This window comes from Centruroides sculpturatus, unplaced genomic scaffold, assembly GCF_000671375.1.
Source record: "Centruroides sculpturatus isolate CEXI.00-Female unplaced genomic scaffold, Cexi_2.0 scaffold441, whole genome shotgun sequence".
NCBI lineage: Eukaryota > Metazoa > Arthropoda > Arachnida > Scorpiones > Buthidae > Centruroides > Centruroides sculpturatus.
Genome location: NW_019384822.1, coordinates 413,090 through 530,460, shown reverse-complemented (window position 1 = coordinate 530,460; position 117,371 = coordinate 413,090). Strand labels below are relative to the sequence as shown.

Sequence of the window (117,371 nt, the reverse complement as noted above, 5' to 3'; positions counted from 1 at the left end):
CTATAAGATATAGATACGTTCCAATTTATTAGGAATCCGATTTCTTACAAGTCGTTCCAATCACAGCCCGACACGTGTCAAGTTTACGGACTACGGCTGATTGAAAGGTTTTCTTCCATAAAATTAATCGATTCTACACTAATCCGACTCAACATTTCCAAAATACGTATATTTTTTCGTAGTTTTATAGGAATCGTAATTATAGGGACCGTAATTATAGGGGGGTCGACTGTATTTGCACGTGAAGGCAGCTGAGCTCAAACATACTTGTGCTTTGATTAATAATGGGTTTTAGAGTTGTTTTTGCCAATAAAAAAAAACTTTCATGAAGTAATTTTGCATGAGTATAAAATATGTAGTTCCTCACATTGAATGGAATGGGGAAGAGATGAGTAAACAGTTTATATACACTTCTATTATACTTAACTATAGCTAGATATATGTATATAACAAAAATTCTATTACAAATATACAAACATATGACCTTGTGTGCACACCACACTGGGACAAACTCCACCGAAAAGAAAAAGATTTATCTCCTCATGTCCTTTTTTTGTTCCCCAGAAACATCACCCAACCAATCCGGACCTTGCCCCCTTGCTATGCCATTGTTATATTGACCAAACACATATCCAGGGTACACTGACTGGTGATATGGAAAAGGAGAAATGTAAAAGACAAACTAGGGAATAAACAAAAGAGAAAAACAAAACAAATATATACATATATGTACACAGGAAGGGTAGATATACAAACACGATGTAGTAACACCACAAATATAAAGCAAATAATAACTATCAAACCCTCTACTGGTCAAAATCATTGTTTCTTAAATTTTAAGTAATTATATATTGGGTTTGGAAAGTATTTGGTTTTTTCTGCAGAAAAAACACAATATTTTTATAATTAACAAATATTTTATTGAATTATATAATTGACCATTTTGGTCAAATACCTGTTGTCATCGTTTCTGGTAGTAGTATGATTTCACATTTATAAAAGTTTTGATTGTTGCTTACAAGAAACTAATCCATGTGATTTTTGACATTGTCATTTCAAATAAATGTCTTAGTTAAAAAAAAATTACTACTTGTTCCGGTCTATACAAATCTGAGTGTGCTCAATCTGCCGAATATGGTCGATGTGATAGCACATCCCATCTAAATTATAAGTTTCTGACGAGTTACCAAACTAGTGTGAATTTTACATAATCATGGTAAAACATTACACCTGTTTTGTTGATCAATTCTGGCCACCTTTTCTGTTTGATGATATTACTCAATTTGTTTACTCAATGGCAGTACACTTTCAAATCAATTGTTAAATTGTCTGGTAAAAGATCCAAAAAAAAAAATTTCCTTAAAATCCCACCAGAGAGATGATCTCTTTAAGAACATGTGGAACCCATATATCAAGCTTTGAAGCGAAACCAATTTGTTTCAAGTAATCATAAACAGTTCAATTTTACAAATTAGTGATTTCACGTGTTGTTATTCGGCAGTTTGCTTCAATCAGTACCTTTTTATTTTGTTTTCATTGGCGTCAACTGGACATCCAGAACGTGGTGCATCTTCGATATTGAAATTGCCAGAATGAAATTTTGTAAACCAGTTTTGGCACTGTCGTTCTGTCAATACATCATCTCCATACACGTAACACAATTTTTTTCTCGTTTGAACAGCATTCTTACCTTTTCGGTAATAATAGAGCAAAATATGCCAAAAATGCTGCTTTCGATCTTCCATATTTGATGGGACACAAAAAAATAAACAATTGCACAGAATCAAACAAAATTTTTTACAAATAAGCCTTAAAATGCTAGCTGTCAAAATATATAATGATAATACGGTTTAGAATGAAAATGGCAGGAAAAATACGACTAATCCGTCTAGTGGTAAAAAAAACTAAATTACTTTCCGAACAACCCAATATATCAAAGTGAGAGATTATTTTTTATAATTTTACCGACAAAGTATGAAATTCAGATGTTGTATAGAATGACTAGATATATTAGACCAAGGGTGGGCAACCTTTTTTATAACATGGGCCAGAATAAATTTTACGTTTTTTCCGCGGGCCATAGTAGTTAATTGACACCTTGTGACTTGTAAATTTTTAGTCTGCAAATATGAAATAAATAAATAAATAAAAATAAATTAATTACTACAGTCGACCCCCCTATAACACTGTTGATTATTCCGTTTTATATGAATTCCATGTTGTATGAGTCACTTAGATTTTACAAATGCGTGTGCCGGGCTGTGAACGGCTCACCTATTTGTAACATCTAAGTGACTTTAAACACAATAAAAACAGCACTATGTAGTTGGATACGACAGACATTACATTTTCTAATTGCATAGCTTTTGCACATAGATTTTCTTGATGGATGATGCGATGAGATATAAATAATTTAGAAAAATTCTGTTCTCCCATTTTTTGTTTGAATAAGGAAATGACTCCCTTATTTTTTCCTGTCATTGCTGCCACAACACTTCAGAAAATAATATTCAATTTAAACTAGACGAATTACATCGAAAAATATTTATTTATAATTTCTTCTAAACATCTCGCGGGCCGGATAGAAACTTTTCACGGGCCGTAGCTGGCCCGCGGGCCGGGGGTTGCCCACCGTTGTATTAGACAATCTATAAAATCTACAAAATAATTCTGATTTTTGAGATAAAGTATATAGAAGATATTATTATTAGTGTATACTAATGTTTTATTTTTGATGATATTATTATCTGTAAAAGCAAGCACGAACTAATGCTAATTGTACTGCTAATTTTGATCATTGTTCCATCTAGTTTATCACAGAATGTAGCACTATAACGAATTACAATCTTAGAGTATAACTGTTTCAAGAGAGCTTGTTTTGTTTCCAGTTGATAAGATCCATCGAACATTAGTCACATACGTTACAATAGCCAAGATGATGCAAGTTTCTCCTGTATCCTAATCTACTTCTGTGACTGGAACACAACTAACGTTGTTCGGCAGGTTGGAACTTGTGTTAAGAGTCTCTTCATGTTTCTTTGTCTGAAATTCTAGATTTTAATTTTGTGAACTAAGATTTTTTTATTTTTGAAACAAAGAGGACAAGTAAGGAGGTACAGTTGATTTTAGAAACAGTTGCAACCAGGGCTGTGGAGTCACGTAAAAATCTACCGACTCCGACCAGGGGTGGACTTGTTACCAAAAGAGACCTGGAAATTCTGATGTCATCACGTAACCTCAGAATAAAAGATTTCAATAAATAGAGTTCTAATAAAGATAGAGCGTAGAAACTTTTTATTCCAAAGCTAAAAGACTCCTCTAAGTAATGACACAGTCAATATATAAATATGTATTTGATAATTTTTACTTTTCTGGCTGTTATATTTAACAGAGGAAAAGTGTAGCTCTGGGTCAAAAAATGACCCCTCCCAAATTTTTACATTTTTGGATTCAGGACACCTTGAAATTTAGAGATATATGCAAAAGATTCAAGGTTTTTTTCTATATGTGTGGATATTAGACTGTGGGGGGGGCATGATTTTGTTCACCCTTTTGAAGTCTAATAATTTCTATGGTAAGAGTGGACAGAATCGGAGTCGGATGGTTTAACACAGGAGTTAGTTATTAAGCGTCAAAGTGGTTGAACTAAATCATGTCCCCATATACATTCTAACATCTTAGGCGAGAACATCTTAATGGGTTTTACTGTACTATTATAAAATGGCAAAAAAAGCTTACTTTGAGGGTAGAGACGAGTTTTATTTTACTTTTTTAAATTTCGAATGCTAATAATGAGCGAAATATGCATTAAGAGATATGACACTTTTATGTCTTCACCCTGTCAACCTTTAATTAAGAACCAAACTTTATTAGTATTAATGCCCCTTTATACGCAAGCTACAGTGCCACATTTCGTTTCTTAAACTTTACCCATTTTGAGATATGGTTTAATATCTCAGAACTGAAAATAAAGAAATTAAATGCCAACATGCACGCGCAAATTTTTTCCCTTTATTGACTTTTTTCAGGGGTTCAGGAGGTCTCCAAACATGTAGATTTGCAAAAAAAAAAAAAAACTTGGAGGATCAAATTTGACATGATTTCAATACTTTTCCATTTTATATACATAACAAGTTGGTAAGTAAAAAGGAGTCGGAGTCTGCAGATTTTTTGATGACTCCGGCTAAAACACCAAAACTCCACAGCCCTGGTTGCAACAAATAGTCTTGAACTTCAAATTCTTGGATCAAAATAGAAACTTTTTAAGGATTGTGCCTTCAAGCTACTGCATTTTCAACTGCGTATTCATGTGCAGCTGTGAATTCACTCTCTCTTTATACTCATTGTTCTTTTCAGCATCAATAGAAATCTAAAATGCCTTTCAGTTCTTGTTTTGTAATGTTCAACACTTGTTTTGGCAAATATGAAGTGTTCAAATCAACTTTTATTTTGCAACCAAACAATGTCTCTTATAGAGATGTTTTAATACCTGAATTATAGTCTCTATTCTTGATTCACTGGATGAAAAATATATGTTCACTCCAACGAAAGATTATCTTTATCCTGCATCCATGTTTTGATTGTTTTTTTATATCTTGTTTTACTTATTTTATGCTTCCTTGTTGGGTTTTCTATGCACAGTTTTCAGTTGAGATCAGTAATTCTTCAAAATACAGATTTTGTTTGCCAAGTCTTCTGTTATCTGAAGTATTAATGGAGCACCAAGAAGAGTAAAAGTATCAAGCAAATGATGCGTCTTCCTCAGCTTCTTGGATTTAAAGCTCTTAATGCCACAAACCTTTGTGAGAAGTTAAGATTCTTTGTCCATGACCTGTACAAACTATTAATATATCCTCACAAACTTCTTGTATTTTGTTTATTAAAGACAATAAACACATGTAAAGAAAAAACCTCTACTAGACTCGGATTATTGGCCAGTAGGGATGTCAATCAAACGATAATATGCCCCAACAATTTATTACAAAAATCAACCAGTATCGGGAGATGGCAATGTGAACAATACCATTAGAGCAGTCCTGGATGATTAGAGATAGAAAAATGTATTAAAAATCAAAAAGTATAATTGCAAAAAAAAGGCATTTCAATATAGAATACCATGCAGTAAGGTAACATCTACTGGTATGATTTCAACTATCTAGTCTTCGAAGACAAAGCATGGTCTTCGTCCTCCATGTTGGTTCGACTCAAAGACCGCGACACCACGTGCTTTCCTTTGATGACCTCCTTTGTTGATCCACAGAATTCTTCTCTTACAAAAAGAGGGAACTCCCGTCTGACCTGGCTTTTCTCTCAGCCAAAATTAGTCTCTCTTCCTTCATCCAGAAGTTTAACTCTCCTTGCTTCACTTCAGTTTCCAAGAACAACTATCAAAACTCGCCCGACCAGTTCTTCACAATCAGACAGGAAGAATGAGGGAAACCCTAGATGTGAAGTCACACAAACAGGTATGGACAAGCTTCCAAGACTGGAAATAAAGGGATAGACAAAAGAGTTTACCAAAAAAAAAAAAAAAACAACAAAATATAAGGTTAACACCACACTTCATTAGATTGTCTTGCTAATCAAAGATATACTTAAATTCACCATAAGGATGAGTTGGACCTATGATTTCAACTTGATATTGGTTGAACAAGGCAATGCAATACTTGGGCAATCTACTAAATAGGTAGTAGACACATGAAGAGAACTTTGCCAACAGTCTGGTTGCTTGAAGTTTACAAAGTGAGAATATAACTAGTTACCAATGTTCGGTAGTTTTATCTACTCACTCGACAGCAAGAATTAAATTCTTATAAAATCAAAAGGTTTCACTACAATACCTTTCTTGCAACCTTTGTTTCTGTTGACAGGGTTCACCAGAGCTGTAAAGAAAAAATGCTCTATATGAAGCTAAATATTCTTACTACACTCAGTTGATAGGCCAAGTATGGTGTATTATATTGTCATAATTTTGGCAATAGAAGCAAGAGTCATAGCGAGTTATTCAATATACTTTATGTGAAATGTAGAATTTGACTGCACTGTTTTTTCTTCTATTGGCTTAGTTTTTCCTGCACCCTCAATGTGCTGTACTTACATTAGGAATCTTGTCGTCACTGGTTATTTTTTTCCCCATAGTTTTTGTATTATTCACTTCTCTTACTAGTTTTAACTCCCATTTAGTAGATTATGAAATTAGACATATCTGCCGTTCTTTGCAGATACGTCTACTTTTAACTCCTTGTAAAACATTTGCTTCGTAATGTTTTTGCGAGTATTTCACACAGTATCCATCTAAAACACCAACCCCCTTCTTGTAGCCTCCTTGTAAATTTGTGAGAGTTACTGTTATTTCAACAATGACATTTTAATGCATTAATTTCAGTCAATGACTAGGTATTTATGAATTGGTTAAAAAGATGGAAGAATAAAATGAATAGTCATCTCGTACTCATACTTTTACAGCAGTGTGTCTGGCCATTCTATAAAATGCCTAGTAAAGTATATACAGTAATTGTATTTATTTAAATATTTTGCTAACTGACTTTAGAAGTTCTGTAGATCACCCAGACAATTCTCTACAATGTCCGAATTTCATATTTTGCCGGCAACATATTTTATAGCAAAATTAATTTAGTCTTACATAAAATAGCTTTCTGTAGTAAGAACTTAGATGCATTATAATTTAAAAATGTATGTATTTTGTGTTTTTGTGGCAATGGAAGAAAAAGAATTATTTAATTTTCAAAACAGTTTGGTTCTTTTTTGTAATTTTAGCAACAGTATTTGCCAAAGAACAAAAGAATAAATAAAGTAAAAATTAATAAAAATTTGTAAGCAAATTATAATAAAATCTTGTAAATAAAATCTTTTTGTAATTTGGTTTTTGGTTAATCAGAATTTGATGGACGCAAAAAACAGGGTTACAACAACCAACAAGTTATTTTTTATTTTTTTGTAAAAGTGAGAAGTTCTATTGTCGTAATTCATTTTACAGTCGGGGACCGGTCTGCTTACTATGTCAATATTACAGGTTATTAGAATGGTAAAATGAATACCTGTAGAGAAGGCAAGCGAAATTTCACAAGTAGATTATGCCAGTTAACAGAGAGATGTCTGAATTCCATACTTTCGAAGTATGTTTGCTCTCTCACATATGCTGGAACAGTCCGCTTGTAATGTTTCACTTGCTTTCTCTGTTTAAATACTAATATAGACAATTTGTTGATTGTATCAATAAATTGTCTATATTAGAGGCTAAAAAAATGTTATAAAATGAGAAATTTTGTAAATATTAATGCTAAAATGGCAAATTTCAAATGAAAAAAACATTGTGCTTAGTATTGAATAAAACCTTTGGATTGTGGAACAATTAGAAAAACGAGTAAAAGCAAAACAAATGTGTGTACAGTACAGAATAGGGACAGTTTTTGTTCTGAAAAGCAGCAGTAGTAAAAAGAAAAAAATCGATTCAAAGTGCAAATGGCATGAAATATAGGTAAACAATGAAAAAAATGTACATATGAAGAACAGGATAAAACAATACTACTTTTGCTTAACAAATAAAAAAGGAAGGAAATGCCAGCCTCTATAATAAAGTGACCAGCCATCCTTGTTAAGATGGACAGACTTGTTTCTTAGTATGCTGTCCCAATTTTTTTTTTTTTTTTAGAATGGTTGAAAAAAGTACTGCTTTTGGATTGTTGTTCACAATAATTTTCAAAAAGTATCTAATAATCATTGCATGAACTGCATACAAGTTAGTGTAAAAATTTTAATATTCAATTTATAGAAACAGCAACCCAATTGTCGATTTAAAAAATTCTTTATTAAAATGTCTTTGAACGTTTGAAACTTTGAATTATGTAATTTGAAACCCAAAGCAGTTTGTGGATCAAACGTTTTCGGCAGGGCTGTGGAGTCACGTAAAAATCTACCGACTTCGACTTTTCCTTATCATCCAGCTCCGGCTAAAATACCAAAACTCCACGACTCCGACTCAACAGCCCTGCCAGGGCTGTGGAAGTCGCATAAAAATCTACCAACTCCGACTTTTCCTTACCATCCGACTCCGATTAAAACATCAAAACTCCACGACTCCAACTCCACAGCCCTGGTTTTCAGTTTATTTTATAAACTCCACTTGCTGAAAAATTGTGTGGGGTGTTCATTTTATTGCATGTTATCTAGTACCAATTTTAATTTTCCGACTTATATGCTTAATGATGTTTATTGTAGAAAATGAAGATGACCTTAAAAATATTTTCTGGTGCCAACTAAGAGTTGCTTTCATTTATGAAAATTGGTGCCATTTATATAAACTAATGCAATCACAAATTACTTTTGATAGGATTAATTATCCATTTCTAGTGTGTAAAGTCTATAATGAGTGAAATTAGTTACGCCATCAAAAAGAATTCTGTGAAGATTAGATGCACTAAGTCATCAACTGGATATTAAGAAAACTATTAACCTGACCAATTACAAACTTGCCACATAACTGTAAAATCCTGTAAAGATTGTCACGAGTACAGTAAATTATTCTAACTGTCCAAAGGGAAAAATAATCCCTAATCTACTTTTTTCTGAGAAAAATTTCCTTCTATTTCACAAATTTAACTTATGTTGAATGGAACAGTTAACTTTTGTTTAATAAGCTTGATTTAAAGTGTTTTCACGCAAAATGGTTCCCAATCTATCAAAACTAAGAAAACTATATTATATTGCTACGAGAGTTGTGGCACTAGACATCATAATTAGGCATTAAATACTGGAATTTAGTCCCAAAGGGGGGATAGTTATGCTGTTAATAATAACTGCCAAATAGAATGGAAATCTTATACATTAAAAAAAAAGTTAGTGTATTGCCCCTGTACATAATAATTTTCCTGTTAGCAACAGTCATATCATCGTCTATAACTCATTACTGGGGAAAGTTTTTGAATTGAACTAATGTGACTTTGGATTTGCATCAAAAGTTCATATACGAGTTAATCGGGGGCCTCCTGCCACTAAGTTTTACACATCTGGTCTCTGATTTTGTCTATCTAACTGCATTCTTGAGATTAAGGAAACACAGACGGATAATGGTGGAGATTTATAAGTCTATAATTTTTTTAAAATTGCAGCCCTTCAAAAAAGATTTGAGAATAAGAACATCTTGTTACATAAAACAAAACCAAACCAGTCAACTAACTGGAAAAATAAAGTAATAAAGTAATAGTCAACTAAATAACTTTATTTAGGCAAAGCATGTTTGTTTAACCCGACTATACTAGGAGTAGAATCTTTATCAATTTCCAAATTATCAGATATTAAACACTTGCTCCCAGTAAAAGAAAAAAATATATTCTAAATTGCACTTCCAGTTTTGAGAAAAAAAACATATTCAGATTCAAAAAAAGGGGAATAATCAACTGTTCTCTTGGAAGAGAATCAACAAAATTACATGGTGCGATGAACGAAAGACTTCTTTATGAACTAAATATTAAATCATCTCTTAGAGTAAAACCATGTCGAGTCAAAGTTTAATTAAAAAGGCCAAAAAAGTCCCGAGTTAACAAGTTCAATACTTTAAAATTTTCCTGTGGATGTATATTTCCAATTATTAAGTTTTTCTCATGAATTTATTCTTAGAATAATTACAAAATTCTACACAAAAGAACACTTTAATGGGTTTTCGAGGCACCCCCTTGAGTCCCAATCAGAATTTCATTGATGTACAGTGTCAGTAAAAGGATGTCAATGCAAGGTTGTAATGGCAGAGCCTTAGTGTTTATCTTAAAATGTCCCTATTCAGACAAGATGAGAAAATAAAGATCAACGACCCATCAAAGGATGGAGAGTACATGGGAAAATAAGTTAAGGTTAGCAGTATTGACTTAGAGATCTATTAAAAGGAAAATGCTATATACTGTACTGTGCCAGGGACCTGTAGACAGATTTATTTAACAGTTTTGATTAGCAAGATTTTACTGTATCTACAGCTTTGATTCATTAGTATAAATTAGCTTGACTTACATTGTGAGTTTAGAAAAACTTTTAAGTTTAACTTGAGATACATAAATGGAAGATAATAATATATAATTGTTTTTCTTAATCCAAAATTAGCTCTTAAAGCCCAAGATTTATATCATAGAAACTTGCAAGAATTAAAAACATTTTCTGGCAATCCTTGTACTAGAGTTTTTAAAGAAAAAAGTACTACTAAAACTAATTACTTGCCAGTTCAGACTTTGATAATTACTGCTATACAAAATTCAATAATTAAAATAGAATACAAAAATGATTAAGGGTTTTTTCCCTTCTCCCAAAATTAAGAATTTAAAAACTCACAATACAAAGCTCCAAGCTCATATTCTCTGCCGATCAGCTGAGCTAAATGATGCTACTGTTAGCTTTAAAAGCATTTATACCAGGGCTGTGGAGTCACGTAAAAATCTACCGACTCCGACTCCGGCTAAAACACCAAAACTCCACGACTCCGACTCCACAGCCCTGCCAGGGCTGTAGAGTCGCATAAAAATCTACCGACTCCGACTCCGGCTAAAACACCAAAACTCCACGACTCCGACTCCACAGCCCTGATTTATATACTTTAATGACATTGTACTAATTTACATAGTCTTACGACATTGTAAAAATCTCATCAACTTGTATTTACAGATAAATAATTTATTTATTAATTAAAATAATGCTCATCAAAAATTAAAAATACTTTCATGAAGTGAAGTTCCAAAATTATATTAACACAATTATGCAAATGAGCTAATAAACTGGGAAGTGTTGAGATTTAACGGAATAACCCCAAACTTAATGTAACAGAAATAAAAAGGAAAATAATGCAATCAAATATAACTATAAATAAATAAAGTTCTTATGCTACTTCTGAAATCCTTTGCAGATTGGTCAATTAAAACACCATTTACACTTAAAACATCATTTGCACATACAAATTACTTATACGTGTACAAGTAGAGCATTCGTATACAAGTTACTTGCGAGTGTAAACCCACTTGAGATCTTGCTTTGAACGTACTTGCTTTGTTCCTAGTGCGATCGCGACCTTCTCTAAAGGTCTTCCACTTATACTTTTTAACACAGAATTGGATAAATGAGTTTTGTGTATTTAACTGTTTAAGTTTTTGATATATATTGATTTCCCATAACCCGACATATTGATACTAAGCTGAACGATCGCTGTAATTAATCGGGCTATTAATATGCCATAATTCATAATTAGAAACTAAGTAATTGGCATAGAGATTGACATTAGGTATCATGTCTTATCTAAATTAATAATGTAAGTAACCATGAATGATTATATCTAAATTTAAATACATCTGTAATTGAAGATTTGGTCAGGGTCTAATTGCATAACTGGTAAGCAGAGGTTGCAGACTGCCGGTTCGAGTCCTGCTCAGGACTAGTTCTTTTCTTTCAGAATGTTCAAAATTAATTATATAAATTCATAAATATAATAATTTGTTAAATGATGACACCTAATGTCGAACTCTAATGCCAAATTATTTAGTTTTTAATTATTAATTATGGCATATTAATAGCCTGATTAATTACGGCGATCGTTCCGCTTGAGTTTTTGATTTCTAAAACAGTATTATTAGTTTTATTTTCTTCCAACTTCGTTAACGTCAAGTCAAAATCTCGTACAGGGCACAAGAGAACTTATATAACTTCGTCTATCTTTATGCATATATAAAATGACTAATTAATTATGGAGGTCATTCTATTTAAATGTGTTAAGTGGTTTTTCGGCTTAATAAGGCTCATGATCAGATAGATACTTAAAAATTCAATGGAACATTAGAACATTTTTGAATGTTTTTCAAATTTCCAGTAAAAATGTTCTAACGTTCTATTGATATTTTAAGTATGTATTTGAAAATAAGCTGAATTAAGCTCAAAAAACATTTAATACATTTAAGTAAATAGACTTCTAATGAATTAGCAATTTCATATATGAGAGAAGCTAGTCAGTCGATGGACCGAATACATAAAAAGTTCCCAGACTTGAGTACACTTGTGCATGCAGCAAGCTTCAATACAGACGGAGGTAGATGCATTCGTACGGCACTGAATAATGCTACAGAAACTAATGAAATTGACCAAAAATTTCCGTCTAGACATATTTGATTGTTTACGGTGGTAGGACAGCTACTTGATTAGAAAAATAGAATTAAATTATGTACTAAACTATTCGACTAAATTTTGCATTTTTCCCACTGTACATTCTAAATTACTTTCCACTCGAGTAAATTACCGAATGTATCTGAACGAGCCTTTGGATTGCATTTTTCGTGCGGATTTTTAAAATTGAAATATTAAATAAACTGATTTTTCATAACTTGCAGAAAGTTTGATTTTCATTATATTTAATAGATAGAACTATATTTACAAATAGGTAGTTCATATTACTTTTTTAATGTATTGTAAAAGAGAAGTAAACTGTTTAAACTAAAGATTAAACTGTTCTTTTAGGTTCAAGAATCTTATCTACCCTTAAGTGCGTGGTGCTCATTTTCAAGAGCATCACTTACTTTCGTAGACAGCTTTTACAATATAAAAGCGCATATTCGAGTGCTTTCAATCGGTGCTCGAGTGCATTGCTCAAAAGCACTTACTCGAATGACAGTAAACTCAAAAAAGCAGTTTTATCCTTACAAATTTACATATATAAGAAGTAACTATTTTTAATATTTTATACATCAAATTACATGGTAAACTAAGTTTGAAATCCCGCAGGATTTGTCAGGTTGTAACTCGCTAATTAAATATATAGGTATAAAATAGTTCGAATTAAAGGTAGGCTGTCACCTACCTTCAGTCCAAACTACTTTATATTTACATATAGAATTAGCCTAGTTATGGACCAGTTAATCCGACAGTATCATTACATTGAATTAGTGGATGAATTGGAATCTTAATATTTTTTAAAATGAGAATACGTTGAGATAATTTACAGATTATCGGGTTTTTTTTTACACATTTAATACAGGATTCGATGATAAAATGACAGTTAATAGAGGCTTTTTTATTCAACTCATTAGGATCATCAGTTATTGATAAATTTCTTCAATGATATACAGTTCAGTTCAGTTAATATAAAGTTTAAGAACCAAAAACTTGTTCACTGGCTGTACAGTTAAGAACTTGCTCTTCAATTGTACATGCTTCAATCTTTATATATAAACTTTTATGAATATATTCATTGTAAATTTAATTACTGTGGATTGAAAGATGAAAAGGTCATTTAAAATGCACTGTCGTTAATAACGTATGATGTTGATTATGCAATATCTACAGAAATATTGGCTGTGGATGTAATGGTGGAACAATTATTGTTGCATCCTATTTACTATAATATTTTGCATCCTGCTTATAAATACCCCTGAATTACGAAAGATATAATACAACAAAATGTGTTATGATAATGAAAGATAGGACACATCAAAATGTTTTATGTTGATGAAACATTTTGTATGTCTTGTCTTTCAATTTTCTGCTCTACAGCACATTTAGATGTCGTAGAGCCGATCACCGAGGAGGAGAATGTCTAAAATCTTATACCGAGGAGGAGAATGTCTAAAATCTTATAAATAGTACTTTGATCTATACAATAAACCTCATATTTTTATAATACAAGCTTTGCATTTGTGTGTTTGAGAATATATAATTATAAGTTTTCCAATTGTCTACTAATTTGTTGCCGTTCTGTCTGTATTATATATTAAGATTTAATTAATGTAGTGATTATCAATTTTTATTAAATAATAGATGCTAAATTTTCACGAATTGTTTCGAAGAAAAAAAATTTATTACTATGTATAACTAATCATAAAAAATTATATTTTGAATTGTTTAGCATCAATTATGCAGCCTTCCAATGGTACTCAGCCTCCTGTCAATCTGATCAAGATGGAGTCACCCCCTTACTATTGTAATAATTATTCATCTCCGCCAGATCACAGGGTGCTGAGTTCGGCACAAGGAGGGTCCATAACTTCGGTGCCCACTCACAGCACGCATCCTTCGCAGCACTGTTCCGCCAGTTCTTCTCCCGAACCACGCAATAAAAGGTTACGTCGAATATCGTCGCCTGAAGATGATGTTGATAAGTCGGCTGGTGACGTCAGTGGATATTATGGACACAGTCCGGCTAGTTTACATAGTCAAGCTTCTTGGGGCAGCGATATTGAACATGGTACTTTCTTTTTGATATAATTGACATTTGGTATGAATTTTAAAAAACGTTATATAGCTTATGTGCTGATAAAGAATGCTGTGGTTACTCTCATCGGATTCCTCTTGAAAGTTTTAGTAGAATAATACAGGGTGTCTGAAAAGTTATTATGCAGTTTAAAAATTTGTAACAGCACATTTGTTACATTCGAGACCCATAAGTTGTACGTCTCGCATTTCCATTTCGCAATACGTGATGTATTGCAATACGATGTATGTGATGCAATACGCAATACGGGATGTACGTGAGCAAGCATTACTGCTTGCTCACGTACATCCCAGTTTTTGAACTAGAGTTTTTAGAAGACTTCTTTGTCAATTGTATAATTTTCCACAGAATCTGGCCCTCCCACTCTTGAATTCTGAGGTTTCCAAGGACATTTTTGGTCATTTGCTTTACTTTACTTAAACCTCTTCCACTGCACAGTAACTTTTTGTACACCCCGTATTATTAACGAATGATGTAAGTCTTCATCTTCACTACTTTTGCCAGACATTTATAGCAACGTGACCTTCAATAATTGTTAATGTTTAGTGTATTCTAAAATTGTACTTTATTATAACCATTAACCATGTATCAAAAAAATGTTTGAACTTTATTAATTTAATTTTAAAGTAATTATATTTCCTTTGATGTAACTAACATTTCTTTTACGTAACATTATTTTTATGGAAGGCGTACAACTAAATTTAAGGTTATTGTTTTCAAATGATAATGATAATACTTAATTCTCTTCATACAAGTGAAAGAACCAAATATAGAATTTTATTATTAACTGTTCTATATCTATCACACGTTATATTGAGACAGTTACATTAAAATTTTCTTGTGAATCGTGACTTCAAAGATTACTAATTCCAGAAATTACAAAGTTTTTACACAATAATGATTGCCAGTGATCTATAGGCCCACTATTGAGCTAGTATCATGTTTTGTTTATTACAATACAAGTAGAAAACAATGATTAATGAATCACAGGTTTCTAATGCATCAGGTGTTTCACTGTGTGTACACCTAGTGAAGCATTCGACATATTAGAATGGTTAACCAATGCAACATGAAACAGATATTTTTAATTTTCTTGATAATCGAGTGAGCCAGGGATTTCGTTCTTTTTCATCTTTATATTTGTACCGTACTCCATTTAATATTAATTTTACTATTATATATTTTTTACTTTGCATTCAAAATGTCATCAGAATGTTGTTGATTGCAACGAAAGACTAGGATACAAATGCAGTTCCGAATGAAGCAGTTGGGACCTTACCAGAGCCACAGACCGTACCTACGGGCTGAAAAGGTGAAAGGAATTGACGTGACTCTTTGCGAGATGTAGCCCTGAAATTAGCCAAAATTTTGCTATACAAGTTTCCCTTGAGGGATTTCATCTCCACATACAGAGAAAGATTTAAGATCTTAAAGGGTTAAAGAAGCATATATTCTAAAAAATTCATTAAAAGGATGTGAAAATTTTAATAAATAGTCAAATCTCGATGCGCCGTCTTTGTAAAGCACCAATGAATATTTGCAAACAGATCTTTACCGTAATATTAAATAAAGAACTCTCCGGCATTAAATTACAATTATGCATTACAAAAGGCATTATTACCATGTCATGTAACATTCAAACTTGCATGTAGACCTCATTGCTACATGTAATTCCTATTGTTTGAGGTATTTCGGTTTAACACCGCGTTCTATTTAGTGCCAGTCTCGGAGGCAAATAAAAGTTAATGCTAAATCGAGGTTTGATCGGATGCCATTTTACGATCCTTTACTACACTAGAAAAATTAAAAACACATGCGCTCTAGAAAATTTGTTTTTATATTTAAGCAAATATTAAAGTAATTTTATTTTTCAATTTCAGGTAGTGGAAATCCATGTCCAATCCACTCGCCGCACATTTCGCAGCAGACAAAAGTAAAGTCGGAAGCGCCGAGTAGTTTCATTCCCGTGAGCGGAGGTCATTTAGGTCCGCACTCTCCCAAAGACGTCGGTATGATCGCTTCTCCCGACACTGCTCACACCCCGAAAACAATTATGGGGTCAAGAGATAGTGAGTGTTAGTTTGCTTTTTCTGATACTCTTCTTTGTGTTTTTCGAAAATGTAAGAATGTAAGTTTGTTTATTTATTTTTAAATGTTGGCGAGTTGTAAAAATAAAAATATATTTAATTTAAAAAAAAAAATAAAAAACATTTTTAACATTTTATATTGTAGCATGATCTTGCATGTTTGTTGAGAATATATTACAATGGCTAAAATTATTAAACACTTATTATTTGCCATAAGACCTAATTCAATGTCTAATTTGTCAAAATTTTACCGTAGTTTATTATCAAATGGAAATTTTTAATTAAATTAGTGGATAATGTGTGAACAAATATATGGGAATATCTATATAAAAATTAACTTGGTTTATGTACATTTTCATACAGAATAAGTTTGATTAGACCCTGTTGTGGAGGCCCAAGAAAGGCAAAAGGTCTGTCATTACAACAAACGACCTTATTTTTATTTTCCAGCAAAAATTCAGTACACTGATAAACATTTTAAGTCTACTTTATAGGGCCAGCATTTGAGTCTAAACAAAAATAACATAAGGCATTTACAGATATTAAAATTAACAAACCAAACATCATATTAATTCTTCTGAAAAGTAATATTACATTGGTATCCGGCCACCGTGTTTATGCATCAACCGATAGTTATCGTAAAACGATCGCCATGCTGCCGATAACATTTCGCACGCCATGAAATTGAGGAAGTGCCCCTTTTTTGTCTCTTTGAATATCTTCAGTTTCTAAGGATAAGACATGTTCTTGTCGAAGTTATGACAAATTAATTCCGACTCTTCGAGATTTGCTTTTATTCCCAGTTCTGTGGAAAATGCAGCTAAGATGGTGATGAGTTTTTGTTAATGTTATATCTAGTGATGAGATGATGCCAAAATTTTTCTTGATTCCAATTCTTTTTGATACTTTCTAAAGTTTATTTTAGTTTAGAAAAAGTTAATGATTTACATTAAGAGCTCGGTACATTCATTAATTGATAAATATTGAGCATATGAATGGAAAATGATTGGGAAATCCAGAATCGATCTTTTGAAAGAAATGTGAAAGTTCTCCATTTATATGTGGATACGCATGCTTTTGTTGAATACTACAAAATAAATTTGTATTCTTATTTCAGATAAAGCTAATATTGCAACACTACCCCAAAAGAAATTAAAGTTAATTCCCTTTTACTCTACAAACTATTTCATTGTGTCGTGCAGAGTTGCCATCTCTGGAAATTGCTTTGTTGGCCGATGCAATGCACTTTTTCGTGCTTCTCACAATGGGCACATCTTGTAAATGATTTAACTCCATTGTATTTAATACGAAATTAGGTTTGGCAAATGATGAAATAAGCAAAATAAATATCATTGTCATGAGTTAAATGTTTTTGAATTCATTCATTATTAACCATAATTAGTACCTACTGATCTCTCATTGCTCTGACTATACAAAAGAAAAGTCCATCACAACGGGCATCACTTCATGTTGGGACATTGCATACTCTCTGCTTTGTTGACACGAAAGTTTCCAATAAACTAATATTTAATTCTCAATTAAATATTAGTTTATTGGAAACTTTCATGTCAACAAAGCTATCCGACGCGCCGGCGATCGTACTAATTAGGGCTCTGAACAGCCCTAACAACTATGACTGCTAGCGTGTCGGATAGCAGTTAACGTGTTAATATCATAACTGAAAAAATTTTTAATCTTTGACTGAAACAAATAATTCATTTTCTTATAAAATGCGGAAGAATCATTTTTAAGAATCGGAAATTGCGATGAGATATTTCGATTCCGATCAATCATCTCATCGCTATCAATAATTTTCTAAACTATTTGCTAGTGACCTATTAGTGAAACAAATGTATACTAGACCAGTATACTAAATCCCTGTATACTTTGTATATATTGTATCCCTGTCACAGATGAGAGGTCTCTCTCACATGTGATAAGGCCAGTATATACAGTATATGCCTGGTGCTTTCAATATATCTATATCATCTTTCTCATTATGTAATAATTTATATGCAATGGGGTTGTGGCAATAGCTGATAGTTGTTTCTTGTGATTTTTGGAACTCTGAAGACCTCAAACTGAGAAATGCAAAAAGAAAATTGGGAATTTTTTTCCTATATGTATGGATGTTCTTGTTTGTTTCTTTGTGTAGGTGAGGCACAATTTTGTTTGCCCAGTTTGAAACTTAATAACTCCCACGCCTTTTGTCGAAAATTTGTGAAATTTTGCACAGAAGTTTGTGCATTAGGGGATCGATGCCATTAAATTTCAGCGGTTTAAGGCCGAGGGAAAGGGGAGATAGAAGGGGATCGTGTGTTGTATCTCGAGCGAGGACATACTTAATGAAGATTCTACTCGTTATTAGCATTTACGATTTTATTATAAAACTCGTCTCTAATGTTACGATATTTTATTTTCTAAAATGGGAAAAAGCTTAACGGATGGTGCCATATGTAATTTAAATTATTTTGCCAGGAAATTTACACGGCTCGTCGGATTTTTTTCAAAGTACCGGGGCCTCAAAAACGTAAATGGTCCAGACATCTCTCCATCTCTTGCTGGCCCTAGTTCTGAAAAATATAATTACGACACTTGAAAATGATATTTCAATATTATAAATATAACACTATATTAACTATATTTTCTTAAACTACTACACTGTAGTACATTTAATACTTCTGTTTATCAGTTTGTACTCTGCACATTACTTATTTTGGTTTTTTCTCGGTCTCAAACAAGAAACAGTGCAGTACACACATCAGAAGAAAGTACAGAAAAATATTTCAGATGCTTTATTGACTATTTTTATGTCGCTACTAAAACAGGTTACATTATCAGATTTTTTAATGATTAAAAAACTGCCCTGCTGCTTTAACGAAGGAAAATTATAAAAAGTTAGAAATAATGTGTTTGAGTGCTTTTGCATTATTGTGAACATCCTTTGTGAGCTGACAAGAGTGAATTAATGTCGCTGTTAACTTCCTATTAAATTTTGAGAATGTTATAGACCTATTGCACGTAGTGAAATTCTGTTCTACATTTATTATTCCAATAATGATTATTTTGTATCATTGAAAGTACTTGAGTTTTAAAAAAATGTTTTCATCAGTCCAACAGTATGTACATCTAGTATTATAAGCAATTTGACATGGACTTTGAAATACTATTTGTCTGATATTAACTTCTTACATTTAATTATTAAAGCGTAAAAATATAAATAAAAGATACATTCAAGTGATATTTAAGAATTGACAACATGTCTATCGATGCAATTTGATTTGGGAAATGAAAAGACGAAGAGAGTTTCTTTAGGTAAAAGCAATTGTCGCACGTTTGTTAAAATATTACATCAACATATGAGTACCGACACAGGACCATTATCATTATAGGCACGAAAAGGGGTTGTTGAAAGATTTAAAGATAAATAAATAAAATCAAATTAGATATAAAGTTACAATTAGAATAACAAAGTCTTAACATTTACAAATCTGTATTTTACTACCTACAAAACGGCAAAGCATTTAAACTCTTATCCAATTTGTAGTATTATTTTGATATGGTTCTTCTTAAACATTTGGCGTATTTTTTACTCGTATATCTTGTTAGACGATAGAGAGAATGAGCTAAAGAGACTCGCCAGAATTGTGCTAGACCTTTAAAGAAATTGTTTCGGGCATAAACAAAAAACAAAAATGCAGGTTTAAGTTGAAACAGTTACCTTATGTAACATCAATCCTTTGAATGAATGTTACATTGTAACGAGTAGAAGTTCTGCTTCTATTTTGAAACTGCTTATTAAAGATAGAGATTCGGCTGGCAGAGGAGAGTTTCCTGTATCATTTGTGTGTGCTGCTTTGTTCTATTGGTCTTACTCACCTTGTTGTTTTTTACTCATTGTTTTTTTTTTTTAATCCAATGATATTTATCACATTCCCTTTTTGGAAGTTTCTATTTTTCTTTAGAAAGTTCAGCCTAAAATTATTTAACGTGAATTCACAGAATGGACCTAACAGTTAGTGTCTCAAATTTCTGTTCCCTTCATCATTATCGAAGCATTAATTTCACAAAATACAACAATAGTATTTCCACCAATCTTCAATCGGTTCGGAATCGACTTAATTCCCAGTTTGAAGAAATCGAGTTCGTCGTCTTTCAGCACTTTGTTGTGAAAGTGTCTCGGTCATACATTTTAACCGAATTGCATATATTTACTCTTTTGTAGATTGAGTCATTTATCTTAACTCAGTATTACCTAAAAATAAGTGCTGATTAGTAGTATCATCTCTCACCTGATTCATCCCTCCCCTTAGAAAGAGTAATTTGTTGTAATATCAGAAATAGAATCAGTAGAAATGTATTACAGTAATTGCATGACTGATATAATGGATAAAAATAAGTAAGAATTACCTGCATCTTAACTTGAGATAGCTCTAATATATAAATAAATAATTGCTTATTTCAGAGAATATTAAAATACTAGCAGACCCCGCCACGCCTTGTTGTGGCTCAAAATGTATCTATTATAAATGTATAACACTTCCCCAGTGGGGAAAAATTTTTCTAAAAATTTTTTCTTAGTGTACATTCTGTTGACGTACCCTATTAAAACGCAATCAAAAATGCAAAAATCCGCATCTAAAATAGTATAATAGAAGCCAAGTTTTTCAGAGTAAGCCTTAATCCTGTCTCTCTCCCCCGCGGGGAGAATATCAAAAAATCCCTTCTTAGTGTACATTCTGTTGACGTATCCTATTAAAATGCAATCAAAAACGCAAAAACCCGCATCTAAAATATTATAATAGAAACCAAGTTTTTCAGAGTAAGCCTTAATCCTGTCTCTCTCCCCCACGGGGGAATATCAAAAAATCCCTTCTTAGTGTACATTCTGTTGACGTANGAGGGACAAAAACAAATATATTAAAATCATAAATACAATTTTAATATATTTGTATGTATATATGGCATTCTTTATTTAAACTGTCTAACCTGAATTTAAAATAAAAATAATATCCATCAGGATCTTTATATACAGATAAAAATTTTGTTTCATTTTGTTTTGAAATTTTCAGGGATCTTATCATAACCATATCTTACGTGCAGAGCATGTAAGATGTGGTTATGATCTACAAGGTGATCATAATTAAAATACCCCTCCAGAGACGTACGTAGCAGTCCAAATTCAATCAAATTTTGTATGTTGATGTTTCTGGATATGCAAAAAAAATTTAGTTTCAAAGCTAAATTGGGATAGTTCCAAAACACCACTATGAGATGTTTGGCATTGCAAGTGGCAAAAAACTTTGGCACAATTTCTTAAAGTATTGTAACTCTCAAAGTGCACTTACAATATTGGCATTGTTTTCATTAAACAATTTTGTGAAAGGTGCATTGAGGCACAGTTATAAGCATCCCTGCTGGCCTGCAGTAACCATGAATTGTATTTCACATGCATTAGACAGTTTTATACACAAAAACTGAGCATAGCATGTGTGCATTATGTATATATGTATATATACATACATACATATTTGGTCACAATGCCACAAGTCCCATGGTGGTGAGTTTGAAAACAATTTTTTTCTCTGCAGAAATCTTTTCTGCAGAGAAAAAATTCAGCAGAGCAACTCAGTATACAAACATTTGTTAAATTTGGATTGCTACTTATCCTTCCATATAGAATTAAATAGAGGTACTTTAAGTATAATCACCCAGTATTTTATATACTATAGTTTAATCCCAAAAATTTTCCACAACTTTAATTTTACAATTCAATTGCCAATTGGCTATTTGAATTGTAAAATATAAGTTATTATTTACAAAAGACTAAACGATTTTAAAAAATATAATAGCAAAACTAAAACATTTTACTTTTTCCAGACAAGAGTCTGTGTCATTGTATGGAGAACCTATCAAATTTGGAGATAAAGTTCTTTCCATCCACCGTGACATCAAAAACAACATGAAATTTGTAGCCAGTGGATCAAAGTGTCACTCACACATTCAAGATCTATTATTATAAGAAACTAATGTGTTCTATGGTTGGGAAATTGGACAAAAACCACACAACTCTACAAACTAGTTAATAACAAAATTCAATTAAACTTCCAAATACTTTCAAATGCAAAACTGCAACCATTGCTTCCACTAGTTTTAGCAAATTGGTTAATACCATCAATGTTGCTAATCCCCTAAACCAGATTAGGAGTGCACAGAATAAAGTGAAACCTGAAAGTGCTTTGCAAAGTTCATAGTTCATAAAGCACTTTTTGTCACTGGACACTATGTATGGCAATTGCATGATGAATATAGAGAGAATGGCAGATTCCATTGCTATTCTCAATGAACTCAATGAGGCTGCCACAGTAAATGTTGACATGAATAAAATTAGTGCATCAACTAGAATGACAATTGGAATGATATAAACATTGATATTAGCATGACTGAAAACGACACCAAAACTGATGATCATTATCAGGTAACTAAAACATTGCTTCTTAAAACATTTTAAGAAGCAATGTTTCTTAAAATGTTTTAAGAAACATTGCTTCTTAAAATGTTTTAAGAATGTTTTAACAATGCTTTTGAGCTACGAGTTCTTTTAGAATGCTCCTATGAGTTAACAATGCTTTTGAGCTCAAAAGCATTGTTAACTCATAGGAGGCATTCTAAAAGAAACCATTGCCTATATGTTTGAATTAACTCTTAGTTGGCAGTCAGTCAATGTGTTAATAGAAGAAAATTACTCCTGAACATCTGTTTTCAGAAAGTAGTTAATATAGATACTTTTATCAAAATAACTAATTTTGATAAATTTAATTCATAAATATAACTAAATACCTTCCATTTTGCTTCTAAAACATCTAAACGTGATAATTTTCTGGTTTGGGCTGCTTGTTCTTCCTTTTCTTCATTATACTGAAATTTAAAATGTTTTAAGAAGCAAATTTATAATTTTAAATTGCTATGAATGAAAAATGATTAATTATAAATTAATATACAATAAATCCTCATTATTTCGATATCAGATAATTCAAAGCATCACATAATTTGAAGTCTAGTCTAGTCTCTGGCAAAGAGAATAGAATTTTGCATATATTTTAGTTCAGATAATTCAAAATATGCATACAATGAAATTCAAAGTCATTATCTAGTCCTGTGACCTGCAAAAATATCATTTAATTCATAATCTTCCATCATATTATGTGTTTATAAGAAAGTTTCCACACCCAAGTGACAGTTTTGGTTTTGCCAATTATACATTGTTGATTTACTGGATATCCATTAAAGGTCATTCAGACATTGTACATGTTGCCAATGAAAAAAAAATTTTATTTTTTATTTTTATGGAAGAAATCTGTTTAGCATTTAATTATTTTTGACATTTTTCACAAAAATCTATTGTTTCAATAATTCTAAAGACCATTAAATACACATGTGTATTCACAATAGAATGTGTACTTATAGCTTTAGCCATTAATAGAGCTTGTTTTCATCAGATCACACAATGTAATCTCAAACTCAAGGTGGTTCAAATCCAGATTTAAAGTAATTGTTTTGGTCCTTTGAGTTTCAAAATAACAAGGTTTCACTGTATTCTATTCTCTGAAGTTAACATGTTATATTATAAGCACTATAATATCAAATTCAATATGCAATAAAATTTTCAAGTTAGCTATACAATATTTATTCTTAAAATTTAGTATTAAATATGTCTGTAAACCATTGAAAAATTGTAATAAAGATAAGTAAATCCTTTAGATAATAATATTTTTTAACATAGTATTTACACTATTACTATTTATAATATAGCATAATTAAGCTCAAAGGCTTCAGAGCTTAGTTATTTTAGTAGAAAAAGAAAAACATTATGTCTATTTTTATATTATCATAATTTTTTCTTTATTAATTAACACTTACTTCATTATTTGATACTTTACCAGCTACCAGATAAAGACCTTCAATGTTTATTACCCAAGGTTCACTTCTCAATCTGTAGATTGGAATATGAAGACGAATTTTTCCTATAAATCCTATTTAAATTAAAAATATACATATGTATTTTAATATTATCTATTAAATATTTCTTGTAAAATATTAACTTTAAATTTTTTCAATTTTTACTCCCAATTTTTTTTATATGTTTCAAAATAATCACAGTTTTCAGTTTCAACTCTATAGGATATTATGAATCAATTCAAATGAGTTCAAACTTACATCATACTAACTGGATTAGAAAATTGTATTATTTTTGTAACTGAAAATTGTTTTTGGATGTCACTGATGTTTTTAATGATGGAACATGAAGACAATTTTGTAGCTTTGATAAATTTTATATATATATATTTTAATGTAAATACCATCGGCCAAGATTTAATTTTAATGAACTTCATTGTATTATTATTTGCTATCTGGTAAATATTTTAAAAAATTTTATCCTTTTTCATTTTTGATGAAAATTAAATTTAGACATCATCACAATTAAGATATTTTGTCTCCACTCTTAGAGAGGGACAAAAACAAATATATTAAAATCATAAATACAATTTTAATATATTTGTATGTATATATGGCATTCTTTATTTAAACTGTCTAACCTGAATTTAAAATAAAAATAATATCCATCAGGATCTTTATATACAGATAAAAATTTTGTTTCATTTTGTTTTGAAATTTTCAGGGATCTTATCATAACCATATCTTACGTGCAGAGCATGTAAGATGTGGTTATGATCTACAAGGTGATCATAATTAAAATACCCCTCCAGAGACGTACGTAGCAGTCCAAATTCAATCAAATTTTGTATGTTGATGTTTCTGGATATGCAAAAAAAATTTAGTTTCAAAGCTAAATTGGGATAGTTCCAAAACACCACTATGAGATGTTTGGCATTGCAAGTGGCAAAAAACTTTGGCACAATTTCTTAAAGTATTGTAACTCTCAAAGTGCACTTACAATATTGGCATTGTTTTCATTAAACAATTTTGTGAAAGGTGCATTGAGGCACAGTTATAAGCATCCCTGCTGGCCTGCAGTAACCATGAATTGTATTTCACATGCATTAGACAGTTTTATACACAAAAACTGAGCATAGCATGTGTGCATTATATATATATGTATATATACATACATACACTTATATATATACATATATATAATAATATGAGCCAAATAATAAATGAATTTTCCTTTGGATAGGAAAATATTCTAGGATTGTACAGTCATTTTTCTTCATGCTGTGATTTTTCCCAGGCCTAGCCTTATTAAAAAAAAAAAACAAACTTTTCACTAGTCCAATTTCAGCTTTTTAGAACTTCTTAAGGAAAAACAAACCCCGGTATATATAAATAATATATATATATACACACATATATATATATATATTAATTAGATTTTTATGCATAACGGGGGGGAATTTTACACGCTCTCTCTTTTTCTCTCTCTATCTCTATCTCTATCTCTATCTATCTATAACTCTTTTTCCCTCTAATTCTTAGCTACGGCATTAAGAATTCCCAAATGTTTCTGCGTGTTTTTTAATCCTCCATTGAGAAAAAAGTAAAAACGACGACACGTTAATCGTAGAAGTAGCCTTTTCGTGTCGAGAACCTCGCGTCGTGCCCTTCCCGACGTTAATGGGCGGGCACGCGCGGAACCCACCAGGTGCGTTTTTATTCAATTTCTAAGAAAAACAAAAACCGAAAAAAAAATAAAAAAAAAAAAAGGAAAATTTAATTTGAGTAGTAGCGTAACACACAAACACACACGAAAACACCACGACAATTTTTGTATTCGGATATTTTTTAATCGACGAGTCCTCTCTCGGCGTCTCGTCACGCAGGCGCCGCACGTGATCTCTCTCTTCTGCAGGCAAGACATCTCCGGACGGACGGACGGGACGCACCCGCGGAGGGCCGGCGGGGACGGGCGCACTTCGCCGCGCGCCCATCCGTCTGCTGGCTCGCGAGATGACACACACAAAACACTCATACACACATACATACACGTACACAATACTTAATTTCGGTCACCTGATTTTAGCCCGTTCTTTTGGTCAGTGCCGTAAAGACGTCGACGCTCTTTATTTTCTGTAATGGAATGTTTGTGTATTTATGGAAAAAATTATTATATGATAAAAGAAATTTTTATATAAGAAATATATAGCGGGCGGCGACACACACACACACACGTACCGCCCGCATTATATAGATTTAATAGATTTTTCTCTCTCCTGCCTTTATAAACACAGTTAGGACTGTTTATTTTGTGAAGAAAAAAAAAAAATACTAATATTGTGTATAAATTTTTGGAATATCTGATAGAATGATTGTGGGATTATATTAGTACAGGTATAAAAAAAAACAAAATTTTTGTATACGTGTTAAGTTTTTCCTACTATATTCACAGACAGATATGGGAATGCACAACAATAAAAAAAAGTTGAAGCATCTTATTATATTGGCCAATGGTGTGACTGTTGAAATTATGCAGAAGTACAATTGGGAAAATAAAAAAAAAAAAAAGAATAATAATAAATAAATTTGTTGTATTCTGAGTAGAGAATTATTTTAAAAAGAAAAAGTTTGTTTGTACAGAACTATGTTTTTATTGGTTTGGGAATGAAAAAAAAATACTCTCAAACAAAACTGTAGTGGATTCCCTGTAATATGAAATAAAAATTCTTACCTAGCGAGGCTTATTTTCTGTGTGACGTCACCGTTTGCGAGAGTTGGCAACATCGACCGATTAGAAATGGCGTCGTTCTTACGTCACTTACCGACGTTCGCAAATTTATCGCGCAAATATCCGTTAAAATGACGACGACGATAATAATAATTGCCACGCGCTAAAATTAGAAACGCGGACGGAAACTTCCGTCAACAGCGCCATCTGTAAAAATAAAGGGGGTCGCGACTCGTCCATATTTAGAAGATTGACGTCGTCGCGTAATCCGTAAATCTCGATTCGAAAAGGAAGGGGAAAAAACAAATAAAAAAGCGGGTCGATACTCAAAAGTGGAGTAAGCTCGAGGCGGTGTCGGTTTACTCCACCGGCCACCCACACGCCCGCGACGTCACGTTCCGTATTTAGAACGTGCCATTCCACATCTTTCCTCCCACGTGACTTGACCTAATCTCGAAAACTCGTTTTACTTTCTACAGCAGACGGCTTCGATTTCGTCACGAGAAATTCGTGGGTTAACGTATCCTTGCTTTTAAATACCTTGACCCGACCGTGTTTGGACGTCAACGTGGGTTTTTATAAGGATGTGGGTTCGACCTTGCCCGTTTGTGTGGGTCGACACGTGACTGACCTTTCGTCCCCCCGCTGGTGTACTCTGTACCGACGATTTAAAGGTACTCCAGAGAAAAACTGGGGTGTTCTATATTTAACTGTAGTATTTTAACAGATTTGGCAATGTTGGAGACGTGTTAAAACTACACACACACACACAAAGGTTTAAAAAAACTTCACCCTCGTTTATTTACACGAATTTATATACAGTTTGAGCCAAGCTATTAGTAAAGTTCGCGAGTGCCTCTTGCACGGTCCCGGCCGGACGGGTCCTCGCCGCCTGCTTTGGGTCCGCAAACCCCCGCCGGCCGATCTATCCGTAGATACTACTGACGACAATAAGTTAAGCGTGGTCTGGTCTCTCATGGAAGACAGTCCGAAAGTATCTGTTTAGTGGGTTCGTTCAGGTAGTCTGGGAACTTGATGTCGAAGGCCACTATGAGGTCCCCTCGCTTGCTTATGTCCTTGGGGTACGGCAGTCCCTGTCCCGCCACTCTCTTCACTGTGTTCGGTTTCACTATGTCGGTCAGGCGGAGGCTTATCCTTTCTCCCGTCAACGTGGGGATGTCCACTTTGGTTCCGCAGAGAGCCTGCAAGTAATGAGAAACTTTTAGAATTTGTATGAAAGAGAATGTGCCCGAAATGTACGTTTGAGATCCGAAACTTACCTCTCTGAGCGTTAATTTAACTACGTATCTAATGTCACTGCCCTCTCGTTTAAAGGTGGGATGGGGTTTGTCCCTGACGACGAACACGATGTCCGCCGGAATGGCATTCGGACTCTGGTCGCCTTCCTTCTGAAAGGTGATTTTGGTTCCCGCCTTCCAACCCGGCTTGATGTTGATGGTTAATACTTTCTCTTCCCTGCGGGTGGTCCTTCCGTCTGGATTGAGAACCTTACGATTGATTTTCATTTTTTTAGTGCATCCTTTAAATATGTCTTCTAGAGAAACGTAAAGATCGTGTTCCACGGGTGGGTCCTGTTTCTGCGGTTTGGATCGCGTCATGTGCGGACTGCCAGCCGTAAAACTCTGAGACCTGAACGGATTGGCCCTGGTGCCGAAATGAGAGGCAAAAGGATCTGTGTCGACTTCCATGTCGTCGTCCATAAAGAAAATGTTGCCTCCTTGACCGTGTCCTCCTATCCCTCCCATGAAGAAAGACTCGAAGGGATTGTCCGTGCCAAAGAACTGTGCGAACGTCGCTCTCGGATCACCGTGGAAAGTGTAAGTGAATCCGTGTCCTCCACCCATTCCTCCTCCGCCAGGAGTACCGCCTTTCAAACCTTCTTCACCGAACTGATCGTAAACATCCCTCTTCTTTTTGTCGCTAAGAACCTCGTACGCTTCTGCAATCTCCTTGAACTTCTCCTCCGCTTCCGGAGACTTATTCTTGTCGGGATGATACTTCAGTGCCAGCTTCTTATAGGCCTTCTTTATGTCTTCCTCACTGGCATTTTTACTCAAGCCAAGAATCTTATAATAATCTTTCCCCATTCTGCAATATCACCAGTTGCTAAACAAAAAAAAAAAAACTTAGTATTAACAATTGTAATAATTGAAAGAACAAAAATCAACTCCACACCACTTTTTGTAAACAAGTCACAAATATCATTAACCTTGAAACTATCTATCTGTCCTTGAATCTAAATGTAAACCACTCCGACATCAAGCTTAAATTTAAAAAAAGTATTTATGATAAGACAATAGTCAACCAAATGACCTTTAACCTTTATTATTTTGAAGTTCATGACTAAAGCAATGATATCGTTTCCTTTGGAACTTCCAAGAAATTCCTAAGAAATGAATTAGAAGTGTGTTGCAGCAAGTTTTGTTAAGTTATCTTATTAAAGTTCTAAAAATAGGCTTTCGAATCCAAATTTGAGGAAGAAAAATGACAACTCCCTTTAAAAATAGTCAAAAAAGTTTAACTTGTTAATTACAATTAGAAGAGATGATAAATCTCTAATTTACTAAAATTATTCTGAACAGCAAAATTAGTGCTTTGCTTTGGGAATTAAAATATCATTTGCCTTAAACGGCAATCCGCAAAGCGGTAACATACAAAGAGAAACACCGATTCGTAGAATAAACCGACTTCCATATGACTACTTAACATAAACAATACCAAGAATTTTTTTAAAAATATCACCCTCCAACAGCACCTGTATTATTTAGGAACAAATGCAGTCGGTGTGTGTACTGTTACTCCAAGCAAGAAATATCTGCTTGGGAAGGTACTATGAGCTAGGAATAAAATTAAGAGGATTAGCGTGCAGGTAGACTACGTAATGTCACGGCCGAGCACACATTTCCATTTGTTCGTAGTAAATACCTTCCGCCGCTAACTTTTTTCACTTGGTCTATGTCCAGGAAACCTAATAATATCGAAACCGCGAAAACTAACTCGCCCCCACCTTAACATAACTCGGGGTATCCAAACGATCGGTCGCACATGGCATAGATCCCAATTTATCACCAGGTGAGAGAACCTAGATCCAGATCTTTACCTACAAACATTCTATTTTAAGCGGCGATATTTATTTATCGATTGTCAAACGCCGCACGACTTTAAACTAAGTAATTGTCGATCGGGTTGCCTTTAAGGTGAATGTACAGATCTTTAGTTAATCCATTGCCAATTCTCTTTGTTAAAAGCAATTGACGGCACCAATCGGTCGACTTCTCGATTTGACACCCCAAATCACAAATACAGCAATTTTAATGCTAAAGTAAGCCTTAAAAAAAATTATAGCAAAATTAACTACTGAAAGTTGGCTTTACGATGCTGGATCAAAAAGAAAAAAGATGGCCTTTTTGAATCTGGATCTGTGAAAGTTGGCTTTATGAAGCAGGAGGGTGAAGCTAGACCTAAGGAAACTGAAGAGTGAAGCTGGATCTGTGGAAAGTGAAGGATAAAGATGGATCGATGGAAACTGAGGGGTAAAGATGGATGTATGGAAAATGAGGAGTAAAGATGGATGCATGGAAACTGAGGGGTAAAGATGGATGTATGGAAAAGAGGGTAAAGATGGATGTATGAAAATTGAAGGGCAAAGCTGGATGTAAAGAAAATGATGAGAAGCTGTTTCTATGGAAGGAAGGGTGAAGACAGATCCAGATTCAAAGTTCAAAGTTCAATTTCCATAGATGCGTGAAAACTGAAGGGTGAAGCTGGATCTATGGAAATTGAAGGATGAAAGCTTTCTTTGTGAAACTGAAGGGTGACCATAAAACACTTGTACGCTCACCCTTCAGCTTCACAATCTGCAAAGGCCAAGGTAGTAAGTTTTAAACACAATCAAGCTGCTGGATTAAGAATTTAATCACGAATCGGTGGAGTCTACGCTAAATAACTCGAGAGGGTGTCGTATTGAAGAAATGCCATTTTAAACAAAATTCGGAGGAATTTCATCGAGTATTTAAGGAAACCGACGGAAAATATGTTAAGTAACAGCGAGAAACGAAGACCGAAACGGTAAGTGTTACGCCGTTTTTAAAAAAGCGGTATTTAGTTCATTCGAACGTCGTCGTTTTCCTTATAAGTATGGCCACTAAATAAACAGCAAATGCCATCCAAAAACAACAAATATATGGAATAATTAGAGGAGGAAGACACTTACCGTTGTCTTCTTTGCTTAATTAATTCGATTTCGACTATTAAATGTACGTCCTTTCCTCTTAAAATTCGTAATATAAACTCGGGCGGAACCGCTCGCAATCAAATATATAACATCGCCATCGAATGTTCCAGAAATGACGAGACAACATTGACGTCATCGCAAACCGTAACGGGTGGCGCTATCTCTTGATAACGGATATAATTATATATTTTCGGATCGGCTTACCATCGCTAAGTTTATTTTGTATCTTTTATCGCGGAAATCACGACACCATTTAAATAATCGCTGAATAAATAGTAAATGGTTTCTAATGAATAAGTGTTATAATTTTATCGGCGCGTAAATGTCGAGTTCGACGCGTCGCCATCTGTCGCGTAATTTTATAAGCTTCGAGTTGAAATCTTTATAAATGTTTAATTTTTAACCTGTAAATTTAATTTCTTATAACGTTATTATTAAATAAAGTGTTTCGAACTATTCGTTTAAATTAAAAAACTTTTAAAATATTTTTTATCAGTTATTTTAAGATTTATCGTAGTGCCATCTGCTAGCCAATCTAAAAAATAAAATGATTTTTTTTTGTAACTTAATTTGTCTGAAGTTATTATTTNTGTCCATCTCCCATGTTTAACGGAATAATATATAGCCTATGTCCACCCTGAAGTTCCATTCTAAATATTGGTGAAAGAATTTTTGAAATCGGATGAGTAGTTTCGGAGATTACCTGCTGCATACAAACTAACATACATACATACATAAAAACATTACCTCTTTATAATATTAGTATAGATTTAATAATGAAGCTGTACTTTCTGGTGATTCACTTTCATCTCTACATTTATAATTTTTAATCTTTTTTGAGTTTAAAATCATTCAGATATCATTAATTATCTATAGTCAAATAGTCATAATCACAAAAATTACTGAGGCCCAACCCGAATTTAATTGATAGAATAAGACAATGCAACACATGAGCAATCTGCCAAGGAATAGATTCCTCCTGGGAGGACTTTCTTTCAGAAACTGGCAGCTATTTAAGTGTTAGACATCAAAGAAAATCTGGAAAACTTAACACAACCAGCCTGTTGGTTGGACACAAACTATCCGACTACCAACATTCGGTGTTTTATCCACTCGGTCATTGGCGGACAAGCTGAATTTGAACCATAGTTCATCAAATAGCAGGTGATACTGCTCTGTGGACTCAAGTTTGATGCAATTGATAATTAATATATACTGTACTTGCCTAATACTTGTAACTGTAATAATATACTGTAATTGCCGAAATAATTTCTTAATATACTGTATATAAAACTAACCATAAACTGCTATATGTCTACGTAGACGAGTGCATAAACTAGATGCTGTGAAGATCTTATAATTTTTATCAAGAATATAAACGCGGTATGTACCAAGGCTGGTCAAATCTTGTCATGACAGGTGCCACGTATCACCTATCGGAAATATGAGAACCTCACTCTCTATTGAAACTGTATTTTATACAAGTTATATAATTTGTATGGGAACTATAGTAAAGGTCTAGAAGAACCACCATAAGACCCGCAAACCACAGTTTGGCCACCATACATGCAAACCACTTGTACAATTTTACATTCCCGGCTCTGTTATATATAACAGAGAAAGTATGGCAATCGGTCAAAAAGTGGAACACCAAAAATTTTTACAATTTTGGGCTCTTGGCACCTTGAAATGTCAAAATATTAAAAAATTCGGGGAGTTTTTTCCATATATATTATATGGATGTCAGTGTGTGGAGGGAACATGCTTTTGTTCACTCTCTTTGAAGAACTCCTGTGCTTTTTGCCCAAAATTTCTGAAATTTTGCAGGGAGGTATGTCTGTTAAGGTTTCGATGCTATTAAATTTTTGCAGTTAAAGGTCAAGGGCATAGGGAGACAAGGGGTGTTGTGTGTCATATCATGAGTAGGGTCGGACTTAATGACAATTTTTCTGGTTATTAGCACTTACAATTTTTTATAAAACCTATTTCTACCTTCATTTTTTATGGTACTCCAATATTAATCTAACTGTATAAACAATTTTTTGTGTATTTCTTTCAATATTCCAGTGACAATTATTAAACATTTTCAGACTATCTGAATTTCTAAAGGAACTTCATAGGCAGAATACAAAACTAGATTATCAGAAATAGAGATTGACCTTGACATAGTCTGAGAAACTGAAACACGTTTAAAATTAATGAGAGCTCGAGTAGTCAATCTACAGTACCTGTCGGAAAATGTGTCGGCAGGAACTGAGATTGTTTACATAAGGAAGGAATCTTTATAATATAGTTGTCCTATATAATATTTATCTCATTTTTTATAGAATAATGCAAATTACATTATTCTTTTTACAAAACAATGCGTAGAATCAATCGGTAAACAGCTCGAAGATGTAACTAAATATTTTTGGAACGGTTACTTTGTTTTTGTTCCGTTACTTTGTTTTATTTTTAGTGAAACAAATTGCACTGTACTCCATTGTTTTATGTTTATTAACTGTACTCTTCCACAGTTTGCCTTGTTTAACCAAGATTTTATATTATTCGAGTCTTTGTTAATCAAGATTCTACCATATTAAGAAAATATATAAAACTTATTTTAAGATATTCATTTAATGAGGCATTTTTTTATATTTAAAATTCTTGCGTGTACACATGTAAATGTTAACCACATTCTACAGGTTTACCACAGCACGGGCCTATAACTATAACATCGACTTCTAATCTTGCCAGTCAGATATCTTCTTCCAGCCCGTACTACATCTCGCCTGGAAAATATCAAGAAAATGGAGACACTTTGTCTGATTTTGTCAATTTAGTCTGTCAGGAAGCTCAAAATTCAGGGACGAATTCACAGGTATTGTCGACATTTTGTGTTTTTGTAGCTAAGGAGGGTCTTTTTGGATGCTCACGTTTTGTCGTTACGTTTTCAGTCGAGCTCGGAGTCCGGAGTACGCAGTCCGACGAAATTGCCTCACTTTTATACGAGCTCCATGCTTCCGCCTCCGCCTCCCGCTCCGATGGCTCGTCCCGTTGCCATAATTAGGTCGACAGGTAGGAAACAATCTCCATGCGAGTTCTCCTAACTGTTAATAATTTAATGTAAGAGTTATTTTCTGTTTTTTTTTTTTTTTTTTTTTAATCAGATCTTAGTTCTTCCACTCCTAGTCCTCCTACCGGTACAACAACACCCACCGGAAGTAGTGGTACTCCTGGTCCAGACACATCTGTACCTAGTACAATAGGCCAGGATGTCAGAGATCAAGTTCCATCTCCACCTGTAGTAGTGACAGGTCAGTATGGAGTTGGGAAAATAATTTTTTGGATCAGAATAATTGGAAAAGTAAGACAGTTTAACCTTAGAATTCAGTTTATTTCTACTTAAATAACACAGAAAAAATTAATATTCTAAAGTATATATTCCTTTCTAAGGTTTTAACTGATATTTTATTTATACTTTGTAATAAATCTGGCAATTTTATTGATATTTCAGTTGGTTCAAATGTCAGCAGTGCAGCAGAATCTTCACCTGTGAATAGATCGGTCATGAGTAGCCCCTTCACGACATTATCACGACCTGAACACACATTTGCCCATATTCATCCTCAAGCTCCACAGGTAAATTTTAAAGTTATTTGTTTCTTTTGCATTAATTTTGGATAATTTTTTTTTTTATATTCAAAATAAAATTCAAGGACGTTAACCCAGAACTGCCTCGTTTTAATCCAACAATCAGTTGTTTTCGTTTCAGCTGTTCTCTTACCCCAACATTAGTCCAGTGAGTGCCATGAGCGGAGTCATCAGCCCCACCAACCTCAGCATGTTCACGTCGCCGGTGACGACACCCCGTTCCACTCCCCGAACGACACCAATTCCGCGGTGGAGCGGTCCTTTCATGACCCTGGACGAGAACATAAATATAGATTACAACATGATGGCTGGCCTTATACCCGGTACCAATCCAGATTCTGATCCTCCTCACATCATCGGTGCCGATGGTAAGAAATCTTTAAGAATTTCATTTGGTCTTTCCCATTCATCCGCTTCACTCCATTTTTCATTCCGCAGAACGATTCTTCTCGGTCGTTCACACCAGCGAAGCAATAGACGCCAGCAGCCAAACCGGAAGTGCACCCTCTACACCAAATAAATCTCCGCCTTCTTAGGTGGGAAGGAAACTCTGCTTTGTCCATTTGCTCAAGACATGCCAACTACTAGAGATGGTGTAATATAAAAATTACTGCTGTCCTATGAGCAATATACAAGTGCTTTCTCATTAAGTCATATTGACAGTTTACAGTTCATAGTTTGCTTTCGATCGTCGACCACGTCGGGGTATTGAGAACGTCGAAGGACCGACGGAGAGTGCAATGGGAAGAAGCGTGGCAGCGATGACAAGAATCGATCGGCTGCTCGGGATAAAAGATAGGATTTAAAAAAAAAAAAAAGAAAAACGAAACAACGTATTTTGTTTTATTCGATCATCATTTCACTTAATTCATTGCAATGTAAATTAATTCATGTTATTGTTATGAGCATGTTGTTCTCCTAATTGAAAATATTCTCTGGTCAGAGCATAGGGTTACTAAGTTAGAGTATACCTAATATGAAATTTTAGGTAAACTATTAATTCTCAGGAATAATTTTATTTCTATGTTAAGAGAGAAAAAAATTATATATAGAAATCATGTTATTAATGTAATTTTATTGCAGATTTTGATTTTCCGGTTTATATTATAATTATTATTATTTTTTTTTTTGTTCCTCGTAGATTTATTATTATTATTTTATTCTTATTGCTATGTTATCAGACGGATGTTAAATTTGAATATAATCTATTTACTGTTCTTTAGTAAGCGATAGTTCCTGTTAATACCTCAGTTTGTTCCTCCTAAGTCTCGAGTGTTAGCGCAGGTGGATAGCTCGTCATTATTACAAAAGCAATAATCGATATATATTGTAACATAATTGTTATATTCATTGCAATTGGTAGGAAAAGAAACGAGGAAAGAGAGGAGAGATTTTTAATAATTCTGTGATGCAAGAAAATTTTTAAAAATATTTATTAGAACGATTTCTCTTCTCCTTTTTTTCTCACAGCGCGCGAGACGGGGTCTCTCTCTCTCTCTCTCCGACGGCAATGCGGATCGAACCTCCGGAGGGCGTCCCCTCCCTCTTTCTCTCTCTTGCTTCCGGTCCTCGTTTCCGTCGGACCCCGTCTCGGAGCGACCGCAGCCAAAAGGAAACAAACGGGCGAAATAAAAGCGGAACGACTCGTGAAGGCAAAAAGAGCGAAATCTTCCGATTGTGTTCAGCATGTATCCTCATAAGATTAGATTTAAAAAAAAAAAAAGGAAAAAACATAGAGAACTTAGATAGTTAAAACATTTTTGCATAGTAAGAATTAACTTTTATAGCTCAAAATACAAAATATTTGCCAACACTGCATCTAGATAAATTCTCTTCATGTAGCTGAAAACTTAGATTCATAATAAGCTATGCAAGGCCATTTTACTAAACCTCCATACCATACCTACATATATACACACACATATATATATTTATATATATATATATATATNAAAAAAGAATAATAATAAATAAATTTGTTGTATTCTGAGTAGAGAATTATTTTAAAAAGAAAAAGTTTGTTTGTACAGAACTATGTTTTTATTGGTTTGGGAATGAAAAAAAAATACTCTCAAACAAAACTGTAGTGGATTCCCTGTAATATGAAATAAAAATTCTTACCTAGCGAGGCTTATTTTCTGTGTGACGTCACCGTTTGCGAGAGTTGGCAACATCGACCGATTAGAAATGGCGTCGTTCTTACGTCACTTACGGACGTTCGCAAATTTATCGCGCAAATATCCGTTAAAATGACGACGACGATAATAATAATTGCCACGCGCTAAAATTAGAAACGCGGACGGAAACTTCCGTCAACAGCGCCATCTGTAAAAATAAAGGGGGTCGCGACTCGTCCATATTTAGAAGATTGACGTCGTCGCGTAATCCGTAAATCTCGATTCGAAAAGGAAGGGGAAAAAACAAATAAAAAAGCGGGTCGATACTCAAAAGTGGAGTAAGCTCGAGGCGGTGTCGGTTTACTCCACCGGCCACCCACACGCCCGCGACGTCACGTTCCGTATTTAGAACGTGCCATTCCACATCTTTCCCATCGCCAATAATTTAATTGGTTTTTTTTTTTTAAATTAGTTTAGACGTAGCATAGTCTCTTGAATCTGCCACATTCTTAAGATTTTATTATTATTATTATTATCATCATTGTCATCATCTATTTATATATATATAAAACGTGGCATTTAAGAGATGAAGCGGAAGAGCATGTGGTTCAAGTTTGTTATTACAATTTTGTTTTTTTTTTTAAATATGTGTATATGTATGTATATATATGTATATCTTTTTCCTCCCCAATTATAGTCACGTAGATTTGAGGCAAACGTTCGTCACCCTCCGGGGAAATGGCCTTACCCGTTGGAACAACGAAGCCGAGTTTACAAATGCCGGAAGATAATCCTTTTTCCCTTCAATACTCAGGATTATATATATATAATATATATATAACGAGCATGCATTCTTATAGAAGTAGGTGAAAATCATTTTTCAAATCTCTTTTGTAGGATATAGCTTGGAAGCACAACATATTTGGATACATACATAATAAAAAACAATATAAATACATATATATATATATATGTATATATACATACATACACTTATATATATACATATATATAATAATATGAGCCAAATAATAAATGAATTTTCCTTTGGATAGGAAAATATTCTAGGATTGTACAGTCATTTTTCTTCATGCTGTGATTTTTCCCAGGCCTAGCCTTATTAAAAAAAAAAAACAAACTTTTCACTAGTCCAATTTCAGCTTTTTAGAACTTCTTAAGGAAAAACAAACCCCGGTATATATAAATAATATATATATATACACACATATATATATATATATTAATTAGATTTTTATGCATAACGGGGGGGAATTTTACACGCTCTCTCTTTTTCTCTCTCTATCTCTATCTCTATCTCTATCTATCTATAACTCTTTTTCCCTCTAATTCTTAGCTACGGCATTAAGAATTCCCAAATGTTTCTGCGTGTTTTTTAATCCTCCATTGAGAAAAAAGTAAAAACGACGACACGTTAATCGTAGAAGTAGCCTTTTCGTGTCGAGAACCTCGCGTCGTGCCCTTCCCGACGTTAATGGGCGGGCACGCGCGGAACCCACCAGGTGCGTTTTTATTCAATTTCTAAGAAAAACAAAAACCGAAAAAAAAATAAAAAAAAAAAAAAGGAAAATTTAATTTGAGTAGTAGCGTAACACACAAACACACACGAAAACACCACGACAATTTTTGTATTCGGATATTTTTTAATCGACGAGTCCTCTCTCGGCGTCTCGTCACGCAGGCGCCGCACGTGATCTCTCTCTTCTGCAGGCAAGACATCTCCGGACGGACGGACGGGACGCACCCGCGGAGGGCCGGCGGGGACGGGCGCACTTCGCCGCGCGCCCATCCGTCTGCTGGCTCGCGAGATGACACACACAAAACACTCATACACACATACATACACGTACACAATACTTAATTTCGGTCACCTGATTTTAGCCCGTTCTTTTGGTCAGTGCCGTAAAGACGTCGACGCTCTTTATTTTCTGTAATGGAATGTTTGTGTATTTATGGAAAAAATTATTATATGATAAAATAAATTTTTATATAAGAAATATATAGCGGGCGGCGACACACACACACACACGTACCGCCCGCATTATATAGATTTAATAGATTTTTCTCTCTCCTGCCTTTATAAACACAGTTAGGACTGTTTATTTTGTGAAGAAAAAAAAAAATACTAATATTGTGTATAAATTTTTGGAATATCTGATAGAATGATTGTGGGATTATATTAGTACAGGTATAAAAAAAAAAACAAAATTTTTGTATACGTGTTAAGTTTTTCCTACTATATTCACAGACAGATATGGGAATGCACAACAATAAAAAAAAGTTGAAGCATCTTATTATATTGGCCAATGGTGTGACTGTTGAAATTATGCAGAAGTACAATTGGGAAAATAAAAAAAAAAAAAATAATAATAATAAATAAATTTGTTGTATTCTGAGTAGAGAATTATTTTAAAAAGAAAAAGTTTGTTTGTACAGAACTATGTTTTTATTGGTTTGGGAATGAAAAAAAAATACTCTCAAACAAAACTGTAGTGGATTCCCTGTAATATGAAATAAAAATTCTTACCTAGCGAGGCTTATTTTCTGTGTGACGTCACCGTTTGCGAGAGTTGGCAACATCGACCGATTAGAAATGGCGTCGTTCTTACGTCACTTACCGACGTTCGCAAATTTATCGCGCAAATATCCGTTAAAATGACGACGACGATAATAATAATTGCCACGCGCTAAAATTAGAAACGCGGACGGAAACTTCCGTCAACAGCGCCATCTGTAAAAATAAAGGGGGTCGCGACTCGTCCATATTTAGAAGATTGACGTCGTCGCGTAATCCGTAAATCTCGATTCGAAAAGGAAGGGGAAAAAACAAATAAAAAAGCGGGTCGATACTCAAAAGTGGAGTAAGCTCGAGGCGGTGTCGTTTTACTCCACCGGCCACCCACACGCCCGCGACGTCACGTTCCGTATTTAGAACGTGCCATTCCACATCTTTCCTCCCACGTGACTTGACCTAATCTCGAAAACTCGTTTTACTTTCTACAGCAGACGGCTTCGATTTCGTCACGAGAAATTCGTGGGTTAACGTATCCTTGCTTTTAAATACCTTGACCCGACCGTGTTTGGACGTCAACGTGGGTTTTTATAAGGATGTGGGTTCGACCTTGCCCGTTTGTGTGGGTCGACACGTGACTGACCTTTCGTCCCCCCGCTGGTGTACTCTGTACCGACGATTTAAAGGTACTCCAGAGAAAAACTGGGGTGTTCTATATTTAACTGTAGTATTTTAACAGATTTGGCAATGTTGGAGACGTGTTAAAACTACACACACACACACAAAGGTTTAAAAAAACTTCACCCTCGTTTATTTACACGAATTTATATACAGTTTGAGCCAAGCTATTAGTAAAGTTCGCGAGTGCCTCTTGCACGGTCCCGGCCGGACAGGTCCTCGCCGCCTGCTTTGGGTCCGCAAACCCCCGCCGGCCGATCTATCCGTAGATACTACTGACGACAATAAGTTAAGCGTGGTCTGGTCTCTCATGGAAGACAGTCCGAAAGTATCTGTTTAGTGGGTTCGTTCAGGTAGTCTGGGAACTTGATGTCGAAGGCCACTATGAGGTCCCCTCGCTTGCTTATGTCCTTGGGGTACGGCAGTCCCTGTCCCGCCACTCTCTTCACTGTGTTCGGTTTAACTATGTCAGTCAGGCGGAGGCTTATCCTTTCTCCCGTCAACGTGGGGATGTCCACTTTGGTTCCGCAGAGAGCCTGCAAGTAATGAGAAACTTTTAGAATTTGTATGAAAGAGAATGTGCCCGAAATGTACGTTTGAGATCCGAAACTTACCTCTCTGAGCGTTAATTTAACTACGTATCTAATGTCACTGCCCTCTCGTTTAAAGGTGGGATGGGGTTTGTCCCTGACGACGAACACGATGTCCGCCGGAATGGCATTCGGACTCTGGTCGCCTTCCTTCTGAAAGGTGATTTTGGTTCCCGCCTTCCAACCCGGCTTGATGTTGATGGTTAATACTTTCTCTTCCCTGCGGGTGGTCCTTCCGTCTGGATTGAGAACCTTACGATTGATTTTCATTTTTTTAGTGCATCCTTTAAATATGTCTTCTAGAGAAACGTAAAGATCGTGTTCCACGGGTGGGTCCTGTTTCTGCGGTTTGGATCGCGTCATGTGCGGACTGCCGGCCGTAAAACTCTGAGACCTGAACGGATTGGCCCTGGTGCCGAAATGAGAGGCAAAAGGATCCGTGTCGACTTCCATGTCGTCGTCCATAAAGAAAATGTTGCCTCCTTGACCGTGTCCTCCTATCCCTCCCATGAAGAAAGACTCGAAGGGATTGTCCGTGCCAAAGAACTGTGCGAACGTCGCTCTCGGATCACCGTGGAAAGTGTAAGTGAATCCGTGTCCTCCACCCATTCCTCCTCCGCCAGGAGTACCGCCTTTCAAACCTTCTTCACCGAACTGATCGTAAACATCCCTCTTCTTTTTGTCGCTAAGAACCTCGTACGCTTCTGCAATCTCCTTGAACTTCTCCTCCGCTTCCGGAGACTTATTCTTGTCGGGATGATACTTCAGTGCCAGCTTCTTATAGGCCTTCTTTATGTCTTCCTCACTGGCATTTTTACTCAAGCCAAGAATCTTATAATAATCTTTCCCCATTCTGCAATATCACCAGTTGCTAAACAAAAAAAAAAAAACTTAGTATTAACAATTGTAATAATTGAAAGAACAAAAATCAACTCCACACCACTTTTTGTAAACAAGTCACAAATATCATTAACCTTGAAACTATCTATCTGTCCTTGAATCTAAATGTAAACCACTCCGACATCAAGCTTAAATTTAAAAAAAGTATTTATGATAAGACAATAGTCAACCAAATGACCTTTAACCTTTATTATTTTGAAGTTCATGACTAAAGCAATGATATCGTTTCCTTTGGAACTTCCAAGAAATTCCTAAGAAATGAATTAGAAGTGTGTTGCAGCAAGTTTTGTTAAGTTATCTTATTAAAGTTCTAAAAATAGGCTTTCGAATCCAAATTTGAGGAAGAAAAATGACAACTCCCTTTAAAAATAGTCAAAAAAGTTTAACTTGTTAATTACAATTAGAAGAGATGATAAATCTCTAATTTACTAAAATTATTCTGAACAGCAAAATTAGTGCTTTGCTTTGGGAATTAAAATATCATTTGCCTTAAACGGCAATCCGCAAAGCGGTAACATACAAAGAGAAACACCGATTCGTAGAATAAACCGACTTCCATATGACTACTTAACATAAACAATACCAAGAATTTTTTTAAAAATATCACCCTCCAACAGCACCTGTATTATTTAGGAACAAATGCAGTCGGTGTGTGTACTGTTACTCCAAGCAAGAAATATCTGCTTGGGAAGGTACTATGAGCTAGGAATAAAATTAAGAGGATTAGCGTGCAGGTAGACTACGTAATGTCACGGCCGAGCACACATTTCCATTTGTTCGTAGTAAATACCTTCCGCCGCTAACTTTTTTCACTTGGTCTATGTCCAGGAAACCTAATAATATCGAAACCGCGAAAACTAACTCGCCCCCACCTTAACATAACTCGGGGTATCCAAACGATCGGTCGCACATGGCATAGATCCCAATTTATCACCAGGTGAGAGAACCTAGATCCAGATCTTTACCTACAAACATTCTATTTTAAGCGGCGATATTTATTTATCGATTGTCAAACGCCGCACGACTTTAAACTAAGTAATTGTCGATCGGGTTGCCTTTAAGGTGAATGTACAGATCTTTAGTTAATCCATTGCCAATTCTCTTTGTTAAAAGCAATTGACGGCACCAATCGGTCGACTTCTCGATTTGACACCCCAAATCACAAATACAGCAATTTTAATGCTAAAGTAAGCCTTAAAAAAAATTATAGCAAAATTAACTACTGAAAGTTGGCTTTACGATGCTGGATCAAAAAGAAAAAAGATGGCCTTTTTGAATCTGGATCTGTGAAAGTTGGCTTTATGAAGCAGGAGGGTGAAGCTAGACCTAAGGAAACTGAAGAGTGAAGCTGGATCTGTGGAAAGTGAAGGATAAAGATGGATCGATGGAAACTGAGGGGTAAAGATGGATGTATGGAAAATGAGGAGTAAAGATGGATGCATGGAAACTGAGGGGTAAAGATGGATGTATGGAAAAGAGGGTAAAGATGGATGTATGAAAATTGAAGGGCAAAGCTGGATGTAAAGAAAATGATGAGAAGCTGTTTCTATGGAAGGAAGGGTGAAGACAGATCCAGATTCAAAGTTCAAAGTTCAATTTCCATAGATGCGTGAAAACTGAAGGGTGAAGCTGGATCTATGGAAATTGAAGGATGAAAGCTTTCTTTGTGAAACTGAAGGGTGACCATAAAACACTTGTACGCTCACCCTTCAGCTTCACAATCTGCAAAGGCCAAGGTAGTAAGTTTTAAACACAATCAAGCTGCTGGATTAAGAATTTAATCACGAATCGGTGGAGTCTACGCTAAATAACTCGAGAGGGTGTCGTATTGAAGAAATGCCATTTTAAACAAAATTCGGAGGAATTTCATCGAGTATTTAAGGAAACCGACGGAAAATATGTTAAGTAACAGCGAGAAACGAAGACCGAAACGGTAAGTGTTACGCCGTTTTTAAAAAAGCGGTATTTAGTTCATTCGAACGTCGTCGTTTTCCTTATAAGTATGGCCACTAAATAAACAGCAAATGCCATCCAAAAACAACAAATATATGGAATAATTAGAGGAGGAAGACACTTACCGTTGTCTTCTTTGCTTAATTAATTCGATTTCGACTATTAAATGTACGTCCTTTCCTCTTAAAATTCGTAATATAAACTCGGGCGGAACCGCTCGCAATCAAATATATAACATCGCCATCGAATGTTCCAGAAATGACGAGACAACATTGACGTCATCGCAAACCGTAACGGGTGGCGCTATCTCTTGATAACGGATATAATTATATATTTTCGGATCGGCTTACCATCGCTAAGTTTATTTTGTATCTTTTATCGCGGAAATCACGACACCATTTAAATAATCGCTGAATAAATAGTAAATGGTTTCTAATGAATAAGTGTTATAATTTTATCGGCGCGTAAATGTCGAGTTCGACGCGTCGCCATCTGTCGCGTAATTTTATAAGCTTCGAGTTGAAATCTTTATAAATGTTTAATTTTTAACCTGTAAATTTAATTTCTTATAACGTTATTATTAAATAAAGTGTTTCGAACTATTCGTTTAAATTAAAAAACTTTTAAAATATTTTTTATCAGTTATTTTAAGATTTATCGTAGTGCCATCTGCTAGCCAATCTAAAAAATAAAATGATTTTTTTTTGTAACTTAATTTGTCTGAAGTTATTATTTGTTTTAAAAGTTAGTTTATATTTAAACGTAATTAAAGATTATAATATTTATTTTTATATTTACTCTTCCTGTACTATTATATATAATTATTTTAAATTATAAAATAAAATTTTACCTGTGCTTCCATCTATTGTCACAGTTTAGAATTAATAATTATTTAATTACACCGTTAAATGGCAACCAGAAATTATTTTAAATTGCTATTAATCTCAAAATTTGTTATTAAATTAATTATTTTATTAATTAAAATAAGGAACTACGTCAGAAAACTAAGAATTTCTATCAGTTTTGNTTTGGATATTTTTTTTTTTTATATTCAAAATAAAATTCAAGGACGTTAACCCAGAACTGCCTCGTTTTAATCCAACAATCAGTTGTTTTCGTTTCAGCTGTTCTCTTACCCCAACATTAGTCCAGTGAGTGCCATGAGCGGAGTCATCAGCCCCACCAACCTCAGCATGTTCACGTCGCCGGTGACGACACCCCGTTCCACTCCCCGAACGACACCAATTCCGCGGTGGAGCGGTCCTTTCATGACCCTGGACGAGAACATAAATATAGATTACAACATGATGGCTGGCCTTATACCCGGTACCAATCCAGATTCTGATCCTCCTCACATCATCGGTGCCGATGGTAAGAAATCTTTAAGAATTTCATTTGGTCTTTCCCATTCATCCGCTTCACTCCATTTTTCATTCCGCAGAACGATTCTTCTCGGTCGTTCACACCAGCGAAGCAATAGACGCCAGCAGCCAAACCGGAAGTGCACCCTCTACACCAAATAAATCTCCGCCTTCTTAGGTGGGAAGGAAACTCTGCTTTGTCCATTTGCTCAAGACATGCCAACTACTAGAGATGGTGTAATATAAAAATTACTGCTGTCCTATGAGCAATATACAAGTGCTTTCTCATTAAGTCATATTGACAGTTTACAGTTCATAGTTTGCTTTCGATCGTCGACCACGTCGGGGTATTGAGAACGTCGAAGGACCGACGGAGAGTGCAATGGGAAGAAGCGTGGCAGCGATGACAAGAATCGATCGGCTGCTCGGGATAAAAGATAGGATTTAAAAAAAAAAAAAAGAAAAACGAAACAACGTATTTTGTTTTATTCGATCATCATTTCACTTAATTCATTGCAATGTAAATTAATTCATGTTATTGTTATGAGCATGTTGTTCTCCTAATTGAAAATATTCTCTGGTCAGAGCATAGGGTTACTAAGTTAGAGTATACCTAATATGAAATTTTAGGTAAACTATTAATTCTCAGGAATAATTTTATTTCTATGTTAAGAGAGAAAAAAATTATATATAGAAATCATGTTATTAATGTAATTTTATTGCAGATTTTGATTTTCCGGTTTATATTATAATTATTATTATTTTTTTTTTTTGTTCCTCGTAGATTTATTATTATTATTTTATTCTTATTGCTATGTTATCAGACGGATGTTAAATTTGAATATAATCTATTTACTGTTCTTTAGTAAGCGATAGTTCCTGTTAATACCTCAGTTTGTTCCTCCTAAGTCTCGAGTGTTAGCGCAGGTGGATAGCTCGTCATTATTACAAAAGCAATAATCGATATATATTGTAACATAATTGTTATATTCATTGCAATTGGTAGGAAAAGAAACGAGGAAAGAGAGGAGAGATTTTTAATAATTCTGTGATGCAAGAAAATTTTTAAAAATATTTATTTCACATAAAATTTAATTTTTTGTACAAATAAAATTAATTGAGTTAAGAAATCTATTTATTTTGATTAAAAACTTACTAAAATTCCTGTTTCTGGGTTATTTCCTCCAAGGTTTTGCATTTTTATTGTAAAAGGTCTCCATATAGGATTCAAATTATTTTTTATAACCTATTAAAATTATTTATATTAATGATGTCTCCGAAGTTCAAGGAACTATTAGCAGAAAAATAAGTTATTAAATATAAGAACACAAAAATAAACTTTGGTTATCGGTAATTCACTCCCGAAATGGTAAATGTGCGTGAAATTTGTACAAAATGTACGATTATTTCAATAAATTATAAGAATTTTACAAACTTTATATTGAAAAATTATAAAGTATAAACTTCTCCAACGAAATGTTTAGAAAAGATTAATTTTTTAGCGTAGTTATTTAAATATTGCGATTTTTTAACATCATAGCGTAAATTGTCATTTAAGGCTATAAACAATCGAAATTAATTCTAAAATATTATTCTAATTTTTATATGTATGATTTGAAGTCGATTTCATAAGTTATAAGCAAAATAATACGTTATTTTGCTAATCATGGTAATAAATATGACGAATTTGCAAATTTAAACGAAAATATTTGGCGAAAAAAACTGTTAATTTGTAATTATTTTTAACTTCTTAAGCAGAATTATTTCTTTATGTAAATAAATCTATAATTTACGATCATAATAAAACGCATTTTTATATATTCTCCCCATATCGTTCTCTAATTAAAATAATCGGGATTATTCCCTACGGTATAACTTTTTTTTTCTGTTAAAATCCCTGCATTAGGGAATACGGGCTATTGTTTTGATCCGCGTCATTTCTCTTCCATGAAATGGACTTTGCAGATATTCATATACCCATGCATAGTGTGACAGCGTTTTAAAACTTTAGATGCTCTTAACTTACGATAATTGCAATTTTCGGAAAAAGTTTTTCATGTACTAGCTATCGTTAATTAATATGCAATAAAAAATGGTGGTTCCATTTAAGAATCTGATGTTCCAACGAGCTAGAATACAATACATAGAGTGGCTGTAGCAACGCCATGTTTTAAAAAAATTGAATAAACGTCAGCCATTTTCTTTTTAGTCAAGGGGACGTGCCATTTGAGTTGTGTAAAGGCAACGAGCTAGCTGCTAGAATATTCTAGCTCGTTGTGTAAAAGTGTGTGAAGGAAAGGAAGAGTTTAACAGAGACCAATATTAAAAGAATTCACTTTATTTCGCCTATTTAACACTGTTTTTCAGATTGGTAATTTTTTAATCGCTTTTAATATAATCTTAATATAGGCATGTCTTAATATAGTGCAGTTTCTACATATCAGTCTTACTTACTGACATGTTTTATTTGTCTATTTTTGATGGGAAAATGCAATACTTCTTCCATTTCCCACAATTGTTAGCTCCTTATTACCTCTTAGAAGGATTTTAAATTAAAAAATGTGATTCACATAATATGACAAAGTTCAAAATGTAGTTTTTCATTGTAAATATTTTCACAAGTTGAAACCAAAATTTACAAACTATAAATATTGTAAAAACACAAAAACACAATTTATATTTTGCAAAAGAAAAAACACTGCCCGAAAAAAAATTAACAACGTACCAAGTACGGTACGGATCACACTGATCGGAGTACACTATAAATAAACAATGATATGGCTGACAGTAAAGCTCTTCAAGACGTGGCTCGTATTTAGATTATAAAAACATTGTTATATTAAGGGTTAAGTACTACATTTGTTATTTTAATGAAACCCTGATCTTACCTTCTTTACAATAATAAAATATAATGTAGAAAACAGCTAAATTCGAGATGAAACAATCTAGATTTATATCATTTGCCTAAATCTGAAATCTAGGGGCAAACAAAACAAACTAGATTTAAACGAGGAAAATAGATTCTAAAGTAACAATCCTGACCAACACACGGTATAGACTTCGATGTTTTAACCTAAAATAAAATGGCGGTCGATAGTAATCATCGTTGCCATCAAGAGCGCTGTATGTAAAGTCACAGCCACTCTATGTAGTATATTCTACTTCGTTCAAGCACAGCCCACAATAAAACAGACTTATCATACAAGAGAAATCCCATAGATATATGCTGAGTCAACATTAATCTTGCACAGACGAAATACCACAGCTGACTGGCGACTAAAAGATGGTAGAGAAAATTCAATTTGGTTTTCTAGTTGTGACAAAAATATAAATTCTGGCTATGGATATAAGTCCCCCACCATCATTTAAATTTATTAGATTCATAGAAGAAACTAGAGTCTTGTCTTCACTGATTCAGTCATATCCAAACAGCCAGAACAATCAATATGCTCTTCTGTAACTCTGAGTACCACCAATGTAGGCCATTGTTACAGAACAAATATTGTTCTGCATAATGTTATAAGGTCTGGTTGCAAGCAGTTTCATTTATGATTCAATTGCCTTCAGTACCTCTTTGATACCTCTAATTTCATCAGTTGACACCAATATTCTAGCTCGTTGATTGGCATATTTTTCATGTATTCGAGGTACAAAATGGCGCAGAAAAATGCGAAAAATTAGTAATTTTCACTCGTATGACAGCAGACAATAGACAGTACAGCAGCGCCGCTCTGTGAGAAAAATCTACAAATTGCCGCCAGGCCCAACAAACCAGATAAAAGGGAATTGCTAAGCTGTTTTATTACGTGAACTGTGCTTAATTAAACATTGTTATACTTTGTTGACGTCAATACTAAAATAATGTTTTCATTTGCACAAATCACAGCAATTCGGTGATAGAATTACAGAAGTACTATTAATATTATTTAATAAATAATTTTTCGGAATGTAATAAATGCAGTCGAATGGAGGAAATTATTAATATACAGTCGACCCCCCTATAATTACGGTCCCTATAATTACGATTCCTATAAAACTACGAAAAAATTGCTACCGGTATCCGTAAAAAATAGTAAAAGTTCCCTATAAACACCTCAAACGTCATCGGGCAGCCGAACTACTTTCCCGCCGTCCGTAGCGCCACGCTACGGAGAGATTTCTATCGTCTTTGAGCAATGGCGATGTCGGATGGTGACACTCGGTAAGTAATCCTACAATTTTTTATTTATAGCGTAGTTTATACGGATTATTTCCAAAAAATATATACGTGTTTTGGAAATGTTGAGTCGGATTAGTCTAGAATCGATTAATTTTATGGAAGAAAATCTTTCAATCAGCCGTAGTCCGTAAACTTCACACGTGTCGGGTTGTGATTGGAAGGATTAGTGAGAAATCGGATTCCTAAAGAATGGAACGTATCTCTATCTTATAGGGGGGTCGACTGTAATAACTTTGCTTTTCCTTATTACGGGATAATTAATGGCAATTTCTTTTTCGTAAGTTGGTAGCACTCGTTCTGTTATTACATTTGGGTGTAAGTTAATATCAATAGTAATTAAAACTATATAAAATAACACAGCGACAAAATTAGAATGTTGCATAATTATGGCGGATGGCTTTGAAGCGTGTTACTCTATCATCTAGGAACCACATTACATAACGGAAAGAGCGATCTTTGGAAGCCATATTTATTCCTTTTTAGTATTGTTAACGTTTACAGTTTTGATCATATTGTTTTATTTGTGGTTTTATGTATAACAATGCCGCAATATGACTGTTTAATTAACATTAATTAAGTATCACAACGCGTACTGTTTTCTGAATACAGTATCAACAACTGGACTAAATATGGCGAACACGCGGCTTAAAAGAATGCGTTACTATAAGGATTCGGCATTAAATTCTTAAAATAAATCGAATAATAAAATATTTATTTACTTATAAAATTATTACATGAAAGTTATATTTCTTTAAAAACAAGTTTTCTTCCTCTACGTTTACGCCATTTTTTAATATATAATATTTATACGAAGCGGTTTTCACGTTTAAGTGTATTAATTTCAGATGCTTAAAAACGCCGTGGCTTATTATTTTGTATCATAAAATGCAATGTACTGTACTTCAAATTTAGCTTTAAATCGAATATTTTGGTTAAGAAATTAAAAATAAATTATAGTATTTTTTACAGTAGAAATATACCGGTAATTCACTACTATATATATCAATATGTTTTTTTTTTTTTAAAGTTACGAAATTCTCCATAAATATTTCCTGAAAGCCAAACGTATAAAATCTCCAGAACCTGTTTTCTGAATTATAATGAGAGAAGAGAAACGATTAATCATTTAATTCTAAAAATTTTCTTTCATTTATGTTTTGTGAAGGTACACGGCTTTCATAGACATTGATTTTCTATTAAAACTCCTTCCTCCCTGAGGGCCTGTTTTTGGCAAGCCCATTATATCTTCGGCCCCACATATTTGTACGGATCACCCCCGAAAAATTCCCTGCTATTTTTCGACTCGTCCGGAATCTATTCCGGTTCCTCCCCCTCCGCTCTTCCATCGACATCGATGTTTATAAAAAATTGTTTACAAATGTATTTATAAGTTAATTTTAAAACTTACAACATAAAAATTATTATGCGTTAATTAACTTTTAAAATTTTTAAATATTAAAAAAAATTATTTTTGAATTAAGATCGATGACGTAAAATGAGGCGTTCCGAGATTTAGTCTATCGAAGCGAACATTTTTCCCGTTTTCAACGAGAGTTAGAGTTCAAGGCCACGTCATACGTCACACGCGAATTGATTATTTTTGAGAATTTAAATTTTTGAAATCGATCAAAGAAAAGGAGCCATTTTTAATTCAGAAAATTCGTTTATAAAATAAATAATATTAACCTTAAATTTGTAAGCTAATTATTTTATGTTTTGAATAAATAAATATAATAAATTTTCCCAGTTATTGTTGAAATTAATTAATTTTTTTGTTTTGTGTAGTGTTTCCTAATAACACGTGATCAGTTTACTGCACAACACTTTCCTCACCACAGTAATAAACTAGTTTCCATCGCAGTAACACATTACACCTCGCTTTCCCTTCCAATTTACTCAACAAATGAAGGTAAGTACCTATTTTTATTAATTTAAAACCATAATAAACACTTATAAAACCCAATTAAGCATGATTTAAATGTATAAACTCAATTAACAGTCTTTAAAATACATTATTAAACATTTAAACATGCAAAAGACATCAAATTAGGTGAACTACTTTAGTGTAGAGCAGTGTTTTTTCATAATGTTCTAGATAATTTTATGTATCCTAATGTTAATTTATTATTTCCAGGTCCAAATATTGAGCGGAGCGAGCAAGAAGGTGCTGGCGGTCCTCAACGTAAGCAAATTTCGGACGTTCCGGTGACGGAGTGTCGCAATTTATTAACCTTCCGAAGCTAAAACTATTGCAGAATTTAGGAAAAGGAAAGAGGGAAATACACATACTCTGACCGAAGGAGGAAAAGCCAAACAAAAATAGCTTCTGTTCGACAAAAAAAAAGAAATAAGTCATATACACTATTCTGTAAATTGAGTCAAAGGAATTTAATTAATATAGAAAATCATTGGTGTGTAAAATCTTCAGGAAAACATGTTATATATTTTCATCCCGACCATTTTTTGTATAGATTTATCTACATTTTGCCCTTTCATACCAGGAAAATTATAAAATAGATTTGCTAAACATGTTTCTTGTGGTCAGATATGTATATTTTGTGGGTTTTTCTTTTGTTTTTTCGGTTGTAACGCAAACCGGAATGCTCTAGTTTATAAATAAAATACACATTACGGCAATTATATTGTATGTCGTAATGCATTAAAGAGTTCGAGGATAATTTTTGTAACGCGAATTATTTTCGTAAATTAATTGGTAAATTATGTTTATTTTGAATAGGCCGAACCGACCTCGACAATAGAAGAACTCAAAAAGCTGATTGCTAAAGAAAGTAAGAATATATTTTTTTATGTGTGTTCGGTATATTGTTAAGTAATTTGGTCTTAAAATACTTAATATAAACGGAGGCGTCTTAAATTTTTTATTATGGTCTTGCTTTTAATTTATTCGGTTATTTCTAAGTAAAAATATAAAGAACTGAAAATGTATTGAAGAAATACCGAGAAAACATAACGAGATATAACAAATAAGAATGCAATGTGTATAATTTATACAAGGGACCATTTGAGTAATTACCTAAGCAGTTTGTGGAGGAGGTTGAGTCACTTTTATCCGACGATTGAGGGTGACGCGACGGTGTCTTTGATGATGTAAGATGATTGCACTCGTTTATTTTTCTCCCCAGTCGTCACAAACCTTTCAGAAAATAATTTCTCTGTATTAAATAGCATATATAGTCATATAATTTATCAAATGGTAGCTAATGATTGGCTTTGTAGGTTATCCAAGGCTTCCCACCGGGATTTAGACAAGTTAGGTCCATGTTTCTTAACCTTTTCTGTGTTTAAATATGTTTTAGATACATAAATAGTTATATTACAGTTGTGTTATGTATCGTATATATGAGTAGTAGACTATACTAGTACTTCCCAATTGCCGGTCTGGAAAAAATATTTGAATGTATTGACACTGGTGCAGTTGATCACGGGTGACATTTAAACTAATCTGTGCATAACAAAGTACATACAGTTACTCTAGTCATTCTAGGTTAAGCACAAGCAAGCTTAATAAATAAGCGTAATTCATAGTTACATATAATTACTGATTTGTGAGAGTAAAATATAAAATGAATTGTGTTTTGATGCATTGTAAGCATATATTTAAGGATATAAATGCAGAATAAAAACAAATATGAAAAAATAATAGTCTTATAAAATACACAAATGTATTTTCACGATGCGTCAAAGTTCTTGGTACATCAGTATATGGTGTTACACATTATCATAATACAAATATAAAGCCTCTAATATGACAGTATTTATTTATTTAATTTGCATGCGCACTTTTTAGCTAATGTACAGACTAAAAGAAATGAAATCTCCCTATTAACCAGAGTACTTTCAGGTTTATCAGTCCATCCTTGGGGTTATAAAAACCTGATGGATGCATAACAAATTCTAATAGATAATAATGGACCAAGAGGCCCAAAAGTTCTTGGAATGAGACAGTGAGTAAGTTTGTTTTTGAGCTCCAAGAAATTAAAGAAGTGTATGCTATGTGTTAAGATCATTGGAGAGAAACTACTATTAATTTGTTTTAAAAGTACAGCTAGATGGTGAGGAATGGAGCCCAACATTTCTGGACATATCATCACCAAAAAATTCCCAGGATTTATGACCCACTTGGTGTTTGAAATCGCAGCATAACGAACCTTTGATAACGTCAAAAGTAGTTAAGACTTGAGCCCCAGGCTCTCCAAAGTTACAACTAATGCCTTAACCTCAGTCATTCAGCCAGTGAATGGAACCAAACTGATTATTTTAGTTATTGTTTTCATTTCTTGCATTCTAATTTGGGTCTGAGCAATAATAGAGTAGAATGAAGGCAATGCTTAAATCACAGTAGTATAGTTTTCTCTTCATAGAGAAATTTCTATTATAGTCTAACAACAAAAACTCCATCCAAAAGCATACTCATGCTCTTGGAAACTAGAAACAATATACCTAACTTTACCACCAGATTGTTATCATTTGGGTTTTCCAAGAAGGAGCAAATCTGCTTTGAATGATACCTGCAGCAAGACAAAAAATGAAAGCCTATTGTGAAAGCTGCCATTTATATTACTGTATTTATATGTGGGGGCTCTAAATTACACTTGTATTTTATAATATCCAATCTAAACTATACATTCGTATCCCGAAACAATTTTTTATAAATTTGATTGTAGTTTAATTAATTGTTTTATTTAAACAGAACCTCATCTATACGTTGAACGCCAGTCTCTACGATTAGAACCGAGTGAGTATTAGTCGTGAATTTATTTATTAAATAGTTTAATTTCCAAGTTTTAATCTCTAAATGTTATTTCAGAGGGAAAGTCACTCGGAGATAGCATCTCACTCCAGGTGTTGGATCTAAAGAGTGATTGCGAGCTTTACTTCAAAGACCTCGGTCCTCAGATAGGATGGACTACCGTAAGTAGATTCATTAAATTATTAAACTAACCAGAATCTTCAATACGCTTTTATGTGCTGAATTTTTTGACGTGTTGTTTAAGGTGTTCTTTTGGGAATATTTTGGACCCCTTCTAATGTATCTTCTCTGTTTCTTCCGACCTCGACTTCTATACGGAGAGGATGCCTCCAGGAAAATGGAAACTGTTGTGAAGTAAGATTTTTTTGTCTTAATTGGCATTTACAGAATTTGTGATCTGTTATAACATAACACGGTGGCCAAACTGCGGCTCATGAGCTGCATATGGCTCTTCTAGAGCCTTGGTGCAGCTTCCATAATGCATATAAGAATACAATATACAATATAATATACATGTAAGTAGCAAATCTCAAGTTATAAAAAGAAATTGTACAGCTTTATGGGAGCCAATAAGAATCTGGAAGAGCCGCACGAGGCTCGCAAGCCACATTTTGTCTGCTGTGGTATTATAACAACAAAGAAATGTGCAGAAAGATAGACTGATAGATTAGTTTAACTGAGGTTGGTAGACAGTTTCATGATAAGATGCAACTTACCATTGTGGGAATCTTACTATGAATTGGAGAAAGACATAATAATTTATCGTGGGTAATACTCCACATATGCTGCTTATGATCCTTGCGGTAACTGGGTTAATTGCACCAGCCACATGACCTTAAAGTTCTAATGTCTTGCATTAACCAATCAATCAAGAATTTCTGAACTTTCATAATTTATGTCATCCGTTTGTCTGTCCTTCCTTAATCTTGAGAAGTGTTAGACAGATGAAAGTTGATACCAGATATTGAAAGCTTAGGGGCAGGAGGCCCCCAATTAACTATACATGAATTTCTGGTTTGCACTGGAAGTCATATTATTTCAATTCAAACATTTTCTCCCAAAAGGAATTAGCAATAGAGTCATGCTGATTGTCTATCCTAACAAGAATAGTATGATGTACAGTACAGGGGCAAGACACTAATCACAGATAGAGATCATACATTTTAAAATAAATTAAGAATACGATTAAAACTTGCATCCCGGCATTGTGACGACGTCACAGTAAATAATTGCTTGTTTTCATAAGTTTTTACGATAACAGATCACACGCTTCAATAAAATATTTGTTATTTATTCGGCAAAGTTAACCAAAGTCTTTCTTTTTAGAATAGCCGCCGTGTGTTGGACGGTTCATTACGTCAAAAGAATTCTGGAGACTTTCTTCGTACATCGATTTTCTCACGGTACCATGCCCATCCGTAACTTATTCAGGGTGAGAATTAATCGAAACTATTTTTTAGATTTAAAAATTTCTAGAATAAGAATACAAAAACTTCTCGGATAGAATGTATAGTTCATTTTCAAACTTCGAAAATGATTGATGTTCTAGTTAAGTATTGCTATTAAAGTTCCTGTATGTTGGAAGTGTGGCGATGATAGTTTGCATTAAGAAAAGCATTTATTCAAATTTTAATGCTTTTTTTTTTTATACAATTAATATCGTCAAGAGTTGTCAAAGAATAGTTTTTCCAGAACAAATACAATTATGTTAACTATTTTAATTTTAAAAGTATGAATATTTCGTAAAGAAGATAATGCCAACTATAAATTCTTAAAAGGATAGCAAGTTTTCTACACGTGGCTGTCCTGTTCACCGATTCACAACGTAATGGCCACGGATTGAAGTCTGTTATAAATATCAAGGATGATGGTAGCTTTTAATAAAGCTATGTATGATCTTGAGGTTAACGATTCTAACGTCATTAATCAAATCAGGATCTTCCCCGGTCTTACTTCAATCCAGATCTAATTCAATTTAAATTTTGACTTTTACAAATCAGTAAGCTCTCCTAAGATTTTAGGAGAGTTCACTGTAATCTTGAGAGACCGGTTCAAATTCAGTTCGGATTCCATGATTTGTGAAATGTAACATGGGTCGGAGCATCGTTCTGCGTCTCTCGTCGATGCCGGCTCATCCCCATTGTAGGTCTTACCCGCCTTTTGAAGCTATGGTTGTAGTTATTGTAGCATTACTGTGCCATGCATTAAGTAATCAATTAATCTTATCTGCTTTCAGAACTGCAGCTATTATTGGATGTTTGCATTTTTTATTGGCTACTATATTAATCATCCTTTGTACACTCCACCATGTGAGTATTGTTATTAATTTTTCTACTAGTGTAGTCAAGTAGTAGTGAAAAACGCATCTGCCTATTTTATCACAATACTTTATGGTTTGACAGCGACAATACTTGGTTCTCGTTCCCAATGATGTCGGATTATTTTTAAAGTGGATGTTGTAAGTCAGATTGTCTAAGGCAGGGGTCGGCAGTTTGTCAAGTGAGAAGAGCCAAATTGTCATAAAAACAGGATAACAAAATTACCAGAGAGCTGCATATTAATTAATTTAAATGTGCGAAATACGACACACAACAGGGGCGCCTGTAGTGGCCGTTTTTGGCATAATGTTGCACGGATGGACGGACACGCATTCAATGTGTTATATATATAGATATGCTTCAAATGCTACCACTCTTATGCGACTCATATTGATCAACGCGAGTGTGGTTGTGTGTGGACAGCGAACAAGTCAAAGTTTGTTCAGCAGCTCTATCTCATAAACTCATAAGTTATAAGGATGCGGTGAAATTAGAGTTTATGTCCGAAGAGCCGCAAACGTCTATGCAAAGAGCCGCTAATTCCGACCCCTGGTCTAAGGGATAAGATCATGGACAAGAAAGGGGATCACATCCCAGTACTTAATCAATGTGCCCTTCATCTCCCTTGTCCAAGTTATAATGTTGGGAGTATTTTTTAGAAATCGCAAACCAGATATAAATTAGTTTAAACAAAATTGAACAGATTGTCAAATTGGGCAGATGTGTTTTTAATACACACGACATTTTATCTATTTAATTTTAAAATTTGCTTTCTTTCCCAGCATTAGGAAAATTTCAAGTATACTTTGGTTTAATTGGATTTGTTGTAAGTACCATTTTTTCCTTTGTTATTTGATATTAGATTTCTTAAATTAATGTTTATACTTGTGAAATAACTGTATTATTAAATCAGAAATTAGTATTGGGACATAAATTTTGATATTAATAATCTTCTTTGTAATGCAGCTCAGTGAAATTGGAAATTTCAGCATTCACATTGCTTTGAGAAACTTGCGTCCGCCTGGTAAGTATAAAGGTTTCTGTACATTATCCTGCTTATTTCTGTATCAAATTATTTAAAACTTTAAAAATTTTAGGCTCTAGAGAAAGAAAAATACCCAGACCTACTTCGAATCCGTTTACGCTCGCCTTTGATTATGTCTCGTGCCCAAATTATTTTTATGAAGTCTCCGCATGGATTTTCTTTTCTATAATGACACAGTGCCTCGTCGGTAAGTGGCGTTGATCGAATAATAATTGCCGCACGTAAATGTAGCAAACGAACTAAACCTTAACGTTTTCTTCCGCAGCATTTCTATTTGCCCTCGCCGGTTTCTACCAGATGGCCGTGTGGGCCCTGCAGAAACACCGAAATTACCGAAAAGATTTCCCCGATTATCCCAAGCAGAGAAAGGCAATTGTTCCATTCCTTCTGTAAACATTCCAAGAAATTGATGAGAGGATTTAAATTCTCAGTAAAAGAGAGCATTTAATTTTGAAAATTTATTATTTTGAAGCTGTAATGAATTTCCTATTAAATTTTTTACTTACTTTTGTAACAAAATTCATTATATTTTTCAACAAAAATGTCCAAGTTTCATATGATATTGAAGTAGAATGATTGGACTTTTTTCATGATGCATCGACACGAGTTCGGACTTTGCTCATACAGGGTGGTGGACTTGTAAGAGTCGGCCAGCAGGTCATGGGGATTACACTGTACTTCCCCTGTCTTGCCTGATTCCAAGTACAGCCTATAACGGCAAACCAAATCCTGTTAAATAGCTCAATACGTGTAATTTCCCTCTTGTACGCTGGGATCCATCTCCAATTGTTGAAACTCAAAAATTTGCAGGATTCCAAATCTCTAAATGGTAAATATCTATCTAACTGCACCTTTTAAGTAAGAAAAATGAGAAAAAAAAATAACCAACAGTTACTTATCCAATAACTTTAATGATTATTAACTCTGTCAGTAACGTCATTACATTGTTATACCTCTGTACAAATGTATTATTGATATATTTCAAAAAGAATCACAACTTTATTATCAGAAAGTTACATTAAATACTATTTACAGTTTGATACACTAAATTGCTTTGTCTTCTTCAAAATGCTATCGAATGTCCTCTTTGTTCGGTTCGTTTCTACAGACGATGGATATCCGGCGACCTCTGGGAACGGGCAAACCTTTAAATATCGAGTTTTCTTCACTTAGCACTTCGTGGGTATATTTGTATCTGGCCATGCCACTGAAAATACAATTTACATTATTATTATTAACTAAAAATGTATTATAATGCTACGAAGATGCTTTCAAAATGATTTGGGTTACAAAACAACATCTGTTGCTTTCTGGGAAAGATGTCTGTGCAACAGAAAATCCAGGTTTAAATGTCTTCCTTGGGTAGTTTTACCTAGATACATTGGATCGCATCATCGCATAAGGGCTACTTCGCATTAACTACATATATTAATACTGACCAACCATAGAAAGAATTGAAAAGGGAACCACTGAGCTATATTTGATGTCCTAAAATATTATAAAAGAGTTCAAAGCACGTAGGCTCTTTATTAATAAATTGTAGGTTTTAGTTTTTGCCGAAATACGTGTGATCTTTGGGATGAAGAGCTGATTGGGTAATTCACAAGTTACATTTCTACTTGAAAATTTTATAGTTATATCACAATTTATGGTGGCACAACTGAAATTTTGTAATCATTAACCTCATTAAATTGGCAATTTCATTAATACTTCAAATGATTGGCATTTATCTTCGGTCTGCAATTAACGTTAAGAATATAGGCCCTATAGTGTGTTTAGTTGAAAGTTCAGGTTAACGAAGCATTTTCATCCTCTCGGATGAACAGTTTTCATTAATTTCTATGTAGTAAAATGGAAAACTTACTCACGTCATTACATACAACGATCGTCTCTTCAAGAGAGCATCGAGCCGAGAAGTGGGATTGTCTTCGTGCACCAGTCTCATGACGCAGTCCGAAAGAAGGCTGAGACCGGCAATGGTGTTACCGCAGAATCTGACGCTATCGATGTGAGGTTTTATGTAACCAGTCTTCTCCAAGTCCAAAATGTGTACTTGGTTTATGTGATTGGTGTTTGGACAAAAGGCTAATTCTCTCACCCTCTGCAAAATTATTTTATTCTTCTCTTTCCAATGCTTCTGTTCTGTTTCTCTGTAACCATGTATGGCCTAAAATATGAAGTAATTCAATTAATTTCAAAGTTCTTTACAAATGATTATAAATAATTAAAATTTAGGATATTTTAGATGAAAAGAATAGCCCACAATAGGACTTGAACTCACAACTTCTGCTTATCGTGCAGATGTATTGCCAGTTATGCTACCTGGATCTTATGATTAAATTTAAGACACCCTAAACCACTTATCTCCTGCCAAATTACTTAGTAATTATTTTAACCTCAAGAGCCCAATAAACTTTTGAGAACACACCAGCTAACTCTTATGGTAAACTTTTGTACTTCCATTCTTTCCTCTAAGTGCTGCTGCTCTTACAATTCTGTTGCCCTTCCTTCAATTCTTTATGCTTTCTCCAGGTAAAGTTATTTCTTTCTTTTCACCAACAACTTGTATTATGAAGTGCATAATAAAGTACAAATTTTAAAACAAAATATGTAGTCTTGGAGAAGCAAATGTTTTTAGTAGTAAATACTGACTGACTGACTGATGGAATAAGATTACGACTAACTTAAGAAAGGTGATTCCCCGCACTGACGAATTGGTCGTAAGTCCGAACAGTTGTTATGTGAGGAGGGGCCGTACACACATCACGCTGGGGTATAACGTAAGCTGATTGAAAATCATGGAGGGATACGAGTACTAAGTTGCTCCCATGACCAATAAGATTATATCAAGAGTAATGCCAGATGATGATAAGTATACCACAGATGTGTATGGTTGTTATTTTATCATCCAACACTGCAAGCAATCTTTGTGCCCACCAGTAGACAAATGGATAACACCTCTGAACACTAATAGTTGGTTGTGAATTGCCAAAGGCTGGTTGGTTTGCACCTTGCCAAAAGGCTGGTCATGTGGAGTTTTCTGGGTTTTCTTTATGTTCAAAACATTTAAATAGCGGTCAATTTCCCATAGAAAATCCTCTTGGGAGGCATCATCTCAGCAGATTGTCCATGTATTACATTGCTTTATACAAGCAAACTACACATCCTTGGCTTTGTATCTTATCACAATTATAGTAACAAATTTCTGTTTACAAAGTTATTTGAATTTTCAGCTTTGAAGATCTTATTTTCCTGCTTGCAGACACTGAGAGAGATTTTTATATGAATAAAAGGCTCAGCTCAAACATATTTACACCAGCCTATTTATGAAAATTTCTGAGGATCCAACCTGACATGAACCCAGTTTCCTCGGTAATAGAAGGTTAATCATCAACCAACCAACCAACAGCTGAAATAATCAGGCAGAAATTATCCTACAAACATCCATCCGTGTTTGGAGGATAATTTCTGCCAGATTATTTCGGCTGTTGGTTGGTTGATTATTAATACGTCGGGTTATTGGGATGTTAATATAACAGGTTGCATACCTTAGTTGCTTTGGCCAGGATTATCGAGAGTACAGTAGGCTCCTTTTGAGTGTTACCCATATCATTTTTGAACATATGAAATACATAGAATATTAATAAAAAAAAAAAAAAACAGTCTTAATGAAATAAAGATTTTATTTGCTGCTAGTAAAAGTAACATTAATTTTATAGGGAGTAAGAACACCTATGTACCTTTAAGATTTCTCTGGACTCAGAAACTCATAACTCCCTTATTTGGCAATCCTAGCTTTGGCCATCTCATTAGAGTTAATACTCTATTAATAAACCATACAAAATGAAAAAGTCAATTTTTTTTTGCGTTTGATGAATTAATCAATGCAATCTTAACCTGAAGACAGCCCGTTAACAGGGTTGAAAACACTACTGTTCTTTAAACTTCACCACTGTTAAAAGAGAATTGATTAATTCAGCTGAATAACCACAGCGTCAGTTCATCTTTATTTAGGTTTTGATTTTCTTTAAAGTTTATGTTACAGAATACAAACCTTGTATATTTATATATAAAAAGTGATAAAATGAAAGAGGGCTTGGTGATGCTATGAGTACAGCTGAACAAAAGTTTGACTTATTGGTATAATCAAAACTCCTTACACTATACATATATATCAACTCGAAAACTTGATTTATAGTTAAAGCCAAATTAACTGCTGAATTTCGGGCTATAATATGGCTATGTAATTAATTACTAAATACCAAATAATTTGTCTTCCTGTAAGCAGCCTACCTCTACAACAAATTACTTAGTATTAATTGCATAGCCATATTATAGCCTGATAATTTGGCAATTCATTTGGCTCTTACACCGCTTACAACTTCTCATTTCATTTGCTTACTCTGTATATATGTAGAGTAAAAACCATTTTTCTAAATGCAATAATGTAAATGACTTTAATGTGGTCATGTTGAGACTAGTGTGAGTATGGAGTGTTGTATGCCACAATATTCATCAATGCTTGCGTTCAGTGTTGTTGTGTGTTTGAATATAGTGTCGTATACACAGCAGGTCTTCACACATCACTGCTGTAAGAGTTGCATATGGAATGTTGTGAAGAAAGGTACCAATTATGTCCTTCAACTCATTGAAGGAGGTGGACTATGTCACTGAAGTTAATGTAATGTCTGACTGCAGTTTTAAGGGAAAATAATCTATATTTTCCGACTCTTATGTTCTTATCTCGTGCAAATAAAGAGTAATAATAACTCAAAATGTTATTACTCTTCTTATAATTAACGACTGAACAATGTTTTAAGTGACTACCATCATTTCGGCGCCATGTTGGAATAGGAAGCGCACCAGTATCTGCCAACATTTCAGCTTATATGTTTTAATTTAAATATATATTATGTACAAGACAGCCGTTTAAAATCGTAGCAATAAACATAATTGACAAAGCAAAATCAATTATGTAATCATACATGCAGATATCGGCTCTAACGCTTTAAGTAAGTAGGCGAGCTTCCCATTTCAAACATGGCGTCGAAATGACGGTAGCGTATGTTTGAAGCACATTGCGCCATCTCTAGTTATAAAACAATAATAGCTATTCAAAACTTCTTTAATCGCACGTGACGAACACGTGTAATTTTAGTATATTTATCGAACTAGAAAATACAGATTATAGATAAACTCACGTCATCCCAATGATCATATTGATAACGCAGTCTCTTTAAATGCTTCTCAGCTTCTTCTACCAGCGATTTCTCCTCTTCTTCACTTAAGAATTCATTATAAATTTTAAAATCATCTTGGATTAACTTTAAAGTGCCTTCATCACTACAGTCTAAGCAAGATGTAGTAGTTGAGAGCTTTTCCGGAGCAATGCAACATAATTTCATACAATTCTGAGTTTTATCATTTATTAAATATTTACCTAATATCCTAGAATTGCACGATAAAAGTTTCGAAAACGTAAAAAGCATCTTTGAAGTAACCAAATACGAAGCACAACATTAACACGTGGTTTGGAAACCGAAGCGACACCTTTCGGGCTCAAATCATTCGCAGTTACTATGGTAACATAAACAAACAATGGAGGTGAGTGATTTTTCTTTTTAGTAAAACTAAAATAAATACTGTCAAAGGACTTTGTATAAGAATGCTTAATTTAGAGTTTTTCTACTGTTTCGTGTAATTAACGAATGACGTGTAAATTATTCTTGCAGATGACACTCGTTTGATATCCAAATAATTTTTCGTCCGTGTCGACAAGAATTTTTCACAAAACAAGATTTTCTTATAAAATGTTAACCATTTTGTTTTTTAAATAGTGATTATTAATATTTAACGAATAAAAGGTGAAATAATAAATTATTTACTGAAAATTAATAATGCACGAATGTCTTTCCGCCACACAAGATGGCGTGCTATGATTTTTTTTTCCTTCAAAATTTGCACGTGATAATGATATTCTGTGTGACTTATTGATCTTAAAAATGCAAAGTAAACGAAATTCTTACTTCGTGCTATTTATATATAAAAACAATAAATTATTATAAATATAAACTGCAAATATTTTAATTGTGTTGCCATTTCGTAAAATTGTCGTTGAAATTGTCAATTGATATCGACAAAATACGTCACCTATTACAGCCAATAAGATTGCGTGCTTATAAGTGACAAGTAATTTAATAAGCAAACCGTTTCCGTTTTATATGAAACGGTCCATTCTATTGGTTTGTTTACTTTGCTGCTTGCTACATAGAAGCGCGCAAAGATTGATACGAAATAAAATAACAGTGCTAAAAATTTAAACTTTTTTCCATTAAAAAAGTTAAGTAAGACAAATTTATATAAAATAATTTGATACATTAGTTAAAAAGTATATTTTTTATCATAATTTGAATTTGTTATTTCGCATGCAATTTTTTATGTTTAATATCTTTCAATTTTGCTATAAAATTTTTATTTAAAAGCATAAATTAATAAAATCACAATGAATTATATTCTTCCATTTTTTATGAATTAATATTTATATGATTTCCATCGCCAGAGGGAACGATTTTAACAAGCCCTCTGGCGACACAAGTTGGAAAAAAGTTTAATTTATTTTTTTTAGTGAAATATTTCAAAATTTAATTTTAAATTTATTAAAATTAAAATTTATAAGAACATATAAATTTAATTATATTTTAAAATTAATAATTAAATTAATAAATATTATCAGTTCTCATGGTATGGCTGTTTAGTAACTTGTCTGCTTATATTAAGAGGAACCGACTTTCGATCTTCAATGGGGACGAACCCCGACTTATTTGTGTTATTTTCAGATTATGAAGAGTTCGTTCTGCAATATTTTATAATTAAAATCGCACCGAAACCCGAAAAGATCTAACAGATGCGGTTTTTAAGCCACGCAAACTTTAAAATTACACGATTTTTAAACCTTAACACAAAGCCGGCTTCTCCCGCCATTGTTAAATGGCCCGTCGTTCGACATTTATCATAATTTAGTGGAATAATACTTTTTAAAACTTTCAATACATTTAATTGGTTGGGGGAAAACGAAAACAGGATTCAATATTTCCTGTTTATTAGAATATTTGGTCACGAAGAGAAACTATAAATAAACGCTCAATAATTTTGTTCTAATGAATTTTCGATCGTTTGTTCACAATAAACTTTATTAACATTCAGAGGGTGACTCGACTCTTTTATTTATCGTTACTCATTAAAGATAAACCTTCAATCATATATTATAGAAGGTTAGAAAAATGATACGATTACGTGTTATAATAGAATCATGGTCCATAGAACTCTATGAGTAGAGTTGCTAACTTTATTCTACGAAAAAAAAGGGGCAAACATTGCACAGATATTACATCATAGAGGATATTTATAACAAAGTACTTTGTTATAAAAATTTATTGGCTAAATGTAAATTATAAAACATTAAATATCAAACGAACAGCTATCGGGGTATTAAGGCTGAATAATTACTAAGCTATTTGGATGGAGGTAAGACGTTGCTAGATTTTTTCCCTATCCATCGTGAGTTCGGCCAGGCCCACAATGGAGACAGGTGGGTGATGAAGAACGGGGCCCGATATATTCAGGAGCGCCCGTGGGTTTTTCGATCGCTCAAATTCGATTCCGGATCTCCCTGAACAATTGGTTGACGCCTTAACTGCCTCGACCGTCCGCCCTCAAATATATTAAGAGGAAACGCCCATAGCCAAATGCTATTACGGTGGCTACATTTACTTCTCTTCCTAATTGTTCACGCATTTTTCATTAAATACAATTACTACTGATTAATACTAGTCATGGCATTATCGTAAAGTGGCCAAGTATCTCCAGAATTAATGTAACCTGTTTACGAGATAAACAGGTTGCATGTCCTAACCAAGTTACACTTCATCACGATTATAATAGTTCATGATTTATCATAATTATAGGATATCAACGTATCCTTGACATTGACGCTCTATTATTTTATCCGTTGCGTAAGTATATTGAATTCAACACGTGTATGAAATCTGGCGATTATTCCTACGATCTTTAGCACGTTTGAGGTCAAAGGACTTTGTATAAGAATGCTTAATTTAGAGTTTTTCTACTGTTTCGTGTAATTAACGAATGACGTGTAAATTATTCTTGCAGATGACACTCCCAAAATTGCACTCTATTATTGGATTTCGTTGTGATATAGAAAATGCGATACATTTCTTATCCGAGGATACTTTGCTGTATCCTGCAGGGAATGTCTATGTTCTTCACAATATTCAAAATAACACCCAAAAATTCCTGAAGGACAACAAACTAAACAAAGCTTTTTACGCGGCTCTCGATTCGGAATCCAAGCTATTAGCCTTGCTCATTCCAGGCAAGAGGAGAGCCTTTGTGGCCATGTTCAACCTCTCGACACTGGAGAGAGTTGCTAGCCTTAGTTACGACCAGATGACTTCCAAAACCATGGTTTGCTTTTGTTTCTCTCCCGATGGAAGGCACGTGCTGGCACAAACTGGGCCTCCTGACTGGCAAATGATTCTTTGGGATTGGAATAAAAATGACATTATTTGCGCCTACGAGCCTTTAAATTTAAAAAAGGATTGCGAAATTTTCCAGGTGAGAAAAAAAGCCTTACTATTAGTGAAGGTAACGGGTGGTGTATTTCATGTGTTGTTTTATTCTAGGTAACATTCCATCCAAAGGACTTCAGTCAAGTGTGTTCAGTAGGGAAGAAGACCCTCAGAACTTATCGTATAAGTGGAGGTAACTTCAAGCAGTTTATTTTCCAACGTTACGAGGAAGAAGAAGTGAATTATTTATGCCACGTTTGGTTTTCTAAATCCAAAATCGCCATTGGAAGTAACGATGGAAGAATTCTAGTAATAGAAAACAATGAAGAAGTCGATGAGATCCTTGTAACTGACGAGTACTGTCAGGATCCTAACAAGTAAGTCTACAATTAGACAAAGAAAATTTCTTAAAAGTGTACTGTAATCCTAATTAGGAATGTTGTTTAGAGGTGGTTTAGCAAGGCGCCAGTTGTTAGAACGGGTTCTTAATGATGTAAATCCAATTAATCGTCTTGCTGCCACAGATAAGAGAATCTTAGCTCTTTGCGGGCATCGGATAGTCGCGGTTTACGAAATTGAAAAAGCGACTGTCAAACATATTCCTCTTGGCGTTATCGAGGTGAGTAATATGCAAATTTAGCAGAACATTACACAGTTTAAGGTACAATTTTGTATAATAGTTGCCATCGAACGAAATGGAAGAGGAGGAGGATGAGAAAATCACGAACCTGATCGTTAATCCTAAGGGAAAGTTAGTAGTAATTAACACTAATCAAGGGCGCTTGTGCAGCTTTTCATTCGAAACAGAAGAGTGGGAAAAGGTAAGGACAGAGGTTTTATACAATATAAATTCTTGAATAGAAATTCAATCTTTACTTTCTAGTGTTTTCGTGAAAAATTTTCAAACTTTCTACAACCGAATCTGGTCGGTGGCATCCGAGATTTGGATGTGTGCATACAGAAGCAGTTAGTAGCCTTCTGCACCCCGAATTTCTTTCATTTTTGGGATTATAAAAAGCAGTAAGTATGAAATAAACAGTATTGAACGCAATCGTAGTTTCTGTTTATTTTGAGATCAATTTTTCGTGCTTAACAAAATTAAATCTTACTTCCAAGCTCTACCTTATGGCATTTTACATTCTGTTAACTGATTATTCTACCGAATACCGATGTTCTTTTGTATTTCAGAAGGTTAGAATTAAGACAATTTATTCATCAAGAGTTATTCAGCATGTCCGTTCATCCTTCAGGCAATTATGTTGTTGCAGGATGTGGTGACAAACTACGTTTCTTTGCAGTGTTTCTGAGTGAACTCAGAACGTTGAAAGAATATCCTATCAGAGAATCAGATCAGGTATAACATAATAAACTCTCTTTAATTAGAAAAAAATACCTGTGAATATTAACTTAAAACCATTTTCAGTGTTCATTCAGCGAGGGTGGACATCTATTCGCTTGCACTTCCGGTTACGTGATCTGCATCTATTCAACCATCACTCTAGATATAATTGCTAAGCTTAAAGGACATTTCGGAGCGGTAATTATGCAAATTAACGATGATACAGCAAGAGTAACTTAATTTCCGTGACACTATTATAGTACAATATATCATCCTTCGTGAGGGTTTCGTTCAAAGTTCAGAAATTTTAATCTAAATTATGAAGGTAAAAAATATTTTATGCATAAAATAAAGTACTTATAATATAATATTATATAGGTGAAATCCATTTTGTGGATAGAAGCGGATACTAGTATATTATCCTGTGCAGAAGACGGGGCATTCTACAAATGGAACGTACAAAGCGGTACAAGAGTTCAGGATATCGTGGAAAGGAGTTGCAACTATTACGCCATGTTCGTTGCCGAAAATGAAAACGTATATATCACTAGTTCGGATAAAACCATTAAAGAAATGAAAAATTTTAAGGTAAGAACCCTTAAAATGGCCACGTCTAAATCTAGGAGTGGGTAAATTTGATATTGGATCTTTGCAGAATTCGAAGTCGATCAAGTGCAATACGTTAGTGACCAGTTGTATTGCGAGTTTGTGCAATAAAAAGATATATTTAGGTACGAGCGAAGGTAACTTAAGAATGGAAGCTCAACCTCTTCAGGAGATTTTAGAGGGTGAGGAGCATATGGCACATTTGGGAGAAGTAACAAAGGTGAGTTTCTCGATATGTAATAGGAAATTATAAAAGGAACGGCACAAGAAGAATAATAAAGAAAATAAAAATTGTTGGGTATGGCTCACAACGGGGTCAAGTAACATAGATGAGTGATGAGGAAGGACATCTCTATCTAGATCTACTCTTGATTAATCTAGATTGATACGAGATTCGAATACAGATAGGCAAAATTCATCAATATAATGGGATTGGCCCGCGGTGGAGCAAATATAGATTGATGAGGGATGAAGAAAGATGAAGATACTCAACTGAATAAAATGGCAATGACGATAAATTAAGATGCTTGCGATAATTTTCAGATGAAGCTATCATACGATGGTACTTTACTTGTCACATCAGGAGCCGACGGAACTCTTTGCTTCTGGCAGGTAGAACACGAAGCTCAACGAGAAACAGTTCTTTTCACTGCTACCTTCACTACAAAAGAAGAGGTACAGGAACAGGTAATTTAAAATTTTTTACTGTTTATAAAAGTTTAGAACGCTAAAAATGTGTCCATTTAAGGATTCGAAATGACCATACTTGAATGGGTATTCAAATTTAATGAAAATTTTTGAATTCTTAAACGAGAAATGAAGATTTTTAGGTTCTAGGGTGTGTGAGATGCAAATTAGATGGCCTTAAACTCTTTTACTAGCCTCATATTTACCGAAAAAAAACGCGCCCCAAAAAACTAGTTACATCGTTCCATTCAGAGCGGAGACGTTCTTAGAATTAAAATTTAAAAAAAAAGTCAATAAGTTTTATAATTAGATTGCAAAAAATCCATTTAATCTGCCTTTTCATATCAGAATTTATTATTATTACTCTTTGTTTTTTTTTAAGTTGAAGAAATTGGGTCATATTGATACGTCAATTAATTTTCTAGTTACTGATGAGCGTAGGCGATAAAAATAAATTCTCAAACATCTAATCTTACAGGAACGTGTACAGGATTAATAATTGACTCCTGGAAAGTATCCTTCGTCTTAAAAAATGATATTTTTTTGGATGTTATTGTCCTGTACCTTCACCGTTTATTGATTTTTTAAGTGTTCTTTCAGGCGGGTGCCACGGATCAATAATTACATGTAGAGACATTTTCGTAATTTCTAGACGTCGTCGTATAAGATTATGGGATTTGTAAAGCATTTTAGTGGGCCTCACGTTAGAACTGTCCCTATACAGATAATCCCATAAATGTGGAATCGTATTTAGGCTGATGGAATAAGGCAATGCAACACACGGGCGATCTGCCAAGGGATGGGATGATTTTTATGAAAAACTAGTCCCTATTTAGGTATCAGACACGTGAAGAAAAACTCCTAGAAAAATCACGTAGCCGGGTCATTGGTCAGGCGCAAACCCACGACCGATACTTTTTCCATTCGGCCATTTGTAGGCCTAGAACTATAGGATTTATGATTGACCTTTGTGTATTTTTTAATAGGTAAACGAGGAGGGACGAATACAAGTTATCCTAAAATTAGGGACCCGCAGTCAGCGTTTTAAATTGCTGAAGAGTTTAACAGGTTGTATCTAGAATGCCTTTTGTAATTGGCGAGAAGTGTTGGTACCTTTAAAATAACTTGAATTTGTCCCTTCTTACCTGGCGCAATGCCTTACCTTTAAGAATAAAGAAATAACTTTGGAGGTAATTACGTAATTATTGATATGAAAGATTCATAATTAGGCCTAAATTCTCCTAATTTCCCTTTAAGATTATTTGATTACTATCTGAACTGGAGCTAGTAGAAGCTGTGCCATCTGCTAAGTCCATAGTAGAAGATTCAGAAGGCCTTCTGAAGCTTCTGGGGCCTTCTGGATTTAGAGTTTAGAGTGCCTTCTGGAGAATTTATGTGGAAAATTAGTAAATTAAAGTCATTCCGATGCCTGAAATAGCTACCAAGAACACGTTTCATTAATCCTGATGACCAAGGATGTCTATTTCTGTGCGATATTTAGATAGAAAAGATTGATCAACTTCAGAATTATATAGAGGAGCTCAGGATCGATAGAGCTTACCAATTGAGGAAAAAATCCGAACAAAATGATAAATATATCGAGAACTTGTCCAAGAAATTTACTAAAGATATAGACAATCTGAAGAAAGAAATTGAGGTAAATCTTTAAGTCTATTAATTTCAAAAATCTTACAATTTATGCTAATGATTTATTTAAATCTTCAGAGGCTAAATGAAGGAATCGGTGAGATAAAGAAGAAACACGAATTAGAAATCGTAGATTTGGAGGAGGAACACAGAAAAGATTTAGAAAAACAAGGTGAGTCCGTGGCATTTTAAATTAGACGGGGAGAATTCGAAGCTCAAATCATTTAATGTTTCGATCAGAGGAGGAACATTGTGACAAATTGATAGTTCAGTATGAAAGAATAGAAAAGATCCAAAATCAATCCCAATACGAGCTGCAAGACGTGAAAGAAAGATCTGAAGAAACAATAAAAGATCTGCAAGAAGTTTCAAGAAGAAAGTGTGAAGATTACGAAAAGAAACTGAAAAAATACGAAGAAGAATTGAAAAAGGTGAGTTGTAGATTAATTTTTGGATCCGTAGCTCGGTGGCTCGCAATTTGTTCTGCTTTAGATCAAGGAGATTCGACAAGAAGAAGAGCGAACGTGGCAACTATATATTGACGAGAAGGAACAGGAGTTGAACGAGGAAATCATCAAAATGAAGGCCGATTATGACAAACAATTGAAAACACGCAAAGACAGTTTACTTCTTTATAGAACTGAACTTAGTATTATGAAAAGCAGGGTAAGTTTGGCCCTTAGGGCAATGGCTCTATTCGGGTCTTTTACGAAATTTGCAGCTTTCTTGGTCTTAATCTGTGACATTCTTCTTATCGTTTTGGTTAGATTGCATCACTCAAGAGCGAAATTGAACATAATCGGATCCATAACGAAAAACAGGAACAGGAAATAGGATCTTTAAAAGACGTCATTCAAGATCTGAATAAGAAGGAAGATGTGTATAGGAACGAAATCGATTATAGAAACAAGAGTATCTTGTTACGAGTAATTTAATATAGATATTGTTTATTGATAAACACTAACGAAGCCACATTTAATTCTTCACAGAAGCTACGAAAATTGCCTGATTTTTCTTTGCAGAAACTGTGGATTGATAAGATATTCTATGGATTGGGTGGATTAATAGAATAAGGCAACGCAACAAGTGAGCGATTTGCCAAGAAGGTGACTCCAGTAAGGATTTTCTATGGGGGACTTGTCCTTATTCGGGTGTCAGACACGTGAAGAAAACCTTAACAAACGACCAGTGTTTAGTGGCTTTATCCACTCAGCCACTGGTGGACTTGCCTTTAGAACGAACACCCATAAACTATAAAATATTGCATGCTATTTATTATATATATATGAAGACCAATATGGCTTCCCTGAAAGTCATCGTTGAATGTGGCTTCTATGAAAGAGTTTTTCAATTTAATTTAATTAACCATTTAATTTTATAGGAAGAAAAGCTGTTGAAATTACAGAAAACAATAGAAAAATTAGAAAAACGAAATTATATTCTTGAGGAGTGTTTGAATGAAGAAAGAAAATGTCAGGAACCTTTGAAAGAAGAGAAGATTCAGCTGGAAGAAAGAGTCAAAGAGGTTAATTAAAAAAAAACTGTAACAATTGTAAGCTGTAAATATGTTTTATATGTTATAATACTTATTTCAGTTAGAATATAAACTTTCGATGGCTGTCGTCAATGAGAAACAAGCCGAAGAACACGTGGTAACGAGTGAAGATACAAAGGTAAAAGAGAAGAATAAGTTTTTCAACTTTAGGGCCACTTTTATAAAAAACATTTCGAGTAAAATAATACAAATAACTAGCAATGCTTGTAATATTTTAAATCGATTTTCCTGTAAATTATTCAATAATTTAATATTAAAAACAATAATTTTAGTCAGACAGTAAAGATATAAACGCTCATCAAAGAGACGAAGAAGAGAGTTTATTTACCAATGAAGATAACGAAGAAGTAATGCTTATTTTGAGATAAAATTTGTGTTAAAATTAGAATAAAATTAAAATCTTAATTAATTTCCCTTAGATTAAATGTGAAAAAACGAATCAAAATCGAAAAAATCTGAAGAGGATCAATTCCAAGAAGGAACGGGTACATAAATTCATTGAGAATATTAAAAAATTAATTAATTTTTTCATTTTTAATTAGATTAAATTTTAAAGGATATCACCTTAAAGGAAAAGAGATTAGAAAACATCATCCAAACTCTAAATAGGCAATTAGAAAGGCAGAGCAAACAGTATAAGAGAGAATGTTCTCGTTTAAGAAAGGTAATTAAAATGATGTAATTTTATAAATTAATTAGAATTTATCTTAAAAAAATAATAATAATAAAATAATTATTTCAGGAGAATATATCTCTGATGGAAGAAGTAAGCAGACTCACAGATAAGAATAAAAAATAAACTTGATTCACTTTCACTCGATAGAACTGTTTATTCACCTAACTATTGTTGAAAATTACGTTTAAAATGTATTATTCCTCGAAATGGGATCAGATAAATCCATTAATCTAAAGAGATCATCGCGAATCCCCCTTTAACCTAATTAAAACGTCCATTTATTTGTTGTGTCACCCCCCCTAAAAACGCGTAAAGTACAGCTGGAAACGTATTAAAAACACATCTTAGTAATAAAAAAAAACAGGGGTGGAAGAGCGTCATGTGACCTAATCCATCCCTCTCCCGCCCCACCAATCAATGAGCGCCTGGTAGTTACGCTTAGCAGTCGAACGTAAGCTGCTGTCAAAGTTACACGCTGTACACACACGCGGAGGGAGTTAAAAGGTCAGTGATCTCGTTCTACCCGGTATGAAAGTTAGTTTAGTCGATGCACCTGTCGATCGTGCAACCACCTGCCTCGGGTAAAAATCCCGAGACGGGTATAGTGGCCTTTAACGAGCCCATGAATAACTTTTTGGAAGGCCGTACAACGGCTCAATTCTCCCTCTTCGAAGCGATCAAGTACAGGAGATACCGCCAAGCGAAACTTTTGGTAGAGGCCGGTGTCAACGTCGATAGCAGAAACGAAAAGGGTGAAACACCCCTCATATGCACTTCTCTACAACTGGAGGATGCCAAAATTAGGATTAAATTCGCCAGGTTGTTCGTGGATGCCGGAGCCAATCCTAATTTGCAGGATAATCGAGGATTAACTGCTCTGATGTATGCTGCTATACAGGATCAACCAGACTTAGTTTTGATACTATTAGAGTGCGTAAGTAGTGTTTAAAGACTTTTTAACTGTTTAAACGTTTTGCTGCTCATTAAATATTCCATTTTTATTTTTCTATGTAAGGCTTGTTGATGCTCTTGAAGAGCTTTATTGCTTCTTGCCTTTACTTCTATAAATCTTTTAATTTAGCAAATATTTGAATCTTCTTCTTTCTAAAACACTTAAAACATGATTGAGCTTGAAGATTTTAAATTGCTCAATAATTTGCTAATTGTTTAATAGCTTTGATACCGCCATGCTCTTAAAATGCTTCGGGATTTCTCGTAAATGTCACGAATTAATTAATTTAATGAAGATCTACAACCTCCAAACTCTTCAGATATTTAGAGACAGACATTTTCATTAAGTTTACTTAAAAAGAACATTTTTAAAACAGCCCGAAATATTTTAAGACAATATTTTTAATCGTAAAATTCGCAGCTACTTCTCGTTAAACAATAAACGACTGAAACATTGTATACCTCATAATAAATAAATACAATGCCTTTACAATGTTTAATACACTTAAAAGTAAGGAAAATAAGGATAGGATTGCTTTTTTGCTGAAGATTCTTCAAGTTGTTCGTTTGGTTTTCTATTTTTAATCAAACAATTGCACAATTTTCTACGTAGGCTATCATTTAACAAAGCTTACAACAGACGAAATCCTAAAAGTAGGGCATAGAAACTATTACATTGATAGCCATTATCTATTTTTACAGCAGAAACGTGATGACAGCCATTGTCTAATTCGAAAGAGGAGGAACCTTCAATTGTTAACCAGAACTTCGGAAGGAGGAAAAAAAAAGAACAGTAAAAATACAGTACCTATATTATTTTAATTACTTCCCAATCCGCCCGGCATTAATTAAAAATGAAGAAATGTTAAAAATAACCAAGATGGCGGACATATGAAAACGAAATGGACATTCGATCCCATAGGAAGAAAAAAAGTTTCTTGTCCGCATTGACGGACGATGTTTCACTTTCGTTTTGACGTCAACAAACATCGATCGGTGTTTGTCGTGACATTTTCTATACAATTATTCTTTTAACAGCCCTACGTAGAAGGCCCTTTAATACGCTTTATCTTTCATCTACAATATCGAATTTTATTCATTTATGTAACGCTCGTTAAGAATTAAATCTATCCCTTTGAGCTCCCGAAATAACGTTCTTGACCTGACCTTACTTCCATTTATCTAATTTTCTTGACCTCTTTCTTTTTTTAAATCCCATAACATGGCATAGTTTATGGAACTTCATGGCTGAAGTCCCATGAGCTACGAAGTCCCTAATAGACTTCAGCCATGCTATGGGATTTAAAAGAATGTCAAGTGGCTTAACTTGTACAGCCTTTATTGTGAGACATACAATGATTAAATATTTAACTTTTGAGCATAATTTTATTTGCACAACTCCAGTTTCTTTAGTTTTATTTGCATAACTATCCTATTCTTTTTGCAACGATTACATGGTTGAATTTCGTTAAAAGCTTGCTCTCATTTGCATAATTTTCTCGGCTTATTTTAAATTTATGTATATATAATCAGAATAAATTGCTGAAGCATAGTTTTGTAATTGCATAATTTCGGAAATTCTTTTCAACCACACAACAGTTCAAGTCGGTTTTTAAATATAAATTCATTTGCATATATCACGAACTCATTTTTCATCAATTTGCATACCTTTCTGCATCGTTTTCATCTATGCAAATGTGCATAGATTACCGACTCTTTTTTCCCACCATTTGCATAAATTGCTGGCTCTTTTTTCAGGTATTTGCATAACTTTCCGACTTTTTATCATGTAGCAAAAATTACTGACCCTATTTTCTACTATTTGCATAAATTACTGATTTATTTTTCAGGTATTTGCATAGCTTTATCATTTAGCATATATTATCGACCCTATTTGAAACCCTTTGCATAAATTTTAAACCTATTTGAGAGCTTAGCCGAGTCATTAAACCTGTTAGAACAATGTTAAACCATTGCCGAAACCCGCCGGATGAGGAAAACAAGTCAAAAAGTTATGCAAAAGATACGAATTTTCGACATATTAATTAACCAATGCGTGATTAAAATTAATTTCTAACTTTATTTAATTCGCATTATTTTCTTGACCCATTTTAATACGTAATATTTAACTGCTTAGCATAATTTTCTGATGCCGCCATATCAACGCCGATTTTTTTTTAATTTGTAATTTTTGAAGCAAGCCGTTTTAATATTATTCACCCCGACAGTGATCTATATATTATATTTTGCTCATCTTATTATAGAATAATTATATAAAAGAAGGCTGCGCGCATTAACTTACAATCGATTTGTTAAGTTGCCAACATGACAACGGCGCCATTTTGAGTCTTTTTATGTAAATAAATGGGATTAAACACGGATCACGTGACCAAACCAAAATTATCGATAGGCCACGTCTATGACCCTCTGATTGCAGCAAATTAAAATTACTTTTTGCTTATTTAAATTAATAAAAAACACTGATCACTATCTTCAAAAAGTTTATTATTTTTTATGCGAAACAGACGTAAATCAATCGATTCGATCTGGCAACAGTGTTTGACATTATTTACTTTCATCCAAGTGAATAAAGCTTAATTATATTCAAATATATTAAATTAATTTTAATTATTTATTTATAAAAAATAATAAATTGTCTAAAGAAATAAATTTTAAACTTTTTCTTCTGATTAATCGATATACCACCTAACGGAAAAAAACAATAAATAAACGTGACGTCAAAATATTAATCCGAATTTACGCAATTTTCTATTTAAAAAAAAACATTAATAATTATTTTTGTCTTAATCGTTATAAATTTAAACGTAATTAAATATTTCAACATCAAAAAGTAATTTATTACAACTTTTATTTTAGGCATATAATATCAATAAATCTCCGTAACACCTGGCATGTGTTGCGTAATTTATTGTAACATCTAAACTGCACTTCGTTCCTCTTTACGTTATTGGGGTAGCGATTCGGTCCCGCTACACTTTATACAGTTGTATCGTTTGTTTATAGGAAGCGGCCGCCAAGTCTGAAGGTTGCCTTGTCAACCCTAGTAGCCGCGCCAAAACAATCGTTAAAGAACACAAAGAATAGGAATTTACCCAGCTTTTAAGCGGCAAAACGAGCTTAAGAAGCGAAAAATTAGGCTCCCTTACACCACTTCTGATCCTTAAATTAATTAATTATTAATTTGTGAGTGACCCCGACAACACCCCGAACGGCTCTATATTATTTTTTAGATTAATTGTCCATCGGGGAGATGTCATAAACCAATTGTTCTGGGAAATTCTATATTGTAGCAATAATTCACGAGTTTAACCTTGTGGATACTCCTAAATAGAACAAATTTTTGCAGGCACTCTGAGATTTTTAAGGAATTTAGGCCGTTTTGACCCCCCTTTAACGTCACGTAGGCTTGATATGAGGTCACAAAGAGTAGAAAAATGGCTGCGATTTGTTTATTTCGATCTATATTCGTATTTTGTATGCGTGGTATGCGCCATTTTTTTGTAGTGTATTGCGAAAGGGGATGTCTGTCGTGCTTACTGTACGCGGATCCTCAATATTATTGCATACAGGTATGCTAGATTATTGAATAAATCAAGCCTGCAAGTACGTAGATGATTCAAAAATGTTACATCAGTGTATTAAAACTGCATAAAATATATAAACACGCCGTATTAGTGGTTAAAACACGCAAACAGTATATAAATATGTTATGCGAGTGCATGCAGAAAGCGAAAATATGAATATAGTACATGTATACGTTGTGTTTGTGTATATATAACGCGCAAACAGCGCACGAATATGCTCTTTTAGTGCATTAAAATGTGTATATAAGACCGAAATTCCACATTAGTGTATGAATACTTAAATATATTATGTTAGTGTGTACAAAATATGCAAAACAATACGTAGAAATGCTACGCTAGCGGCAAATAGTGCAAATATTGCGTGTAAAATATACAAGCAACACGCGAACTGTCAGTGCATACCATCGGTAACAATTGCATACAATATTGTATGTAATTACAGTAGCTACTTTATAAAAATAATTAACTTTTTTCAATTCTAGAAATCGATCGATACGAGTATTCAGGATCCCGATGGTAACACTGCTCTCATCTATGCAGCACTACACGGATACGACGACATTTTGGCAGTTTTCATCAACACTTCCCATCATTTTGGGTTGCATTTGAATCTCGAACAGAAGAACAACGAAGGTAGAAATGCCTTAGAAACTGCAGAAGAAGCGGGCCACGAAAACTGTGTGGAACTTCTCAGGAAGGACACGAAGACCCCTCTGGTCCTTCAGGAGATAGTCATAGAAGATTACGTCTCCATTTCTAGCCCCGTTTCGGAGGACAAACCCGTGTCGCAACCCGAAAATTCCGAGATCAACCTGCCCAAATTGGAACAAACACCGGATCCACCAAGATTGGAATTGGAAGGCAAAGAAATTGAGAAACCCAAGTCGAAAACGCGAATCCTTCCTCTTCTCTCGCTACAACACGTTGGTGAAGTCGGTAAATCTTTCACAGCGGGGGACTCGTGGGAATGGGATCTGGGTTCCTCCACTAGAAGGAAGTCCCAAAGATACAAGTACAGGCCCCTGGACACCGGAAGCAGAAGCTTATCCGAATCTAGGGGCAAATTATCGGACAGTTGGGATACCATCAAGTTCTTCAAGAGCAGCGAACAGATAAGCAGAGACACCAGAACTACCGCTTCGATGGATAACGAGATTTTTAGGCCACCTAACACCGAAATACTTCTTCCACCCATAGGTTCAAGGGTCAGCGCTCGTAAGAAGACTCCTTACTTGACTGTACCCGACAATCCAGTTAATGAAGAGGGAGAGCTGAATTTTAATGGAGAGAAGCTGACGACGAGCGCCTGATACGGGGGGTCAAAGTTCGTGTTGTGGATGACATTCCTTTTGTTTTATACACACCCAAGCTTGTTGGTTTCGTTCCGTGTTTTGATTGTTTGTAAATAAAGGTATTTGAAACTAAATTTAGTGGCTTTGTAATTTTGGAGAAAGGTATAAACTCGATTTGAAGTCACTCGGTTCTAAAATTAGGTACACGTGACGCGTCGCGAACCAGGCAGAGAAATGGAAATCATTTCCGTTTCCTGCTTTATATCGTGTTATCGATTATGTCAGTGGGTTATTGGGTCTCGTAGTAGAAGTGTGACTTACTTTCGCTATCGAAGCGACAGTTACGCCGTACACATACAGACATACACACAGACAGGTAAATTATGTTTAAAAAAACACATTAAAAGTATTATTTTTCATGAAAATAATACTTCTTTGCTACACAAGAGGAAGCGAAACAGATAAGGCCTACTACACTTGGGTCAAACAGCTTGATCAATATTTGTTTTACACGTGTTTATATACAAATAGAAACTTTTGATATCCTTTTGATCTCCTAAACCTAACAGGAAGGGATATCAAGTGAATATTTGAATGTAGACACACGTATTAACGCACATAGATATCAGGTGTATATCCGTATACTCGAAGAGTACCTTTGATATTTGTAGGAAGAGATATCTAAAGTAAGCCTATACCATTTTATATTCGATTCTATTTCATTTTAATCTATTCTAAATCACGCTCAATAAGATCTTTTGACACCTTTCATCTCGATGATGGCGGCTGACACCTTTTGACGTTATATTTTAAATACCATAAACTTACTTTGAAAGATGGTTTTTGATGATTTGGAGGGCAACGACTAGGAAACTGGTCGATGTTTTTGTGTTGAGAAGCTTCTACCTGTTGCATTCTTAGAATATATCCTTCTATAGATAGTGATTTTTTAGAATAAATTATATAGGATATACTATAATAAACATAGTTCATAAACAACACTACGACCCGAAACAGTATTTTTTTTTTCTGGAACACATTTGAGAAAAACTGACATAATGGTGCTAGAACGTAAGAAAAACTCCCCCTTAATAATGAGATTATTTACCTTTCGATTGTTAGTTGTCCAGTAAACACGTGATATCCTTTATTATAGTGTTCGAAAGGTCACAAGACCAAGGTCAACCTGGAGTTTTTAATCACTTTCCCTACCTCAAGCGAGGTTATTTTCATTTCTATAATACGTGGATAATAAGCAATTTCATGCATTAATCACGTAAATTATAAAAAAATATATATACATATGCAACCATTCAGAATGACACAGCACGATTGTCACGAGGCGAAGGTCCATTATTTTCCAAAATATTCCTCGCAAATTAAGTGTTTGTCACCTAACGTACCTTAATTAAGAGGCCGTTTTGACCTAGTTACGCGGGCCACGTGATCCGTCTAGGGCGCGTTCTACCCCCCGAAATGATATTACTAAACTGTTCGCACGTGGCGAGAAGAAACCTGCCGTTTTCATACGTGATTTTCGCCGCTTTTCGATCAAAAATGAGCCGCCCACCCCGAATAATCGAGTGATAAAGTTAAATAATCGATTTATCGATTCGTATACAACGTAACTTTCGTAAAAGTCGTCAGGAGCGCTCGTGATCGTACTCGGCATTTCAATACGATATTAACTTACTAATAAACGTAAATCATGTACGGTACTTCGTGACCGGGAGGGAATTTATGTAGGGTCACGTGACCATTCGTGCGTATTGCTTTACCCCGTGTTTACGTAAAACGAAGATAAACCGGTATAAGGATGCTTGCTACCTTACGTCTGGCTCTTCTGTCACTTCCAGGAAAAGAAAACACAGGTTTTATTACGGAAAATTTTCAGTTTTAAATGTAAAGGTATTTCTGCGGTTTTAAAACGTAACATTTTAAAACATTAGAAGTAACGTCGAATGCTATAAGACGGCTTAAATTGACGCCAGCGTACTGTACGTAGCGTTGAAAAAACCGCATCGATTTAAAGGGTTAGAAGCTGTTTACGTCCTCAGAAAACTCCTCCCTCGATCACGTGACTGAACGAAAAGTGGGTGTTTCGAATCACGCTAACCTTATACGTGTCAATATTAATGGTTACCTGAAGGAATAACATCGCGATGGAGCCGGCAATTGCCAAAAGTTATTTTAAAACTCTCCAAATTCCTCCACAGACACTCCTCGTACTGACGTAAACGTCACCCGTAACCAGTCAGAAGAGTCGAACAGGGAGACTTCTAATTGGTTAAATCAACAGGTAGGGAACGTGACTGCTCTTCACCTGTTGTCTGCTGTGGCACTTGACACTGTGTTAGAAGAAAGGGGCCAAGTGTAAGATTAAGGATTGAGGCTTCTGTCGTCCTTGAATAACCAAGGTTGTCCCTACGCGCGGTAAGTAAATAAATTCAATAAAAATCCTCCTTGTGCAGTTAAAAAAAGAGAGAGAGAGAAGTATTTTATGTTAAGCGTAACAAACAGTCGAAAGACACGTGATTTAATTCGTCAAGTCACGAATTTCAAACTAGAAATGTAGGAAGACGGATATCGAAGGCCGAACCGTAACTCGAAAGCTGTACAAACATTGACAGAAAATCGAACGTAACGCCATTAAAATATATCCCTAATTTAAATAATAACGTTATTTATTAACTATAAAATACAACGTTACGTTGCAAAGATTTAAAAATGAATTCCGCAGAAATTTAACTTACAAGAGTTTTGATGGGAGAAAAAAAATGCAAAATTTTGTAATTTTTTAAATAGAATTATCTAGATAATCATCTAGATAAATTTGCGATTATCTAGATAAATCTAGATTTTAAATGTAAACAGATAGCGAAATTGAAACGTTTTCGCACGTGAAAAAGACATTTTATAGAAATTGACATTTTTCTTCTTAACAATCGAAAGTATTGTTTAAAAAAAATGTCGATTTCTACAATTATCTATAAGTTATCTAGATAAAATTATCTAGATATCGAATAATCGCGTTAAAATATAGATTTTAAAGCGAATCTTTTAAAGATTAAAATTTAATAATTGCAACCGTTAAATTAGGATAAAAAAATAAAATAAAATAAAATAAAATTTAAACACGTTTAATATATATAAAAAAATTATGTTCTAGTTTATTTTTAAGTACAATTAAAAACAATAAAAAAAATCTATATTTAAAAGTTCAACTTTAGGAACTTGTTTATAAACTCGTTACATATTAAATAAATAAAAAATTTCAAATATTTTATTTGTTACGCTGAAAATTTAATACTTTTTAAAAATATATTTTGATTAAAAAATTTAATTGGTTTATTGAATTACGTTACGTATTATTAAATCATATCGTAACGTGCTTCTAATTTTTTTTTCTCTTATAATTTTAAACGTTTAAAAGGTTGTGTAACATGCATTTAACACCGTTTAAGTTATTAAATTTTGATTTATTTGAGTGAGAAATTCGAATATATCGATGGGGACGGTTGTGATAAGTGTGTAAAGATGTACTTACAGGTGAGGTTTTTGCCTCGCTTCTGTTGTTTATAAAGTAATCTGTTGTTAACCTCGAGGCATTTACCAAGGCTATCAACTATGGTTATACCGGACCTGAATGGTTTTTTTTTATTTTTCAAGGACACTGCGATTTTTGTCGAATAAATCGAATATTTTACAGTAGTTTCACTCGAGGATTTTTTAACGTGGATCCTATATAGAACTTCGCTTCTCGTCGTAATGTGTTGTGTATGCTGGTGTATACATATATACTAGTCTAATATGTGATCATATATAGAAATTTTCTAGATCATACGTATGGGGGGGTTTATTATGACTTACACAATATAGTATATAATCACGTGTTATTCTCTCTCTTTGGATTTTCTATATAGGAAAGATTGTATAGTATCATTTGATGTTCTGTACACTTTATGGGAGGTGTTTTTGATGTTTTTAAGTATGTAGGAGAGATACAGTATATACAGTATCGTCTGATGCTTCTGAAATGATACACAAATTAATGCTTCCGCTTATCCTAGATGTTAATAGAACTATCAGTTGAAAGATTATAGTCTTCTCTTATATATAAACTACACAAAATACCCTTAGAAATAATAGTAACTTCCAAAAATCTTTTAATATGTAGGAAAGATTGTAATATGATACTTATGTTTATTAATAAACACTGGTCGTGAGTTCACGCCTCGTCAACGCGGAGTTCTCCGGGTTTTCTTCGCGTGTTTAACACCCAAATAGGGGCCAGATTCTCATAAAAGACCTCCCGGGAGAAAGATCGCCCACGTGTCACGTTGCCATAATTAAATAAAACCGATCAACATAGAATTTATGGCAGTGGCGTATCCATTTATTTGCTTTTGCACCACAGCATTTATGAGCACCCCCTGGATACGCCCCTTACTGACGGAATAAGGCAAAACAACACTTAAACAATCCGCTAAAGGGGTGCCTCTCGGGAGGACTTTCTATGAGGAAACTAGTTCATATTTTCTAGATATTTACATAGGAGAGGCTGTAGGATAGGGATGGCACGCGTGCCAAACGTGGCACTCCCACGACTTTTTTCCTACACGCAATCCGGGGCCACATTAAGCCTTCGTTAAGCGTATCAAACTTTTTCTATGGGGTATTTTTCTATATCAAAATCTTTGTATTATACTACAGAATCGCCTTCATATATAGCTTATATCAAAGTAGCCTATATTTAACCCGAAACTACCAATTCCCACTTATAGTGTAACGAAAACATCGATCAATATCACAAAAACGAAGAACATAACACAATTTAAACCTAATTAAGGAAAGAATTTTGGGTAGAAATATGACGTGTCGATCGATATCTTGATTGATCGAATGATCAATCTTGTGAAATTTCTCCAATTATTTTTTAAATGGAAAAAAAACAGGAAGAGTGTTTAATAATAATAATAATATTTTTTTAAACAGTCGTCTACCAATTATGGATACAGAAACAATAAACACACATACACAAAACAATGGTGTGTAATAGGGATTTTCGAGGAAATCACCGTCACTTCCGGAATCTCTCCGGAAGATGATTTCGCGAAATTTACTTGTTTTTTTTTCATTTATTTCCTATTGATTCATTGAATTTGTTTAAAAATTTTTATAAAAAATGAAAGTAAAAGCGTTAATATGATACTGTATTTACGTGTCATGGAAATGTACTGTACTTTGTAAGGCAGAGTTTGTAGGTGTAGGAAGTGTGTTTTTCTATAAACACATGATCCTGGATTTTCCTAAACGATGATTTAATACATTTTATATTACTTTAAAGTTATAAAAACAAATATTTTAATATAGAAGGTAAAAACTTTTCTATGGTGGTCGCATCCGTGTCGCGCCGCCATGTTGATTCACGACTCGTTCCTTGCTAAATTGTTACCGTTTTTTGTTTATAACTTAAAAATCTTTCACAGAATAGTTCGGTTTTAACTAAAAAAAGTAAATAATATGATATCTGCTTGTTTATACTCAATAAATTTTGAAATTTTGGCGACTTTTTAAGATTGGGCGCGCGACGTGTCGCTAAGTCGTCCAGGCATGTCGCGTACCCCTTTGAGCACCTGTCAATTCGTTTTAAAGCATGAAAATATCTGTATAATAGCTTCATTTTAATTTGAAAATTGTAGAAAATTGAAAAGAAATTCCTCCAGATTGTGAGAACACTTTTTACAGCGTGACTGACAGACCTGACTGGCGAACACGTGTTACATAATCGAAAGCTTACAAAATCTTATATATATATATTTTTTTTTTTACCAAAAAGGTCACACTTATCAAGGTGAATTCTAGATTTTATCAGTAAAATCTGTTGGATTTATTCGAAAACAGGAAGGATATCAATTGGCAACAGGATAAGTACATCCGAGACACCCAAAGTGCATTTCTAAGCTCCATGCTTTACTCCAGCCTGAAAATTTCTGAATTTAATTTTAAGAAATTAATAATTAATTAATATTTGGGCTCAAAATTTGCATTTTTTACCATACAAACTGCGAGCAATGCGCCGAAAACAAGGAACAATTCTCCATAAAATTGCGCTTTATGGCTAATTAAAATGATTGAAATTTATTAGAAGCTAAACTATAAAGGCTAAGTAGTATTTTCCTCTTCAGAATCAATTATATTTAAGTAAAACCACTGAAACTGGTAGTGGTTTCTCACCCTAAATAGTCTTTCTTCGCGTGTCTAACACCGAACACAGAGGAATTTCCCGTAGAAAGTCCTTTCTGGAGTCATCCACCTAAGCAGATTGGTCACTGATTGAAACGTAACCTCCAAACAACGGCCATTTCTTATTTTGTTCAAAGAAAGAAGTGGCCGTTGTTTAAGGGTGGCCTTTATTAGAGGTTAGACTGTATTCTCTTTTAATTTTTCTGAATGAAAATCATGTTAATTAGTTTAATTAAATTAAATTTTTCGAATTTTATTCAATTTCTTAGAGGTTTTTAACCTCTAAACAACGGCTATTATTTTATGTTCCCGTTAGAAGCCGCTGTTCGCAGGTTCGACTATTTAAATTTTCAAAATTTTAACCGTTCGAAAACCGTTCGTAAAGCGTGATTTAATTCTAGAAAATTCAAATTTTCTATAATAAAACACACGTTAATTTACTTCATCAATGAAAACTCCTTTAAAACAGGATTAAAAACAGTCTTTAGAGGTTGCAAAATCTAAAAAAATTTGATAATTTCTAGTTAAAATATGAAATTAAATTCGATTTGGAAGAGCCGAACAGGAATTAGAAGAACCATAGACCAATAATATCCTTTATTCTTCTAAAAATACCTCGATGTAAAGGGATGTTACGTACGTTTTTACGTATCGTCACACTACGTTACACTTAATTCCTGATTTAGAAAATTAGTAATTGTTACTTACTACGCAATTTCCGGAAACTTTTTAAATATTTAAAATTACAACCATGATTAATTAATTAAATTAATTTGTGATCTTTCAGTTAACGGTTGTACAGTACGTGAGATCCATTGAACATGGAGTTCATAACATCAATAAGACAGTCGTCGGTGTAAGTGTCGTGTTTCTTTATGATGTTTTTTTATTTTATATTGTATTTTCTAGATAATTAAATAGATTTTTCCGAAATTAGCAAAGAAAAACAAGGATTAACGCCATCAAACTTGAAGCACTTGGAAGACGTCTTCAAGCAGGTTGTCGGTGACCATGAAGAGATTTGCGTGGCACAATTTAAAAGAATCGTAAAATCTAACAACGTAAGTGTTTAATTTACGTGTTTTTTTGATAGAATAACGATACAATTTACTTATTTTTATTCGATTCTTAATCAATTCTGCTAAACGGAGCCATAAAATTGATACTTTGGATACAGTATAATGGCGCCATAACTCGGTAACTAAGTTATAAAATTCTTGTAGAAAAACCTATATTTTGCTTAATTATTATGATTAGATGTAGATAAGAGAAGAATTTTTATGATTTTGCTTGATTTTTATAGCGGATTGCAATGTTTTTGTTTAATTTTAGTGGCTAAGAAATGCGTAAAATTGCGATTTTTGCTATGGGTGAAGACGGAATTTTTCCGTTTCCACGTATAGATAAGAGTCTTGTAAATGTTTTTTTTTAGATTTATAAGTATATTTTTAATCGTGGCATTCTTTCTAAACTATTAAAATAGGGTCTAGAATAATAATAATAATATTAGAAGTTACACGTGTACTTGTAACCGCCATTTTAATAATTACAACTAAATTACTCACTGAAGAAGCAAAACACATAAAGGATCGAAAGTTCTTTTTAGAAACTCGATAGAAATAAGTATTTTGTTTAGTATAAACGTAAACAATTGTGTTTATATTAAACGAAACGCGTGAAAAGAAGCCATCTTCTAGCACTTTCCCTGGAAGATGGCTTCTCTTCAGAATTTCTAGAGAGAAAACTTTGCTGTTCATTTTAATTTCTGGCCACATCTGAGAGATTTTTAAGTATTCAGTATTTAGAATTTGATATTTTCAAAACGTTTCTTTTAAATTTGTAATAACATATTAATATATTTAAATTTATAGTAAAAATACCGCGGTCGTAAGATTGTTCGATATTGTACAGAAATTCTGGTAATCTTGGGGGTTAAATGTGCACGTATTTCATGTTTAGTGAGTTTAATACATTGAAAACAAGCAGATTTCTTCACAGTTTTACGTATATTAATGCAAAAAATCCAATTTTACTTGTAAGAATGCAACTTTTGCAACAGACTATAACCATGGCTCCATTTTTTTTTCTTCAAATTTAAACTATAAATAAAACAATTAATAATGAATTTTCAAACATTTTTAGAAATTTTTCGTGGAAAGGATCTTCAAATTATTCGATACAGACAAATCGGGAAGCATATCCTTGGAAGAGTTCATGACGGCCATGAGATCCTTTGCAGAGTTGACATCAGTCGAGAAACTCCATTGGCTCTTCCAGATCTACGATATCGATGGTATTTATTATTAAAAGGAGGGGAGGAAATTTCACTTCTCAGCCAAAAAAAAAAATCACATAAAAAATTTCAATTTCAGGCGATGGACTTATCCAATTTTCTGAACTGAGGAGCGTCATGAAGGCCTGCATGGAAGAGAACGAATTACACTTTTCTGATGCCGGTCTGGACGAACTGACAATGATGCTGTTCGAAAGTGCTGACACAGATCATTCTGGTTCCATAAATTTCGAGAAATTCCAAGCCCAGTTGAAGCGTCATCCTGGATTATCAGAAAACTTGACCATGAGGTAAAATTTCTAGCTCATGGAAGCGCTCCATAATTATGATTAGATTCGTGATATTTCCGTGTCTGTTGCAGCATAGAAAGTTGGCTTCTGCCTAGAAAATTAAACGAGAGATCCGTAGATGCCAAGAAATTCATCCCGAGGAAATTAAAGTGGGATTACATCAAAAATAATGGAGTTAGCGTGGTGTTTTTCCTATTGTTTGTCATTGTGAACGTTGCTCTGTTTGCCAAAGCTGCTTACGACTATAAGCACACAAATGGTTTCGTCATGGTTGCTAGAGGATGCGGTAAGTACCTGCCTTATGCTAGAAAACCTCAAAAATTTGACGATAAAACTAGTTTCTAGAAGCTTTATACAGTGTATAATATCTTATTTATAGTCAACGCCATACTTTTAATTTCACCCAAAGTAATTTAGAATCATTAACCTATTTTTTTTTTTTCTAAATTCTCCATCATCTTCGAAGAATTGGCTGGGTTGATAAGTATCTTGTTTACATCACTCATGAGTGAGTTAGTGTTACATAAACCAACACTACCTGGTTTACAATTTCGAGTGTTTGCCATTAAAAATAGATTTGTTTTGGTGTTTTTATGGCTTATTTTCTATGAACACTATCAGTTTTTGGCGTAACAAAAAATCTGTAGAAATTCGACACCAGAAAAAACCGCTTTATAACTGTTCTAGAGTCACGTATGTGCCGTTTCTAGAATTCGAAACTGACATTTTCTCGAATAATTCGTTTAAGAAATCGATTTCTTGCGTGTTTCAACATGAAAATCTGCCTGTAATGCCGAAAACTCGCTAACAGATGGATCTATCTCCAGAAAAACACTAATATTACTGAAATTTTCATGTAAAAACACCAAATTTTCAGCCAAATCTACTAAAATTTACTCCAGAAAAGCTTTCCAAACTGCGAAATTAGAACGAATTTATAAAAATTTAGATCCAGAAAGTCTTACAAATTACTAAACAATGCTATTTTTTTGGATGTAGAAATGACATGATAAGAATTTACGAACTTGAAAGCAAGGCGTTACGTCTAAAGAGGGGAGGAAAAAAAAGTAAATCGAGCAACATATATGCACCTTGATCGACTCTTAGATACGAGAAAATAAATGAAGAAACAAGTTCTAAAGTATGGGTTGTAAATAGAAAGATTAATTTTTGGGTCGAAAAGTGTCCTGAATATTTTCGTAAGATAAACAGCCTTTTTATTCTAGTTCGTCTACTACCCCTTATTAGGGCCTCTATGAAAAATGAAAATATTATTTTTATCTAGTAATACAAGGCTCAACGTAGTACTTTCGGTTGTCTACCCTATCCACACCACCCAATTGATGTTTTAATTGGAATATTAATCATATCGAGCTCTAACTGGAGAGAATTTTAAGTGTTTCGCAATGTTTTTAACGTACAGAAAGGGCACCTCCTTTCTATACATTTAAACAATAGATAAAAGATAGCGCTTTTAACGTGAAAATATGCTAGAAAATTAATCTCTTCGTACTAGAGATCTGCTGGGAAGAATTTTTCTTGCCTGCTACCCAAAAATCACTTAACCATGAAGTTATATTGAGGCAACCCTCTTGGCAGATCGCCCACAACGGTACAAGGAGGGTTTATCCAACTGTCAATAGGTTATCTCGTGTTATGGCTGCAAACGGTGTTCGAATATTACGTTTTATCGATGGAATTACGGATAGAATTGTATATCCGGATGCATTAAAAGCAGAATTTTTACTAATAATTGAGAAATTAGGCCTATCTTCCGATTAGGCTAATGACCCGAGGCATACTTCCCACATTGTGAAAGAATTGTGTTATGTCTAATGTAAAAACACAGCTCCATTTAACCACCGCTACTTCGATGAAACTTAACGAAAAGGCATTAAAAACATGAAGTATTCTAGCAAAGAACCTTGAATGACACCAAGAAGCTCGTCTCTTCACCGACAAGGCCATCATGGAGGCCTACAAAATGTTGAAAAGTTTAATTGTTAAATAAATAAATAGAATACAGTATAACTGATGCCTAATGTAGACTCTTGTGACTGTGCGTGTGTGTTTACACCCAACATTCAAGAAATGGCCATCCTAGTCTGCTTTTTTACTCACTTTATGTGAACCAGTGAAAAAGCAAAAGAAAATTTTATTTAAAAAACAAAAGCAAATTTTAAGCAAACATTCTGATTTTTGTAAAGAAAATTGTCACAAAAAAAAATATGTCTATTTTTAACCAATCCTTGATCACCTTATTTAAATTTTCATCTGTTTATTAACGGTTTTTCTATTATTTCAAGTGTGTGCGACCTGTTTTTCTTGTTTCTAATTATTTCTCGTGACATATTTCGAATTAATTGAATATATTAATCTGTTAGATTTAAAATAATTGACTTATTTATTAATTAAAATAATTTATTTTATTGAAATATTCAAACTTTTGACACACTTTCCTCCTCAAGTACTGAAGTGGAAAACGTTTATTTTCAAATAACTGCTTACACAATAGGCGGGATAATGGATTATTTCAATTGTTTTAACAGTTTTTATTCTTTATACTGTATTTCGAATTAACATTTCTAGTCTTATGAGTCTTTGTATTGGTTTAAAAAGTTAAAAGAAATGTACAGGCTGAGTGAGAGACCAGACAGAAGACATACTACAGACAGCACAGCCGCTTGCACACACGCACACAAAACCAAATTGTTACTGTTTTTAATTAGTTTAGCTAATTAAGTTTAGTTTGATCTTGTATATATATATATATACAGTACTTGCATACATTTTTCTTTATAAATTAAAAAAAACTCCTCATTATTCCCACATCAATGAGCAAGTATGGGTATTTCAAGTTACTGCAAAGGAACAAGGATTAGGAAACACATCAAAAACTTAATTATCACGTTAAATTTAGGTAAATCGACTTAAATTAGGTTCACTAATTAAGTTTGAGGGAGGGAAGGGGTCGAGGTGGCATACGAATTTGTTCTTACGAGTCACGTGAAAACACCAATTAGAAAATACTGTACGGTCGACCCCCTATAACACTGTTGATTATTCCGTTTTATATGAATTCCATGTTGTACGAGTCACTTAGATTTTACAAATACGTGAGTTATTCACAGCCCGGCATACGTATTTGTAAAATCTAAGTGACTCGTACAACATGGAATTCATATAAAACGGAAAAATGAACAGTGTTATAGGGGGGTCGACTTGTATTTGCTAAATTTTAAAATAATTTCATCTGTATATAAAATTCGTGCCATAAATCACGTTTTAATTGCACAATTCCTCTAAATCTAGGTCAATGCCTGAATTTCACCAGTGTTTTTATCTTGGTCCTGATGCTTCGATACTCCATCACGTGGCTCAGATCGAATGGCTTCTCCGAATACCTACCCCTGGATCAGCATATATACTTCCACAAGCTCACGGGATGTCTCATCTTTGTATACAGTGTGGTGCACACTATCATGCACATATGCAATTTCGGTAAGTTCAAACGAGGCGTGGCACCACTTTACTTGGCGATACGACGACTTCTTTAAATATGTAAATTTTTTATTTACAGACACTCTGTCACGTCAAACAAATTACACACTTACCGAATTCCTGTTTGACACCAGTCCCAATATCGGCTGGGTGGGCGGAGGTGCATCGATTACGGGTTGGGTTCTTCTGGTTACTCTGATAATCATGGTTGTTGCAGCGTTACCTTTTGTTAGAAGAAATGGAAATTTTGAGGTAGGCACCCCCTAAAACACACGTAATTAATTAATTAATTTAAACATTAATACTTTCAAACGTATTTTTTTTTTTACAGATATTCTACTATACTCACCTTCTATATATAGTTTACTGGGTTGTCTTGATCTTTCATGGACCGAACTTTTGGAAATGGTTTGTTGGACCCGCTGCCTTATTTTTACTCGAGCTTTCAGTAAAATTATACAGGAAAATGATAACTAACAGGAGGGCTTACATTTATAAAGGTGTTTTGCTTCCTTCAAAGGTGAGCCATACTTTAACGTAATGCCACCTCCTTTATTTTTAGCTGTAAATTAACTGTATACATCATCGTAGGTTATCCAATTAATCATTAAAAGGCCACCGAATTTTTACTACAAACCCGGTGATTACGTGTTTATAAACATACCGCAAATTGCCTTATACGAGTGGCACCCGTTTACAATCAGTAGCGCCCCAGAAATTGATGGTATGTGTATGCTCTACTGTATCATACTGTATTTATCTTCTTAAATTTTAATTATTGTAAAATTTACTGTAGATATAATAAGTATACATATAAGAGTTGCTGGTGGTTGGACAAACGAATTGTATAAGTACTTTAAAGAGGAAGAAAAATGGGCAGTACCCGTACACTCGACAACGGAATCGACTTTCACAGAAGTCAGTTCTTCGCACGTCAATCCTAGTTTCCAGAACGATCCTGATGATAATTTCGAAGAAATTAAATTGAAAGAAAAGACACAAAGAAGTCTGTCTGCAGAAAAGACAATACAAATCACTGATTTAGACGAGAGCACTTCTAAAGAAGTCCTGAGAAGACATCACAGTATTCCCAATACATTCTGGAAGAGACATTCGAGAAATAACTCTAGGAACTCCATAAGGATCTCGACTGCTAGAAGATCCTTCAGGCAATGTGAATCGATTATTATAATGCCGGTGGTTGAAGAATTAGATCCTAGCAGTGAAGCAGAAAATGGAAGAGTTTCGAAGCCAGGAAAACGAGAAGAAAATCTTACTGATGATAACGTTATTGTCTCACAGTGCCCTTTAAAGGTACTTAGATCACATTAGATTGTTTGAATAATTATCTCCCGGTCTATTTATCCAATTAGGTTTCTATGTCGTGGTATCGTGGGGATCCTATGGCATATCTAGGAACCTAATTGGGCATAATATAGTTATACAACTTGAGTTTATTGTTGTTATCTTTCAGATTTCTATAGATGGTCCCTATGGTTCTCCTTCAAACCACATCTTTGAAGCGGAACATGCAGTTTTGATAGCGACAGGTATCGGAGTCACACCCTTTGCAAGTATTTTGCAGAGTATTATGCACAGACATAGAAATACAGTCCACGAATGTCCGAAATGTCAACATTCCTTCCACGATAATACCTCATTTACAGGAATGCGCCTCAGAAAAGTAAGCCGGAAGGCACCGTTTTGTACATTTTTATGGTTAAAATTTTCGGGAATAATAACGTAATATTATTCTTTTCAGGTGGATTTCTTTTGGATAAACCGCGATCAGCGCTGTTTCGAATGGTTTGTCACTTTGTTAAGCCAATTGGAAATTGACGAAGTTAAAACTCAGTGCAAAGGAGAGAGATTCTTGGATATTCACATGTACATCACCTCGGCTCTCAGGAAAACTGACATGAAAGCTGTTGGATTACAGATGGCACTCGATCTCTTACATTCCAAAGAGGAAAGATGCTTGATTACTGGCTTGAAAACCAGGACGCAACCGGGAAGACCCGACTGGAATAATGTAAGATCATTTAAATTTTAAAAAGAGAGAAAAAAAAAATTAATTAAAACGCTGCTAATGTACTAAAACTGTAAAAATTCTGCAGGTTTTCCATGATATTTTCGCAAGGAAGAAGGGCAAAGTAACAGTTTTCTTCTGTGGGCCCACTATTTTGGGAAAGACGATACATCAGAAGTGCAACGAATTCAATTTCTGTTTCAGAAAGGAAGTCTTCTGATGTGTTTTCTCGTACGTGTGTCTGAATGTATATACGCAATCTTGTACAGAATGGTGCTTACAAAAAGCACAAAAGTCACGCAACGGTAATTAATAAACATCATCCCAAACAAACTCTTCTGAGAAACTTGATGTACAGTACTGTACACAAGTTGCATACTGTAGTGTAAGTTATTTGTGATGAGCGAAGTTTAATTTTTTTTCTTTTTAGCCGTAATGTAATTAAAACTCTATACGTATTTAATGCCATTATTGTTTATTTCGCCAAATTACTTTGAAAATTATTAGAATTCGAGTAAGTAAGTGTGTGTGTGTGTTCCTGGTGGATAAGTATCTCTTGTCACCATCAAAATACGTATTATTAGAATACATAATCAAATTTCGCGTATGAAATCTGTGCGAATAATTCGCAAGACACTTGTTTAGAATATTGTATATTTTTATTAGAACAATTGTTAATTTGTTCTCGTTTGCTAAGCATCTATTGTTGTCATCTGTATTTTTAGCGTTTGTCTTTCAGCGCGTTTTCTATTGTATCAAAGTACGTGTAATTTGTTTACATTAGAATTTTTCTAAACTAGAATAAAAGTAATAAACACATGTCTTTCCAATTTTTTTTTCTTTAATTTTAAAGCTAATATTTATTGATATGGTCTGTACGGGTGCTTATGTTAGAGATTTCATATGGGCGATCTGAACTCTGCGTGAATACTCAACACATCACTTGAACTTGGTAAGTAAAATTAAACAACTCACTTGAGAAAATGGCGCTTGGACCCGAAACAAGCAGATAAGCGAATCAATGACAATCCGTTTCATACGAAACGATCTACGTCATCAGTTTGCTGGCTTGGCTGCTTGCTTCTTGAACTCGCTCCCCCCCCGGTAAAGCTGCTTTAATACAGTCGATCCCCCTATAACACTGTGTTTTCCGTTTTATATGAATTCCATGTTGTACGGGTCACTTAGATTTTACAAATACGTGTGCCGGGCTGTGAACGGCTCATGTATTTGTAAAATCTAAGTGACTCGTACAACATGGAATTCATATAAAACGGAAAAATACACGAATACGAAATGTTTGTACTGTACAATTTAATTGGTTCCCGAAGAACCGACGTAAAGCGAGCCATCCTGTGATCCGTAACTGGGCGTAGTAAAATAAGAATACGTTTTGGTAGCAGTCTATGCTCGCGATTACGTGATACGGTTAGGCCTATAACAGAAAATTTGCATACGTCATAAAACCGGAAGTCGTTAAGCGAGGGTATACTATAAATTAAAGACTGCTTTTTTACAGATTTTAAGTTTTAAATTCCATCTCAATTTAGATCCGGATCCTTCGTTAAAAACGAAATGTAAGAACGATGCGAGCGTAACTCCATCTGGTAACCGATTTTGAAAGCTATTTGTTCGATAAACAATGCACGTGACTGCACAATCACCAACTGACGTAATGAAGTTTACGATCTGTGTACTGTACAAGTGTACTTTCTAGGTTAGTTTTCGATTTACGACCACACTAACCTGATCGTAAGTAGAAGAGCGCCTGTAGTATAATAAAGGACTTAGGATGCGACTATACAGACGCGAGCGAGTGAGAATATGTGACGAGAAGCGATAAATATCAAACCCTGTCAGATATGTGCGAGAACCAGAAATTCGCTCTCGCTTCTTGCTTGTGCATGGTTTTCCTTTGCCAAAACTATATCGCTCGCAACCTCTCGCTCGCTACTAAATTCGCGTCTGCATAGTCGCTTCCTTATATGATAAAGCCACTGAACACCGATCGTGGGTTCGGGTGTCTCGAGCTGTCACGTGAAAGTTTTCCGGGTTTCCTTCGTGTGTATAACACGTGAAGAAAACCCGGAGTTAGGGCTGGGAATACGGCCGGAAGGACTTTCCCAAAGTAAAGGCCCATGTTTATTTTGAGAAAATTCAGCAACGTGTTTCAATAATTTTCCACAGAAGCCGGGAACTCGTTGTTGGATTTTTACTTTCCCGACTTATATAATACCGGGAAAGTACGGCGATCGGTCAAAAAATTACCCCCCCTCCGAGGAATTGTACATTTTTGCATTCAGGGAGCCAGTCCATCGAGGAAGTAAAATGGTTTCTTCCCGGAAACATTGGATTTTCATTGTCGAGTATTATTTGTTTCATCAGAAATATCGGGAGTTTTGCCGTTTCTGCGAGTGTTTCTAAAAGATAATGACCCCCACGATCGCCAGATTTGTCACCCTTGGAGTCTTTCCTCTGGGGGTATCTTAAAAGAGCCGTATATAAAAATGATCCACACGCAGTAGACGAACTATAGAGGAACGTTATAATGACTATTGCCAGCATCAGTTTTCGGGTGCTTCACAAGATGGCATCAAACGTGGTAAAAAGAGCTCGTGCCTGCACTGGTAAACGAAGAGCCATTTCGAACATATATTGCAATAATTTGATTTGATTTTGCTTTTTTTAAAGATCAGATTATAAAGTTATTATGTTCTATCTAGGACTGCGATACCCAAACTTTTCGATTAATAACCAAATCGCGCATAAGGTAGGCGATAATATGTCGGGTCCCGTCCCTCATTACCATTGTGGGCCTGACCGAACTCATAATGGGCTTGCTAAAAGAGGCCCTCTTAGTGCCCACGGAGCGGAAAGAGTTTTAAAAAAAAGGTGAGCGATAAATACTGTATACAAGAGTAGGCCCGTTGATATTATTCGTAGAAGGCCGAATGACCGAGCGGTCAAGGTGACCGCCTACCGCTCTGGTGTAGCCGGGTTCGAATCCGAACGGGTCGAAAAATCCCCCAGGAATTTTCGGGGGACTCTAATGTGCGCGTTTTGCTAGCAACTCGAAAATGGACGTTTTTGGAGTGTTATCAAGCGTCTAATCGAAGAACACTGTCGATTTGAAGGCACGGGGCATGGAAAGGATAGGATTTTGGAATGAATAAGGTGAGTTTCGAATAGTTCTTATTTCCAACTCGGCCGCGTGTCGTTGCAACGGTGCAGTTGGAGTGTGTCCGACGCTTTTTTCTCTCTCTCTCTCTCTCTCTTTTCTTTAGCCCGTGTCACTATATGCGTGCACGTCTCGCGAATAACGCGCACCCGCGTAAAATGCGCACTTCAGTCTTTAGCTCCCTGGTCTCTGATATAAATATGTACGTGCTCGTTTCGGATGCAACAGTGCAGTTGGAGTGTGTCTTCGGCACTTGCATTCTCACTCTCTAACTTTAGCCCCAGTCTCTATGCGCGTTCTGTTTTTTTTTTGTCTTTTCCCCGAACGCGTGTGTGGTGTCTCGCGTATAACGCGCACCCGAGTATAATGCGCGCCTCCCCTCTGTTTGGCCTCCCGGGTCTCTATATATGCGCGCTCTTTTCTTCGGAATCGTCACGATTTCTCTCTTTTTTTAGCTCGGGTTTCTGTGTACATGTGGGCGCGTGTCTCGCGTATAACGCGCACCTCCCCTCTCTTTAGTCCATTCGGATATGTCGGGTCCCGCCCCTCACCACCCGGCAGCCCCATTGTGGGCCTGGCCGAACCCATAATGGGCTTGCAAAAAGAGGCCCTCTTAGTGCTCACAGGGCGGAAAGAGTTAAAAATAACTAGTCCAATGATGCTTAAATTAATGTTTGTTAAATTATGACAACGCAACACTTGTCACAGCCGTTCAACAGCCGTTCACAGCCAGGCACACGTATTTGTAAAATCTAAGTGACTCGTACAACATGGAATTCATATAAAACGGAATAATCAATTAGTGTTATAAGGAAGGTCAACTGTATTATTTTCTTAAAATTATAATAGAATCCTCATTTTACGACTGACATAAATTTTTGTGGTAGTTTGATTTCGTGGAATATGGTAACTCAACACACGGAAAATCTGCCAAGAGCGAGTGCCTCTCGAGAGGATATTTTATAAATAATTGGCCACGCGAAGTAAACCCGAAAAAAGGCACTAACAGCACAGGGGTTACTAAGTTTCAAAGAGGGTGAAAAAATTCGTGACCCTCCACACATACAGAAAAAAAATATCTGAAATGAAGCAGCGCGAAAATACACTCGCCATTGGTGTTACTTGTTGTCTTTATATATTGTACATTCGGGAACTCGAGATTACGGTTAAACCAATCAAACTCGTCCACGTCAGTTTCCCGTTTTACGAATGGTCGATCTTTCGTGCGCTAATTACTTCTCGCTCTTCGATTGGCTAATTTGAATTTCTCGTCTGTGAATGGTTGACGAACGGCATTATTTGACTGGACCGAACCGACTATGGTCGTTATGTCAACCGTCTGTGGGATTTACTTCCTTTTTTTTTCTTTTCTACCGTGCAAGAAATAAAGAACAGAATTAATTAAGGTATAAATTTTACAGCTGTATTGTGAGTAATTAAAATACAGCCGTTCTCTCTAGGGATCCGAAATCGATTCGAACGGTTCGTAAAATATCAGAAATATTTTCTAGGGGAGTAATCTGTCTGGATGTATCGGCGGTCCCTCCCTTTACAACTGGGTTTCTCGTTGTAGGCATAATCGAACCCATTATGGTCTCTCTACCTAAAAAAATTTTAATGTTCACAGGGCAGGAAGAATTGAAAAACCCACAGTGAATTTCACTAAATTTACGTTGAGTAGGACTAATAAGCACACGTCATTCACCATCCTAAATTGCCCACAATGAGACAGTAGGATAATGTGAAATGAAATCCGAATATTCAAAACAGAGGGCAAAAATTCCTGCTGGTTTTGACCGCTGGGTCTTTCAGCATGGCATATGCAAACAGCGAGGCGTACTAAGAGGTCATTTTTGAGAAATTGGCCCTTATTTATGTTAGGCACGAAAAAATCCTATAAAACTCCACGTGGCCAACCAGTTGGTGAGGAGCAATCCCACGAACGGTCATCATAATTTAGCTATCCACTAGGACCTCTCGAGCAATTCCAGTTTTAATAATAAATTAGTTTTATATCCGATATTTGACAGAAAAAAATTTTTTTGTGTGCGTGTGATCAAAGAATAATTTTGTAGTCAGCTATGTTACCGAAAATTTAATACTTAAAAATCATTTTCTAGTTTTGAAATTATCGTGTAAAATAGAACACTAAAGAAATAATTGCGTGCAACTTTTTATTTGCTTCAGCAATAGCTAAGTCCATGAAAACACTAAAAACTGCACATAGTTTATACTGTAATGTGTTGAAGAATGTCGCTTCGTGACTGCTAGCCCACGTATGGTGCATAACTGATATGTTTTACTTCTATAGGTCTATGAACAGCTTAAATTAGATTTTTCCTCTGGCAGTAGATGTAGACCTTCTTACTATACAGCTTTTGGATTGATTAACTTTCAGAACATTGCGTACAGTAGATCCCCCTATAATACGGGTTCATATAATAGGATTCGTATATCATGGCGAAAAAATTGCGATCGTGTTCGTATAAACACGCTAAAAGAGACTCGTATAATACGGTAAAACCTCATCGCCGACTCGTGTCGCGACAGGATTGGTCGAATCTAGACCAATAGCGGATATTGCACAAACCATTGAGTTTAAACGAGCAGCGGATCTACTAAAAATCATTTATTATTTAACGGCCATAAAAATTATATTTATATTAATGATGTCTCCAAAGTTCAGCGAATTTTTCGCAGAAAAATAATTTATCAGGAAACACGCACCTGCTCTTCGATGAGTCTCTCCACGACGAAAACAAGCTTAAGCAATGGCATCGTCGAACGGTGCACGCTCGGTAAGTAATCCTACAATTTTTCGTTTATAGCATAGTTTATATGAATTATTCCAAAAAAAAATTATACGTGTTTGAATATGTTGAGTCAAATTAGTCTAGAATCGATTAATTTTATGGAAGAAAACCTTTCAAACAGCTGTAGTCCCTAAACTGCACACGTGCCGGGCTGTGATTGGCTGATGTATTTAAGTGACTCGTAAAACACGGAATTCATATAAAACGTAACGTAGCTACTGTGTTATAGGGAGATCTACTATACACAAAACAAGAAAAAAAAAGGAAATGGTCAGTTGTTTTAACTTTCACTAATCCGGCCTCTTGGGCTCTATGCCTGTGCACTTTGTTGCACCTGCCAAGTTAAGTCTGCAGGTAAAACGGTACACTGCCTATATGTGTTGTTTATCCTACGATTGATATCTACTATTTTGTTTTGTAAATTAACTGTATATACGAAGACAAAGTGTAGAATATATTTCAGACAACGTGCATTAGAAATTATTAATGAAGTATTTGAAATTTTATTGTTTAATGACAAAGGAGTACAGTATTGAACAACTTTCACTACAATAGTAATGATGAAAACGTTAATAAAATACAACAATACATTGGAATGACATTTAATACTAATTCTAAATCGATACATGGATATTAAATATAAATGGTGTTATGACGCCCCACACTATCGTTCCAATTATAAGCGATAGAGCTTCTTTTTAGAACGATAACCTTTGTTTTGTATGACACTCAAGTGATGGCCAAAGAAGTACTGTACGTGCAGAAATAGTGGTTTACGTGATGAGTCACTGGGATGATTTTTTGACTATGTCACATGATAGTGATGGAAAATTTTAACCAACGTCTCGGTTGATCGGCTTTCGGATAAACGACGCTCTACTGTATTTAAATTTAGTGAGTTTCAGATAACGTCACTTACGTTTCGGAAAAAAATGAAACTCGGATTTATCGTATCTCGGAATCTCATAATATTTGAAACTTGAATTTAGGTGCATTAGCAGTCCATAGTTTGAAACAAATAAAAATCAGTAACAACTAATGATTGAAAACCTTAGTGAAGTACTGAGGGAGGATTATTTCTATCAAATTGCAAAATGCGTGCGGGCGAAGCCGCGGGTAACAGTCTAGTCTTTCTATATTTACAATGAATCATACTGTGAGTCGACTAAACGTCACAGTCTCCTTACAAGTAAGTACAGTTACATTACAATTCTACACAATACACGCTACTGGGATAATACAGTACTTATAATTGTATATAACTCCACCATGAAGCAAAATAATAGTTACTGTTTTCTCCACCTCGTCTAAGAAAATTAATCGTTTATTTTCCAATTATATTCAGTAAATATACATAAATATACAAGATTTATATACACGTGTTTTGATAGCCTATTGTTAACAGACTAAATAGCAATAACAAAACAGATTTTAAAATATAAAACTTTTGAAATCTCCAACTAAATTGTAAACAATTTTTTATGTGAAATTTTTACTTCGTTCACCAATGGCCAACAGTGAGAACTAATGGGTGGTGTCGGGTTAACGTTAACAAAAGGTATAGAAGATTTAAAAATAAAATTTACAACGCACAAAATATCATTGAATAATCTTTTTTTCTGGTGTGTATCTATTGAATTTGCTTACATGACTTGTACCTGGTATAAAAATTGTTTACGAATTACTTCAAAATTAGAAAACTTGTTAATTTATCGACATTTTCTGTTTTCTTTTATTCGAATTTCCATGCAAACACGCAAATAACTTTCGTTTTATCTTGCCTACATTACACAGTTGACATTTATTAATTAAAGTAAATACAAATAATTTTTTGATTCTCCCTCCAATAATCTTCTTTCATTTTTTCTTTGCTGCATTTTCTAACGGTAAGAAAACTTAATTTAATATTTAATAACGAAAAAACTTTTAAACGTTTTTTCTTTTACGTCATCCGCGTGACTAATTAAAAGGTTAATAGATTTAAAATTTAAATAAAATAATGAAAAGCCGTTATTATTTAACACGAGACTGAATTTAAATATAGAAGAATATAAGAAAAAAAAACATATTTGTAAATTTAATTGAAAATTTAATAAAACGCAAAATAACTGACATTTTAATATAGAAACGGTTTGTTAAATTCGAATTTTTAAAACTGTTGCTGCAGTAAGTGTTGCCAGCGGTATCATTCGCGCATGCCTATCAGACATTTTTCGTACATTTTCGTTCGCCATGTTTGGTTTTAATTAAACTTTCCGATAAAAAAAACCCTAAACTGAACGAAAATGAGAATGGTAGACAACGTCTGTTGAATCGGGCTCATTAATGGAAGCAATTCCCGTTTGTGTGTGTGTGCGTATGTGTGCGCGCTCGTTCCCAAATTAACCATTTCTCAAATGTTTTATAGAATATTAAAATTCCTTTTCGTACTTGCCCACCAGTGGCCGAGCGGTCTTTTATCCCTGAACACTGGGAGTTCGGTTGTGGGTTCGCGCCTCGCTCGGACGGGCTGGCCACGTGGAGTTTTCCGGGTTTTCTCCACGTCTGTAACTCCTAAATAAGGGCCTGTTTCCCTCAGAAATATTTTCCGGAAGGCATCCCTCTAGGCAGATCGCCCAAGTGTTGTGTTGCCATAACTAAACAAACAAAACCTTTTCGTACGATGAATGAAATATCTCGGTCACTACAAACGCGAATGTTTCAACGCTCGCAAATTTTACTAACAACGACCCAAAAACCACGATAAAAGAACGAATCACTTTTAAGCAACGCTCCGGTATTACGTCACACCTAGCAAATGCGGACGGCCGAGATGGCAACCTATCGCTCTGGGAGTCCCCGGGTTCGAATCTGGAGGGTTGATAAATCTCCGAGAATTTTTCGGGGGCGAGTCTGTCCTGATATGTCGGGCCCCGTCCCTCACCACCCGGCCGCCCCATTGTGGGCCTGGCCGAACCCATAATGGGCTTGCTAAAAGAGGCCTTCTTAGTGCCCAAAGGGCGGAGAGTTAAAAAAAAGGCGTGCTAATAATAATAGAAGAAAAAATAATATTAATTTCTTCGCAAGCTCATTTGTTGTATAAGTCGTTGCAATCTACTTTACAGTTAAAATGAGTGTTCTCGACATATTAGTAAATTACAGTTTATGCATGTATTTTTAGTCTTGCGATCCTTATTTTCGATCAGTTTACAGAAAACATGTAAATTGGTTGAAAAACATTTATTCTGTGATTAAAGTTATTGCTGGAAAAGTACGAATGGCATTTTTTTTTATTTTATCGTCAAATCTCGGGTTATAAAAAAGAAATTTTTTTTAAGTCGGCTACTTTTGGGCGATGTTTGAGAAAATTTTTGGCTACAATCATTAAAATCATCTGGCAACACTGGATTGTAACGTGTTTGCTGTGTGCAAGTCGGACCTTGGTAAGCAAGTACGATTTTCGAATCGACGTTTATTTGCAGTGAGAGTTGAGTTGGAATTGAAATGGAGAATAAAAGGTGAGTATTGTTAGAATGTGCTTAGGCTAATTGCTAATACTTGCTACTAATCTGTCTGATTTTAAAATTTAAAGTTATATGACAGTAATATACATTATAAATTACTGTATGTAAGATGTCCAGTTTTGTATTATTTAATAACGGGCTTGGTCGAGAAAAACTGCTTTTAGATTAACGGAAATAAAGCAGACATCTTTCTTTGTGTTGACATTAGTTATAATTACGGTGACCATATTTTTTGGGTGAAAATAAAGGACATATCAAAAAAAATATCTTATAAATTTCATAAGTTTATAACATTTATTACACATACATACACATTGTAAAAATTCAAATAACATTAATTTTGATACTTTTCAGTAGAATTAATTTTTTTTAATAGCACTGGTTCAACTTTAAAAAGTCATAAAATTCCATACAGTTCATTTGAAAGTTGTATTTGACGGAAATAATGTGCTTACTTTTAACTGGGTTTTTTCATTCGTCCACATATTATTCATCAATGAAAATATTTGTTCGACGGGGCATTAGATCCAGGGAAACAAAGAAAATTCTACGATTTTACAAATGTTTTTGAAAGCAATTTCTTTTGCTGTAAAAATGTTCAAAAATCTCAACTCACTTTTGATGGCAGGGCTTGTTATTCTGTCACCATTCGTCGTTCTTTTTGTTTGTGACATTTTTTTACACATGAAACTTCATCAAATAATTCACTGTCCAGTATATTTACAGACCAATGATTCGAAATAAAAATATAGCTTTCCTCTATCTTCATCCACAAAGGGATTTTGAGTAATGTGACCCATTCAAACACCTCTATTTCAATAAAACACATGTCCCAATTATTTAGTACATTAACAGTAAATATGTCACATGCTCGATCCCCCGAAGATTGTCGACAAATGCTCACCAACGCTTCAAGTGTATCATCCACCAAACAGAGAGTTAAAAAGCTATCACAAAAATCCCCATAAGAGTGTCTGCCCCTTGGACACAATGACGACAATGATCGTGATGGGGTACACGAAACTAACTTGTTCAATATATTATTAAAAAAGTTTTTAAACTTTGCATTGAATTTACAAAATAAAGGACAAAATGCCTATTTTATAAAATAAATAAAGTTAGAGGACAGAGCAGCGAAATAAAGGACTGTCCTCTTAAATAAAGGACGTATGGTCACCGTAGTTATAATCGACATTCTTGGGTTAATGTCCAGATATGTGGACCGTCATGGCGGCACTTCCTGTTTCAGCCTCGAAACCAGACAGTTTGCAGACGACGTGTCACGTGACGCACCGACGCACGTTCTAACCTAACCTAACCTAACCTAACCTATTGTAATAAATTAGCATAATTATTACCAATTATATTATTAGAATAGGTTAGGTTAGAATGTGCGTCCCCACTTGGAGTAATAGTTGTAATAGTAGTGTATACGGCTAAGGAAAGTTGCTTAACGTAACATGATCTGTTGATACCCTTGTAGATAATAGGCAGACACAGAATCATAATAAATAATAGCGTAAATTATTCAATAATATTTGTTTATACTGTTTGTATCTTGTAATTAGGAGCGCATTCCCAAATAACTATTCCGAATGTAATCTTCGGGTCTATACAGACCTTATCAGTTATAGTTTTGCTTTGCCATATTTTTAAGATAATTACACATAATTTCTTATATGTACAGTACCAATAACACTGGTCATATCGGAAGTGTTTAATGTGAACATTCTAGTTTAAATTTATCATCCAGCGTTATGTTATAGCCTACTTACATATTTATTGTCAGTTACTGTACTTTGATATTACTGTATTATTGATTCTAAGTTATACCAACATCTCAAACCCGATATACATTATAGCTATACGCAACAGAATGCCGAAAATCTATCTACTAGCCCCATAGATTTTCGGCATTCTGTTGGTGTGATTCTAAGTTGCCCGTTGCAGCTATGTGCTGTATTATCTTTATTCTTAAATTAAACAGTGTATACCACATATTTCATTTTATCTTCATTATTAATGTATTCGTTAATGATATACATATTTGGATATATGTGTATGAAAATGGCAATAAAAGTTTTAGATTTAAGAATGACAAGTAACTAGCTAAAAGCAATATGGATGGTTTTTCAGCTGTTTATTTATTTATTGATCCGCTGTTGTATCAATTTATTTCCTAAATAAATTTTATTAAAACAATTTTTATAAATCGTTGAATAACTTTTATTAGTTATTTAATTAATAAGACGATACATTCGATTTATTATAAAAATTGAATGAATCGTTCTATTAAATAACTAATATATATGTTGTTTTTATGTATAAGCTTTTAATTTAAAACTGATCGTTTACATTTCTTCATAACTACAATTGGATAAATATTTCATTAAAAATATGAAGTTTTATTCAGCAAAAGATAAAGAATTCTCGGTAGATTATACGACTACTTTCGAATAGCGACTGTAATTAGATAATTAGACTTGTAAAATCATTAGTTTATATATTAGCAATTAGTTCTGAATTATGCCACTACATCAAACAGTACTAATGGCAGGAGCTCGAATTCCAATCCTCCTCAGACGCCATCCCGCTATGCTGACTCCCTCCGGAAAAACTGAACAATTCAAGCGAAAGAGAAGTGCTTTGTCTCCACCAACCATTTAGGCCTACATGTTAGTGAACGTAGTGTAGTATTATTTTCGGAAGATCCCTAAAATATATCAAAAATTGCTAAATTCCTTTTCTGCTACCTTCCCAATTAAGTGAAAAATTGTCCAATTAGCATTTAAATTATGCAGTAGTTTGGTTTCCGTTCTTTGAGATTTGGCCCAAAAAATCGGCTGCCAAAATTATACTTCCTATTCAGAAATTAGCTCTCTTTTTAAAGAATAACTTTTTAGAAAAGTTTTAAGGCTGTGATACACCCGCTCAAGTAAATTTTATTAGTTTACTCTCATTAGGACTTATTTGAACGTGTTTATCAATGATCAATCTTTTATTCCAAGTTTACATCACGACTGAAACAGTCAGGCAAAATGTAATTGGAAATTTGAGATAAAGAATGCATTTCTAAAAAATATATAACAAAACCTTTGTAGATCACTTAGTAAAAATTGTGCACTAGAGAACGTTTTTGTTAAATTTAAACATTAAGAATCTTATTAGATATCTAAAATGGTTATTATTCACTCTTTAAATACATCTCACAGAAAATTGCTGAAGTTTCTTTTAATAAATATTAGTAAAATTTAGTTAATAATTACGCTGAAAGTATACAAACTTCATGTTAAATTTGTAATATCCACTAAAACTATTAATCAGGGTCAATAGCAATTAAATGTTATACTATTTTATATTAGTTTAACATAAAAAAGCAAATTTTTAGTAGTGAAAGGGTCTTGAGGAAGATCACGATATAACATTTAGAATAAATCTAGAATTTTCGAATATGGGAGAAGACTCAAATGTAAATATTCAAAATATTATAGCAGAATTTAAATGTTTATGTGATAATGTCCGATCTACAGAAGAGATTTATAGGCCTATTATTTTGGACATTGATAAACAGGTAGCTAAAATGTTTTTTATGCATTTAGCAATATTTTAAGTAATTATGTAAGTAGAAATGACAAAGAATTTTGTCGGATGGAAGATAATAATTTGATTAAAGATATTTCAGATGGGAAAAAAACTTCCCTGCTTCAAGAAAAGGATGTTGATAACGCAAACACTGTGAATCAGAATATTCAAATGATGATGAAAAAGCTGATAAGAAGATAAACTGAACAAAACGAAAAAAATAAATTCTTAACTTACATAAAAAAACATCCAAAATGGAAATTACGCACATTACAGCAGAAAGGGGTTAAAGAATTAAAATATTTTAGTGATTTATATAAATAGGAAAAACACTTTAAATCTGGAAAACATTAATTTAAGAATCATTAAAGGACATTCTAAATAAATGTTTGACAAAGCTCGAGGCAGCTATAAAATTGTTAAAGGTAATCAATTAAAAATATGGAAATTACAAAATTTGTTCAGCTGAATAGTTCAACTAAGTTTATAGCTAGTGATTCAATGGTTACTAAATTTAAAGAAGAATACAGATTAGTATCTCGAAAAACCTCAAAATTTGTATATAAAATAGAAATAGTAAACAAAAAGGATATTTTAATAAAAGCTGCGCAATTTCGAACAACAGTAAACAATTCATTTCCATCTTATTCGCGTAACATTATATTCAATGCAGATCAGTGTGGTTTTTCATACGAAATGATTTCACCAAGAAAACTTTCATATAAAGGAGAAAAAATACTATTTGATTTGCACATTCTCCAAGCAATAAAGTTACACATTCCTACACTGTTCAATATTTAATTAACGCTAACAGACAACTTGTAGGTAATGTATTTATTTGCTTAGAGCAGGGGTCGCCAAAGTTGTCAATACTGACCCCCAGGGGTCGATATAACATTATTGGGGAGGGTCGATGAAAAGACTAAAACTTACAAATTTTGAACCGAATATTGCTAATCTTGCTAAGGATCATCAAGCTTATCCGTCTCATTGATTGTCAGTTACAAAAATTATTATTAACATATATACAATAAATGTAAAATTAAAAGATATATATTAAAATAGTAAGAGCTTGTAACACAAAGTTTTTGGTAGGGGTCGATGTGAGGTTTCGAAAAGTTGTAGGGGATCGACGATCAAAAATTTTCTGCGACCCCTGGCTTAGAGGCTCACGGACCTAGAATTCAAAGATCGCTGTTTAATGACCCAAACGTTACTTCTGTATGCAAGCCTTTAGATTTTGGATTTCATAGACAAGTAAAATTTTTAGCTAAAGAAATTTTAAATGCTATACAATTATTTTGTAATGATTCTTCGATGAAATTGTTTTGGACAACTAGAAATGGCATAATAAAATTACATTTGATTTTTCAGTCATCAATTATCAGCGCCAATATTTAATAATTTGATTAAATAAGCATGGTTTTGCTTCTAGACTGATATGTGAAAAATATAAATTTTTAAATGTAAAACAAGTTTGTTTTTCTTTTTTAGACACTGACAGTTTGCATTGTGTTGAGATAATTGCCAAAATCTTCGATCTGTTAAATGTGGATGATATCAACAAGTTCTTTGTTTATTTTGTTTTATTGAAAAATATCACGTAAACAGTTGCCTATCTAATTTTATATTATATTTTATTGTTAAAACTAGTATATATATCTAATCTATCATATAACATTTATTTGAGTTTATTCCTTATTCTACTCTGTAAATGTAATATCGTTGTCTCCCTCTGCGACCCTTTCACTACTAAAAATTTACTTTTTTGTGATAAATTAATATAAAATAATGTGACATTAGATTGCTATTAACCCTGATTAATAGTTTTAGTGAATATTACAAATTTAATATGTAGTTTGTATACTTTTAACTTAATTATTAACTAAATTTTATTAATATTTATTAGAAGACAGTCCAACAGTTCTCTTTCAGTTGATAATTTTTTTATGGCAGCATTGAAAGAAGTTGAATTTTTTTCAATGCTCTATTATCTTTGTATGCTACGTAGTGTTAAAAGCTACAGGTTTTTTGTAATTATTTAACCCTTGGTATCAGGGGTATACCAACGATCGAAATCTGCTCACAAACACATCTTTTAAAGATGATTAGGATCACATTTTCTTGTAGTTTTCCAATTGTTTTCTTCTAAACTGTATTTAAAAAAATGCATTTAAATTCTTTTTTATAATTATTTTTTATTTCATTTCACAAAAGTATTGGTAATTGATAATAATGCTACACTGCAAAGCCTACACTAATGTCGTGTAGGCCTAATGGTTGGAGGAGACAGCAATTTTGTCTTTCGCTTGAATTGTTTGATTTTTCCAGAGGGAGTCAGCATAGCGGTATCCTGTCTGAGGAGGACTTGAATTCGAGCTCCCGCCATTAGCGCTGTTTGCTGTAGTGGTATAATTTAGAACTAATTGCTAATATATAAACTAAGATCGCTCAGGAGTTAGACACTTGTGATCACCCCTGAAAAGTGTACTTAGAACATCTTTAAAACATCAAGAACATCGGTTTAATTCTGAAATGGCCACTCCAAGTTATATCTGCTCTGGCTGCGAATTGCGATTTCACGACGTTATGGACTTCTCGGATGCCCAGATAAAAGAAGAATTGCTATGCCATGGCATTTGGCGGGACAAAACCAATTGCGGTCGGTGTGGCAACCCTTTAATTGCGGGAGAAAGTGGACAATTTTGTTGCAGCAAACTAGTTCGGCGAGGAAAGCAACGTGCGGCAAGTTGCAATTGGTCGAAATCCATTTGTTGTGGGACGTTTTTTCAAGGTACGCGTCTTCCGCTCCTTACCCTATGGAGACTTCTTCATCATCTTGTAATCATGCTGCTTCCAAGGCAAAATATTTTACAACAAACACTTGGTGTTTCCTCGAACACAGTGGTGGATTGGGCCTCTTTCCTTAGAGAGGTTTGTATCCATGATATGATTTCAATGTTGGAGAAAATTGGAGGAGAAGACCGAGTTGTGGAAATTGACGAAGCGGAAATACAACAGAGGAAGAGTAATTCCAGGCCAGTGGATTTTTGGAGCTATTGAGCGGGAGTCTAAACGTGCCTTCCTTGTCCCTGTGGAATCTTGAGACAGCGAGACACTACTTAATGTGTTATAGGAGTGGGTGCTTCCAGGGACAACAGTTATTAGTGACTGTTGGAGGGCCTACGATTGTCTCCAAAATGAAGGCTATCACCATCTAACAGTTAATCACACTTATAACTTCGTTGATCCCCAGACAGGTGCCCATACCAACACAATTGAAAGATCGTGGCGCACGGTCAGGTCGAATGTTGCTGTCAGCGGTTGACGATAAGACCATATCATTGGATATCTAGCAGAACACCTTTTTAAATCAAACTATTCAAACTTAAATCAGCGTTTCCACCATTTGTTACTTGTTTGTTGCCACTGCGAAGCTTTATCCGCCAGACTATTAGCTCTGCAAGCAACTATTTACAAACAGCCATTTTCAGGGCTATCCTTTCAAAATGGAAACTCATAATTTTGTTTTTGTAATTTCAAAGGATTTCCTTTTATATTGTTTTCCTATTTTGAGTATTTTTTGTTATTTTAGATTATATTGAAGTATGTAACAATAAATGTTTTGTTTTCCTTAATGCTGTGTTTGTATTCTACTCTTAAACATTTAAACTGTAACTGTTATACAAATTTTTAATTTCTTCCCTAAAGAAATAAGTAATACATTTAAAAATTTTTATGTATTAAACTGTATAATTACCGAAACTAACTGACAATAAATATCTAAGTAGGCTATAACATAACGCTGGATGATAAATTTAAACTAGAATGTTCACATTAAACACTTCCAATATGACCAGTGTTATTGGTACCGTACATATAAGAAATTATGTGCAATTATCTTAAAAATATAGCAAAGCAAAACAATAACTTGTAAGATCTGTATAGACCCGAAGATTACATTCGGAATAGTTATTTGGGAATGTGCTCCTAATTACAAGATACAAACAGTATAAATAAATAATATTGAATAATTTACGCTATTATTTATTATGATTCTGTGTCTGCCTATTATCTACAAGGGTATCATCAGATCATGTTATATTAAGCAACTTTCCTTAGCTGTATAGACTACTATTACAACTATTACTCCTTTCCGCCTTCTGATTTTTCTCCTTTGCGTTAAGAGGAAATGTCTGCAGTTACAGTATTTTAAAACATTTTAATGATTGAACCTTGATAATTCTATATCGAGAAAATAAAACAATGAAGTTAATTTATAAATAGAGAGGTTGAGGCGCACGTTTTAAACGTTTAAACGTGTACTTGTGACGTTCGGCGCCGCTTTCCCGTAAACCTAAAAGTTTGACGATGGTGTTTGGAATGTCGAGCGTGATTCCACTGACTATCCAAACACCATTGTCAAACTTTTAGGCTTACGGGAAAGCGGCGCTGAACGTCACACGTACACGTTTACACGTTTAAAACGTGCGCCTCAACCTCTCTAANATTATTTTTTTATTTTGTACAAACAAAATAAATATATTGAAAAATATAAAAATAATAAAAAATAATACTTTAGAAGTTAATTTAGTATCAAAAACGTAAAATATTTGAGTAGCCCAGGACATAGCCAAAGATTGCAGCGCCACAGCACTAGCGAAAATTAAAATTTGCCAACTGGAATTCTTTCGGATAACCGACTTTCGGATAAACGACGCTCTATTGGACAATGATTGTTGAAATACTGAATATAAATGGGGTTTGCTTGCAAAACGTCCGCGGGTAAAGTCGCGGGTAACCGCTAGTTAGCTAATAAGCTAACTAGCTAAAAAACTAGCTAAAAAAGGGACATCAATGAGTCCCTTTTTTAGGACTCATTGATGTACTCTTTATTAGGTATTATTAAAACATGTGCAACTTAACGCTTTGTTTGATTCATACCTATCCATTTATAGAAGGATTATGAGTGTAAGCAAGTGTAATGTCCGCCGGCTGACATGTAGTTGAAATTATAGCCTGCCTCCAAAATGAATTGGGCAGTTTTGGCTTTTTATGGACCGCCATTACAAGGAATTTCGTAGTAGACGCCAAATTATTGGTCACAGGCTGAAGTGGTTTCAAATGAATCTTTCTAAGAAGTGCAGCAGTATGACGTGTCTACATGATCTTTTGAAAGTGATAAATTTTACAAATTATATAACTTTTTAAATACTGAAGTGAGGGGCTCAAAATAGAAATAGTAAATCAAGCGATTTTGAGAAAATTTCGGAAATTTTTAATGATATTTTAGAGCATGTAAATGAGGCCCATGTTTCATTTTTTCCTTCTTTTTAAAATGTTTTTCTCATTTTTTTTTTTTTAATTTGTACGAGTTTTGTGGGTAATTTTATCCGGTATTTGAGATTTTTCGATTTTCGTTTATTCACCAAAACATGGGGCATAACTACGGTGACCATATTTTTGGGTGAAAATAAAGGACATATCAAAAAAAAAAATCTTATAAATTTCATAAGTTTATAACATTTATTACACATACATACACATTGTAAAAATTCAAATAACATTAATTTTGATACTTTTCAGTAGAATTAATTTTTTTTAATAGCACTGGTTCAACTTTAAAAAGTCATAAAATTCCATACAGTTCATTTGAAAGTTGTATTTGACGGAAATAATGTGCTTACTTTTAACTGGGTTTTTTCATTCGTCCACATATTATTCATCAATGAAAATATTTGTTCGACGGGGAATTAGATCCAGGGAAACAAAAAAAATTCTACGATTTTACAAATGTTTTTGAAAGCAATTTCTTTTGCTGTAAAAATGTTAAAAAATCTCAACTCACTTTTGATGGCAGGGCTTGTTATTCTGTCACCATTCGTCGTTCTTTTTGTTTGTGACATTTTTTTACACATGAAACTTCATCAAATAATTCACTGTCCAGTATATTTACAGACCAATGATTCGAAATAAAAATATAGCTTTCCTCTATCTTCATCCACAAAGGGATTTTGAGTAATGTGACCCATTCAAACACCTCTATTTCAATAAAACACATGTCCCAATTATTTAGTACATTAACAGTAAATATGTCACATGGTCGATCCCCCCGAAGATTGTCGACAAATGCTCACCAACGCTCCAAGTGTATCATCCACCAAACAGAGAGTTAAAAAGCTATCACAAAAATCCCCATAAGAGTGTCTGCCCCTTGGACACAATGACAACACTGATCGTGATGGCGTACACGAAACTAACTTGTTCAATATATTATTAAAAAAGTTTTTAAACTTTGCATTGAATTTACAAAATAAAGGACAAAATGCCTATTTTATAAAATAAATAAAGTTAGAGGACAGAGCAGCGAAATAAAGGACGTATGGTCACCGTAGGCATAACCAGTAAATATATATAATTACAATGGCAAATTTATATAAAGGTTTTCGGATTATATTGAAATTTAAGTTACAGGCACTAGTTATAAGAAAGATTTTTTTGAAATTTTACAGTTTAGTAATAATGTGAGGCTTTGGACAGATCCGGACCCTCACTAAAATACGCGTTAAAATAATTTTTTAAAAGAAAAAATATAGTAGTTAGAGATTTTTTATATGAAAACGCGACGCTAACTTTTAAACAATAGAAAAATGTAAGACCGTCGACCATCTCCGGTTGGAGATCGAATTAAACTTCCATTTTGACCTCTCCCGCGCCTCCGAAAAGTTTTGAATTATCATCATGTGACAAGGACAAACCAATCAGAAAGTGGAATACGGATAAAACCCCGGACATTCAAGGACCCGACGGCTTCTTCTCCCGAAAGTTTCAAGTGACGGATCTATTGTTGTGTGTGTGTCTCGTGCCCATCTTCGTCTCCATCTCCCGACCTCAAATCGACATCTTTCTATCAACGGAAGTCGACCCATCGTCCCGGAGTCGTCGAGACGTCGATGGAATTGGACATTCGCGAACCATGGACACTCGTTCGAAATGGGACTATCTTGGAAAGGAGAAGAAGACCCACAGGCCGCAGCCGACGTAGAACTTCCAAGATCGCGGAAATCTTGTAAGCTTTTTTCATGTTTAATAAACGAGTTGTGTTGTTGTAAACGAGGCAGCTATCACTGACTCAACTGCTCCCACATGTCATTGATTGTTACCGCTGGGCAATCCAGACGGCAAGGGAGACGATGACGATACATATCACATATTATCGTTAATTACGTTTTTTTAAATTTCTTTCCCCTAGGCCCCATAATAATATTTCTATTTATTTCTGCTATTAATCATTATAAATATTTTGGTATTGTATTTCCATTTGGATAATAACAGATTAAGTTTGGATTTTAAAAATATTTTGCGAATCTCTTATATAAGTTTCATTAAATTTAGAGATCGATAGAGAAATTTAATATAGATATTAAACGCATTAAATTTACGAACTGTATGTTATATGACTAAATATACATAAGCACGAATTTAGAAATTCGTGCTTATCTATATTTAGTCATAGAACATAATTAATAATTTTAATAAAAATTTTATTTTAAATTAGAATGTGTTTGCTTTATCATTATAAAGAGAATTAACTTTTAAAATTAATAGAACTGCCGCTACGTTTACATTATATGAAGTTCTAAATCGATAGATGAACATACTGTACAGTACAGTACATCACAGCTTTCTAACCAACATTAGAAACTATTGGTCTTCTCATGTTGAAATAATTTCTTTAAAGGCAATATGTTTGAACTACTTCACGAACTACAATTAACTCTGTCGAACTATATGCAAATTTTCGGATTATACTCAAACATAAAGGAAGATTGCCATTTGTACCTAAAAATATTTACGAAATCGTACAGTTTGACGATTTTCATAGTGTTTATTTACGTAGCAATTGAACATTTCCTAGTTGTACTTTATTTACAATATTCCGATTTATATCTTATGTCTAATTTCGTAAAATTATGGAAAGAAGAATCCGCTCTTATCGCTTCGACAATTTGTTCTGGTATTGCATTTGTCATTGTTCTTCACTTTAGTTTCTTCTTTAAAAATACGATGAAACAATTAACTACATTTATAAATATTTTTAAAAGTGTGAAGTTTTTAAGAAAATTCGAGAATAAAATAAATTCTATTATATGTCGTCTAATAAGTTTCTGGTTCCCTTTAGCTTTTACAGTTATCCTTTCATTCGCTATAATTGTCGCCATGATAAGTTTAAACTCGAAGTTCCAAAGTTATCTTCAGTTTGGCGCAAACTTGATACAATTAATTTTTGTTACAACAACTGATTCTCTTCTTATAATTTGTGGAATTGGATCAGTATTTTCGGCCATCTTTGCTTTAGCGATTATATTGCTTATGATTTATTTTGCAGAGTTATTAATTATTGAAGATATTAATAAAAGCATAAAAGAAAACAACGATATTTCATTTCCAGCAATTTTTGAATTATATCTTACATTATGCGGAATTGTTACCAAGTTAAACGAAATATTATCAACTCTCATTTCGTTTGGAATTCTTATCTTTTTTAGTCTTACAGTTTTCGTATTATATGAATTAATTTTCCAAGTTTCTTCGGTAGAATCGTTTTTCTTTTGCGTTGTGGTCATTTTTGTAGTGTTTACCCTTCTTTGTTTGGCATTGAAAGTATTTGCTTTAATTTTTCGGCAGGTAAGCGCATTGAAATGTTTAAATTTTATAAATTTATTTTACTCTTTTGATGAAATGTTATTTTTAGGTGCAAACGTATCGAAAGATGTTATTGAGGATGATGTGCATTGCTTCAAATTCAAAAGATTGTATTTTGGTAAAAATATTAAATTTTTTTTTAAAGTGTAATTTAATGCTAAGAGAGTAACATTTTAAATTTTATTAAAATGACTTATAGCTTGCATTTACAAATAGAAATATTGCTATGTTATTCTATATTTGTATAAATATGTATATTTGATTTTATAGAATGTCTAATTTTATAATGTGTTAAATTTGGCAATGTGGGATACAATGAAATTATTATTATTTTACTAATATTTTTCGTCTTTTCTTTTTATATTTTGTTCTCGAGTTAAATAACAATTACTATGGTTGTTGAAATATTGAATATAAATATGGTTTGCTTGCAAAATCCGCGCGAGCGAAGCCGCGGGTAACAGCTAGTAAAACTATAAATTTAAAAGAGATTTTTTAAAATATTACAGCGTCATAAAAATATCCATCATACAGTTCGAATGACAAAATTTCAGCCTTGTAAAATTTAACACCTACCGCTGAGAATGATGAGAATTGCTGAGAATGAAACGAACTGTTTTCAATTTGATAAATTTTTTGGAACGTTTACAATCGTTCTATACTCGAACCAATATGCAAACAGAAATTCGAATTTAAAACGGTTCGAACATTTGGTTAAAAAACGAAATACAGTGGGTGATCGGTTAACGAACAAATCGAATAACGAACACTTTCGCGAACGATTTTTATGATCGGACAACGAACACTTCACTGAACAAACATAAAAAGAAAATAGCAAATACCGATTGATTTTCCCTTGTCTTCAGGCAACAATTCGAAACTTTTCGGAACGCTGGAGACGTCGACATCGACGCTCAACCCGGAATATACTGATCTGATAGTATTCCTCCGAACTTTGAAACTCTCCCTTATAATTTCAGCGTTTTGTTTTTCTGACAGAAACAATTCTTTTATGGTATTCGCGAGACTGTCGGGCGGGCACTCGTTAAGTTTCGCGTCGAGTTTCATTTTCGAAAGATAAAATAGCAAAGGTAGAGAGTGGGCAGATGTTTGATGTTGCTGGGTAGTATAGCTTGAACAGGTCTACAGTAGGCCGCAGTTCAATCTTATCTAAGAAAGATACAGTATAATCGAGAAGACTGAAGCAGCTAAAGGAGTAACAAAAATCACTTCTGAGAAATAAAGAACATTGAAGAGCTCATAATGGAAACTGAAACGGATCTGACGACAGAAGAACGCCAAGAACTCTTGAATGAAGAACACTAAGAAACTCAGCGAGATATGTTTTATTATGAAAAAGAGGATTAATGCCGATATCTGATATTAAAGATCTTTTGAAGAAGTTGAGGATGTCAGATCAACGGTCTTAGAACGGCATCCAAACCAGGTTGAGGTTAATGGGCTTGGGGATCTCTGCAATTACAATGCTATTAATTACTTCTGAAAATCCTGAAAATGATAGAAAAACAATCGACATTAGACAGATTCTTTAACCCCCACAAACAAAAAACATAACTAATAAAAATGCAAGACTGTATATATATATGTATTTTTATTATTACATATAAATGAACGTAGTAAGAAAGTATATATTTTTTTTATTTTTGGGGTATCCAGAACGAATTAATCAAATTTCCATACAAACGTATGGTAAATTGATAATCGGTTAACGAACAATTCGGATAGCGAACAAAGTCTTGGAACGGATTTTGTTCGTTAACCGATCACCCACTGTATATAAAAAATATTTATAACAATGTCTGAAATGTTATCAATTTAATACCCCTAAGTACTCAATGAAGACTAAACGTAATTAAAAACAAAAAATCGCATCTAAAATAGTACAGTAGAAGCCGTCTTTCGGTTACGACTTAATGCTCTCCCTCTCTCTCAGCGGGGGAATTTTGAAAAATCACTTCTTAGTGTGCGTTTTCATGATGTACCCTACTAAAACGCAGTTAAAAACAAAAAATCACATCTAAAATAGTACAATAGAAGACGTTCTTCAGGTTAAGACTTAATGCTCTCTCTCACTTCTCCCGCGAGGGAATTTCGAAAAATCTCTTCTTAGTGTGCCTTTTTTATGATGTACCCTAACTGTGTATTAAATTTCACCTTTAGGTTCTGGAACTTTCTAGAAAAAACTGGAACATTCTCATTGAAGAGTCACACATTTTCGAAGTCAACCAATTTCAAACCCCATATCTGTCATACCCTTATAGTTATCGAGACGCAACCACCATAGTGCAGGATGGGAGACTTGGGGCTACTATCACACACAAACACCATTCATGTGGGATGTGTAGTTTTGGCTGCAGAATGACGTATAGGCACAAACACGTCCATTTATATATAGTGGTGCCTCGTATAACGTACTTAATCTGTTCCAGGTGCACGTCCGTTAAGTGAAAAGTCCGTTATACGAAACGCATTTTCCCATAGAAATACATGTTGAAACATATAATTCGTTCCGCAGCATAAAATAACCATACTGTACCATAAAAAAATGAAAATGGAGCAGTCACCAATTATGCCGGGTAGTCAGATGTTGTGAGGAGGAGGTGGAGGAACACTTACTTCACACATTCATACAGATACAGTCTTTTTACACATTGTAGCAGGCCTCTTTTTATTGTTTTTTAATCGGAGTCAGATTCAGGACAGGCTAACCGAGCTTGCGGGGTCAACTCCTCTTGTTTCATCCTTTGTTTTTTGCCTGCTGGCTTCTTAAAAAACATGTCCAAGGTGGTCTGTTTCTCTCTCTTCTTCAACACCTGTCGGAAATGACGGGCAAGGGTGTCATTGTAGAGATCATTGATCCTGTTGGCCTCAGCT

The 117,371-nt window shown here is 34.1% G+C and overlaps 9 protein-coding genes across 18 annotated transcripts in view; 6 read left to right on the top strand and 3 right to left on the bottom strand.

Annotated features, from left to right (window-relative positions):
- The window catches only part of LOC111629932 (nuclear factor 1 A-type-like), a 99,981-nt gene extending 63,313 nt beyond the window's left edge, over positions 1-36,668 (top strand). For 2 of the 5 annotated variants that reach the window (XM_023373889.1, XM_023373891.1), the window contains 8 exons: positions 13,883-14,221; positions 16,129-16,323; positions 33,959-34,134; positions 34,211-34,331; positions 34,424-34,570; positions 34,771-34,895; positions 35,029-35,275; positions 35,346-36,668. In XM_023373889.1, the coding sequence (XP_023229657.1) occupies positions 13,883-14,221; positions 16,129-16,323; positions 33,959-34,134; positions 34,211-34,331; positions 34,424-34,570; positions 34,771-34,895; positions 35,029-35,275; positions 35,346-35,443 (1,448 nt within the window). In that variant the 3' untranslated portion in view covers positions 35,444-36,668. Of the gene's footprint in view, positions 1-13,882; positions 14,222-16,128; positions 16,324-33,958; positions 34,135-34,210; positions 34,332-34,423; positions 34,571-34,770; positions 34,896-35,013; positions 35,276-35,345 lie in introns of all 5 variants that reach the window. The other 3 variants (XM_023373887.1, XM_023373890.1, XM_023373888.1) reach the window with 2 other exon arrangements.
- On the bottom strand, positions 27,796-31,442 carry LOC111629934 (dnaJ homolog subfamily B member 4-like). Of its 2 annotated transcripts, XM_023373895.1 has the most exons (3): positions 31,254-31,439; positions 28,300-29,146; positions 27,796-28,221 (listed from the first exon to the last, which is right to left on the bottom strand). In XM_023373895.1, exons 2-3 carry the CDS (start codon positions 29,125-29,127, stop codon positions 27,994-27,996), a joined length of 1,056 nt encoding a protein of 351 aa, XP_023229663.1. In that variant the 5' UTR covers positions 29,128-29,146; positions 31,254-31,439; the 3' UTR covers positions 27,796-27,993. The 2 variants fall into 2 exon arrangements, with proteins under 2 accessions (XP_023229663.1, XP_023229662.1); XM_023373894.1 differs by having other exon boundaries at positions 27,796-29,146; positions 31,254-31,442.
- A 3,674-nt stretch (positions 36,669-40,342) lies between the features above and the next one.
- Positions 40,343-43,989, bottom strand: LOC111629933 (dnaJ homolog subfamily B member 4-like). 2 transcript variants are annotated; one of them, XM_023373893.1, is made up of 3 exons: positions 43,801-43,986; positions 40,847-41,693; positions 40,343-40,768 (listed from the first exon to the last, which is right to left on the bottom strand). In XM_023373893.1, exons 2-3 carry the CDS (start codon positions 41,672-41,674, stop codon positions 40,541-40,543), a joined length of 1,056 nt encoding a protein of 351 aa, XP_023229661.1. In that variant the 5' UTR covers positions 41,675-41,693; positions 43,801-43,986; the 3' UTR covers positions 40,343-40,540. The 2 variants fall into 2 exon arrangements, with proteins under 2 accessions (XP_023229661.1, XP_023229660.1); XM_023373892.1 differs by having other exon boundaries at positions 40,343-41,693; positions 43,801-43,989.
- A 775-nt stretch (positions 43,990-44,764) lies between these two features.
- On the top strand, positions 44,765-45,503 carry LOC111629948. Its single transcript, XM_023373910.1, has 2 exons — positions 44,765-45,046; positions 45,117-45,503. Exons 1-2 carry the CDS (start codon positions 44,836-44,838, stop codon positions 45,212-45,214), a joined length of 309 nt encoding a protein of 102 aa, XP_023229678.1. The 5' UTR covers positions 44,765-44,835; the 3' UTR covers positions 45,215-45,503.
- A 5,291-nt stretch (positions 45,504-50,794) lies between these two features.
- On the top strand, positions 50,795-57,899 carry LOC111629930 (very-long-chain enoyl-CoA reductase-like). The gene is made up of 13 exons (XM_023373883.1): positions 50,795-50,950; positions 51,041-51,164; positions 51,390-51,437; positions 51,993-52,044; positions 53,967-54,011; positions 54,084-54,187; positions 54,271-54,380; positions 55,353-55,458; positions 56,263-56,335; positions 57,127-57,170; positions 57,311-57,368; positions 57,442-57,576; positions 57,655-57,899. Exons 2-13 carry the CDS (start codon positions 51,159-51,161, stop codon positions 57,780-57,782), a joined length of 909 nt encoding a protein of 302 aa, XP_023229651.1. The 5' UTR covers positions 50,795-50,950; positions 51,041-51,158; the 3' UTR covers positions 57,783-57,899.
- Positions 57,900-58,017: 118 nt separating this feature from the next.
- On the bottom strand, positions 58,018-62,959 carry LOC111629931 (alpha-ketoglutarate-dependent dioxygenase alkB homolog 7, mitochondrial-like). 2 transcript variants are annotated; one of them, XM_023373884.1, is made up of 3 exons: positions 62,591-62,958; positions 59,258-59,556; positions 58,018-58,596 (listed from the first exon to the last, which is right to left on the bottom strand). In XM_023373884.1, exons 1-3 carry the CDS (start codon positions 62,876-62,878, stop codon positions 58,461-58,463), a joined length of 723 nt encoding a protein of 240 aa, XP_023229652.1. In that variant the 5' UTR covers positions 62,879-62,958; the 3' UTR covers positions 58,018-58,460. The 2 variants fall into 2 exon arrangements, with proteins under 2 accessions (XP_023229652.1, XP_023229654.1); XM_023373886.1 differs by having other exon boundaries at positions 58,463-58,596; positions 59,254-59,556; positions 62,591-62,959.
- A 2,460-nt stretch (positions 62,960-65,419) lies between these two features.
- LOC111629955 (cilia- and flagella-associated protein 57-like) lies at positions 65,420-72,761 on the top strand. Its single transcript, XM_023373919.1, has 21 exons — positions 65,420-66,023; positions 66,092-66,354; positions 66,425-66,596; positions 66,658-66,798; positions 66,861-66,997; positions 67,166-67,331; positions 67,401-67,514; positions 67,695-67,904; positions 67,972-68,142; positions 68,466-68,609; positions 70,111-70,266; positions 70,335-70,428; positions 70,497-70,687; positions 70,749-70,922; positions 71,024-71,182; positions 71,638-71,781; positions 71,852-71,929; positions 72,084-72,158; positions 72,231-72,296; positions 72,368-72,475; positions 72,554-72,761. Exons 1-21 carry the CDS (start codon positions 65,535-65,537, stop codon positions 72,608-72,610), a joined length of 3,309 nt encoding a protein of 1,102 aa, XP_023229687.1. The 5' UTR covers positions 65,420-65,534; the 3' UTR covers positions 72,611-72,761.
- Positions 72,762-72,888: 127 nt separating this feature from the next.
- Positions 72,889-78,449, top strand: LOC111629929 (ankyrin repeat domain-containing protein 34B-like). Its single transcript, XM_023373882.1, has 2 exons — positions 72,889-73,421; positions 77,526-78,449. The coding sequence occupies exons 1-2, from the start codon at positions 73,035-73,037 to the stop codon at positions 78,351-78,353; spliced, it is 1,215 nt and encodes a 404-aa protein (XP_023229650.1). The 5' UTR covers positions 72,889-73,034; the 3' UTR covers positions 78,354-78,449.
- Positions 78,450-80,138: 1,689 nt separating this feature from the next.
- On the top strand, positions 80,139-93,530 carry LOC111629928 (NADPH oxidase 5-like). Of its 3 annotated transcripts, none has more exons than XM_023373880.1 (14): positions 80,139-80,768; positions 85,369-85,437; positions 85,519-85,642; positions 86,724-86,874; positions 86,954-87,164; positions 87,236-87,450; positions 90,477-90,665; positions 90,745-90,917; positions 90,997-91,185; positions 91,257-91,389; positions 91,462-91,979; positions 92,140-92,349; positions 92,428-92,697; positions 92,783-93,530. In XM_023373880.1, the coding sequence occupies exons 2-14, from the start codon at positions 85,403-85,405 to the stop codon at positions 92,912-92,914; spliced, it is 2,550 nt and encodes an 849-aa protein (XP_023229648.1). In that variant the 5' UTR covers positions 80,139-80,768; positions 85,369-85,402; the 3' UTR covers positions 92,915-93,530. The 3 variants fall into 3 exon arrangements, with proteins under 3 accessions (XP_023229648.1, XP_023229649.1, XP_023229647.1); XM_023373881.1 differs by lacking the exon at positions 80,139-80,768 and adding an exon at positions 84,760-85,217; XM_023373879.1 differs by lacking the exon at positions 80,139-80,768 and adding an exon at positions 84,760-85,274.
- The last annotated feature ends 23,841 nt before the right edge of the window (positions 93,531-117,371 follow it).

Excerpts from the sequence above, each read along its gene's own strand:
- LOC111629929 (XM_023373882.1), top strand. The coding sequence starts at position 73,035 with ATGCACCTGTCGATCGTGCAACCACCTGCCTCGGGTAAAAATCCCGAG. Across the intron at positions 73,422-77,525 it reads TTTTGATACTATTAGAGTGC|AAATCGATCGATACGAGTAT; the intron begins GTAAGTAGTGTT and ends TTTCAATTCTAG.
- LOC111629931 (XM_023373884.1), bottom strand. The coding sequence starts at position 62,878 with ATGCTTTTTACGTTTTCGAAACTTTTATCGTGCAATTCTAGGATATTA. Across the intron at positions 59,557-62,590 it reads AATATGATCATTGGGATGAC|GCCATACATGGTTACAGAGA; the intron begins GTGAGTTTATCT and ends TTCATATTTTAG. Across the intron at positions 58,597-59,257 it reads CGATCGTTGTATGTAATGAC|TGGCATGGCCAGATACAAAT; the intron begins GTGAGTAAGTTT and ends TTGTATTTTCAG.
- LOC111629930 (XM_023373883.1), top strand. Across the intron at positions 54,381-55,352 it reads AAAATGGAAACTGTTGTGAA|AATAGCCGCCGTGTGTTGGA; the intron begins GTAAGATTTTTT and ends CTTTCTTTTTAG. Across the intron at positions 55,459-56,262 it reads CCATCCGTAACTTATTCAGG|AACTGCAGCTATTATTGGAT; the intron begins GTGAGAATTAAT and ends ATCTGCTTTCAG.
- LOC111629955 (XM_023373919.1), top strand. The coding sequence starts at position 65,535 with ATGACGTGTAAATTATTCTTGCAGATGACACTCCCAAAATTGCACTCT. Across the intron at positions 66,024-66,091 it reads AGGATTGCGAAATTTTCCAG|GTAACATTCCATCCAAAGGA; the intron begins GTGAGAAAAAAA and ends GTTTTATTCTAG. Across the intron at positions 67,905-67,971 it reads AAGAAATGAAAAATTTTAAG|AATTCGAAGTCGATCAAGTG; the intron begins GTAAGAACCCTT and ends GGATCTTTGCAG.
- LOC111629948 (XM_023373910.1), top strand. The coding sequence starts at position 44,836 with ATGAGCGGAGTCATCAGCCCCACCAACCTCAGCATGTTCACGTCGCCG. Across the intron at positions 45,047-45,116 it reads TCACATCATCGGTGCCGATG|AACGATTCTTCTCGGTCGTT; the intron begins GTAAGAAATCTT and ends TTCATTCCGCAG.
- LOC111629928 (XM_023373880.1), top strand. The coding sequence starts at position 85,403 with ATGGAGTTCATAACATCAATAAGACAGTCGTCGGT. Across the intron at positions 90,918-90,996 it reads GAAGAAATGGAAATTTTGAG|ATATTCTACTATACTCACCT; the intron begins GTAGGCACCCCC and ends TTTTTTTTACAG. Across the intron at positions 92,698-92,782 it reads GAAGACCCGACTGGAATAAT|GTTTTCCATGATATTTTCGC; the intron begins GTAAGATCATTT and ends AAAATTCTGCAG.
- LOC111629933 (XM_023373892.1), bottom strand. The coding sequence starts at position 41,674 with ATGGGGAAAGATTATTATAAGATTCTTGGCTTGAGTAAAAATGCCAGT.
- LOC111629934 (XM_023373894.1), bottom strand. The coding sequence starts at position 29,127 with ATGGGGAAAGATTATTATAAGATTCTTGGCTTGAGTAAAAATGCCAGT.